Below are 144,179 nucleotides of genomic sequence, written 5' to 3' on the forward strand. Positions count from 1 at the left end.
CATACTTCCATACATCATGATGAACTTACCATAAGAGTTAATTAGATGATCATTTGATATATATGATATGTAAAAGAATTTATAACAAGTATACTTATTACATTAGTTGTATTTATGACCGTTGTAATAAATAAATTTTACATCAGTTATGGATTACATGATTATAAGAGAACTGATGTAAAAAAGTTTGTGTAAATTTAAAAATGTCACCGCTTTTTTTGTCTTATTGATTTTTTCTTAATCAATGTAAAATCGTATTTTTGAAAGAATATTGGGATTAGAAAATAGTTCATCAATGAACATAATCTTTGATGACTTATGTCAATGTTTTAGAGTTTGAAGGGCTTTATGATGGGTAATATCCAATGAAAAGGAATAACTTATTTTATGAAAGAACTAAAATATAATTCAATACAGTAGAATATATTGAGTATAATGAGGTAGTCAGTGTGAGTATCAATTTTTGGTATAGTAAATATGTGTTTAAGTAGTATTAAAGTACTCTAAATAAATTAAATATTTAAATTAAACAAAATTAGGGTGAACAAAACTCTAACAAAAACATAAAGCAGGAGGAAATAATTAAGAATATTAATTCTATAATCAATTCTTAATGCATATGAATATATATATATATATATATATATATATATATATATATATATATATATATATATATATACCTGTTAAAAACTATCTCAACTAAGAACTAATTGTTTTTTTTGAGAACTTAATTATGAGTGGATTACCTTCATATACTGAAAATATAATTGTCCTATACATGGACAACTTTAAATAGTCTAATATTCCTATTGTTATAAAATATATTTAAATTAATTAAAATAAGAGAATACAATTATTTATAAAATCAAATTTTCAAAGGAATATTTTATATTCATGAATAGCAAATAGATAGTTTGTTGAGTATAATTAAATCAATTACATTTAAATATAATGATTAAAAGAATTATTCTAATACTTTCATAAAATAAATATTGGCAATAAAATTTAAAACGCTTAAATAATTATTCTTAATTGGATAAAGATTCAACTTTTTAAATATTGATAATAAGTATTTTTGTTCTTCTTATTAAAATTTTGTTTTCAAGATGAATATCATTCTTGAGAAAATACAATTTATAAATTTTTTCTAAAAAAATAATAATTTATTAAACACAGTTACACTTAAAGTGTAAAAAAAAGTGTATATTTAAGTAAAATAATATTTATTATTTTATCAAAGTCAAATTTATATTTGTAATTTTAAAAATTATATTCTAATGAGTTTATGAAAATATACCCATTATTATTATTAAATCTTTTTCCTAACTAGGGCACGAAAATGAGGATGTTATACTTCTTGCATTCGTTTTTATTAGTTATTTTCAGTATTGATAGACTAATCTTTAATCATTAATGCAACAACATGTAGTGTCTTATGATTCAAAGCTTCTGCCACTATAGTTGCGTTTCGTGGATGATATTACAATTCAAAATTATAATCTTTTAAACTTCATCTACCTCTTGTGTCTCATGTTTAATTCTTTCTGATCAAACAAGTATTTTAAACTTTCATGATCATTGTAAATTACAAATTGTGCTCCATATTGATAATGTCTCTATATCTTAAGAGAAAAAATAATTGCATCTAATTCTAAATTAATGAGTTAGATAATTAACTTTACATGGTCTTAGTTGTCTAAACGCATAAGCCACAACTTTTCTCTCTTACATTATAACTCAACCTACTCTTAATTTAGAAGCATCACTATATATCTTGAAAGTCTTTTCAGGATTGGGCAAAGTCAATACATGGGTTGAAGTTAAGTTCTCCTTAAGAGTCTATAACCTATCCTTACATTCTGAAGTCCGCAAAAATTCTTGTCCTTTCTTAGTAAGTGTAGTCAATGGCATAATTATTTTTGAAAATCTCTCAATGAATCTCCTATAATAGCTAACTAGACCTACCAAACTTCTTACTTCACTATGCCATTTTTCAAACTGCTCTCTGAAGGTAACTTTAAAGAGTGGCTATGCATTAATCACTTTCTAAAGTCACCTTTGATGAGCAGTTAAATTTCAACCACTCTTATAAATTAAAATTTTAAAAACCCTAATAATTTCTAACTTATAAACCCACGTAAGGATGAACTCATTCAACTTACATGAGATCCATGAATCTCTTCATTCTCTATTTCTTTCTTGTTCTCTCTATACTAACAATGAAACCTCTTGTTATTTTAATTTTTTTTTTTTGTTTACTAGTGTTTATTTAAGTTCTCCTTAAGAGTTATAACCTATCCTTACATTCTGAAGTCCGCAAAAATTCTTGTCCTTTCTTAGTAAGTGTAGTCAATGGCATAATTATTTTTAAAAATCTCTCAATGAATCTCCTATAATGGCTAGCTAGACCTACCAAACTTCTTACCTCACTACGCAATTTTTCAAACTGCTCTCCAAAGGTGACTATAAAAAGTGGCTATGCATTAATCACTTTCTAAAGTCACTTTTGAGGAGCAGTTAAATGCCAACCACTCTTATAAATTAAAATTTTAAAAATCCTAACAATTTCTAACTTATAAACCCATGTGAGGAAGAACTCACTCAACTCACATGAGATCCATGAATCTCTTCATTCTCTATTTCTTTCTTGTTCTCTCTATACTAACAATGAAACGTCTTGTTATTTTGATTATTTTTTTCCTGTTTACTAGTGTTCATTCATTTAGATTTAGACTATTTGGTTACCATAACATACAAACTCTCAAGTTTCAATAAGACAAATAATCAATTTTCATTTATGATAAAAAAAAAAAATTACAAATGAAGAGATTTTGAATCTCAACATACAAATTCAAGTTTAAACATAATAATAAATTAAGTTTTGTTTGTAATAAAAGAAACTCACAAGGAAAGAAAATTCAAATTTCAAATTTATGATTCATACTTTGGAGAGCAGTTTATACAAACCACTCTCTAATTGACACTTACAGAGCAGTTATATGAACCACTCTAAATATATCGATTTTGGATAGAGATGCTTATTAGAGCATTTTGAACCATTCTTTAAAATGATATGAAATCACTCTCCAATGTTTTTTCTGTTGTAGTGCCTCAGTCATTGTTTTTTGTCTTTTTCATTGTAAATTCTCCCTCAAAGATTTCATGTCCTAAGAATTTTACTTCTTGCAACCAAAATTCACATTTGGACAATTAAGCACACTATAAGTATATCCTTGAGTTCAAGATTTCCTTCAATTTTTAAGGAAGCAATCAACATATATTTTTATTTGGCATTTAGAAATCTAAATGTCATGGGAATTTCTATAAATTATTATTTTCTTTGAACAATAAAAAATGATTTAGTTGGAAGAAAAGTCAATCAATTCCTAAGATTATGTCTAACTGAATCAAAGGTAAATAAATCAGGTCTATAAGAAATTCCCTATTTTCTTCACACAATCTACAAAAATGAAAGAATTGGTAGCACCAAAATCAAATAGTTCACATAGAAAACACCTATTTTTTATGCACTTACCTTGGATTAAGTTTTTAGATTGAGCTGCCTACTCATCATTTAGAGTGTAAACTCTGCCTTGTACTTTAGGTTTTATTTCATGTGTACTATTCACAATCATTTCCTTCTTAGGCACAATACAATCCTTGGCATAATGTCCTAATTTTCTAAAATTGAAACAAACACTTCTTTTCTCTGGACATTCTAGTGGAGAATGGTCCTTTCCACACTTCTAGGACTTAAACTACTGTTTTTCTGAACTCTGACTAGCTCCTTTGTATGAAGTTATGCATTTCTAAAAAATAGGTTTAGGTGCATATATTTTTTTCTTATTAAAATATATCTTCTTTACGGATCCGTATTAACCAATTCAGGAAAACTCAAAATTCCCTATGTAATTACTCCTTTACGAATTTCATACCTCAATCCTTCTTCAAATTTTTAATACTTCTGCTGAATGTCAAGATGGTGTTGAAAATAAGTGTCATATTTTGACAATGCCTCAAACTTAGTTGCATACTCACCTACTATCATGCCTTCTTGGTTAAGGTACATAAATTATGTAACATCCTAAAATTTTTAATTGAACAAAATGAGTATTTTCATTTTGAATAATTCGAGATAAAATATCAATTTTTGTGTGTAATAAACTCTTATTATTATAAATTAAATAAAGTCCCTTTTAGAATGGGTTATTTATATGAAAATTTTAAACTTTGCAATGTTAATGGAACAACAATACATTCAAAGACCACAATAAACCAAAATTAATTCTTCTTAGTAGTAAACTTGAATATACATTACATATATTAAATATCAATATTCACAAACTGTTTGTCAAAACATATATGGGAATTAAGATAATATTTACATAACCAAAATAATTACATCATATAAGCAAATTTAAGTCATAGAGTAGTCCTCAAAATACATCCCAATACTGAGAACCTGGTACTAGTTGATTCTATGCCAGCTTTCTATTTCTGCCAGATCTTCAGAATCAAGGTCATTGTCTATTTCAAGGTAATGATCACCTAAATCAGTTGTGACCTCTGTGCCACTAACTCGCTCAAAGGTCCATTTGGATAGTCTTCTAAGATGGTCATGATCATGATAAGTAAACAAATAGGTCACGGCTACTGGAGTTCTAACAGGAAATATATATACACAAAGGGTGTGATGTATTCTTCTTGCATGGAAGTCAAAAAGGATACTATAATATAGTTCCACCTCTATCATAATTATATTCCTAGGCACATCGTCAACATGTATAGGAATTCTAAAGTAACATAATCTTTGATATTTATTAAATACATAGTTAAGTCTATTATATACAAAACTATCTACAAGTATAATTCTTTCCTGAGACTCTGTTATCCTGGTTTCCTGAAAATATTAGTCAGGATGAATGTCTATTCTATCATTTACAAATCATTACATTACAGAATCATAACTTTTAATATGAAGAAAATATATTCAATTTTCACACTTATTCATATTGCAAACACATTCACATATGCACAATGTAATAATTTATTATATATTATCCATTCTCTCATTCCAATACGCACTCTTAATGCATTTTGATCACAGATATCGATGCCTCTAACATTTCTTGAGGTCTTACTCAACTAGGTAAATAATTGCCGGTCAGTCCATGCACACAAATACAATGTATACAATAGTTGGGCTCCCTTAGTAAAGGCATAGTCAGAAGTCTAGTCAAAAAATGAGTGTGAGGCCAAGTGGCATGTAATGTCCCTAATACAGACTCAAAGGCCCACCTAGGCGTCTCGTACCTTCACGCTGGAAGTGGCATATATGCATACTTAGGTAGGTAATTTACATGTGCTGAATAAGAGAATTAACATTCATAACACATTTGCACTTAATAAATGATCTTAGTATTCATACATGTAAAGTATATATCTGTTGTATTGATATGTAATACTTGGTCATAAATCATAAGATATATATACATGTGTACTTAAAAATTTTCAGTATCGAAATACATTGAAAATCCCTTTTTCTCAAACATAACCATAGTTTGAAATAAATAGCATCATAAGTAAACACGTAAATAATAATTTAATACCAAATAATCTTTTTTAAGAAAATTTACAGCAATTTATATTTATAAAACAAAGGTACAACTCAAAATGGTTATTAATTCTATTTGAGCCTAAGAGCAATCCCAACACTATAATTATACAAAGACAACAATTACAAAAGAAAACAAAAAGAGGAAGTGCATCCCTCTGAAGAATTCAACCATGCGTCTTTGAGGACTCAACGAGTTGTACTCAAGGCCACCAACACACAAAGAATACACTATCGCGAGGCTGGATTGTAGAACCACATGTCTTCCTTTGATACTAGGGTCCATATCTTGATTTAGTCTCGGCTCATCTACACACACATAGAGCAAACAAAAAAGAACAAAGGAAGACACAAAACATGCAAGAGGGTGAGTCTGTGTAACAAATAGAACAAGTGAAGTCACACAATAATCCATACAATGGGTTTATTCTCAATCATATCCATAACCTAATACCAATTAACCCAATAAATCAAACAGCATAACATAGCTAAACATATGCTGGATGATGCAAGTTCCTTATGAAATTCACTCTTTATTTAGTCACATGATGCAATGCATAGGGATCCCAGTCACTTGGAACATCATCATCATCATTACAATTTCTTTCTTTTAACGTCAAAGGCGGTCGGAGGATTCCATTCCCTACTCCACATCGCATCACAGCACAAGTTTCATAAAAAAAATAATTGTCGACAACCCACACTTTAAGAGCGTTACTAAGGAATGGACCTACCACGACCCTGGAAATGCTTGCTCACGTCAGGATTAGTGAAGGTTTGCTGGCGACGTGTCCCGATCACGGTAGCTACTCTGTGCCATTAGGACAACCCCCCTTCACTACTCCCAAGGTTCTCCCTGGAACCTGAACACCCAACATCCCACAATTGTGCCAAACTATAACCTCGACAACTTCCTCAACTCGTGTCATGATGCATGGATAAACAATTTAGTTAATTAGCCTTCCACATTTCATCATTGCCATTTCTTCATTCAACTTCCTCTTTCTTTCAAAGGATATCACATTCAGGCACATCTTCACACACACTTCTTCATCGACAATCGTACACATTCACCACCATCCATTTCACATTGAGGTTTTCAATCCTTATCATAAATCCAAGCATCAAGTTCATAACACATAGAATGAATTAGCAATAAACAACAGTTTCAACATCTCCATTGTTCATTAAGTCACACACAAGTAAAAGGAACCAATCATTTCAAAACTAGGTTGTTGCTCAAGCAATTGAAAATATCTATAGATATATATATATATATATATATATGTGTGTGTGTGTGTGTGTGTGTGTGTATTTATAATCCAACCAGTAGTTCAGGAGCTAATAATACTCCGCATATTTTACCAAGTTGAGTGTGACACTTCAAACATGCAACTTCAACACAATTTTGTAGAAACCTCAAACTATCATCACAATAACTTAATAAATTAGAGATTAGATCAAATAAGTACATTCTTTCAATCCAAACTAAGAACATCAATCAAGCAATACCAAAAGGACATTCATTTTTACGATGCAATGTAAAATTTGAAATATAATGTGCATTGTAAAAGTTTGTTCTTAGGGTAGGATTACATACATACAAAATATAGAATAATATAAGAATGAGTCATTTGACGCTAAAATAGTTAGGTAATAAGGTGCAGCACACAGAATGTTGTAAAGTGTTGATTAACTTATTCTTTCATGCCAAAAATAGTTATGCATTAAGGTGCAGCATGCAAAATGCACTAGTACGCTAAATAGTTCATTCTTTCATATTAGAAATAATAAAGCAGTAGGATGTAATATGAATATTGGTATTCCTTTTGACGTAGAAATAAGTGGGTAGGAGAATGTAGAATAGTAACTTAATGTAGAAAGTAGTGTTATGTTCAAAGGATAACAATACAAAATTATGTAGAAAAACAATAGCAATTTTAGAAAAAAAGGAATGTAGAATTTTGCAGAAAAATAGCGACTAGTTTAGAGGATAAAGGTACAAAAAAAACATTTTCCCTCATTTTCAGTTAATATATAGAAATATGTACAAATCTCATAAATTTCTAAACAGGAAAGAAAGTACAACCATTTTGCCTATAGGAACGATTTAAAATTTTCATAATAAATAGAGAACACATACCAAAAATTATGCATTGGTTTTATAGTTTAATATCCTTGCAAAGGTGATAAGGTTCACATGTTTATTCAAATGTGACACACTGCAAAACACTAAAACAATACAAGATCTGGATACCAAAACATAACAAATTCATAAAATCAACCTTAGGTCAAGGGTAACCAAATTCTCAATGTCAACAATACTCTAGTCAGATCCATTTACAAAAATCAAAGGTTCTACTGAGAAAGGAAGGAAGCATAGTCGTATGCAATTGTTGTTAGCAATCTAAACACTAGCAAGTGCACTAGTATTACAGCAAGTAATGAGTAATTTTTAAGAACAAGATATCGTCTCTACAGGGAATTTAGATTTCAAGTACCAATTCACAAAATTGTAAACATTTAAGCCATACGAATTTTGGAGGAGAGTTGTAACATATAAAAGCAATAAACCAAAACAATTAAGAGTAAAGAAAACTTGCAGAAAAACAGATCAATGAATGCAATGTGAGATGAGAAATGGATTGAAAGGTAGTTAGGAATTTACTTCACAAGAATGTCAATATTAATTCAATTATGCTTCTGAAAATTCAAGAACTTGGTTAATTGACAATCAGTTTCGCATATCAATAGTCAAAGGTTAATCCCTTAACTCATTGACCCAAACAAGCAACTAAACCACTCTAATCCCTTAGGTGAAGTTCAATTTCAAGTTGCATTAAGACTTGGAACCTTAAGATTGCAGAATTAGGTCTCCTTATCCCTAAGAAATCCCCAAATTCTGATTGCTAACTCAGATCGGAGAATCATATCCAACTTCCATTGGTAATTGTTCCTCTTTGATGAATCATACAAATTTCCATTCATAGATTGCAAGAAAAGCAGAATTCACAATTCAATTAATCCAAGAACTCAAAATTTAAAAGCAAGAGTCAAATCAATACATTAATTCATAAACTCCTAACTACAAGAAAACTACTCAGACATGGGAGAAGAGAAAGAGAAAGAAGAAGAAGAAAAACTCCAAGAAGCCATGGCCGGAAGCTCCAATCCGATTCCTCTTTGTGGAAGCTTCAAGACTTGACCCCAATCTTCTTTCTCAATCTCTCTCAATGACAATCTAACAGAAAAAAACAAAAAATGAATGAAAGACTCTGAGATCTGAGCTCAAAACATGTATTTATAGAAATCCTGATTCATAGCATTATCACTCTTGCTGATAAGAGTGGCCACGTAGAAGGTCGCGATGTTGTGCGTAATCACTTTTGAGTAAAAGTGGTCACGCGCAACTTGCCAAGTTGAGGACTCTCTGGAACATCCACTTTCAATGATAAAAGTGGTTACGCATAATACTCTGAAACTTTGCCTTCTCTAGAACCCTCACTTTCGCCAGCAAGAGTGATCACGCAGAGTATACTGAAATTCTGCCTTCTCTAGAACACTCACTTTTGCTGATAAAAGTGGTTACGCCAGGCCTGCTGATTCTGAGGCTTCTTTGGAACTATCACTTTCAGTAGAAAAAGTGTTGACGCAGATATCAAGTGGTTGCGCGTTATCACTTTTATGAGTAAAAGTGTGTACGCGCAACTTGCCAAGCTTGAAGACTCACTGGAACGTTCACTTTTACTGGTAAGAGTGATAACGCCCAGGCTTCACTTCTTCTTTGAACTCTGGAGTGATCACTTTCACTACAATAATGATCATGCCCAGCCTGCATTTCCTTGTTCTTGTGTTTTGGAGTCCAGACTTGCTACTTTCCTCTTCCTTTTCATCAAGCCTCCATTTTTATGAACCTTGCTCTAATTATTCCTTCAAAAACAAGATCAAAAACTTAATTTCTAAGCTAAAATTTCACAATTTCTAAAATAACTAAAATTGAAATAAAACTTCAAATCATTCTCATTTTCTGAGTTTTTTTGCTTTCTTCATATATTTTCCTTATCAAATGTGTTAGAATTATGCTAAAATATCAGTAAAAATATGGATTCATCAGCAATCAAATGAAACACTCAATCATTTTTCATACACTCACCAAAACACTTCCCAGTTCATTAATTCGCTCAAGGAATAAAAGAAAATAAAGAAGAACTTCATGCATGCACACCAATCATTGATTTAAACAAGGTAATCAACCAAACATACACACAGTTACATCACCACAGTCACAGAGCAAGTCATTTTCATGTAGGTTTATCAACAAGTTTTAATGGAATTTCACACACCATTCAAAACTCCACCAGAGCACCCCCTTTATGCACCCTCCCTAACTCATTTATCAATAGGAAGAAAAATAAATGTTTTCTAAACATAGCCAGGAAGTCAAGTAGAGGACATAGAGGCAAGAAATACGATAGTTGTAACATGCAATAAGAATTTCATTTTGATCGGCCAACATGCAAGCAAATCAAAGCATACTTTATTCAACAAATGATTCAAAAATTTGTGCCTTAATCTCCAGGGCTAAATCGAAAAGGAAAATAAGATGGATTCAAGAAAAAGAATATGGATTACAATTTCGTTTAGTAACATTTATCACAACCAGCCAGGGAAGCATATTCACATAGGTAACATGGAAATAAGAAATTATCGGTGGCATGCAATGAACTTTACCCACAATCGCACCCATACAAGCATCAAAGCATAATTCAATAGTTAGGTTTGATCATAATATTGAGGGATGAAGAGAAAATTTTCTTGCTGGTAGTTTTCAGTGGCATCCATGAGTGGAGCAAGGAGGAAAAAGCACATGCAACTAACAATAACGCACATTCAAGCACAAACACATGGGCTTCCCTTACCTCAATTTGATCATACAAGAGAAAGAAGAAATGCAGAAGTTCCTCCTCTGAGACAAGGTCTTTGGTGAACAGTTTGTGGCCGCTAGCTTGGGGAATAGAAGGTGTCAAGCCTGAACAAAGGCGTCGATGAAAGGTCAAGGTAAAAAAAAATGACGTTTAACTTCTTCATCTTCTCAGCATCCTTCATGAGAAATGTTTTCTTTTTCTTTATAGAGAGAAAAATGATAGCAAAAAGGGTTGAGTTCCTTCATATATGTATATATATATATATATATATATATATATATGCGTCAGTGAACAGATAGGCCACTGCTTCACTCCCTTGCAGTAGGCGTTAGCTCTGTTTCAATGATCACGTGTCAATACAGGAATGGCCACCTAACCCTTCATTAAATATGAGGTTCATCTAATTAATCAAGAAACCTATGGAAGTGGATTGGTCACCACGCATTGTGCGTCTCCTGAGACATTTAAATGCAAGTGGTTAGTTATAACTACACTTAATTAATAAAGAATAATCATGCTCTCCTCTCTCTTGAGTCTTACTCAAAAGTTAATGTAGTAGGTGAGAGTCATAATGGGTAGAAGTTTTAATAGGATAATGAACAAAGCGTGTAAGGGAGATTAATTAGAGGGTAATGGTGTATAGAGAGATAAAAAGATGAAGCCCAGTGTACTCTGGAAAGGCAAGGATTATGTAAAAGTAAAATAGCCACTTAATAGAGGTGTCTTCTTTATGGAAGTAATTAAAAGTCATTAATATGGTATCTAGGAAGAAATAGTCTTGTCTCTTGAAATTCTCACGTGTATTTCTTAGGCACTAATGGAGAGGATAATTTTTGAACCATATTTCAAAGTTAAAGAGGTTGAGAGGTGTGTGTTCTAAGGGTCAGGCATCCATGCATTATGATTGGTCAAGAAAAAGGTGCAATTAATAAGGGTAGCTAGCATTAAAAACCTACTAAGGTTCTATGTCTTTCATTTTCTCTCTCTTCCTAACTCGAGTGTGTCTTTATATTCTCAAGGCCATCACACACTTGTCTCTCTCTCCTAGAGTAATGGCATGGAGATGAAAGGGTGCCATTAAAATGACATTAAATGAGGATAATGGTGCTTAATGGCGGTTCTATTCAAGAGTTTCTCTCTCCTCTCTCTTCATAACTCGAGTTGGTGGGTCACTAAACATCCTTAATGGCTAGTGTCAAGGTGTCTCGAGCCACATTAATTAAGAAATAAATGAGTTCTAATGGCAATGCTAGTGAAATATTTAGGGCAAAGAATCTTAAGAGTCTTCAAGGAAGATAAAAAGGCACACGTGCATAGCACCAATAAAAGACATTAATAAATGCAATTAATGAAAGTCTATATTAATGAGGCATCAATGGATTTATGACGCACCAAGTCCAGTCTTATCTCTCCATGCTAATATCCTTTCATTTTTCAAATTCACTACACTTAATGTTTGCATGGCCAACTAGATATGAAGTTTGAAATAACGAGAAAGGCTTTAATGCTCATTAAATGACTGGTTGGACACTAAGGGTTGTCTACAACTTCCACTAACCACTCGGTTTCATGTGCTAAGCTTTAAATGCATGGCTTAGTGGAATTTAAGAAAGGAAATTAATGTGCCTTTTAGTGGTCTCTAATGCACATTAATGAGAGACCATTATTAGCCCCGTTAATTAAGGGTAGTTAGAGAATCTGCCCAACATAATAACTAGACACAAGGGAGAGTTAATTCCCCTTTTCTTGAAAACCAACGTGGCATTTAATGAAGTAAGAGAATGAGTGGAGTCTTAAGAAGGGTAGTTGAAAGGACACGTGGAAAAAAGCACACATTATTTATGATGAACAATCTTTCTCCTCATGCAACACAAAACTCTAAAAGGTGTTAATATAAAAGATCAAAAGGGTAGCACGTGTGATCAGAAGGACCTAGAGGGAACTAGGATTGCAGCAAGTGATGAGTAAAATTAAGATCCAAATATCGTCTCCACAGGGAATTTAGGTTTCAAGTACCACTTCACAGAATTATAACCATTTGAGCCATACGAATTTTGGAATGAGATTTGTAACATATAAAAGCAGCAAACTGGAACAATTAAAAGTAAAATGAACTTGCAGAAAACAAGACAATGAACACACAGTTATGTGATAACAGAGGGAGAAACCATAGCTAGGGAATTGCTTCACCAAAACTCCAATGTTTAAGCAATTGGAAAGAATGACAATCAGTTTCACTTTATACTATTCAGAGGTTAATTCCTTAACTCAGTGAACCTAACATTCAATTAAACCATTCTAATTCCTTAGATCTAATTCAATTCAATGTTGCTTTAAGTGTAAGAAACCAAAAGATTGCAAGATCAAAGTTCCTTATTCCTAAGAAAACTAAAATCTCGGTGATTGGTTTAGATCTGAAGAACAAATTCAATTTCCATTGACAAAGGTTCCTCTAGATTTAGTTAATCAAATTTCCATTCAATTCACACGTGAAGTTCAGAATCAATCACTCAATCTATTCCAAAGCTTGAAATCCAGATCCAAATCAATTCAACATGTTCATTTCAGATCTACAATCCCTAACTATGAACGAATTACACAGCCATGGTAGCAGAAGAAGAAAAAGAAAAAGAAGAAGAAAAGAAGAAACTCAGAAACGCCATTGAAGCTTGCTCCACTCCAATTCCTCTTCGTGAAGCTCCAAGATCTGAATCCCCACTCCTCTCTCTCACTTCCTCTAACCAAAAACTAACTAACAAAACTGAAAAAATGAACAGAAATTCCGTTTTCGCGCTTCAATCATGTATATATAGAAACCCTAGTTCTGCGCGTTGTCACTTTTCTTCACAAGAGTAACCACGCAGAAGCTTTATGTAGTGCGCGTGTTCACTTTCAAGAGCAAGAGTAACCACGCGCAACTTGCAGAGTTGAAGGCTTCTCTGGAACATTCACTTTTATTCAGAATAGTCGCAACGCAGGAGGTCAAGGGCTGCGCGTGATCACTTTCGTGAGTAATAGTAACCACGCGCAAGCTGTCCTGATACAAGTGCCTCTGGAACGCTCACTTTCACTGGCGAAAGTGACAACGCGCAGCTCCTCAGGAATAGAGTCTTCTCTGGAACGTTCACTTTCGCTGGAGAAAGTGATAACGCACACTGGTAACGCTCACTCTTGTAAATAAAAGTGATTACGCAAGGCTCTTCTTCTCTTTTAGGCTCTGGAATGATCACTTTCACTAACAATAGTGATCACGCCCAGGCTGCAACCCATAATTCTTGTATTTTGGAGTCCAACATTGCCATTCTTCCTCTTCCTTCCCATTGATTCTCCATTTCCATGACTTTTGCTCAGCTTATTCCTTCAAAACAAGATAAATTCCTTAAGAACTAAGCATAAATTCTACAAATGCGAAAATAACTACAAATTAAAATAAAACTTTCAATCATTCTCTTTTTCTAAGTTTTTTTGCTTTCTTCATATATTTTCCTTATTAAATGAGCTAGAATTATGCTAAAATATCAGTAAAAATATGGATTCATCACCACCCCAAACTTGAATTTTTGCTTGTCCTCAAGCAAATCAAACTAAACCAAGGGTAAGTTCCTCCATTTTCAAATTCAGTTCATAAACTGCTTATTTCAGATTTTTCTAATTTCTAATTCTGTGTTTTCTGCAAAATTTTCAATCAAGTTGTTCATCCAAATACTCATCATGATATTTCTACTGCATAATCATCATTGAGTAAGAATTGCTACCTAAGTTCATATATTTCATCAAAATTCATGTGAGTACAATTAATCAACATGATCACAGCTCACTTGGAAGTGTTTCTCTCATCACTCAACAGTGTTTCGGTGCTGTTTTCACTCTAAATCATCAATTTCACTGCACTCTACCATATGCTTGCCCAATTTCTCCATCTCCTCTGCTTAGTACAATTAATCACACATCTAAAGGACTTTTTCAGGTTATAACAAGGCTAAGGTTAAGGTAGGTATCAAAGAAAATGGAAAACAATACATGCAATTTCAAAAGATCAGAGGCATTTTGAGTGATTTGTTTTAAAACTAGCCTGGATCTACATTATTCCTCCTTACTTCTCTCACTTATGCAGCAAACAAATTTTTTTTCTTGCAGCGGAATTTTCACTGATACTTTTCTTCTTTTCTTGCTTTCAGTCACTATTTTTTTCTTGTAGCAGAATTTTCACTGATACTTTTCTTCTTTTCTTGCTTTCAGTCACTATTTTCTTTTCTGCAGCACTTTGCTGCACTTCTTTTCTTTTGAACTCACATTTTTGTTCTTTTCACAACTTTGCTTCATAAATTTTTCATTTTACTGCAGCACTTTTGTTCTTTCTTTCTGGCTTGTTGAACTCAAACTTAGATAGCATGCTATTTCCCACCCCAAACTTAGAACATTGCTTGTCCTCAAGCAATTAAAATATGGATGCCACCCTAAACTTAGTTTTAAAACTCATTCTTGATTAAACTCATTATGCCTTTGATCTTTTGAATGGTAAAAATTGGTTTTTCAGTCAAGGCTTTATAATGAGGTAATTTCAAGAAAAGGGATATTAAGCTCAAAAGGGTGAACTAAGACATTCAATCATAAAGGAAGGCCTTTAGGCTGACTAGGTATAATCAAACATGGCCTCTATCATATGGGTGAAAACTGTAGCATGCATATTTAATTAAGAACAAGGGCAAGTTCTAGAGAATACAGCCAAATATGATTAATCACACAAGAAAAGAATTAGACAGCTCAAATCTCACTAGGTATTATAAGTGATCATGTGGATTAATGAAAACACAATGCACTTTTCAGAAATTTATGCACCTAGTGGCAACTGCCTCATTTTTGAAAATACAAGTGTGATCTCATTTTGAGAATGGGAAAAACAACTTAAAAAGAAATTCACACAGAATTCACAAAATTGTCAATCATTTTTATTTGATTAACAGCCAGCAATTTATTATCTATTCTAGTATTTTGGTATTTTTCAGGAATAATTCAGTGTAATTGTGAAGCTAACTCATGAATAAGAGGTAGAGAATGAAACCCTCCTTTTCATGGAAGCTTGTGCAAGTGTCAGCTTCCAAGGTGTGTGAGTGTTGTGTGGTTGTGACATTTTCTGCACAAAACACCAAAAATTCCACCAATTATCAAGTGAAAAGGGATTGAATTCTGCAGAATTAATGTATGTTCAAAACATAATTGTTCAGAATTAGCATGAAACCACGCAGAAGCTTTATGTAGTGCGCGTGTTCACTTTCAAGAGCAAGAGTAACCACGCGCAACTTGCAGAGTTGAAGGCTTCTCTGGAACATTCACTTTTATTTAGAATAGTCGCAACGCAGGAGGTCAAGGGCTGCGCGTGATCACTTTCGTGAGTAATAGTAACCACGCGCAAGCTGTCCTGATACAAGTGCCTCTGGAACGCTCACTTTCGCTGGCGAAAGTGACAACGCGCAGCTCCTCAGGAATAGAGTCTTCTCTGGAACGTTCACTTTCGCTGGCGAAAGTGATAACGCACAGTGGCAACGCTCACTCTTGTAAATAAAAGTGATTACGCAAGGCTCTTCTTCTCCTTTAGGCTCTGGAATGATCACTTTCACTAACAATAGTGATCACGCCCAGGCTGCAACCCATAATTCTTGTATTTTGGAGTCCAACATTGTCATTCTTCCTCTTCCTTCCCATTGATTCTCCATTTCCAGGACTTTTGCTCAGCTTATTCCTTCAAAACAAGATAAATTCCTTAAGAACTAAGCATAAATTCTACAAATGCAAAAATAACTACAAATTAAAATAAAACTTTCAATCATTCTCTTTTTCTGAGTTTTTCTGCTTTCTTCATATATTTTCCTTATTAAATGCGCTAGAATTATGCTAAAATATCAGTAAAAATATGGATTCATCAATAGGTAACATGGAAATAAGAAATTATCGGTGGCATGCAATGAACTTTACCCACAATCGCACCCATGCAAGCATCAAAGCATAATTCAATAGTTAGGTTTGATCATAATATTGAGGGATGAAGAGAAAATTTTCTTGCTTGTAGTTTTCAGTGGCATCCATGAGTGGAGCAAGGAGGAAAAAGCACATGCAACGAACAATAACGCACATTCAAGCACAAACACATGGGCTTCCCTTACCTCAATTTGATCATACAAGAGAAAGAAGAAATGCAAAAGTTCCTCCTCTGAGACAAGGTCTTTGGTGAACAGTTTGTGGCCGCTAGCTTGGGGAATAGAAGGTGTCAAGCCTGAACAAAGGCGTCGATGAAAGGTCAAGGTAAAAAAAAAATGACGTTTAACTTCTTCATCTTCTCAGCATCCTTCATGAGAAATGTTTTCTTTTTCTTTATAGAGGGAGAAAAATGATAGCAAAAAGGGTTGAGTTCCTTCATATATATATATATATATATATATATATATATATATATATATATATATATATATATATATATATATATATATGCGTCAGTGAACAGATAGGCCACTGCTTCACTCCCTTGCAGTAGGCGTTAGCTCTGTTTCAATGATCACGTGTCAATACAAGAATGGCCACCTAACCCTTCATTAAATATGAGGTTCATCTAATTAATCAAGAAACCTATGGAAGTGGATTGGTCACCACGCATTGTGCGTCTCCTGAGACATTTAAATGCAAGTGGTTAGTTATAACTACACTTAATTAATAAAGAATAATCATGCTCTCCTCTCTCTTGAGTCTTACTCAAAAGTTAATGTAGTAGGTGAGAGTCATAATGGGTAGAAGTTTTAATAGGATAATGAACAAAGCGTGTAAGGGAGATTAATTAGAGGGTAATGGTGTATAGAGAGATAAAAAGACGAAGCCCAGTGTACTCTGGAAAGGCAAGTATTATGTAAAAGTAAAATAGCCACTTAATAGAGGTGTCTTCTTTATGGAAGTAATTAAAAGTCATTAATATGGTATCTAGGAAGAAATAGTCTTGTCTCTTGAAATTCTCACGTGTATTTCTTAGGCACTAATGGAGAGGATAATTTTTGAACCATATTTCAAAGTTAAAGAGGTTGAGAGGTGCGTGTTCTAAGGGTCAGGCATGCATGCATTATGATTGGTCAAGAAAAAGGTGCAATTAATAAGGGTAGCTAGCATTAAAAACCTACTAAGGTTCTATGTCTTTCATTTTCTCTCTCTTCCTAACTCGAGTGTCTCTTTATATTCCCAAGGCCATCACACACTTGTCTCTCTCTCCTAGAGTAATGGCATGGAGATGAAAGGGTGCCATTAAAATGACATTAAATGAGGATAATGGTGCTTAATGGCGGTTCTATTCAAGAGTTTCTCTTTCCTCTCTCTTCATAACTCGAGTTGGTGGGTTACTAAACATCCTTAATGGCTAGTGTCAAGGTGTCTCGAGCCACATTAATTAAGAAATAAATGAGTTCTAATGGCAATGCTAGTGAAATATTTAGGGCAAAGAATCTTAAGAGTCTTCAAGGAAGATAAAAAGGCACACGTGCATAGCACCAATAAAAGACATTAATAAATGCAATTAATGAAAGTCTATATTAATGAGGCATCAATGGATTTATGACGCACCAAGTCCAATCTTCTCTCTCCATGCTAATATCCTTTCATTTTTCAAATTCACTACACTTAATGTTTGCATGGCCAACTAGATATGACGTTTGAAATAACGAGAAAGGCTTTAATGCTCATTAAATGATTGGTTGGACACTAAGGGTTGTCTACAACTTCCACTAACCACTTGGTTTCATGTGCTAAGCTTTAAATGCATGGCTTAGTGGAATTTAAGAAAGGAAATTAATGTGCCTTTTAGTGGTCTCTAATGCACATTAATGAGAGACCATTATTAGCCCCCTTAATTAAGGGTAGTTAGAGAATCTGCCCAACATAATAACTAGACACAAGGGAGAGTTAATTCCCCTTTTCTTGAAAACCAACGTGGCATTTAATGAAGTAAGAGAATGAGTGGAGTCTTAAGAAGGGTAGTTGAAAGGACACGTGGAAAAAGCACACATTATTTATGATGAACAATCTTTCTCCTCATGCAACACAAAACTCTAAAAGGTGTTAATATAAAAGATCAAAAGGGTAGCACGTGTGATCAGAAGGACCTAGAGGGCAAGCGAACAGTTATAGGCCAATTGTACCACTTTAAACAAAGTTCAATAAGTCAAGGATGGTCAAAATAGACTTTTAGTCTTCACATCTCACATGTTGCATCTCTAGGTAAACGAAAGGTAATAAAAGAAAAAGGAAGAACAACTCATGCACACATGGAAGGCAAAATATATTGAGTGCAAGTTCATACATATAAAGCAAGTAAATTAAATAGAATAATTCTCAGTAGAACAAAAAGTTCAAACGATAAAGTGTAAAGGACTTAAAATTCACTCTAACACATAAGAAACACATAAAATAGTAAGTTGAAAAAGAATATAAGAATAAAGCAGAAAAAAAAAATTTCTCCTCATCTTTGAAGTAGCGTACAATTGCAACCTAAGGTTTAAAAGCTAACTAAAATTTTCAGAATGTTACATGGTGCATTCGCTCTCAGAAAGAGTGTATAAACATGCGTGAATGTCGTTCACCACCCTACGTTTTCCTAAGATTTTCATCGTCTCCAGACTCTATACCCCCAGTGTATCTCTGTAACTATTCACACTAGATCCAATCCATATTTGACACTTATGATCATTCTGAAATCATTTCCTCATTCACTCACAAGATCGTGCTTAGTAAAGTACTTCCACACTAAGTCCATTTCACTCATACTCTTTTAGTATACTTTCAATTACTAAATCTTTCAAATGAGCATCATACTTTATCATAGTATTTCATCCAGACATATTCCATGTAATCACATCATAATCACTCAGCGTGTTTGATAATATTTCACGTTAGGTACTCATCATATAATGCATGTGAACATATAACAACCATTCAATCCAACCAATCATGCAAACATATTTTCAACCATCATTCACACACAATATATTTCAATCATATATATTTTTATAAAATTTCTATGTAGTAGTGCTCTAATGAACAAAAAGTGAATATTGTAATAGAACAATAAAATAGAGCCCTCACCTCAAAGATGAGTTTAGTGAAAAAGATGGTTCATGCACCAAGATTGTTCTACACCTTACAGAAAAGAGTGCTTGTTAAGAAAAGAGGAAACAGAGAAGATAAAAGTGAAAGTGAGGAGTTTAAGCTCTAAATTACTTACCAATAATTTCTTGGAGTAGAAGTTTGAGCTCTAATTTGGAGTAGTTTTGGGGTTTTTGAGGGTTTTTTCTAGAGAAAGGAAGAGAGATTTCAGATAAAACAAGAGTGGAACGGGAGGTTTAGAATAAAATAAAATTTCTATGCTTGAGCAAGAAACAACTCGTTTGAGTGACAAATATCTCGCTTGAGTGAAAGATATCTCGCCTGAGCGAGATAGGCAGACAATGGTCTCTCCCAACATTTCCTGATATTCTCGCTTAAGCGAACTTTATCTCGCTTGAGTGAGATGATGTCTAGAGAGCAAAATGTTTTTCCTGTGAGTCCTCGCTTGAGTGACTCATCTCTCCTGAGCGAGATCACTTTCGCTTGGGCGAAATGATAATTGAGTTGAATTTATTCTATCTCGTTTAAGTAAGAATCATCTTGCCTGAGTGAGATTGCCCTGAAGCCTTATATTTTTGGGTGCTTAGTCTCGCTTAAGCGAGATTTGCCTCGCTAAGCAAGACTCCCTACACTAGAATCCTTCTAAAAATCTTCCATATTCACTTCTAATTGCATTTTAATACTGCTTAATATTAAACAAAACTTAATTTACTAAATAATGAAAAAAAGATGTTAAAAATTATGTCACCTAAGCTCCCTTAACATTTTCAAGAAAATACTTTGCTAAGAATTTCTTCTAAAACTACTCCCATGTTACATCCTCTTCTAGTACCGTCATCAATTGATGAGTTCCTCTCCATCAATTTTTTGTCTCACCTTCTAACATATAAGCTAAGGTCACCCTTTGTGCATCTGGGCAATTTGTCACTGGGAACAAGCATTTCTATTTTTTGGAGTCACAATTCTACTCCCTTAAGATCATATCCTCCTTTAAACACATTTTCACATTTTTTTCTCCTCATTTCCTTTACTAATTTGTTCAATGGTATCAACCATATTCCTAATGCATCAAGAGTTTCATTATTATTTCTTAATCTACCTACCATAATTTTTTGTTACAACTAATGACAATATTGGAGTGATCAAGCCCAACATTATAATAGGAGTTAGCAAAAAATTATAGTGAATCCATCAGTCAACAACACCTAATGGTCCATTTTCTAATTTCTATTTTGCCCCTTGGCAAACTCTAGGACTAATTTAACATTCTTAACAAGATACAAGGTGTCTCGTAGCACTTTACCTCTCATTAATCATTATTTAATAAGTCGTACACCACATTTGGTTATTGGGCAAATGTTATTTCCTTTACTAGGGTCACACCAAATTCTAACACAACAATCTTGCTAGACCAAACTACTCTAATACCAAATAAATAAGATATCTCTCCCCAGACCATTACATTGAATAATCAATCTTACCTTATTTATGCAGACTAATAACTAAGCACACCATATTATGTATAATAGAAAAAGTGAATAGTGTTACAAAGTACTTTAATACAAAGTCATCTACTTTTCTCTTAATTATTCAAATATAATAATATAAGAAAATAGAAAAATAACTAAGACACCTAGACTATAGGTCCTAAGTCACATGCAAACTAATAATTTACATTACTCGAGTCTTGTCACATCTATTACCGTCACCATGCTTGCTTCTCTAATAACCAACCCCACTAAGACCATTTTGAGGAGGATTAATTTGGATTGCAAGCATTGAACAATTTAGGGAAAATAGGATTTTAACCTACTATACATCAATGACAATAATTGGTGTTATCAAAGGGTTATTAATCTAAGGAGAGCATAAATGATATTACCGATAAAAATTATTGCCTGATTTACTGTATCAAAATCTCATTATCCTGCCTTGAAGAAGAATACAATGCATTGGTGAGCTTGGCCTCTAAAGTTTCTCTTGTTCTAATGAATATATATGAAAAACACAAAAGCGAAAAGGTTGAGTATATACTACTCATAAACTATTTCATAAGAAAATATACAATACTAATGAATATAAAGAAAACAATCTTCTAAATATAAAGAAAATTATCCAATTAATAACTCAATCAATCTTTCTTTATTTCAAACTTGTACTTCATTAAACTACTTTAGTTATGTTTATTTACTTCTCATCTTTGTATATTATGGGTATTTTTCTTTATAAACCCTTGACTTCCATTTCAAGAAAGCTATAATCGTACACTTAATCAAATTCATAATCCCCTATTATAAGAGAAAGATTTATCATGGAACCAATTTCACTTATAATTCTTACATGAAAATTTCACAATTTACTCAATTTATATTCAAAATCCATGGAACTAGTTTTATTGTCTCCCTCTAAATGTATTCTATCAAGGAAAAATATTAGATCAAATTAATTTTACTATTTACATGTGTATTTTTTTGTCATAATATTATAAAATACTTATTTTTATACTTCGTAAAAGTTTAACTTTTAAGTTATTTTAACTCTAATCTTCATGAAACAATTTGTAACAATTGTTAAAACACTTACTCAAGTAATATTTTTGAAATTTATTGCAAATTAATCCTTTATACTTTTAAAATTTATAATTTAGTCCATATACTTTACTATATTGCAAAAATGCCCTTTTATCAAATTTTTTACAACTTCAAGCTAAGTCAGAAATTTTTCCTTATCTTACATGGTTCTTCTCATTCAATTATGTCAGCCTACATGTCCTTTTCATTCATAAATTTTCTAAATTAAACGTTCCATTATCTTGATCAAAACATTCAAGTAGTTTAATTTGATTTAAACTATTCCTCTTCCAACTCATCTTGAATCTTCCCTAACAACTCTAATTCCTATATATAGGCCGTGGTTCCTCCCATGAGATAGTCTATCAATTGTTCCTTAAGTTGGGTTATATTTTACTTATTTCTTGACTTCAAAAATTAACTTATTTTAGCCAATAATTCAATTTTTTTCATATTTTTTTATAAAAAATATTTTTCTAAGTCCAAAATTATTAAAATCAGTTCTTTGGTTCTCACAAATTTTTTTTAACAATATATATTATTTATAAATCATTTTAGCTAAAAATTTAATTAACAATGATAACCACAATTTTATAGTATAAATTTGTAGTAAAATCATATAGTATAAAATAAGGGAAATTCCATAAAAATGATATTCGCGTTATTTTCATATTATTAACACTGGATTCATGGATGGAATACAGATTAAAAGCAAAGAAATAAATAATAATAATTTTTCAAATAAGAGAGATAGAAACATGATAGAATTTAGAGATAGAAATGTTATTTTTAACCAAGTAAAACATTAAAATTCTATATCTACATGGAAATAAAATTTCACTTCAATAATAATAATATAAAAATAAAAATGAACAATAAGATTTATTCAATTCACATGTTTGTTTTTTATGTTTGAACAAAACAATGATTTATTTTTTTTACAGTTAATTGTGAATATTATAGTAACTTATTTTTCTTCATTTTTGAAAGATTCTAAAGTAATACGTAGATATTTTATGAAGGTCCTACATTGAATAAACCATAAATATTAAGTCCTTTTCAAGAAAATATCAAAACTTGTTACTCTACAATTTTACAAAAATTTGATTGTAGAATTTATGTTACCATTTTTAAAATTGTTTCTTTATTCCATAAAGAAAGATTAATCCTTTTCAACCCATGGTACATGTGTGATCCTTTCTTCTCTCCTTCACGTGAATTCCTAGGTATCCTTAAAAGCTTCATCCTTGCTTCCTCAAAGTAACTCTCCCATGTGCAAATTAGTGGATCACTTATGTTTCTTTTGGATTTTAGTGTGAAATGTACTACCTCACATTTTCTCCCAAATTGACGTGAAAATGGCAAGATATAGGTTAAAACTTTTGTCTTAATTTCTTGGCCCTTTCATTAGCCTTCTTGAATGACCAAGTTGTCTTATAGGAAGATACTTGTGACAATTTTTATTGACTATCCAAACTAGCTTGATGTTCACATTTTTGCTTACCAAAATATTAGATCTTCAAAAACCTTTTTGACTAAATTGGCTAGTTGAATTCTAACTATTTGACATTAAACTTAGTTGAATTTTAACCCTCCTTGTCACGGTTCAAAACTCAATTAGCATGAGATAAGATCTTGACATTAGTCAAGATTCCTTTATAACTTCCTTATATTTTTTAAGTTATAAGCTTATTTGTTCATTGGCTCTTTACATTCAATTAGGCTTATCTTCATTTACCATGGTATTTTGGCTCAAATCTCCTTCAATCTAGTTGTATGATTGCTTTGAAATTTAACTTCCAATTCAAAGTGGAGTTTGGTGTGAATTCTAGCAAGAAATTGTGGTGAACTTCTCTCTTTTGTATATTAGTTTTGTTTCCTATTTTTCTTAAATTTAGGGTGTCCTTGCTGTTGTCTTATATGAATACTAATGTTTAACAAAATTTTGGGCTAATTTGTCCTAACTAATTATGGAACAAAAAGATAATTAATTAAGGTCCTACAAGTCTAAGCTTTTGGCTAATTTTAACTAGTTTAATCACCTTTGTTTGTTTCTAATTCAATTCCTGAGGCTGCTCCATATTCACGTGTATATGGTCTCAGTTGACCAAAGTTGTTATTGATTCCTTCGCAAAATTTCCAGCTAACTTAATTAGAGATTTCATGCTCTTGAATTGGTTAAAATTTCAACTTTACTTTGTTTTAAGTGTTCCACAAGCTAGATCTTTATTGGTTCATTTGTGTTAAAATTTCTTTGTCTAGTGGAAGCTTTATACTTTGATTTTCCTATATCATTTCGACGCGTAACTCCTTGTGCATTTTTCTAAACATTGAATGCCAATTGTTTAGTTAACCTTTCGCTTTATATTTTTGGGGATGATACTTGCAATATAAAGAAATTCATCATGGTTATGGGGCAGTAGAAGTGGAAAGTATGGTGGAATCTTGGGGTTTGTTGGTGGGTAGTCTTGCCGAAAAGTTCCCCAACAAAAGCTGGATGCAAACGATTATGGGTATACAAAAGCTGTCCTGGAGACATGTAGAAAGTAAATGAGGCATATGCTGGATCAACCAAGTCTGGCCTTCCAGACGATGGAATTCTGCTGAGCGGTTGTCAGACTGACCAAACTTCTGCTGATGCAAGTCCTATGGTATTCAGGAGACGGATGGTGCAGTCACAAATCAAGAGCTTGTTTTGAAGGTAAGAAAGAAGCTGAGGGGAGGTTTCACTCAACAACCGGGGCTCTTGTAGTGATGACCATTTTCATTGGCATTTTGCGTGCTGATGTATTCTCATCTGGCGCAGAGATAGAAAGTAACTTGTGCTGTGTATTGGTATGCTCGTGCTTCACTACGGTTGGACAATCAGAATATTTACTTCAACTATGATTTCAATAATCTTTTATGATATCTGGATACAAAGTAGTTCAAATTCGGATTGCGCTATGTGATACAACCTAGCTATCTACTGTTTCACATTTTTAGTGAATCATCTTTACAAATATACAAAATCGAATTATATCCCAAAATGGGTGATCAAATAATAACTAAAAAAAAGACTACACAGTTGTGTTGGGTGCAGGGGATGAATGCATCGCCTCTAAAAAAATTCAGCGTCAAGGTTGAACCTTTTCCTAAAAATTTGCTTGTTGACATTCTAAGACACCAAATACTGGTGGTAGTTCAAGCAACTGCCAAAAGGCGGCACCTAGATTCAAACTTTGTTATAAAGAAAAGGTGAGTAAAGCCTATTGTCACGTCAATCATCAATTTCTTGAACCCATGCTAAACCTGTGAATTGTGTCAGAAAATTAGGTTATTCTTTTCTTCATAATAATTGACAAAAATAACAAAGATCCAGAAACAAAGAAAATCCATCTATTAATTGTTTCATATGTACTAAACAGGAAACTTTCCAAGCAGGCTAACTTCACAACCTACTTAAAAAAATGATCTTATGCATCAATTTTACTATAAATTCATGGTGTAAAAAGCAAAATCAGATGAATGAGAGATTTATGAACATGATGCGTTCTTTTTACGCAAAATTTTTATTGTATAAGTAATCATTCACTTGATTAAGATTAATTTTGATTTACTCTGATGTCAACAAATTCATGATAGAGATTTGATGCATTTCAATCAGATGCTTGAACGGATTATCGTGCAAAATGTTCATTCCATAAATAACTTTTCACTAATGCAAGTCTTGTTTTGCTTTGATTTCCAACAATTCATGATAGATGCATATCAATTAATTTAAATGCACCTACAGACCCAATTTTTCCTATAAAACTAGATAACTAAGTAGGTGGTGGCCAGCTTTAGAACTTTATGCTTTGAAATTGCTTAAATATTATTAAACCAGTTGCCAGAATTTCAAAAGTACTTCAAAATTATATTTAACGGAGTTGCTTCCACAATACAATTACGTAAGTTTAGTACCTAGTGAGTTCAGCAACATAAATCAAATAATATCAGTGTTTGTCATAAAACATGCTGTCAAAGAGGTCATTTCAATCCAAGTCCATTTTAATGGTTTCACTTGGAGTCCTTTTTAGTCTTCCTTCACATAAATTGTTGGACAATCCTCCATTCAATGAACTCTCATGATCTATCGGTCTTCTCATATGGCCAAACCATCTAAGGCAAGATATTACCATCTTTTCCTCAATAAGTACTATTGAATCTTAACGGTTCTTGTATGTTCATGTTCAACACCTAGTTTACGCTCTTGTTCGCACTTTACCCTTCAACATTCAGTACCATTCAGTATAGCTGGACTTTTCACTGGTAATTTTTCCTTCCCAGCTTGTGCAGCAACTTTCAATTGCAAACACTCCTCCATTTAATCAATCCAGCTTGGATTCTATTATTTACATCTCTCTCAATCTCTGTTATTTTTCATGTTAAATCCAAGATACTTAAATCGCATGGCTTGGTGTATATTATGATCTCCATTTTTCACCTCCAAGCCATTATTCACACATATCTTGCTAAGCTTATATTTCATATACTTGAGAAACGGTGTTTCCAAATCTTCTCTCCACCCACAACTCTACCTAAACAGCTATTCCTTCTCTTGATTTTCCCACAAGTATATCATCCACAAAAAGCATAAGGTACTAGCAATCTAACAAAGGAAAGAACTCAAAGTTGACCCTTGATGTAATCATCTAGTTATAAGTAATAAGTAATCCTTTGTGACACAACCATGTATTTGCACACTAGTTAGCTTTACAATATTGACATTGTATGCATTTATAGAAAGTCCATATTTTCCAACTATACATGAGTGCAGGAAAAAAGATTAATAGTGTACATCATGAATGCTTTTCAATTGTAATCCATTCCAAAATTAACCCTAATTTTCAAAAGATACAATATGCAAGTTCAAAAAACTTCCTTAACAAGCATAATGTACAAACAAATATATGCATGAATCATGAGTGCATAATCAGAAATGTGAATGTGTTTCAGAGAGAGAGAGAGAACCTTGAAGCACATTTTCCACTGCTGCATTAGGAACAAGAAGCCCAACAATTCGTTGGTTATCCACAGAAGTTTCAATGCGTACAACACGCAGCCTCCTATGGCTTAGACGGGCCTGTACAGATTTTTTTGCAGTTTAGTATTCTTCATAGATAAACATATATAAGCAATTTCTGAAAGCACTGCCAATATAACAAAAATCTTATAATCAGGCCCATATACTGTTGTCATGAGGAAACTATAATGGTTCAACAATTCAACAAGGAATCAAAGCCACCTCACAAAGACAACATTTTTAGAGAACAAAATACTTATGGAGATCAAAGGTTACTGAACACTCCAAACACGGGTTTTGTGAACAACAATAAATTATATGAACAAAAATCATAACCAAGACAACTGCTACAATTTTCATGCTGCAAACCTTGTGATTTCAAAATTCTGCTCAAATCAGCAGACTACGTAATAGGCCTTTTCTCAATAAAATTTTTTTGGTTCCTGGAATTTTATATGCTGGAGAAGTACCTGCTTAGAAAGGGCCTTTTCTACTGCTCCCCAAACAGGAAGAATGAGACCACCCAAGACATTTACTTCCTGTAGTCTTCTACCAACTGTACAAAATTCACCAATCTTACAATTGGGACCATGCATACACTGCCATCAAAGGTAAAAAGGAAGTAAATGTAAGACAACATAGTCAACAAAGAATACTTATTTTCTCACTTTACATCTATGTGTTTATATACTGAATACTGATCAGAAGATTATAAATGGTAGATATATTACAGCAAGGGAGTAATACAAAACTGATATAATTAACCTATTAAGTGCTTGACCAAGCTCAGTAAACATGACAACTGTCACAAGTGTTAAAAACATAAAAAATTAGACAGGGTAATAGCATATCAGTTGATCTTAGAAGGGTAGTGCAAAGAAATAAGTTATAAGTGCCTATGAATAACACTTGGTTCCCTTGCCTTTTTTGTGGATTTTATTTATGAATAGATGAATAAAGAAATTTACATAGCAAGGAATGATGTTATATTTTATATTTCTACAATCATAGGCGAGACAAATAAACTACTGTTTTTGTAGTTCTAATAACACTTGAACCCTGCTTAACAAGAAAGCAGTCCTTGACTGTTTTCGTGAAGCCTCAATATTTCAATCACATCAATGTTCATGCAAATTTACAAATACGAAAAGTAATTTACCGAAGAAATATACCTGTTTAGATGAAACTTCATACTCCTCTTCCCACCCTGATTGAGCCTTCTCTAGAGATGAAATTTTTCTATATTTACTTCTTAATTCAGACAGAGGCATCTCCCTATATATTTGGGGTAAAAACATGGTTAAAATCACAATTAGACTGAACAGATCAAGGCATATTACTGAAAAATACATACCGGTTTGATTCTCCAACAGGGGGACGAACTATCTTATACATACCTGAAGCAGAACTGGAACAGAATGAAGAAGAAAATACTGACATAAGCAGATTGTTACGGGAAAACAATGACCATATAAGCATTAATACATGTTGAGGCTTAGTTTTATGAATAGCTTTTCTCTTTACTAATTTCCTCTTCTCTAGCCTTTTTGAATGAAAAACAATGTTATCAATGGTGGATGACGGCTCATGGTGGAAACCAAAAAATCTGCCATAAAGTTATGGCGGCCGCCATGGCGGGTTATGGCAGATACAATAAAATATATAAAACATATTATAATATGCATATATAATATTTATGTACACAGAAATTTAATATAAATGCTCAAGAAATTCTCAAGATTACATCATCATTCCAAGTAACAGTAACACTGTAAAAGAGAAACACAAAAACACTGCAGCATGGATGTTATATTAAACAAAAAATGCTAAATAGAGCTTGAACAACAAAACAGAGGGTGAATAGCAAAACAGATCTTGAACAGAAAAACAAGAATGATTAATGAATAGTAAAATGGCTCAAACAGAAAAGCAGAATAGATGCCAAAAAAGCTGATTTCTCCGGTGAACAGAAAAGCAGATGAGACACCGGAAAAACTGATTTTTCTGGTGAAATGGAGTGGATGACCCTTCGGACTAGCTTATTTTTCCGGCGAAATGGAGTGGGTGAGTCGGTGAGGATGGGAGAAATTGCTACAGAGGTTTTGGCTTTTCATGCTGAGAGGAAGAGTGTGGAAGAAGATGAAATATATGTTTTATCAAGGGTAAATGACCTTTCTACCCTTACAAATAATCAAAACGTTGCGTTTTAAGAAAAAAAGAAAAGGGTTTCTTCCTTTCCCCAAAATCGTGCAGTAGCACTTGCAACTTCTCCCTGTTCTGGCCATGAACCACCCGCAACCACCACAATGTGACAAACGCCCCGCGACGTAGCAGCCGACAGCTGCTCCGCACTGCACCGGCACGATAGCACAGCTATTAACAAGTCACCTTAGGGTTTTCTTGCAAGGGTCAACCTTTGGACAGGGTCAGATTCGCGGCCCAACCTTGCAAAAATGCCATTTTTCAACAATTTCTGCCATGGCCGCCGTTACCGCTATGCGTGTAATGGCTGCCATGGAAAAACACCATAAAACGCTAACGCTGTAAAGGCGGGGTTAATTTCCTCCACCAAATTCTGCCATCGCACTGCCATGGCCGCCATTTAACAACACTGATGAAAAACAACATTTTTTGTCAAGCAAGCCATGCTACTCAAATAAAACACTAAAAGTAGACAACTTTATCAAAGATCAATTTCTCTTCTTCATATTACCATCAATGATACTAATTTTCCCTAGAGTCTATCCGTTTCCATCTTCTTTATTCCAAAATTAACTCAATGGGTGATTTGACCAGTTCCCTACATTGAATGTCAAATTTATCTTGCTTGTTGAAATATTTTTATTTGTAGTTTATGCATTCTAAGTTTAGCAAAAAACCAAGATAAGGATCATGCATTAGAAGTTAATCGAAGACAAAATTATACCACAAGTTTTTAGACTCAAGTACTTGAGATTGATTCTACTGAATCATGGGAAAATAAGTGAAGATGTTCCACATAAAATACAAGTTAGGTAGTTAAAGTAGAGAAAGGAAACAAGACTTAGTTGTGACTGTAAAGTACCTACCAAGTTGAAAGAAAATTTTTATCAATGTAATACAGTATCCTATATGGTAGTGAATATTGATCCTTAAAAGAACACCATGAGAAAAAAGTGAGTGAAAGAAATGAGAATGTCAAAAGTTAATGAGTGGTCGTGTACAAGAAACAAAAAAGTAAAAAATGATAATATACATAAGAATATTTGAGTAGAACCTATGGTGAAAAAGATTATTAAACGTTGTCACATGCATAGAAAAACTTTGGAGGCACCATCGAAGAGAATGGATGGCATGACTTTTTTAGTCTGGTAAAAAAGGGTAGAACGAAACCCAAAAGAACCTTAAAGAAAGTTGTTAAAAGAGACCTTTTAATTGATAATATTTTTGAAATTTTGGTTTTTAACCAAGTTCAATGGCATCATGTGATTCATATAGCCAACTTCACCTAGTAGGATAAGGTTTGGTTGTTGTTTAGGAAGTAATAAGCCTCACTTAAACAAAATTCTTGCACTCAATTCCCTAAATTTAATATTTATACTCCTTAATTTAAAGTTCATACTCATCGTTAACATTTCAGCATAAATCAGTATGTTGGCATCTAGAGCTCTCTTTTCTTTTCTTTTCTCATTTTGGCAGTCATGAATCAGTCCAATATAGTGGGATAATATCTCAGAATTTAATTTTTGACATAACTTTACGATTTGGTGTGATCCATGTAGTTGACCTCACTTAATGAGACAAGGTTTGGTTGCTGTTGATGTGAATCAGTCCATTCATTGCCACGAAATCACTTTGGTGATGTCTCACAGTACACCATCAACCATGGTTGTCAAAATTACATGTTCAATTCAGCACTTTGCAAGCAGCTTTTGATGTTGTTCGTCCAAAACATAATATATTGGGATTTGAATTTGTATTTGTGTATGACTATAATAAAGTTATACATGCTACATATGTTTCGTTAATTATCTTATATATATTTTGATCAATTCAACTGCAGTTGGACCAATGAGTCTTGAATCAATACCTTCATTGTTCAGTGACTGGTCCAATTTTAAAAGCACTGCCTTTTATACTACTTGACATAACCATGCACTTGCAGTTTATCACTGTCTTGTCAATCCCTTGCATGCACACACGTCTGCTTCTTATGGGGGTTGAGGGGTTTACTCAAGCACACTAAAACACTTTACATCTAATTAGGATTTCAAGGGATTAACCAGTTCCCTGCCTTAAATTCAAGCACAGGCTTTTGCATGTTGAAATGTTTTAATTTGCAGCTCAGAAAGCGAGGATTCACTCAAAAAAAGCAAAAAAATATTATACCCAATTCACATATGACATTTTAATGTTTTGTAGCACCAATATAAGCATGTTTGGTTCAGCTTATTTTGAGAAAATGATTACTTATTTTTATTAGCTTCTTGAGACAGCTTTTGAAAAATAAACAATTATTCCCCTTGAAAAAGGCTGTCCAATGTATTAAATGAATCAACTGTCATAACATGGAAAAATATACAGATAAGCATGTAACATATTCTGAACTGTGGTGTATGGGCATCAAAAGGTCAGTACACAAATATGTAAGAAAGAAAGACTATGGATTGTACCTTTCAAATGCTAAAATGAAATGACGTCTTCCCAACCACTCCCTCTTAGACTCATAGAAGCCATCATTGGATGAACCCAGCCCATCCTTTTGCTTTTCATTCAGTATCATACTTGCCAACTGGCATGTAAATAATAAATTAGTTAGTATGTTAAGATAGTTTGTGTAATGCACACCATTATTTGGGTCATGCAAAAACGAGCAAACACCTCCCATGTGATCCCACGATCCAAGACAAATGTAAACAGAACCGTTGAAGCCCCGGTCAATTGATCAACATGAACAGTCTGCATGAAAGTGAAAATTTCTCCCATCCATATTATCTATACACAAAAGTCAACATAAATGAAGGAGTTGCCACAAGAAGTGTAGCAAACAAACCTTTGGAGTCCCTTGTAATTCAATCACATTAGCTTTCAAGTCAACAATTCCTGTGTCAAGGTTACCTTCAATGCGAGCATTCCGAACTAGAAGATCCAAGATACTCACAAATAACTCAAATAACCTGTTGATACAACAGTATTCAGCATATTGAATCTAATACCGAAATCTAATTAAGGATAGACAGACCCATTCTGAATATCAGGCGGTAGTCCCAAAAGCCGATTGAGGAATCGTCCAACTTCATGCATATCTGAATCAATAATTCGACCAGATAACCTTCCCAGATCTTTACCATTACCTACAAATATAGGAAATATGTGTTTAATAATAATAAGGTTAAGCAGTGGAATAAGTATCACAAATAAATCTCCAATGCTCAATGACCAACAGGGAGAGACATCCAGAAGTTATTATTATTACTTTTATTACTATCATCATCATCAACATCAAACCACACAATCAAACATTTAGGAGAGAATAAAAAATGAATTACCAAGAACTGTGTCCCTTACTATTCCAACAGATACAAGAGCAGCTTTTGCCTGCACAATAAAATCTTGAATTGTATCTGGTTTGTCAGATGAACATCCTGGAGGTACAACAGGCAGAGACTCCTAAAAACCAATTTGTCAGTCAATGTATTTGAGCACTTTTTTTCCTTCTAGGCATTTCAATATACACAATTGTATTTGAGCATTTTAATGAATATTATGAAACCTGCTCCATTATTCCCTTGTACATAATCATCAGAGCCCTCTTTCCATAAGCACTATCATAATTATAAGCACTTAATGAAGGTCCAGCCCTGTATACCACCAAAGTAAAGAACAACATAACCAAAGATGTCAGAATTCATCCAAGCTGGTTCATTGAAAACAGAAAAATGATAAATCCAACATGCCTGCGATCACCCTGTGTCAAAGCACCAAGAGATTCTAATCTCTTAGCAACAATTGATGCAAACCGGCGTTCTCCACCAAGATTTGTAAAGAGTATCCTGTACAGCATTCACAATAATTGAGATTGGCTATCTCAAGACAGCATATAAAAAAACACTGGAACCATTTAAGATCAGGTCTAATGTCCTTCCATGCGTGTTTTTATAGGCTTTCGTGTGATAATAGACAACAATTTATACTGGCAATTTATATGTTTAAACTTTAACTAAGCTCTGGCAGAATCAAGTTTGAGTGCATTTAACGTGATTTTGTCCAAAAAAGAAAGTATATATATGTGTATATATATATACACACACACGTACTAATTCATTTCCACAATTTCTTTCTCAAGTTTATAGTTTTATATTTTTTTAATATAGTACTATTCAATATAATAAAGAACTATTGATAAATAATATTGCTAGGAATTTGGTTTTTGACTAAATTCAAAGGCATCGTGTCATTCAGTAGAGAACCTAACCTAGTGGGATAAGGTTTTGTTGTAGTAGTTGAGTACTAATGTACTATTCAATATAATAGAATACTTATTACTAGAATTGAAAATATCTTTATTCTCTTTAATTTTTTTCATTTAGAAGTTTTATTTGAATTTAAAAATACTCATGCAATGCACCTAAAACTTTCTAGTTTGAACACATGCAAACTGAAGTCAAGTAAATTGTGATAAAGATACAGTTATCCTTGATTTTTGTACAACTCTGACACAAACTGCTACTGCACGTCTTGATATACACTATAACAAGAAAGGCAGCTCCTTTCAGAAACAATTTATATCAAATGTTTATAATATATCCTCTTCCCTAACTGTACTACCTCTATTTCTCCTCTTTCCCCGTAAAACAACATCAGTCAGAGTCATTTCCTTCACATTTCAGTCTTAACCGTTTTGCAGATTTGAAACCGCAGCAAAAATTGGGGTTTAATAGTAATACCAATATGTAAAGCAAGAAAACAGATATAACAGCCATTTCAATCAATAATGATTAATGACCTGTATTCCGGTGCTGATGCTTGATTTGATCGATGAGTTCTTCCAAACTGCTGAATTGCTCGGTCAGCACTCCATGGAAGTTCTAGGGTTAAATGAACCCTTCTTTTCTGTGGTGCAAAGGTCAAAGAGCACAGAATGATGAACACAGGACAGCAAATGATGCACAGAACAGATATTTAAATTCCGTCTACAAGAAGTTTCCAGGAAGAATATGTGCATAAACATAGAACAGACAGGTTATCAGGGAAGAAAATACTTCAAAATCAGTTTGACATACCTGATTTGAAGCTCTTCTATCCGCCTGCAAAGAAACACCAGCTGATCCAGCTTCAGAGATAATAGCAACTAACTTTTTACCATCCATAAAGAGCTGTTTTTCATGCATGTTAACCATTTCCATAGTCACATCCTTCCTACACACATATACAAACTTGTAACTAAGCTATAATGAAATGTTGTTCATAAGAAGATATAGGAAGACAACAACTCACGTATTACGAGCCTGATAAGTTACACCCTTTCCAGTTGCGGCCCTCACAAGCATTCCTCTCCTTCCTGTCATTTCTGCAACATTGTCAGGACCTCCTAACTGCATATAACAATTATAGCAGCCAGGAAGAGTTAGGCTTCTTTCAGAAAAATAAACATAATTAAGAGGAAAAAGTACACAAAAGATAAGTCATTGTAACACAAAAATAGCTAAAGAAAAACAAAAAATTTAACAATTGATCCAAATTTAGGGTTTCTCCTTTCCCCTTTCGTTTAGGGTTTTTCATTTTTGCTCTGCAATCACAAGCACTAACTATCGCAGCAGCAATCATCAAGAACACCAAGCTCTAATTCCAATAGCACAACAAAAAAATCATACAAAGACACATTTTGATTTTTCAAATTCAATTGAGGTCCTTGACAATCTTAATCCTCATGCTGTTTTGATGATGGACTGGAAATGGACTCAAGGCATTTTCTGGAGATAACGATCACACTGTTTCACCTATGCAATCTCATACATGTGACCAAGGCAATTGCTACCAGATTCCAGGCCCATGGCTTTCTTGAGGTTCCACAACACTAAGGGCAACTTATAGGATTCTGCATTGATGCCAGCAATTCCAACATGGTCGACCTCTACAACATCAAGATTGTGAAGAAGCTCAAAAGTATCATCGATGACAACGAGCTTGTGAAGGGACTGGTGTTTAACAAGGTGAGCCATGCCACTGGTGGCACCAGCATCATGAAGAATGCCCATGTGCAGATAAAGCTTGACAATGTTTTGGGGTTTGGTGGAGGAAGGTGACTGGTATTTGAGGGATATTTTTTAAATATACATTTTTTTAGGAACTTTGTTGCAATCCTAACCTTTAAATAATAAAATATTGAAATTAATTATAAACCACAGATGATGAAGTAGTGATGAGTTGAACTTTCGTTATCCAGCTCATCGCTTAACAGAAGTTAATTAAAATTTAATTAATGGTAGGGACAAATTTTTAATAGGTTTGAAAAGTTGGAGACTATATCCTCACATTTTTTTGTAGGGACTAAATCCAAGACATGCAACTTTGTAAAGACCAATTACTCTATTAAGCCTATCACAAAATTTACAATAAAATCTTTCATATTTTTCTCTCTCAAAACAGTATTATAATTGTTAAGAAGAAAGAAGAATTAGAAACATAAGATGAATCCACGTGTCTCAACTACACAACAGCATATATTTACATCCATAGTAGTAATAATAACAAAATATTTACAGGATATTCAGTTATAAAATTAACATAATTAAAAAGATAAATTTATCTATTATTATAATTAGATATGTTTAATACTCCCCTCAAGCTGGAGCATGTAGATCATATGCACCAAACTTATTACATACAAGTAATATGGGGTCCTTTCAATGATTTGGTCAAGATATTTGTCAGTTGATCATTTGAATTGACAAATTTAGCGCAATGTCTTCCCATAAAATTTTCTCACTAATAAATCACAATCTATCTCAATATGGTTGCTCTGTCATGGAACCTTGGATTTGAGGCAATATATAAGGTTGCGTGATATTCTGCTTCTGCACGGGTATCATTTTCATAACCTCCCAAAATCTTAGTTTTTTAAACAATTGTTTATACTATATAAAATCACATGTAGCTAAAGTCATGGCCTATATTCTACTTCTACACTTGAACAAGCAACTACACTTTGTTTCTTACTTTTCAAAGAAGTCAAACTACCATCAATAAGAACGCAATATTCAGAAGTGGATCTTCTATCATTAAGGGAGCTTGCCCAATCTACATTAAAATAACCCACAATTTGAGTCTGACCCCCATCTTCATAGAAGTGTCTTATTACTGGAGCTCCTTTAATGTATTTTAGAATGCAAATTATTACATCCCATTGTCTTTCACAAAGGGAGTTAAGAAAATGACTTATCAACTCCTATACTTCTTGGGATTAGAAAGAGACTCCCTCCAACTTAGCAAAAGTTTGAAATTAGGATCTATATGAGTGTTGATAGGTTTGGCACCCACACCCATCAATCCTACTTCCTCTAAGATATCCAATGCTTACTTCCTCTGAGAAATCACAATGTCATTCTTAAATTGTGTCACCTCTATTCTCAAGAAGTATCAAAGTCTGCTAAGATCATTTGTCTCAAAATGGTAAAACATGATGCTTTATCTGTGCAATGTCATGGTGATCACTACTAATAATAACATTGTTGTCGATATAAACAATCAAATAAATACATCTTGAAGTAGAATGACAATAGAAAATTGAGTAATCAACTTTACTTTGAGTCATTCCAATACTGGAAAGGAAACATAGTTCCAAAAAAACTTTCCCTAGTGGACAGGGGGCCCACCAGATAACATATAGACTAGGGTTTGTCTTCTGGTAGGCTCTAACACCATGTTGAGAAGGAAGAGAAATGAGAAACATAGGATCAATGTGTGTCTCAACTACATAATGGAGCATACATTTAAATTGATGATAGTAATAATCACAAAATATTTTATAGGATATTCAGTTACCTAATTAATACAATTACAAAGACAAACTTCTCTATTAATATAATTAAATATATTTAACAACTTTAATAAATAACACAGAAAAGATCACCCAGCAAGGACACAGGAAATGGAAAGGTGTATTTCTTCACATGTTTGGGAATGTAAATAGAATCAATTACACAAAGATAATTAACATTCGTTAAATTTGCATGATCCAACTCATGCATAATAAGAGCATGACACATCTTGCAAACGCACAAAATATTCTTAGAGACCAAGTGACACATTGCTGCTTGAAGCACTCATAAAGTTGACAGTCTCTAATACATGCTTTTCACACTTATTATTCAATGAAACTCACATATGACAACAAAAGTCTTGTCCAACTAGGTCACATGATACCATTAGGCTAAAATTCTGAATTTCTGATAAATATTATTTAACAAAAAATGTTTTCTAGTAATTTCTTTTCTTCCAAACTTCATTTTGGCATCCGTTTGACGCTTTTCACAAGGCTTCATGTGATCAACTCTCTTCCCGAGTATCTTCAAAAGCCTTCTTTACGAATGCTCAATAGGTATCTAAAAGAATGTTAGGAAGGAAGAAAAGAATGAGAGAAAAGAAAAGAAACTCTGTTAGGAGTTTTTCAATATATTCTTGAGAGATTGTTTAGATAAGTTACATATATATATGTAGCTGGTGTTGAGCGCTAACGGATTCTATAACTAACTAATAAAAACAGAAAAACTGATACAAAACTAATACAACTAAAATACAAAACTAGCTAAACTAATACAACCGAGTTGGATACTCTAATAGTATCACTTCAACATCTCCTCATATAAAGCCAACTATTGGTGTGTTTTTTCTCATGTAACCACACATCCATCTTAACATCTTCATTTATGCTATTCACACTTTATTTTTGTGTTGCTCTTCTAAAACCTAGCACACACTATCATAAAGGATAGTCAATCGCATAGCAATTCCGCAAAACTTTTCTTTAAGCTTGATAAGTATTTGGTACCCAAATAATTGCTAATTCATTTCTCCATTTTAATCACACAACTTCTATTATGTGTATCATCATTAATTTCTCCTCAAGCTGTAAAATTGACCCAGATACTTAAACATATGAACCTTAGATATTACATTATTGTACTCTTATATGACCACGTATCTTATATGATAGTGAATGTTGAACTTTAAGCATTGTTTAAGAGTTTGGAGGGAGGGGGAAGGAAAAAGTTTGAAGGGTAAGGAAGAGAAGAGAAGGAAGGATAGTTAATTAAAAATCATCCAATGGTAGTGTTTCTCAACGAAACTGCCACGACCATGGCGAAAAATAGCAGTTTTGAGTGACAGCACCATGGCATTTTTGACAAGAGAAATTGGGTTGGGTTATGGACCTGACCCGATACAAAAAAAAAAAAGAAAAATCCGCGAGCCCAAACCCTAAATCACATAATCACATCTCTTACTCATCGCTATTGCAATGGCATGGAGCGGCGGTCGGTCATGTGATGCCCGCTACCATGAAGTATTTCTTCCGTTGCAAAGGTTAAGCCCTAATGCAAACAGTTCTCATTGTGGGTGTGCATTTTTTAAGTGTAATGGAGAAAGGGAGCAAAAGTCCGATCTTGCCCTTGCTACAATGTCATTTAGGGATTTTTTTAAAGAGCAAAATGGACTTTTGCCCACTTAAAATTTTTTACTTCTCTTCTCAAGCGGTACGTACACATGTTCTCTCTACTTTGTTTTTCTTCCTTCTCCTTCACCATTTTCGCCGGAGAAGACATTCTTTCCGACAACTATGAGGGGAGGGTCTTGTTTTTCGACATCTATTTTCCATTTTGCTTCTCTTGGCTCTGCTTTTCTGCTTCATACAGTGCTCTATTTGTCACTCTCTTTGCCTCTATTTTGCTTCTTGTGGTGCTATGTTCTGCTTCAAAAAGTGTTCTGTTTCTCACTTAGTCATCATCTTCAATTTCCCTCTTCTTTAGTTTTTATTTTTTCCCTCTCCTATTCTATTTTATTTTCTATTCTATTTTTCCCTCTCCCATTCTGTTTTACACCCCCATTTATTTCGTTTTTCCTTATTTTGTTTTCTTGATTCTATTTTTCTGTTTTCACCTCCAAGTTTCCTTCTACATTTTATTTTTAATTCTCTATTTTTCTGTTATAATTTCCAGCTTTTTTTTCTCTATTTTACAACCATTTTATTCTTTTCTTTTTCTCAAAACTTTCTTTCTTTCATTATGACCACCGTGCTTCTGCCATAACCCGTCATGGCATCCGCCATAGTTTTATGGCAGTTTTTTTGCTTTCTGCCATGACCCTCCATTAATAACATTGCTCTCCTCCAAAAACTCTCAAACAAAGATGAGAAAAAACTAACTCGCAAACAAAGTCTAAAGGAACATGAGAAAAAAGTGAGAATTGCAAAAATGAAAATGCTAAAAAAGATTCAAAGTCACACAAGAAAGGAAAAAATTAGAAATGATTGTATAGCCAAAAATATTGTAGTAGTAACTGTTGTTCAAATAAGGCCACAAGAGACACTAACGAGGAAAGTGGATGCTATGACTTTTAGTTTGGTGAAAAGAGGTAGAGATACCAAAAGAACTTTAGAGAAAATTATTAAACAAGATCTAGCGATAAATAATATCGTAGAATTTAATTTATAACTGAGTTCAATGATATCATGCAATTCATATAGCCAACCTCATTTAATGGGGATACATTTGGTTATTGTATGACATTATCTCCAATTCTTACCACCAAATAATTTTTATCTTGTTTTTTTTCTAAAATTACAATACATATACGCTATTTTACTCCTACTCAAACAATAAAACTTCGATTCCAAAGTCGATCTCCAGAATTCATGTTTAGAATTAACCTCTTCCCTTCATTCTCTAATTAGGAATATACACAAAAAGTATGAACTTAAGGATAAATTTTTGTGTCTCTAATAAACACATTCAAGAAAAGGATAGACAAATAAGGACTAAAGGCTAAGCCTTAATATAAACCTATCCGTGTAGAAAAGTCTTCAATCACATTCAAAAATTCTCACACTTGTAGTTACTCTATCGTACAAGTCTTGTATAACTCGCATATAAGTCACACATACTTTTTCATTCTAAAACCTTCCACAACACTTCTCTTGACACACAAGCATTTCTCTTAGGGCATATGTTTGTCACAGTATCATTGACTTAATTGTCAACCCGCTGGTTTGAAGTAGGTTTACTTTTTCTAAAATTCTCAAGTATTGTGAAAATTTGCATCATCACACAGAATAGGCATGCCATCACTCAATGAACTAATATTTTCCAATCTCCTAATGCATGTTTGTAATTGCAAATATTGACTTTAAAAATGTTTTTTGCAATTACTTCCTGATCACAGGATTGACTACATAATTCTGACTTCTACAAGGTAACACCATATTATGTTCTGAGAAAGTAGATGAAACCCAGATATTCAATATTCACATAGGCATACTTAACCAGATCAGCCTGCCAACATTGAACTACTCAGTTAGAATGACATTTCTCATAATTTTTAGTTACAAAAACAAGTCAACCCCATCTTCATTAGTATCAGATGAAATAGATGAAGACCACCACTACGCCCAAATAATTCACATTCTCTCTTGACAAACAACCAGCATCAAAGGTTCCCACTTAATACAAACAATGAAATTTATGATACCAGACCAACATCAGCTAGATGATTAGCATCCTTGACCAATTTATTATACACAAATACTTAATCAACAGTAGAAAACAATTCCATAGATTAAAAAATATCTTCAAATGAAAAGCACAACATTGATCACATACTACAAATACAAAGAAACTTCTTGATCCCTAAAATCATGCATCAAAAGTAAACAGGAGTATTAAACTATCAACACAAGAGCAAAGACCAGAAGTTCCAGAACTATGTGTATAACCAAACACTTTAGTTGTCCCACTACACCAATCATTTCATCCATGCATAATATCAAACTATCAACACAAGCATCAAATAGAAGTTCCTGAACGTAATATATTAAACCAAATATTTTAGTTGATTCACAATATTGATTGCAATATAGGAAAAGGACAGCATCTTGATTTTACTGCCCCCTTCCATCTATGTAGTCCTTTTAAAATACACTTTAAACATCGTACTTAAGTAGTTCTTCTGTGCAATATTAGCATATGTTGTTCAAAGCAAGAATGTGAATCAAACATGTGATCACTACCTGGTCAATAATATCATCCAAAGGATTGTTTGGAAGATCCAAAGAACGAACGATCTCTAATATTTTTGTCTTGCGTTCCAAGGCAGCGTCATACCTGATATAAGGTAATAAAACATTCATGACTTCCCTACTCTTATTTTGTTTTTTGTTTTTTTTCGACCCACCTAAGTTTGTTTAATAAAAGATATAGCTAGTTCTTCCATTGGTAACAAATTATTCAACATTTAATTAACACCAAAGAATTCATGAGAAATGTTAAAATTCCAACACCTCTTCTGAAGTTCAGCTATGTATGCCTGTCGTGCTTGAAGATATTCATCTGTTTTTTCCTTACACAAATGGCAGGACCACTCTTCAGGAATTATATCACCAATTGGTGGCATCAAGCATGTGGAATGGACTAATTTACCGCAGCAGGAACACTGTAGCAGTTTTTTCCTTTCCTGCAGGGGAAATTAAGTGATTCCTGCATCTCCAGAATTAAAACAATTCAAGAGATTTAAAAAATAATAAGCAAAGAAAAACTACCTCCTCTGTAGTGCAAATTTCACAGATCTGAAACTCGTCATCAGAGTCAGTAGATTCAATAGCAGAGTCAGCTGCATCAAACCAGAGGAATCTTAATAAAATACAAACAAGCAAAACAGCAAGTTTCAAATGCCTTCTAAAACCATCAAATTTCACACACTAGATGTTTAATACAGATATCATCAGAATATGGACAAAAAAATTAGGTAATTGCAATATTTGCTTCAAGGTTGACATGTCTAATTAAGAGAGCATACTCCATAGACAAAAGAGTAGACCAAATGAACACATACATCATAAGCAAATAGAAATAATCACACACACAAATGGCACTGATGCAATTGGAAAAAGTGCAAAAACAAAACATGAGACAGGGGTAGGTACACCTTTGGGGTATGTTTGGGAGAGGACTTTTAGAGCATAAGGGAGGAAAGGGCCTAGTTTTCAATTTTAAATTAAGATAATTAGATATTATTTCTGATGATAAATACATGATTAATAGATTTAACTTGGTTGAGCCAATTTGAAATTCTAATGGCCTTTTGTTTTAAGGATATGTTTTCTGTTTTCACTAATAATTGTAAAAGTGTCACCTTATTTTTAATTTGTTTGCTGTTCTTTACAAGAAATGATATATACAGCTTTACCATTTCCTATACCAAATTTAGTAAGTGTTTAATTTCTGTGCTCAGTTAGTGTAAACAATGAGAACATGAAAATGTTACTCACAAAATACAAGCTGAGTGATTAAAGTGGAAAAAGGCATAATGAGTTATTTGTAACCGTAAAGTACTTATCAAGTTGAAAAGAAAGTTTTACCATACTGCAATATCACCAGCGATCTTATATGATAATGAATGTTGAACCTTAAAGGAACAACACAGAAAAAAATTGAGTGTGGCAAAAATGAAAAGTTAAGGTGGTTGAGTTGATACACAAGAAAAGACAAAATGCAAAATGATAATATACGAGAAAATATTAGAGTAGTACTTATAATGGAAAAGATGACTTAAAATTGTTTAAGGTTGTTTAGTCATGTGCAGAGAAGACCTTTGGAGGAGCCAGTAAGAAAACTAAATTGCATGACTCTTAGTCTGGTAAAGAGTTGAGCGAGACTCAAAAAATCCTTGGATGAAGTTATTAAAAAGGACCTTCTAATTAACTAGATTTCTGAAAATATAGTTTTTGACTGAGCTCAACGGACATGTGATCCATCTAGCCGACCTCACCAAGCAAGATAAGGCTTGGTTGTTGTTGTTGTGTTAGTATAAAGGGTTTTACACTATCAACCAATTAGCATACATTGTAGATATGATTTTTATATTAATTATTACAAAAACCAATGATTCTTGTTATGGCAATCCATGATTGGGTAGCAATGTAAAAATATTGTACACTATTAGTGTACTTCGTTGATATGTAAATGTAGTAATTAGACTCATTGCTAGGTAAATACAGTAAATAGAAATGCAATATCAAGATTACCTTTATTAGATAATATTGTGTAATTAATATAGATTCTTGTATACTAGTATAATTTTAAACCTTGGGGTCAAATGCAAAATATATAGAAAAGTTTTCAATATTAATTTTCTTTGCTTGCTACAATAAGTTTAAACCTTGGTTCCAAATTCCAATCTAGAATTTTCTTTGCTTGCTACAATAACTGTCATTGCTTGACCCCAATCTCCATTGTTGTCATCTTTTTGGTGATCTGAGGCTGCATCAAAGAGCTACCTCCGTCAATGGGCATGCAACTCAAGTGCTACTCTTGTTTGCATGCTTCCAATTCCAATCTTGCTCTAGCGCCCTCGTCTAGCATCTTCCCACCCTCTAGCACCTCTGCTAGTATAGTTTTTGGTCCATTTCTCTCTTCTTCTTTTCCTCTACACTGGGTCCATGATGTCAAACTCGAAGAGCATCGTTTTGACCTTCACCACCATACCTATGATCCCATGTGAGAAGCTTGTCAGAACTGCCAATTATTCTTCTTGGACATAAAAGCAAGACCTTCACCACTATACCTATCATGGCTGAATTTAATGTTATAAAGCTTTTTACTAGTAATGCAGAACAGCATGCTCAACTGCATAGCAAATTTTTCATGGTCTTCCACCAAAACTTGAATTTGTTCGCAATCAGGTTCTTTTCAATCTAACAATTCCATCATATGATTCCGTCTCTAAGCTACTAGTTATGTCGACTACTTTTTGCAGCACCCACATTGCCAACTGCTCCTCCTATAGAGTCCAGACTTGTCATGAATTCCTTTCCTCATAGAGGACATGGGGAATGGGGATGTTGTGGCTGTACCAAGATTACCTCCAATACAAGGCCGTCATGCAATCCACTCCACTTCTCACCTCTGACTCAAATAGGTTCCCCTGTTGCCTCAAATCCAGTTTTTCATGAAAGAACAAAGCATATTGAGATAGATAATCATTTTATTAGGGAGAAAATCTTATCCAGATACATCACCACTAGCCTTGTCAATTTGAATGATCAACTAAAAGATATAATCACTAAATCATTGAGAGGTCATCGTATTCATTATACATATGTAACAAGCTTGGCGCATATGCTCTATATGCTCCATCTTGAGGGAGTGAGCTAAATATATGTAATTATAGTAATTAGGAAAGTGAAAGTTCATGTTGTAATTATTAATTTATTACTATTATTAATATAAATATATGCTCCGTTGTATAGTTGAAACATATGGATTCATCCTATGTATTCTCATTTCCCTCACGGACATCTTCTCAACTTGTTCCTGCCCATGCTCTCTCCACACCTCCTCCTTTCCTTCCATTGGAGGAATCACACATACTGATTCACATCAATTGGAGCTCAATTCTCTATATTCATATGCTACTCCAACTGCCTCTTTGCCTCTGTTTTAAGAACATGTCTAACACAGTGCATTAACGTCATCAGGAGGCTGAGACCAAGAGACAGTGCCTCAATTCATGCTTTACAGCAGAGGATGCAATTCTGAAGGTCATCAAACTCAGATCCTACCTACCATAGGTAGGACATAATGGACTGACACATGAAATGAGGCACTGTAACAAGAAACAGAAAATTCTACCTCTACGTAAAATATACTAAAATGTAAAAATATTTACATTAAAAATAACCCAAATGGCAGAACACTTTTAAAGCCACATTATCACACCCGCTCACACAATACAGACACAGTCCAAGGGACCAACTCGCAGCAAAATGGAAAATTCAACTAGCACAAGTTCAAGGCCAGAGATAATCATAAATTTTTCAGTTGCAGCACCAAGGGATTTAGCATAGGCTGGAATCTTCTGGGTTTGGGCTGGGTATTTTCTGAAAGTTGGCTGCTCATCCCAGCACATAGAGTCGCAAGGTGGGAATTAGTAGGATACAAACTGGAATATGATCCTCAGTGGGATTGAGATTTTCAATATCCTTCCAAACTTGTAAAATCATACGACCATGATTTTGATTTGATAAATTATATTCCTAATTGAAGAATCAAGAGACCAAGTAAATTGTAAACTTAAATTGTGGAAAGAGGTTTCCAAATTCAACAATTTTTGGTTAAGAAAAGATAGACAATTTGGAATGAAATATCAGCAATAAACAAGTTATCAATGTCATAACATGTATATTGAGAACTAAGGACCACACAATACCATAATTTCATTTTCAATTTAAGATAAATACACCATAATACAAGTACCATGGTTCAGTTAGAGGTATTGTGCAACAATCCTATAAGTGATGAGAATATTGGGAGATATGAAACACATTATTCAAACTAGATGAATGAAGTCGGGAAATGCTTCAGATGTGAATTGTGACATCAAGGTGCTATCAAACTCATTATACAATACATCACAAGACCGAAAAATGATCTATGCTTATAATTGTTAGACAGTGAAGAGCCAACAAGAGTGAAAATTACATGTAGAGATGAGAATTGTGTAAGGAATGAGTGAACATAACCCAAAAACCAAAAAGATCAAGAACAGCTGTGCTTGAGAGAAAATTGGAAAACATCAATTCAGGAAAAGATGACACAAGTATATCTATAGGGGGTTTGATCATGTAAAAGAGAAAACCAACAGTTTCCAGGATGAAGAGTAAATCCAATGGAAGATAGTGGTTAAAAGGTAAAAGAAGACCAAAGAAAACAATAAAAAGAGAGATCTTAATTGAAATGATTTTTCTGAATATTTGACTTCTTCAATAGCAACAATGGCTTCATTTATTCAATTTAGCTGATTCAACACAGTTGTAAACATAGTTATCAATCCTGGATAGCAGTGCGTAGCAGATGACCCTCAAAAGGCTATTGCAGGATAGCATATACAAGGATGACCACTATTTTAATACTTTTTATATTGATAAACAACGCATATACATATGCAGCTAATTGTCTATATAATGCTCACAAAAATACTCATGAATAAAGCATATGAATAATTATCAAGACATACGTCTTACGCAAAATATACAAGTAAATCAGATGTGGCCATTGCTAGTTGTTCACTGTTGCTTAGAAGACAGCAGAGAACACAACAGAGGCAGCACAAGAATCAAAGAATAGAGAGAAGAAACGAAGAGGATTTTACTAGAACAGTCATTGGAGATGGGTGCCTCTGCTGAAATGGAGATACTTGTCAAGCAGAATAGAGACAAAGATGAGAGGAGGCAGCATCTAACAGAGAAAGGGAGAAGAAAAATGTGGGGGAAAAGTGGGGTTTGGTCATGTATCTAAAGTTGTTAAGCAGAACAGAGACAGAGATGAGAGGAGGGAGTGTCAAACAGAGAAGAGAAGAAAATCGTCGGAAAAAGTGGGGTTTGTTAATGTATCTTTGCAAAGCAGAACTGAGACAGAGATCAGAGGAGGGGGCGTCGAACAAAGAACAGGAGAACAAAAATGTGGGGGGAAAAGTGTGGTTTCAGTCATATAATTTGAAAAGTGGGAAGAAGACTATTTTAGCCTTAATAAATCTCAAAACTGTGTCATCTTAAGGGCGAAAAAGGAAAATCAGCTTATTTCTTAAAGGTAAGAAGTCTTTTTTACACTTAAAAACCCTAAAAACTGCTTCATTTTGAGGGTATAATGGAATAGTTAGCATTTCTCACTGTAGCAGCACTATTGTGCCACAAAAGGCCATGTTTTGGGCAACGACAGCAAAATGCTCAACTATGTCAGATTCGTGCGCCCGAAAGCATCTCTGCCACTCATTGCCGCTATTGCACGCTATTGACAACTATGGTTGTACAAGGTCTTGGATGTTGATAGTAAAATGCATTAATAGCTTATGCAACTGAAGCGTGACAGGAACAAGGATAAGTGCACAAGATTCAAAAATTCTGTTTCTAGGAGACTCACTTTCAGACTCTTCATCACTTTCAGCATCACTAGGAGCATGCCACTTGGCTACTTTTCTGACCCTTCCTTTTACTGAAACACCAGGAGTTGCAGAGTGCCTCTTCCTTTGGAGTTCCTTTACCCCATCCTCTCCTACAATACAAGAGCTAGTAAATGCACAATGAAGAAAATAAATGAGAGTCATCTAGCAAAACAAAGCTCAAACCTGGGAGAAGTTCAGGTTTTTCTGGTAATGGGTAATTTTCTTCCACAAATTTAAGTAGCAATTCTCGAGGTCCAGAAACAAAGTCATCAAGTTCAGAACCCTATCCAAAATAATAAAGAATGTCAGAAAACTGAAATGCAGAAGAAAAAACTGCATTATATGGAAATGAAAACAGAATTTAAATACACACATATTTTGTCACAGCTTCCTCTGTCCTAGCTTCTCCGGTACTCTGAAGTCCAATGACTACACACTTTTCTTCAACTAATGCTTGCTTTGCCAGTCTCACAGTAGCAGGGACTTTAGCAGACATACACAGGTGTCTAAAGAAACGCTACAGCATTACAAGGAGTATTAACACACAAAGAAACAATGAAATATTCCGTATGCAAACAAGAGGTGTCAAAATAGAGATTGTATCTTTAGGCACCACTTGAGCTTTAATACCTGGTGGCTTGCCCAATATAATCGCCATAGTTGACTACAATTAGGTTTATCATTTAGGAAGGCACAGGCTGACAGCAACTCCACTCGTAATTCAGCCCAAAATTCTGCTGCCTTTCTATAAATTTCCTAAGAAGTTAGATATGAACAATAGATCATCAGTTGAAAAAAATTGAACTCAAAAGGATAAATTTCCACAGAAAATATAGACAATTATATATGTTATAACTACATGAAAATAACATTGAACAGTGCAGCCTGGAGTTCTCTACAACACCAATCTCTTTCCTCACCATACTTAAAACAAATGCAAAAAGAATTAAACTACACAAAAGAAAATGAAAAGGTAAATTCCAAATTCATCATAAATAAAATACCTACCATATATGAGAAAGAACAAAACTTGTATACAGTTCCATGGGTACTTTTGGTGCTGCTTTTCAATAGAATAGAGTTTCACCTTGGTATACTACAATAACCTTAATTGCTGACCTTTTACCAAGGTGAAACACTAATTCTGATTGAAAACAGCACCAAAAATAAGAATTGTACCCAATTTATATCCCATGAGAAAAATTAAATACATGCACATGTGCAAGTGTCTGTGAATCAAAGTTGGTCCTAATGGTCAAGTGAATCACCTTAAAGCTCATCTTGTAGCAAAAGGTTATACTCAAATCTTAGGCTTGGATTATGATGACACATTCTCTCTAATAACTAAAATGACTTATGTCCGCATGATTTTATCCATGGCTGTCATCTGCCACTAGAACATTAATCAACTTGACATTAAAAATGCATTCCTTCATGGCGACCTTGCTAAGGAAGTTTATATGGAGCAACCTCTAGATTTGTTGCTTAGGGGGAATCTTCAGGATTAGTTTGTCGTCTTTGAAAATCTTTGTATGGTCTTAAACAGTCTCCAAAAGCTTGTTTTGGTAGATTCAGCATTGTTGTTCAACATTTTGGGATGATTCGGAGTGAAACTGATCACTCAGTCTTTTATCACCACTCAGCCACAAGATGCATTTACCTGGTTGTGTATGTAGACAAATATTGTTATCACTAATAGTGACCATCATGGCATTACACAGTTGAAGAACCATTTATTTCACTATTTTTTGACAGAAGGCCTTGGTAGACTTTGATATTTGTTAGGAATAGAAGTGGCACAATCCAAGCATGGTATTGTAATTTCCCAAAGGAAGTACGCATTGGATGTATTAGAAAAAGCAAGTTTGCTGGGGGCCAAATTTATGGATACTCTTATGGATCCTAATTCTAAACTCTACCAAGTCCAAGATAGCCTCTTGCTGACCCAGGAAAGTATAGGAGATTGGATGGAAAACTAAATTATCTCACAATTACTCGACCTAACATCTCTTTTGTTGTTAGTCTGATCAGCTCCTCAACGCTCCTTGTGAAGGACATTAGAATACATTGATTCGCATCTTGAGTATATAAAAGGAGCTCGGGGAAAAGGTCTCCAACACGAGGACAAAGATCATGATAAGATTATTTAATATTCTAATGCAAGTTATGTAGGCTCTCATGATAGTAGGTCCCTTTTTGGCTATTGTGTTTTGATTGGAGGTAATATGATTTCCTAGAAGAGCAAGAAGCAAAATTTGGTTTCTCTTTCTAGTTCAGAAGTAGAATATCGAGTCATAGTTTCAACTAAATGTGAATTTATATGGCTGAAACAACTATTTAAAGAATTAAGATTTGGAGAAGATAACCAAACAGCCTTACACATTGCCTCAAATTTAGTCTTGCATGAATGAACAAAGCATATTAAGATTGATTGTCACTTCATTTTTGTCAAAAGATCTTATCCAGAGTTATTGCCACAAGCTTTGTCAATTCAAATGATCAACTAGTATATGTATTCACGAAATCTGTAAGAGGTCCTTGTACTAAGTACATATGTGAAAAGCTCGATGCATATGATTTATGTGCTCCAACTTGAGGAAGTGTTAAATATATGTAAATATGTTATTTAGAGAAATAGTATCTGTGTAATTATAGTAATTAAGTAATCGTAAATATGTTATTTAGGGAAATAGTATATGTGTAATTATAGTAATTAAGTAATCGTATATTTGTTCTTGATTACATAGATATGATTTTGATTACTGTTGTTAATATAAATACATAACCCATGGTGTAGTTGACACACACATGCCTTCTCGTTTTCTCTCATCTTAACAGATACAAATAAAGACAAATATACATTTGATATTCACCAACAAAACCAAATGAAAGATAAACCAAATGACAGAAAAAGAAAAGGCTGACTACTTCATAGCATGTCTCAAAACTAACAAACAGGCCACTAAAACTGGTTAATTTATGCTCTACTAATTATTTACAAATGCCAGTCAATATTTTACCAGATAATCTCCAAATTGTTTCTGCTATAGAACAATTATGGCTTTGCTAAATAATACTTAGTAAACAAACATGTCTCATACCATCATTTTATCTTCTAATGGTGCTTCAATAACTTCAAATTCAGCACCCTCATAACTAAGTGTTCGACATAAATACATGCCCCTACAATGAAAAAAATGAAGCAGATCAGGATATCTTTCATTAGCATGTATGTTTAGAGGGCTGAAGGTTGGTTTCTGCAAGAAAATATAACCTTGCTTTCATGTCCATGGCAACTAATTCAAGAGCTCCAACCCCCCCTCTGTCAAGAGCACCTGGATTTATAAATTTAAATCATTATCTTCACAGACTAGAGGGAAATGGGACGATAGGCAATAAACACATGTAAGTAGCAAGTATATAGGAAATTCTTGAATATTAATTATACAGCTACAGTAAGTTGAAAATAAAACAATCATAAAATATTTGTCTCAGTTATCAATCTTGAATAGTAACATATAGCAGCCAAAACAAAAAAATGCTATAGCAGGATGACCACTATTTAGAATTTTTATATGCATATTAAATAATTAATACTGTGTACATAAATGCTAAAAAAAAAAAACCTCAATTTAAGACATGTTCAAAATAAAAAATAAAAGGTCAAAGATCTTAAGCAAAACATATATAAATAACAATAAAAGTCAAAAATCGCACCAAACAATGCATTTTTAAGGGCAAAATTGAGTTTGTTTTTTTTTTTCTTTTTGAAGTCTCACTTTGCACTGGTATAGCAGGCAATGCAGCCACTGTTTTGGCCACTATTGTAGGTGGTAGGTGCTATAGTCGCTATTTGAAAACACTCCACTTCTCAAATTTTGTAGCAACCTCAGGCCGCTCCACTATTCTGCTATAGCCCTCTATTGATAACTATGATTTGTCTATCTATATATTCATAAATGTTTTTGAAGTAAAAGTACAGGTACAAATTGGTTATCAAACAAATAGCAATATGTAAATGAAAATAAATAATACATCATCAACTAGACAAGCATAATTTACTGCCAAATGTTGAAGCATACAGTGTATGAAAGGGAAAAGAAAGTCCAGGAATGGATTTATGTAAAAAATTATTTTATGAAAGAAAGAAAATGGAAAAGATGAAAATCACTAGTTATAAGTGTATTTCATTAAAGAAAAGGAAAAGAATGGATAAGAAACTACCAAGAAATTCCCGGAAGTCAGAGAATGAAGTCCCATCTCCCCAGAGACCAAGTCGAACCATATAACCCATATTGCGAGGTTCAGATGCTCCAGTCGCCGAGCAGTAAACAACACGAGCTTCAGGTAGTCGATCCTATGAAATTATATTGCAATAAAGAGAAAACATTTGTACCCACAATTTCAATGTTAAATATTGCAAAGTAATAATTTGACTTAAGCTTACATTAATGCAGATAAAGCAAGAAACACACATGCAAGAGAGAAAGGGAAGGCATAAAGGAGAAGAAAACTATTCGCAAAATAAGCCAAAGACAGTAGATAAATTTTACAGAAGTTGTTATTGTTTAAAAACACCAAAACAAAAGGGAAAATACTTAAGGGCACTGATTAAGGAATTAAAAGAATTTTTTTTATTGGAAAATATAAAAATGCACTCACCTCTGATTTCCAATGCATTCCAACGTGATTTTAAATAAAAATTTACTATTTATCGATTCCTTAACAGTGCCCCCTTGTTAGCAAGAACCAAACAAAAACATAACATAAAATCACTTTATAAATAAGACAACTATCTATTTTCTAGTTGACCTCATACTGCAGAGGTGGGGAAAGGAACATTTGAGATAGTCAGCTGGTAAAGCTTTTGATATGCGAGAACATCATCCCATGCAAACCTTTTATTTTAACAACTATAACAAGACCACTTCTGTTATCTTACAGATAAACCACGAATATGCTTTTGATGGAGTTAAAAATTATTAGCTCCTTGTAGATATCAAATAATCAAAATAAGAAGCATAGGTCACAAAACAAGTTACTTGATAATGTATGTTGTTTCAAGATACAATGTGCGTTTGAATCCCTTAATTATTCTCAAAATACCATAGGCAGAAAACCAGGCATACAATTCTATTTTACAGAGACAATGAAAGTTAAGATACACTCATGCCAACTACACTACACAAAAAATAAGCAGACTTCCACAACCACTTGCCCTCTTTTACTCTACCAAAACCCCAAAAGTGAATTAATAGAAATTGCTTCAACAGACCAAGACAAACAAATTTCTTATCAATGAAATGGTGCAATATTCCCTTTCCTGACGATAAATCCCAAATCCCCAACAAACACACATCCTTTTCCAACTAGGTAGGATCAAGACCAATATGACATGGATTGTTGAACAGTTTTGTACATGGTGCAGGTGCAGGTACACAGCATGGTACCAAGGAGTATTTTAGTAGTAGGTCCAAACCCCCAATTAAACAAATCTACGTAAGAAGAGAGAGAAAGGAACCAAGGCCCAAAGGTTTAGAGAAGCCCAATTAATTGAGCAGTTGTAAATAAACCAATAATAAATACAGAAGAAAAAGGAGGAGGGGAAGATGATTCGGTTAGACAATTGGATTTGGGTCAAGAAAGACCAGGCTCTCGAATTCCTGGAAATATTTGTTGTATTCATTCAAACTTTGCTCAATTGTGGGTAATCCAGTCTCAGTTGAAAACATTCAATAAAGAGAAGTATTTTCTTCTGTTGTTCTTTAGAGAATTTTCAGTTTCTTAGAGAGTACACTAAGTCAGTTCACAATTTAGGATCAGAATGTCTAAACCTCAAAATATCATATCAAGCTACAATGCATGGACACTACTGCCCAAGCAGGTATTGCAGTGTTGGACACATTTCCGACACCAATATGTGTCGGACACCTGGATCCAAGTGTCAAAAAATATTGTATTTTTTAGGCTCAAATACAGCTCCAACACAGCCAAAACATTCAGCTGACACTTCTAAATGGCTGCCGAGAGCAAGGACACTGCAAGCATTAAATTTTATTTTATTTTTATTTTTCAAAAAACTCAATTTTTAAATGTTTAAACTTTAAAATAAAACACAGCTCAAAAACGCTTGTTTCTTCAATTCTTCCCCACACTTCTTCCTCTTCTATTTTTTTTGCCGCACTCGACGTCTTCAACTCCCTCTTTGCTACACCTCCAATGATGGTGATCAGTGGTCATGGATCTGTCTCTGTTTTCAAACTCCACTTCTCATCACACTTCTCTGCTTTAAGCTGGTAGCATGTTAAGTAACCCCCATTAATAGTTTGTTTAAATAGATTACATAGTTATCAATTAGTTAGTTATACTAGTAGGTCATTAGTTATTTAGGAAAGTTAGTTTGAACATGGCATGTTGCCTATAAATAACAAAAGGGGTTGAGAGGAAGATATTATCTGGTGATTTGAGAGGAAATACAAATTGTTGTGGGAGAGTCTAATAGAAACTTTTCTTTTTACAATTCTGATCCAGTTCTATCAACTGATATCAAAGCTCTGATTTTGGAGCTGTGGGTATTGAGTTCTTGAAGATGATTCCAACATTTGATGGATAGGAGACCTATTGGTGGCTGATCCAGGTTGAGCAGTATTTTGAAGCAACTGGAATGCACGAGGCAGAGAAGCTATCAAAGGCAGCAAAGGCTCTAAGAAGTGATGCTTTCAACTGGTGGCTAACATGGAAATGGTGCCAACCAATATGCAGACTGGTGGACATTTGTGAAGGCACTGATCAAAAGATTCCAACCAGTATGTGATTTTTTTCAACCAGGGTGGGAAGAGTTGCAAGAGCATGGGGAGAGAAGAAATAGAAGCAATGATGACAATTTTGGGTGCAAGAAAACAGACGAGAAGATGAGGGCATTAGAGATAATAGAACCAGCAGCTCAAGGACATGAAATGAACACAAGAGAAGCTACAAGAATTGGAAGAAACACAACAAAATTCTGGACAAAGAATTAGAAAACAAAAGTAAAAATAAAGTTCTTGAAATCAAGAATCACAGTGGCAGAGATGACAAAGGGAAGGAAGGGTCTTTCTCTGGGTTGCAAAGAGGAGACAGACTCTTTTCAGCTTGAGCAGAAAGCCTAGGACTGATCCGATGACAACAATTGAGGGTTTGGGTTTGGCCAGTATGACTATGAACATCCCACCACCTCTGCCCAACCCAGTGACTCATTTTCTCTCATGAAATGGGGACAGATGTAATGAAATTTTGCACCTCAAGTGAGGCAGACAAGCTGCTCCTCCCCGAACCACCTGACTGTGGTGCATGTGCGGAGGCTGAGGCTACTCTGGTGATGAAGATAAAAGCAGATCAAGTTGTTAATCCAAAATTTCAGGGCCAAAGCATACCTCAGAAGGGAGCATGGACAAGATTGGAAGTTCATAGGACAGGTGTAGAATTCATAAGAGGTTAAGACTTAGCATCCATGTCATTACTGAAATCCAGATCAAGAATTCAACAAACCTTGTCAGAGGACCCTCAAATGTACTATAAGAAATAGAAGAAATTGTATTGATTGAAATGTGAATTTCAGAACAAATTCTAGTAGAGATAAACCCTAACCAGCCCAGAGCTCATGGCTCCTTCACAGTAATGCCTTTTGCATTCCCTGCTTAGCTAAAACAGCTTTACAACAAATTAATGCAAGGAAGGGTCTTTCTCTGGGTTGCAAAGAGGAGACAGACTCTTTTCAGCTTGAGCAGAAAGCCTAGGACTGATCCGATGACAACAATTGAGGGTTTGGGTTTGGCCAGTATGACTATGAACATCCCACCACCTCTGCCCAACCCAGTGACTCATTTTCTCTCATGAAATGGGGACAGATGTAATGAAATTTTGCACCTCAAGTGAGGCAGACAAGCTGCTCCTCCCCGAACCACCTGACTGTGGTGCATGTGCGGAGGCTGAGGCTACTCTGGTGATGAAGATAAAAGCAGATCAAGTTGTTAATCCAAAATTTCAGGGCCAAAGCATACCTCAGAAGGGAGCATGGACAAGATTGGAAGTTCATAGGACAGGTGTAGAATTCATAAGAGGTTAAGACTTAGCATCCATGTCATTACTGAAATCCAGATCAAGAATTCAACAAACCTTGTCAGAGGACCCTCAAATGTACTATAAGAAATAGAAGAAATTGTATTGATTGAAATGTGAATTTCAGAACAAATTCTAGTAGAGATAAACCCTAACCAGCCCAGAGCTCATGGCTCCTTCACAGTAATGCCTTTTGCATTCCCTGCTTAGCTAAAACAGCTTTACAACAAATTAATGCAATGCTGCCTCCCATGTATCGCCCCCCCCCCCCCCCAAAAAACTATTATATGTCCCCTCACATGGTACACACACTCCTCCAATTATAACCAACTTACACATTTTATCTACTTGGGCCTGGGCCCTTTATCCTGGCTCCTATCATTACCGCCCTCTAGAACTGCAGCCTTGTCCTCAAGGCTGACATAATGGCCCACCATCTTGACTGCACCACTGTTAACCGATGCAAACCTTTCGAACAATTTTAACCTTCCACTATAATCATACAAGATAGAGAAATGCCTACTTAGAATAATTCCCACAAAATTGTAGACCCATCCTATCTTCTTCAGTAGAGTTTCTGGTATAGCAGACTGAGGAACATCACCATTCTCTATAAGTGTAGAGGCAACAGAAACTCTAGACTGACTACCCTTTTCTCAAGGATTATATGTGACATACTCAGCGACTTCTTCTCATCAAATCCAGTCACTTTTGTCCCTTTCCAGTCATGGGAAAACTTATGCTACTGTTGCATCTCTAGCTATGGGGAAAAGAGAGTCAATTTTTATGCTTTAGACAGCGAGACCTGGTGAATATGTTAGGTAGTAGAATACTTGATAGTTTGTTTTAGTAGTAGAATACTTAATTATCAATTAATTATTTATATTAGAGGGTTAGTAAGTTAGGTGAGTTTTTTGAATATGGCATGTTGCCTATAAATAATAACAGGGGTTGAGAGGAAGATATTATCTGGTGATTTGAGAGGAAATACAAATTGTTGTGAGAGTCCAGCCCTCTCAAAAGTTCTGGGAATCATTTACATTCTATTCAGTTAATAGAAACTTTTCTTTTTACAATTTTGATCCAGTTCTATCATAGCATCTCTATTTTCAGACTCCGCTACAAAATTGTGGATTGCTTCCTCATGGCTCATCAGTGGTTGGTGAGGTGGTTGGGGTGTTATCATCTTTGTTGAAAGTTCTTCTCTTGTCATTGCTGAAGTTTCTAATGTCTCTATTTTGGACTCTGCTGCAACTTACCCAGTTTGTTTTCGATGTTTGTGAGCTCATTGGTGGTTCGTGACTATTCATCAATGGTTGGTGCTTGGTGGCGGTTATCATGACTCTCCTCCTTTGAAAGCTTATAACTTCTCTATTTTTTGACTCAATTCATTAAGGTATTTTATCCTTTTCCATTCTTTTGGTGTCCAAAAGAAAATAAAGTTTCTTGCTTTCTGGGTTTTACCTATGATGTTGGATTGAGAAAGAGACTAAGTTTTAGTCTTTGATTTAAGTAGTTTTTATTCTATTTGATAGAGTTGTATGATGAGTGATGTGACTAATTTCTTTAGTATTTATCTATCTATTAGTTCTAAATCTAAATCGTTTGTATAAAATTATTGTAGAAATGAGCACTTCTAGTCAAGCCAAAGATAAAATAATGACACCAAACTACAGAATTTTGCTACAGAGACAAAAACTATACGTAGAAAGAAATCTTGGTGTGGTGATATGGTGCCTTATTATTAGATCTTTGGGTTTCATTTTTTATCCATCCAACACCTCCCTCCATCATTTAATCTTGTAACAGAGGCACCGCACCACTTCTTTTAGCAAAAGCTTCAATTGCAGCACAAACAAGCAACACAACTTTTAACCTTTTAATGAGAATGGCTGTCTGGCCCTATCAATATCTCATCCAATTATCATACCCCTGTTGCCTTCAAGCTCAGACATAGCAATTTAAACACTGCTTTAACTGTTTTAGGTCACAAACAGCCAATGTTTGGGAACAACCATGAAAGGGATTTGAGTGCATCATGTAACATTTTCTGTTACATGTATCAATTCACACCACAAGGATCTATTAAAATTTGAATTTTCTGTAAAATCATGAGGGAGTTTCTCTGGTAAAGTTTGAACAAGTAACGAGACCACCTTGTTAGTCACAAAACTTATTTTAGGCTCAAGGTCTCAGGAAATCAGGTACCTGAAAACATTGCTTTAGGGCCTAAATGGCTATAGTGTTTGCCATTATAAACTATGATAAGAACTGAATGAACAAAATGGATTAACAGATAGCTTATAACAGCAAAGAACAAAGAAAACTACTGATACTGAGGTAACCCTCCTCCCTATGGCAACAGCCACTCCAAGTTAACCTCCCAATCCTATCCTGCCTTCCCCCCTCTGTCCAACCTTCATATTATTCCTCCCTTCCACTGATTCTCGCCTCTTCCATGCCATCCCTCTCATGCCACGTATTCAGTTTGTTAGAATCCTTCACGGCCTCTTTGCTTACATTTCTCATCTTACCCTTATGCTTGTTACTCCTTCTTTGATATGTCTTTAACGGGGGCCCAATTTGCTCAGACCCAACAGACTAATTTATAACAAGTTTGGTCCATGTAAATCCAATCATCACTGCTACTCACCTCCATGGATGTTTAAATCAAATGCATATATTTCTTTTAAATCACTGGTTTTAAAATACTTCTATCAAACAAACAAATAAATAATTTTTTTTAAATCTTCATTTTGCCTCTGGACTTATGCTGCAAGTTGAGTCTATTAGGCATACTAAATCAGACCACTGTTTATCTTTCTTCTTGCTCAGATATCTCCTATTTTATTGACTGTTCATTTAGATTCACCATTTTGCAAAATATTACATATAAAGAAACAACAAAACATGAGTACTATTTCAAGAAATTGGAATAAAGAAAAAACCTGGATATCAAGTACTGCTTCTCCAGTTCGTGTTGGCTGACTGCCAGATTCAGGGACCAAATTTTTTGCTTTGTGACACTACAATGAACCATTTAGACCTTAGTAACAAAAGGGGAAGAAATAAAATTCAATCCAAGAAACACTTGAATCATCAATCAACTTCCTTCAAAATAAACATTGGAAATACCAATTGACATCAGAAAATATTTCCTTACCTCATCAAAAATTATAAGACCATCAAACCCTGGTCCACACCATTGCACAAGCTGCAGGAGGCGAGAACGGCCTTTCTCAGAACTTGCTATGAGACTATTGTATGTCAAGAAAACAACTCCCTCCCTGACCCCAACAGACTTTGAATCAAGCTTAGAATATGGCAGTTTGTTCAAAGCATGCACTGGATGAGGGAAAAGGAAGAGGAAGACATTTAAAATTTTAATAACATCATTTGTAATACAGATAAAATAACTACTCAAACATTTTAAATTTAATTCCACATAAACACAAACCCCAGAAATGGACTACAAAAGGAATTTCTCCCAGGAAGATAACCAAGCAAAACTTTCATTTTTCGGATAAAAGAATAAAATTAGAGTAAGAATGAATAAAAGGAGATAATAACAAATAAACTGTTATAAAGTGGCTAGTGATCCCTCACAACAGCAAGGATACATACATACAGACACACATCAAAACTTAGCCTAATAATAATCTTATTTCAACTAAGGTATCATTTGGTATACAGACAAAATGGAATGGAACAGTTTGTAGGTACTGTTCTCATTGGTTCCACCCTTCTGTGGAATTAAAATGTACTGCAGTTTGAACCTTACTCGCTGATCTGTTCAATTTTTAAAATGCACCAAATGCAAAACAGAATCACATGTTATGTTCCAACCCCTTCTAACCTGTCTACCAAATAATTTAGGTCATGTACCAGTAGTAGTATAGTACAAGCCTGCCCTTTAACACTGGAACAATGTATTTAACAAGACTCCAAAAATGAAAGAATCATTATATTCTGATCTTGTTGAGAATCACTGGTCATGATGAAAATTTACTTTGTACTAGTTATGCCTTAACATAGTGGGCAGGCAAACAAATTGATATAAATGCCACAGAAGCTATGTAGTATGTAAACAACCCCATCCATATAAAATCACTAAAGAATATACCTTCAATGCATGTTGCACCCACGTCATCCAAGTCTCTTCTAGCATCAAACTTCAAGTCTGAACCAACAGAAATCCACCTGCGTTATCATTGGAAATGTGACAAAAAGAATCAAAACAATAAACTTCCAGTGTATCTCCACAAAACAAGTTGAAATTACAAACAAGCATGTACATATGCTCAGGTAAGTGAGCACAATTGTGCATCCTACGCATGAATTAGCATTCATCTTAATTTTCAATAACATACAAGCATGATTTCACAAGGAGACCGTGACCTAAACTTACAATGCTTTCCTCCTACCATGATGCCAGTTCTCCCAAATTAGCCCTGCAATTGTTCGACCTTTACCTACACCAGCTCCATCTCCAATAAAGAATCCTGCCCTAGCTCCATTTGAGATGTGTTGAAGGTGTCTCTGTCACAGAAATTAACATCATATACAAGAAAGGCAAAGCAAAACATAATCATATATTGTCAATTATATCATAGAAGAAACCTGACAAGCATAGACCAATGTCTCTATTTGCAAGCATGACAAAGCGTTTGAACTTTCCAAATTATCTTTAGTTATTGGATCATAAGTGGGCTCAGGTGGCTGCACTGCAGACAAGGAAGATGTCTCCACAACAGGATCTGGGTGTGGAGGTCCAATAGATACTTTTGGCGGTCGCTGCACAAGGAGATGTCTTAATACCACTAAAATGTGCTAGTGTAACTTGAAATGACAAATGAATTGTCAATTCAGAGAAAACAAACTTCTTCTAACATGCAATGGTGTCAAAAAGAGACAATTAGAAACTAACATAATCTGTAAATGTTTCTCCAATCATGCCACCTTCATCTTCATCCCGCTCAACTTCAACAGCAACCTGATTTAAATCAGTGCAGAATAAGAAACAAAAATATAGATATAAGGAGGATTAAAAATGTACAAACAACATTCTTCAAATCAAAACAATAATCTTTCATGGAAAACCAATAAATGAATGACGAAAAGGAAGAAAATGTCACTAGAAAACTGGAGAAATAATATAAATAACAAGAGTAAATTTCCCGGTCATCCATTTCTTTTAGCCTAGAGAGGGACTTTATGTTCACAAATTAATTTTCTTTTCCAAAAGTAAATACACATACATGCATGTATGCAAAACAGTAGAATCAGGAACTCTCCTAATTTCAATTTATACGTAGAGCAAAAGATGTTAAAGACAAAACAAGAAAAGACACCAATTAAAAAGAGAAATCCAACCCTTACGGAGGAACAACCAATAAATCAGGAGCAGAATGATTTTATCAATAAACTTCTTCCTCCACAAATTTTGTGGGAAAGACTTGTCTTCCTAGCCTCATAGTGTACTGGATATTTGCTCATCAGTCTATTGAATGTCTCTCAGTCATACTCACAAATGGTCTGGCAGGTTGTGCACAAATTTAATTGTTTTTTTCAATGGTTTATTTGGTCCCTCCTTCCTTTCCAAAACACATTTGACTGAACATCAGATCTCATGGCCATTCAACATTATATGAGACCCTGAGCAGTTGTAAATAGGGAAGCCAAAAAATAGACAATAGACTGAAAATTAATCTCAACCGAAGTTTTGGATTAGAGTAAAAAATCAGTAACCTTTTATTTTGCAACCCATATTTCAGTTCCACCAAACAACAGTACAGTTATTTTCTTTCCAAATTTTCCACCTTCCCACATTCCGCCTATTCAACCAAGGATTCGGTAGAGGAGTTTGGAAGTGAACATAGAATGGTTTAATGCTTAAATTGCAATCTATCATTTCATTCCTTCCATTCTAAAGTCTTCAAGAAAGGAAAATGTTTAATCAAAATGAAAAATTAACCCTCTCTTCCATTTATCTAGAAATCCTTCCCTCTAGATGATAAAATATTTCAATGAATCATTGATTGCCGCAGACTCACAGCTACTTATTTGCAAATTGATAGCCTTAAACAATATCACTTCTTTGTGGAATAACACCATGCCAAGTTTATAATGCATGAAATTTCTATTAATATCACTTCTGCACCCACCAAGGCACAGACACTGCTAAACATATTCACCCTAAAATTACAATGAAATTCTGCAAATGAAATGGACTAAAGTGGCAACAAACCCAACAACACAGAAACACTGAATGACATAATAATTAGTACCTTAAGAAGTAGACTCATTCCCAACAGCAGTACATCCTTCTCTCAGAAATAAACTACTTTCTTTTCACCCGCAAAAGGAAAGATAGTACATCCTACTTCCTCTTAGTAATGCTTGTCCGTCCTCATTAACATCTTCACATTATCAAGCATCAAGTATATTTTTGTTCCTTTTGTAATAAATAGTAACTAACATCAATCAAGCATATTCAACTTCCTATATGTAATGCTAGTGTTCTCGGTACTTGCTAACATCATTATGTTATCTACTATCATGTATATTTACTTCCTTTCATAATGCTCGTTCATACTTACTAACACTTTTGCCTTATCAAGTATCAAGCATATTTTACTTCATTGCAACACTTGTTCATCCTTATTAACATTATCACCTAATCAACTATCAAGCATGCTCTACACTACTTCCACTTAGTAATGCTTGTTCATCCTTACTAACATAGTTACCTTACCAACTCTCAAGCGTATTCTGCTTCCACTTCGTAATGCTTGTTCATCCTTATAAGCAATATTATCATATCAACTAGCATCACATTTAAACCTCATTGTATGTCCTCCATATCAAACAAGACAAAACTATTTACAAAGAGAACCCCATTATCATCTGAAATAAGTGTACAGACTACAGCAGTGACACAATTTCCATTCACCACTTCATAATTCTGAAATTGTGTTTCGGAGAGCAATAGAAGCAGTGGAACTGAGACAGACCTCATTAATAAACTACTCTCTTTTCATCCAATAAAAGCAGCATATCCTTGTTAATTACTATCAAGCATATTCTACTTGTCGTAATCCTTGTTCATCCTTACTAGCAACGTTATCATGTCAACCACCATCAGAATCATACCTAATTGTCTATCCTCCATATCAATCAAGACAAAGTAAAGTACCGATATAAATTCCACTGTCACATAAAACCGCACTACACAGTAAAGCAGTGACGCAGTTTCCGTTCATCACTACACCATTTCCGGAATTCGTTGATTTAATAGAAGAACAACAAAGGCAAACCTCGTTAACTTCTTCCGGTGGCGGCATGGAGGGGAAGAACTGCTTGACCTTAGAGACATCGACGGCGAGGTCAACGCCGCATTGAGGGCAAGCGAAGCGTGCGAGGCCGTGAGGGACGTTGAGAATGGCCTTGCAAGAAGCGCAGGGAAGCTGGATCTTAGTGGGATCAATGCCGTGAGCAGGCACGTGCGGTTGCGAAGTCGGAGCGGGTGACGGAGGTACAGGCTGAGCCGCTGTTTGGGCCCTAGCCATGAGCTCGGGCGGAAGCATCTGCGGCATTCGGCAGGTAGGGCACGCGAACTCGGTCAGGCCAGGTGCCACGGTCAGGATCATGCGGCAGCCGGCGCAACGGACACGAAGGCTCTCGGCCGGCTGCGGCGGTGGCGCCAGCGACGCTGGAGGCGGTGGCGCCGATGGCTGCGTCATTATTCTTTCAGAGGAGAGAGCACGAAAGGGTTTTCTCAGGGGAAATTATGATTGGCGGGCAGCGAAGGTTTTTTTATTCTCTCTCTTTCCCCCTTTTCTCTCTGCTTTGGTTGTTTAGGGAGATTGTTGGGGTTGGTATGTGAAGAAACGAGCCCCAAAGAATTTCTTATTGTCTGAAGTCTGAAGTTGGGAATGGATATTGGGACTGGATTTTAGGGAAGTTGCGCATGCTTCTTTCCAGCTGAGAAAAGGGCACGTGACATGTCCACGTGACAGAACTTTATTCTTTTAAAAAAATTGCCTAAATTTAATTTAAGAAGTAATTTCACTTTTGCCTCTTATTCGTTATTTTATACGTTATTTTAGTCTTTTTATTTTTAATTTTTTACATTTAATTTTTCTAACTTTTAATTATTCAAATTAAGTCTTTTATTCTAAAATTTCATCTAATAATTAAGAAAAAAATATATAATAAATCAATGATATATTATTAATTTGTATAAATTAATAAAAAAAATATTTAAACCAGTTACTAATAAATAATATAAAATAAATATTATTTTTATAAATTTATATAAATCAGTAATATACTATATGTTTGTTATATTTTTAAATAAGGAAATGTAGTTAAATTTACTTTCTCTTTATTTATTTATTTATATATATATATATATAAAGCATAAAGCTTAAAATATAAAAAAAATTACTAACAATATATTTTTTTAATATATTTTTAATTATTAGTTAAAATTTATTTAAAATTATAAAATGATGTGAGTCTCATTCATTTTTATTTTTAATTTAAAATATTTTTAGTATTTTTTATTTTTTAATAAATTTTAGTAAATAGTTATTAATATGTTTAAAAAGTTGTGTTAAACAAAGTGTTTTTAACATTTTTTAAAAATTTATATTAGCTTTAAAACGTTATTATAAAATTGACAATGATTGTTATAATAATAATTGTAATAGCAATAGTTAAAAGAAATAATAATAATAATAATAATACAAGCTGACAAAAGTTGACCAAAGATGATAACAACAAAAAGAGTTATAATATATAAAAGTGATCATAAGTGATAATGATAATGGAAGTGCAATTGTAGCAATTGTGATAATGATTGAAATAACTTTAACTAATTGTGGTTTGTAATTTATAGTTGTGGTTGTCTTAACAATTTTACATATAATAGGTTCAAACACAACTTTATTCACCAATAGTGATGATAATGAAAAAGAATGTGACATAAGCATGATAATTGTTATTGTCTCAAGAATTTTACACACAATATGTTTAAACACATAAATTTATTGCAATTGCACTTATAGTGATAATAATGGAAAAGAATGTGATGTAAGTATGAAAATAAACTTTTAAAAAGAGTTTTTTATTTTTTTTCTAAATATAGTATTTCTAAATAAAATAAAAAAACTCTTTTTAAAAGAGAAATCAAACATACTCTAAGTAGCTGGTATTAGTAATAATTATGATAGCGTCAATATAAGATTGTTTGGTACCACTGTTATTGTAGTGATATCTTGATTCTAATTATAATTACAATGATTGACTAATAAAGATAAATCATAATACAAGTGTTAATAATAGTAGAATTATTTATTTATTTTTTTAAAATAGAAATAATTAAATAATTTATTATTATTAATATATATATATATATATGTAAATCTTTATTTTAAAATTTAGCATAAAAGTATTTTAAATTAAAACCAAATTTAAATCCATTTAATCTAGGATAATAATATGAATATAACTTGTCAAGTTGATTCATCTAGTCCATCAATAATAAAATCTAAACATCTTTTATTATGAAACATTTTTCTTAAGAAATAACATTTGATAATTTGCAATAACCTCAAATATGCTTTTAAATCAACTTTTCAATTTAAAAATTTATTATTATTATTTTGCTTGTCATTTTTTAAACTTTTAATATAAATTTAAGTAATAAATATTCACACGTTTAATGTTTAAACACAATATAAACTATAATTTGATAATTTATAATTATTAAATGTAATAAAAATATATTATTTATTTTTTTATTATATGCTCCAAGCAAATGTTAGAAAAACTATATTATGAATATTTAACATTTTAATTTAACCATTGAAAAAGCAAACATAAATAAAAGGGTTGTAAATATTTGTAATACATTTTTTTATCATAGGCTAAAATTATTAAGAAGTCATCAAAATTTTGGAAGCCTCACTTCTATATTTTTTTTGTTTTAGTTTACAAATATCCTTTAGAGTTGATTAATTAGGAACTTGATACTACATTCACATGCTTAGAGGTGTCTCACTTTTAATTTTAATTTAATACTTCTTACTCTTTTTTAAATTTTAAAGAAATTTTAACTAATAGAAAGAATGTGTTAGAATGCAAGTTTGTGGCACTCTTATAAGCAATGTTTCAAATGTCAAGTTAGCATGAGTAGGAACTCCTTTCTTAGTAGCAAAATAACTAGAGTTCACCTTGTAAAGAACATTAGTAAGACACACCATTAACATTACATGACGTTATTAAATTAAATATCAATAATTATAAACTAAGGGCTATTGGAGCTTGATGAAGATATTATATGAAAATCTTATATTTTGGTTTTTACTATGATTTTAAGCCATTTTATAGGTTGTTATAGATGAAACACATGTGTAATATATTAACTTAAATCTAAATGAATGATCAATGGAATCTTAATCTAAACAAGTATTAATATAAATCTAACTCATATAATCAATTACATGGTATTTACAGTTGATTACATGGTTTAGGCTAACACTTAGATTTTATTCAAATAAAAGTATTTTGCAAAAGTATCTAATTAATTGATTATACGTGCTTTGTAATTAATTTTAGCAATTTTTTAACAACAATGTCTCTTTAGTTTTAATTTATTACCAGGATCTTGTAATTGATTATACACATTACAAATTTATTTGAACAAAATTCATACTCTCTAAAACATTCAATTACCAGAATTTCGTAATATACATTAAAAATTTATTTGAATAAAATCACTATAGATGGTGAAAATGTCAAAGAACAGCTAAATTCTTCTTAGAAGGTTCTGAAGTAGTTACTTTGTGAGGAGAAAGTGACCACTTTCACCCAATTCTTCCTTTAAAAGCTTAACTCCCATGGATCATTGTTCAGAATTCCCTGCACATTTATTCTAATAAGCATATTTACAAAAAAAAAACTATAAAACTATATAAATTGAACTAATTTAGAGAAATTGAGACTAATTACAAAATTGACATGGTATTTACATTTTTTAACTTCATTTTTTTGTTAAAAATTTGCTAAAAAGATAACTAAAATATTAATAAAATATGAATTTATCATTTACTCTTCAGTTGGCTCGAACTTAGTTAACTCCGATGAAGTGTCTACATCGTGAGCCCAATCTTAGAGTTACTAGCCTTTTGTAAGAGTATCAATGTGATATTGTATCATAGATCCAGTCTTGATCTAGTCTTGGCTCATCTATAGTCACAACATAACAAGTAAACAAAAGAAGAGAAGAAGATACCAAAACATATAAAGGGTGAGACCATGCATACCATAAAACAAGTCAGGCCACATAACAATCCCTAAGATGAATTCATAATCATCAAACTCACAATACTCTTCATGCAATCATTTCATATATACAAGCAACATAACACAATGACATATATTGAATGATGCATGATGCAAGTCATTAATGATATGATGCATAGGAATCCTAATCACTCGAAACATAATCATTTAATGTCAAAGGCAGTTAGAGGATATCATCCTTACTCCATAAAAGTAAATATGTTTTATAAATAATTTGTTGACCATAGTGTGCTTGTAGCATGTCATTTAAGAATGAACCTACCACGACCTTAATGATAGGTGCCTTCGTCAGGATTGAAGGGTTTGTTGGCAATGTGATCCTAACACAATGAGCTACTCTGCACCATTGAGTCATATCTTTCTTGACCACCCTCAAAAGTTTTCTCGGAACCTATACACATGCATCCCACAATTGTGCTGAACTATAGCTTTAAGAACTTACTTTCTCATATGTGCATAATGCATGATGACATTCATTAAGTCTTATTGATGATATACATTCTTTGCTTAATCATTTTCATACTCACTTCAAGGTTTCATAGCATTGTAAGTCCCAATACCTTGGTCAATCATATAAAAACATATTTTTGAATAACAATCCCACAAAATTTCATCTCGCTCAAATTCTTATATTTTTCTCATTAGTTCTATTTAGTCTAATAATCCAAGATTATAACACATGTATTTACCCTATCCACCTCCTCAGTTCCTCTCCTTTCTTATTGATTATTAGGTTGATTATTTACTATACTGATTTAACATACTTTTTTTACTCAGCTTTACTTTTAAGTTTCTCATTATTTTTCTCAATTCTTTACCACCATGGTGCAATCTAATGTTCTTCACTTTAATCTCATGTATATACCTTAGTACTTATTCAATCACCTATTAGGTTTCTAGTGTAATTTTCCAAGTCCTTCATTGTCACTCCAAACTGCTCTTTATAATATTAAATGCAGTAAAATAGGTGAGAAATGTAAGTTGTTCTCTTGAAGACCTCATTTATAACTGCTAAAAATGAAACAAAGAAAATTGAGGATTATTGAACTATGTAAATAAAAAACAATCAACTTACGATTTTTACTCCGTAAAACAATATGGTTCCAAAATTAATTTTAATAAAGTTTGTAAATTCAAATGAAAGAACATGGGTTTAAATATAATTTTTTGAATGATTATTGAACACGAGTCTTCAATTGATTCGACATGGTTCTTCTCCATCCAGTCTCGAAAGTCTGAATTACATAAACAAACATTTCAAGATTGCACGACTAATGAATTCGACAATGTGAATTATCCAAAATCATATCATCACAATCCAATACCAAATTAAAAATATTTGTGATAGAGTTGAGAAGATAAGAAATAAGATTTCAAGTTAGATTAAAATAGAAAATATTATATCATTGCTTTGCGGGATTAAAGAGGCGTCAACTTTCTCTTCCTTGAAGGCACTTTTGCATAATGAAGTAAACTCCTTAGTGTCTTGTGCCAAGGTTTAATGCATGTTGAGTGGGATTTTAAGTGTAGAATTTTGAAGTTAGTGGAAGCAATTCAAGGGTCACTCATGCATATTTCTTCCAAGTCCACTAAATGGCTTTAATACATGTAGAAACAATGTTTCTAATGCATTAATGGAAGGGAAAATGAAGGATGTTGATTGGTTATGCAATATTAAAGGAGGAAAATAAGGATTCTCACTTACAAATATCTAAAAAATGTAGGGTCTAAATATTTTAGGGTAGGTCCCTTGGAGTGCACGCGAAAAACTCTTGCATGAAGGGGTAATATTACAATTAAGAGAGATAATTCTAATAGAATTACTACAAGTATACTAAATCAGAATTTTAAAAGGAATTTCTATAAATTAGAGTATACTATACAATATAAGTAGTTAAGAACCTAATGTTTTAAGCAATGCACTTTTCAAAATCTCATAATCAAAATAAAATACTAATTAAGTCAATCATTAGGCAACACAAGGAAGAAATAACGAAAAAAATACTCACAAAATATGTTTCTAATTACCTTTATAACTTAGAAAATTACATTTATGAAATTAGAGGTGTTACAAAAGTGAAATAAATATATCCAACAAATCATGGTACATAAAGAGTTAAATACATCAAAAGCTAACCCCAACACTATTCAAAATATGATAAAAATAGACCACTAGGTCTGACACAACCTATAGAGTAGTCCCTATACACAAAACAAAATACATACAAACACTAGTCATCGCACCTAAGGTCAATTTGCCTTGAAAGATAAGTTGATGGATGGTAAATTATAGATCTATAATTCCTCCTCACTCGATAAGACCCACAACTTGATTTGGTCATGTCTCATCTACACACGCAACAAGCAACACATAAAGAAAGAAAAAGAACACCAAAACAAACAAAGGTTGAGTCCATGAATACAAGAAATAAGTCAAGTCACATCATATCCCATGGAAAGGACTTGTTCATAATCACAATCGTAGCATTCAAAACATGGGTCCTTCATCCATTTGTAATAACATAATATAAAAAACATGACATAAGTTAATAACATAACATGACTAGCACCTCACTAATTTAATAACACAACACAAGTATATACATATATGTAAGATGATGGATGATGCAAGGTGCTTATAGAATTCACTCTTGTTTAATCACATGAATGTAATGCATGAGGATCCCAATCACTTAAGCACAAACAGGTCCAATTTATGTCAAAGGTGGTTGGAGGACTCCATTCCTTACTTCACATCACAATAAAGTACATTCAAGTTATAAAATAATTTATCAAAAATACATGCCTCAAGGGCACCATTTAGGAATGGACCTACCACAACCTTGGTGATGGGTGTTCACATCAAGACTGACGAGTGTTTGGTGGCAATGTAACCTAGCTATCGTGAGCAACTTTGCACCATTGGGTTATCGCCCTCAGCCGCCCATAAGATTCTCCAAGAAATTAAGCACATATTATCTCATAGCTGTGCCGAACTGTAATGCTCCCTTTGATATTAAATGATGCATGATAATAAATTTAATTATTATCTCATTATGTTATCACAACAATTCGAGTTACTTTCTCTCCCTCCCTGAGAATTTCATATTTCAATACATGTTTATACACTTTTGCAAGTCAATTCTCACTTTCAAAGTCATAGTAACCTAGACCTTTCATTCTCTCTACCCTTAGGGTTCGTTGTACTTATAACTTCTAATACATTACTTGCTTAATTAATTAAGCGGAAGGGGGTCTTTTAGGTGCTTTCTTAAGCTATAGCCTTTGTTGAAGAATGGCCCTAGTGAGACTAATTAATTGTCTTTAAGAAGTCATGTAAATTTTGCAATGTTCATTTATAATCCTAAGGTTCATTAAGTTTAATGAAGTACGCACCTCTTATTTGTTTTCTTTCCCTTGGTCTCCTTACTCCAAACATACTCCAAGTTGTTCTATCTAACCCTTTATTTGTCTTCTATATCATAACCTAATTATTCTTCTATTTCTATGGTCCATTTCCAATTAATCAATGAACTATTGTTCTTGGTTTATTCTCCTCTTAGCTAAAGTTTCTAAGTCATGTATTCTCTCCTCTCTCTCTCTCGGTCGTTCTTTCACTTAAGTGAAACTTATTTAGCACATTCTTAATTATGCAAATTCTTCCTTTTTCCCTCCTCGACACCTAATATCCTCTCAATGTCAAATTCTATTTCACACATTCTTAATAATTTAGGTTGAGACAAATAATAAAATCATTAGAAGCTTGCATAATGTTCTACACATTTATCAACTTTGAATTTGAATTTAAATAACATCACATTTCTTAACAATGTCAAAATTTTCCTTCATTCCCCAATCATTTCATAGACTAGTACAGGGTCACTAATAAAGCCACACAAAATGAAAATATTAGAAATTTTTTTGTGTGTATGCCATCTCATACAGTCATCATGCACTCAACATACACTTCACCTCACCTTTCAAATAATTCTCTTAGCCAGCTGAGGCCACTAAAGTTACAAAATAGGGGTTTAAATCACACTCACATTAAATCCACATTTCTCTAACAAGTTCTAAAGTTAACCAAGGATAGCATATTGATGAAACGAATTTAGCTACTCGTCATGCAAAAGATTGTCATTAATCCTCATAAAAAATACTAGGGTGTTATCCTAGGTTGTCTCCAGGAAATATTTGGTTGGGAATATACATCGAACAAGTGTAAACATGGATTTTAAAGCAAGTAAAATGGGGGAAATTTTTGTTAATTTCTAGATTTAAATCAAGAACGAAATGTGAATTAATGAAATTCAATTAATTAAAATGAGTAATCCCTAGTCAATCAATGAGTTCTATCCTTATTCTTTCAAATGATTCAATAATCCCCTTTCTTTCTCTTGAATTAAGTTAATCTAACAAGCAAAAATTAACTTTAACATCCCAATTAAAATTAAGAATCTTAATGGGCTCCAATCTCTATCCCTAAGATTAAGCAACCTCAAAGATTAATCAAAATTAAGTAATTTTGAATTAGAATTTCATTGGGTAATTTAGAGTTCATTAAGCAATGTTCCCTTTATGCAAACTCCATTTCATTCAAAGATTGGGGTCAATAAATTCAAGGAAAGAAATATTTGTATTGCAATTAATCCCAAGAATTCAAGATTCATGTGCATTGACTATGAATTACAAGGGAGTTTAGCCCTCCATATGGGTGGGCTTCACAAATGAAAGAAAGAAATGCAAGAACGTAAGCAGCATCAATGTAAATTCAACAAAAATCAAAAGGGAAATTGGAAATTAAAACCTATAAAGGACCCTTCCCGAGACTCTAATGTTCTGGGAAATTGTCTCAATTTGGCAAAGGAAAAATGTGTAAAAGTGTTAAAAAGTCCCGTACCCTAATTCCTAAAACCTATTTATATTGGATGCTATGTCAGCAAAGTGTCCACTTTTTGCTTTGAAAGTGTCAACTTTGGGCCAAAAGAGTGTCCATGCGCAGGATGAAAGGTTTGCCACTTCTCTGGAGTTGCCACTTTTTGTGCTGAAAGTGGCTACTCTAGTGCGCGTGGCCACTATGAGAGCCAATAGTGTCCACGCACAGAAATGCTTCCCAAACGGCATCCTAGAACTCCCTGGAGTGGTCACTATGAGAGGCAATAGTGGCTACTTTGGGTCTTTCAATTTCCAAACTTACTGTAGTTGCCACTTTTGCTCTTGAAAGTGGCTACTTTGAAGCCAACCTTCATCCAAGGGCCAAGATTTCTCAAAAATTAACTTGAAGACTCTGCAAAATTATTAAGAAAATTAAAATTGCAATCTATATCTATGTAATTAAATGCAAATTAACTAAAAATTAATAAACCTATGATTTTTACTCAAAATGTAATTTTTGTACTATTTACACTATATAAGTCTAATTTTTCTATTAAGGAAAACTAAAAAGACAAGTAAAAACATGATAAAATATGGATTCATCACATATTGCAAGAGCAACAAAAAAGCAAGTGAATTCAAAATACAACCACTTTTCAATTGTCATACAACAAAATAAGACATAATCTATATATGCATGGCTAATCTAACATAGTTCGAAGCAAGTGATGGACTCTCATTTAATTAATAACGATGCTGCATGAAGAAGGGAAATGTGGTGGGTGGGTGTGTGTGTGTGTGTGTGTGTTGTGCCTCCTATTGATCTATTCTAACTCTTGACTTTCAAGGAGTACAGTGAGAAATCACATGGTTGAGAGTACAACTAGAGAAATACAGGAAATTTGGGATTTAAGGTGCTTACAAATGAGTTTACATGAAGAGAAAGAGAGCATGTAGTCCTTAGATGGCTTAGAATAATTAAGGGTGAAGAAAAATGAGATAGGGTAGAGTCCCCCTTACCTCAAATCGAAGACCCTACATAATATAACGGTAGAAAATGTTTTCCACATGAATTTTGTCCCTAAAACACATGGGAAATTCCATGAGAAATTAAAGAGAACCCAGAAAATAGAGAAAATGAATGACAATTGAAACCCTAACTATTAGAACTTACCTCCAAGCATTCCCAACACGATTTCAATCTTCAATTTAGCTCCCAAATAACTTTGGAGGTAATTTAATCGATGAAATAGGGTTTTGGGTCAAGAAAATCGAAGAAATTTTGAAGAGAGGAAAGGAATATGAGTTTCCCAAATTCTAACCTCTTCAAATACTCTACTGGTCGCGACACTCTGGTTGCAGCGAGAAGACGATAATTTCATGCCTTCCTCCTAGGGCCCTCTCGCTATAGCAAGAACACCCTGCACCATTCACTTAGCCTATTTCAAACAGTCTAGAAAAGTCAATCTCGATGCACAATCGACATCCATATCACATGATACAAACATTCACATATTTACACGTATATTCTTATCATTATCACATCAACCTCATCACGCACTCAAGTGCACATTCCAACATCTATTCATATACATATATTTATATAAATATAATAATAAGCAATGTTACAAAATTTGGGGCGTTACATCAAAGACTTTGCATATTTTACGTGATCCAAGAAGTATACAAGTAGATTTATGGGCGTGTATCTGTTTGTGTAGATCTCTGCCTTTGCGCTTATAACAATTCATTAAGGTTGAAAAGTAGACATGCAGATACATCGTTATGAATCTAGCCATGTATCTTGCTAATTTTGTAAATCTTCAAAGGAAGTTGACATTACTTATCCATTATCCTTTTAAAAGCTCTCATTTTTGTTCATTCTTCCTGACATATGAATAGCAATCAAATAAATAATAAATTCTCAATGGTTAGTTCAAAATCTCAACCATTATTCATGAATTGCATTAGAGGATGAAGTATAAAAAGCATTTATTACCTACCCTTTTAAGGATCTAGTAAGCACCAATAAATTTAGGATTAAGTTTTTGAGTTTTTAAAACTCTACCTTTCACAGTAGTTGGGGTGACTTGCAAAAATACATGATCTTTGATGAATCCATATTTTTACTAATATTTTAGTATATTTCTAACCCATTTGATAAGGAAAATATATAAGAAAAGCAGAAAAATTCAGAAAAATAGAATGATTGAAAGTTTTCTTTTAATATGTAGTTATTTTAGCATTTGTAAAATTTCTGCTTAGATCTTAAGAAATTAATCTTGTTTTTGTAGGAATAATATGAGCAAAAGTCATGGAAATGGAAGATCAATGTAAAAGAAGAGGAAGAATAGCAATTCTGGACTCCAAAACACAAGAATAATGGAATGCAACCTGGACGTGATCACTATTGTCAGTGAAAGCGATCACTTCAGACATCAAAGAGGAATACACACTGGGCGTTAACACTTTCCCCAGTGAAAGTGATCATTCCAGAGCTTAAAAGAAGAAAAGAGTTTGGGCGTACTCACTCTTACCAGCGAAAGTGAGTGTTCTAGAGAGTTACTCAGAAGAACAAGCTCTATGTTATCACTTTTGCTGGGGAAAGTGAGTGTTCTAGCGAAGGCAAAATTTCAGCGAAGCTATGCGTTAACACTCTTACCAACGAAAGTGAATGTTCGAGAGAGGAGTGAATCAAGGCAAGTTGTGTGTGGTCACTCTTGCTCTCAAAAGTGATCACGCACAACTACTCGACCTCCTGCATTGCAACTCTTAGCAGCGAAAGTGATAGTTCTAGTTTCCAGAAACCACATGAGCTTGTGTGTGGCCACTCTTATCAGCAAGAGTGATAACGCACAGAATTAGGATTTCTATAAATACATGTTTTAAGCTCAAAACTCGGGGCTTTTTGTTCATTTTCTATTTTTTCTGTTAGATTCTCGTTGAGAAAGAGTGAGAGAGAGGATTGAGGTTGAATTTCAAAGCTCCAAGAAGAGGCATTAGATTGGAGCTCGTGGAGATGGCTTCTCTGCAATTCTTCTCTTCTTCTCCTTCTTTCTCTTTCTCTGTTACAATGTTTGCTTAATTCTCCATTGTTAGGAGTTTATGAAACTTGAATTGATGTATTGATTCAATATTTGTTTCTGAAATTTGAGTTTTTGGATTAATTGAATTGTTAATTCTGCTTTTATTGCACTTTGTGAATGGAAATTCATATGATTAATCAAAGAGGAACATTTACCAATGGAAGTTAGATTTTCTTCTCTGATCTGAGTTAGCAATCAGAATTGGGGATTTCTTAGGGATAAAAAGACCTAATACTGCAATCCTACGGTTCAAAATATTAATGCAACTTGAAATTGAACTTCACCTAAGGGATTAGGGGGTATAGTTGCTTGTTAGGGTCAATGATTTATGGAATTAAACTTTGACTATTAATAAGAGAAACTGATTGGCAATTAACCAATTACTTGAATATTCAGAGGCATGATTGAATTGATATTGACATTCTTGTGAAATAAATTCCTAACTATTCTTCATTCCTATCTCATTTCATCACAACTTTCATACTCTGTTTTTACTGCAAGTTTCTTACTTTTTAATTGTGCTTGTTCTTGACTTCTGAATGTTATAAATCTTCCAAATTCATATGGCTCAAATGGTTATAGTTCTGTAAAGTGATAATTGATTTCCTAATTCCCTGTGGAGACGATATTCTTATCTTAAAAATTATTCATTACTTGTTACAATTCCTAATGCACTTGCTAGTGTTCAGAATGGTAAACAACAATCTCCTTCTTAGAATTCCGAAGGCCTTCTATGCATGTGGTAGTAACCATTTCATTAACTGGAGGTTGTTTTAATTTTCTTATATATAACTTTAATCTTATTTGTGGTTTCTTGGATGACTTTTATGCCAATGAGTAGGCTCTCACCAGTCTCACACCAAGATAATAATGTCCTGCACATGCGTCCATTGAGTGCTCCATAAGACGTCATCCTGATACTTGATGATACGATTTTTGTTTGCGTAAAGATTTGTCGTCAATCCTTATCAAAATATGTAAAATTTTTATGTAGTCTAAGATGCAAGCCTAGGTTGTCTCCAATGACTTTGGTTGGTAACATACATTGAACATGTTATTAACATTTACTGTGAAAGTAATTAAAAAAGGAGTTTTGTGTGATTCCAATTTAATGTAAAGGCAAGTGATGAAGTTAATGAGTTTAATCAATGAAATGTAGCAATCCTTAGTTCATTCATATGATTCAATACTTTTCCTCTTCCTCTGAATTAGATTAACTCAACAAGCAAGAATTAACCTTAAAATTCCATACGAATTTAGGCAAATTTAATGGACTCCAACTCTTTTTTCCAAGATTACACAACCTTAGAAATTAACTTAGGATTAAGCAAACCAAGTTAAAAATTTCATTAAAACGAACTAGGGTTAATTAAGCAATGTCCCCCTCATTCAACTATTAATTCAATTCAAAGAGTTGGGAAATATAGCCCTCCATAAGGATGGGTCTTACAAATTTAAGATGAAAACAAAGGGAAATCAATGACATCAATGTAAAAATTAAAGGAAAGTGAAAAGTAATTGTGAATCAAACCCTAGGATTGGTCCTTGGCTGTCACCCAAGGATAACCTAAGCTCTGCAAGTGTTCCCCAAAATGGCAAAAGAAGCTAAAAGTGTGTAAAAGCTCTGTACCCTAATTTCTAAAGTTCTATTTATAGTGTAGAGATTTTTGCCCATAGTAGCTACTATGGTTTCATAGTGATGATGCGTAGTACTCCTATTGTAGCTATTATAGTTTCATAGTGGTTACGCGTAGGTCACCATGCTGTTGACCCTCTCTGGAGTGTCTACTAAGGGTTCATAGTAGCTACGCGCAAAACTGGGTGACTTTGGCCTTCTCTGAAGTGTTCACTTTGGAATCAGGGTGATCACTTTGGTCTGCCCTGAAGTGTCTACTATGGAACCAAAGTAGCTACGCGCATCACCTCTTTAAACTGGGGTCTCTGTAGTGTCTACTATGAAATTAGAGTGATTACTTTGGTCTGCCCTTCTAAATCTAACTTGCTGTAGTGTCCACTATGGAATCCAAAGTGGTCACTTTCAACTCAAACTTTCTCAAATGCTAAAATCCATGGAATAAGTCTAGAAATTCCTGCACAATTATTCAAATAATCAAAATTACAAATTATATCTATGTAAATCAATGTAAATTAACCAAAAATTAAGAAACCTATGATATTTGACCAAAATGGTGTTTCTATGTTATTTACACTTCCTAAGTGTATTTTTTTCCCTATTAAAGAATACTAAAAAGATAAGTAAAAATCTAATAAATTGTAGATTTATCAATACTCGAGTGGTAATTGTGGTTGTAAGTGAATTCAGTTAGAGGTAAATGTTGGTCTTGGTGGCCTCCTTACTCTAACACACAAGCTCTGAGTATATCCTCTAAAGATTGGATGGTTCTTTCTGATTATCCATCTGTCTGTGGGTGATAGGCTAGAATAAGTTGTGACTTTGTTCCCAAAGCTTGATGAAGGCTTTAACAAAATCTCGATGTAAAGCGTGAATCCCTGTCAAGTACAATATTCTTATGCACACTATGCAGTTGCATAATCTCTTGGATGTAAATCTAAGCCAACTTCTAAAGGGAGTATCTAACATTCATTGGAAGAAATGGGTTAACTTGGTGGTCTGTCAACAATAAACTAAATTGCGTTTCAGCCAGTACCTATTCTTAGAAATCTAAACACAAAGTCTATGACACACTCTTTCTAATATCACTAAGTATGAGACTCCTATTATTATGAATTTGATAGATCAATCTTACGTATGTCTAACTAATATATATACATGCATACAATCATGTTTTTATTTACATATGGATATACATATTCACTTGTGCATAGTATTTTTCTATATTGCCTCAACCATATTAAAAAGAATGTTTAGTTAACATTCGTAACATAACATAGAGTCACTAACGTCAATTTTTCCTCTTATTTAATAGTAGAGGTATGTTCATACGTCACAAGAATTAGAAAAGTACATTCATAGCAAAGGAAAAGTAACCCTATTCCCCATATATAATAAAGTATAATTATGCAGTGACACTTATCAAGATACAAAATGACATGATAGTAACTTACAAAGCATTCACTCTATCCAATCCTTACATTTACAACCCAACTAGAGGAGATCATCCAAGGAGGTATACTCCTCCTCAGGGGTAAAACTTTGTCCCTTCCTCTGGTGTATCAATTGTTGAGAACCACAAGCCAATCATGTCCTCCTTGTAGGTAAGACCTAAATCTTCATCTACAAACACATCATAGCAAGCAAAGAAGAAGATCAACACATGAAATAATAAGTCCAAACGTACAACAAAAAAATAGTTCTAGTAGTATGGCAATTCATGCCAAGCATATATATATATATATATATATATATATATATGTATGTATATTATATTATTCCTTTTAATTTGTGTTGTAATTGTTTGACTATATGCATTGAGATAAGTATGAAATGTGTGAGTAGTGTAATTGCCGATAAAAACCTATTCGTCTACAATGCTATTTGGTTGTTTTATTTGGTACATTAGTAATGAAGTTTATCAATAATTATTAAGTGTTTCATGTGGGTACTATCATATGGATTATAACAAAGCCTTTTATTGTAAAACCTCATTCGCATTGCCTTCATTCTGAAAAAATAAAATAAAATTTTGTTGCAAGCAAGGCTAAGTCATGCTGAATTGGGCATTCTGGAGATATCTCTTTCAATCAAGATTAGTCTCGCTCAAGCGAGAAAGGATAATACCACTCTAACTGTCCTCTCGCCCAGGCGAGAAATGACCTCAAGAAGGAGTCTCGCCTAGGCGGCCTCGCAGGAAAAATAGGGAACTCTCTGGACCCATTTTTGCTTTGGCGAGAATAACTTAAAACTGAATAAATACAAATGTTTAGTTTTCTCGCTCAAGCGAGAGTAGGGCTCGCTCAAGTGAGAATCGTGAGTTTGGAGGGGTATTTAAGAAACCCCAACTCTAAAACTTTCATTTCCTCACCAAACAACTTTCCCCTCTGATTTTCTCTCTATTCTCTTACCTTTTCTCTTTAGAGAAAATGTATCAAAGCCTGAACCTCTTCCTTATCCAAGTGTGATCGCCTATTCCTTCAGATCCAAGTAAGTTTCTGGAGCTTAGTTCTCCAACTTCACTCCTTATCCCTTGATTTCTTTTTCTCAAGAGTTTTCTACTTTGTCATATTATGAAAATCTGAGTCCTTTGGGTGATATTTTATATCTGGTCGTTGTATTTCTCTTTTAGGACTTACGAGGACTATGATATGAAAAGCCTATTTCCAGGTAAGGGTAGCTTGTCCTAAGTTACTTTTATTATCCATCTGGATAAATAAGCACTTGTATATAAATCTTATTTTAGCTAAGAATGGATTGATGTATGGATAAACCTTAAGGTAGAACACAAAGTATGTATGATGAGATTCTCTGTTATTATGTAAATGGTATGAAAAATAATTTGGAAATTGATCTTGCCTAAAATAAATGTTTGAAATGTTGTGATAGAATATAACATGTTGAAAATGTTTGATATATGTTGTAAATCTATTATGAAAAGACTGATTGATAAGTACTGTGACTTTGCACTAGTTGTGGAGCATGAGAAAATGTTGTAAACTACTAGGTTTTGCTGAGAATATATATATACATCAATATATATATATATGTATGTATGTATGTAAGTCTCAAATTTTCATTCAAATCGACTAACAATTAATACTAATCCAATATATTTTCCATATTCATAGGAGTCATTTATGTTTCTGCTTTACGAAAATGATATTTTTTGGGCATTTCTAAAAATATCAAGCTTTATTCCTATTTTGGCATTTCTAATTTCTGGAATTTTAGCCTCAATTAGCAAAAGACCAAAGAAACTTTCTAGTTATAGTTATGAATCAGGAAGAGAACCAATAGGCGATTCCTGGTTACAATTTGAATCCGTTATTATATGTTTGCTCTTGTTTTTATTGTTTTTTATGTTGAAACAATTTTTCTTTTTCGATGGGCAATGAGTTTTGATGTATTAGGAGTATCTGTATTTATAAAAGTTTTCATATTCGTGCTTATCCTAATTGTTGGTTCAGTTTATGCATGGCGAAAGAGGGCATTAGAATGGTCTTAATTGTTGACTATTTAAAAAATAAAAAAAAATTGAGATAGTTATGAATTCCATTGAGTTTCCTTTACTTGATCGAACAATCCAATTTATGGCCGCTTCTCTATGGTACGACACACACACACACACACACACACACACACACACATATATATATGTGTGTGTGTGTGTGTGTGTGTGTGTGTGTGTGGTAGTTTTGCATTATAATTTTATCATCCTAAAGTCAAGTTACATGTTTAGATAGTTAGACATGTAATCATAGGAAAAAAAACATGCTGAGTTGTGTTGTGTCTGGATCCAAATACTGGGATAGGTCCCTCCAAAATCAAAAGATTTTAAGTTTCTTTTAGATTACTTAACTGTGAAACCAGTTAGAACTAAACCGTTGCATTAGATGGGCTGGGAATGGGTGAAATTGCTACATCATTTTGTTGAGAATTGTGAATATATTAAGTTGTATAATTCTGCACTTTATGACTATGGCTGTTTATTGTGTAAGCTCACCATTGTATTCTGTCTGTGTTGGCGTGTGTGCTATAATGATTATATGGTGGTATGTGAGTAGGTGTGACAGGTGGTACATCCACTTCCCATGTTGGAAGGTCTGGCTAAAGAGGGACTTGAATGGACATTATTCTAGGGTCTGTAGCTTTACTTTCATATGTTAGTCTAGGTCTTAGTGTGAGTTTAGACTATTTAGTTACAGGTTGGTTATCAAATATAATTATTTAAGTTTTTTGGGTTTTTTTTATTTTGAGCTCCATATTGAGCAATCGTTGTGTATATTTATTCAAAATTTTATGAAAATGCCCTTTGAGGCTTTACTCCACCGTTGAGATGTTGGGTATATGTGTGACAAGTCTGTATTTAGGCCCTCTTTTACGACTCATATATTTATGTTTGACCTTTATTTTAATTGGGTTTTACATTGATTTATATGTTAATTGTGCAATTTAGTATAAAGAGGCCACAAGTGGATTTTGGGTGCATTTTGGGTCCAAATTGATGAAAAATCAGAGCTTCACAACAATTAGCATGCCTAGACCCTTCAGCAAGCATGAGAGTGCTTTAAGCCTAAGCAAGGTCGTGCTTACGGCCTTGGACGATCGTGCTCGTTTGCAGAAATCCCAATTAATGAAGAGCTTTTAGAATTTTCAAATCGTATTAAAGAAGGACCTCAGGCATCGACTGACAGATCTTGTCTTTTGCTCTTTGATACATCTCTCATCTTGTTTCTCTTTCATGGAATCATTGACATACTCTTGGCATGACTTGGAGCTTCGAGCGGTTGTACTTGAAGACCAGGAATTCATCTTATTCTAGTTTACTTTTCTCTATGGCTTTATTAATGATTGTTTTAGTTCTTTCCTTTAGCCTGAGTAACTAAGTTCATAGCTAGGACTATGAGAACTATTGTTCATGAATTTATTGAATTTTGAAGTTTGAATCTATGTTTGATTTTTGTATGTGATTAGTGTTTATTCTATTATGCATAATTGTGTAATCCTAATTAATTACATCGTCAGGTGGCCGTACTTCGATTAGTTAATAGATCTATAGGATAAAATGAGACAAAGAATTAGATGGATGAAACAAATCTTTCTCTTCCAATCGTTATTAAATTAACAAGTTGATAGGTGTTTTATGCTTTCTTGAATTAATATCTTGCATGATCATTGGGGATGTTACTTTAGAAAAATGAATATTAATATTGCATGACCATTGGGTATTAATAGTAATTGTATGAATGATTGGTAATTACAAGGAAATTGAACTTAGAATTAAACAGAAAAATAACATAACGAATTGAATGAGAAAACTCATATGTCCTAGGTTCCTCATTGATAAGTTCAACCAAGACATGAATTGTATTCCTTATTCTTAATTTTATAATTGATTTTATAAATTCTTGTTTTAATTAATCTTATATCCTTTAAGCTCAAACAATTGAATTAGAAAATTTTCAATAATTAGAAAACAATCATTGTGGGACAATAATTCAAGAACTTAATTTAAGAATCCTTTATTACTTATCGGCGAGTAGACTTACCCACCGAACAATGTCACGGATCCTTACTAAAAGGGGGTTGTAACAACTCACAAGGAGTAAACCATAATTTAATATACATATAACAACATTAAAATTTCTACATCATATTTAGCACATAATCCCAAGATAACTCATAATGCATGTTACTTATGAACTTATTTATCATTAATTCATATAATTTAATGCATGGAATTCACAGTAATACTTCCCCTCAAGTCATATCATCCATTGTCTGAGGTGATTAAAGGACTTTATTCCATGCTCAGTAAAGCACATATATTTATAAGTAGTTTGTCGACCACATCTCGCTACTAAGGCACTATTCAAGAATGGACCTACCATAACCTTAGCTGTGGGTGCCTTCGTTTGGATTGGCAAGCGCTTGCCAGTGATGTGACCCAGTTGCAGTGAGCTACTCTACACTATTGGGTAATTTTCTCCTTAGCTACCCCTAAGATTCTCTCAGAACCTGTACATATGCATCCCACAATTGTGCTAAATTGTAACCTTAACAATCTCCTCTCTCACATGAGTATGATGCATGATGGACATTCATTTAATCTTATTATTAATACACATTATATACTTATCATTTTTTATCCTCACATCAAAGTGTCATATCATTTCAAGTTCAAAGACCTTGGCTAATTTCATAAAACCATATTCTTTATAAGATCATTTCTTTTTAAGTTCCAATTTAGTCTAGTAGTTCAAGGTTGCATTAAGGGTATTTGTCCTTAGTCACCCCTCGAATCCTGAAAACTAAGGGTCATTATTGATAAATCCAAATTATAATGAGTTTTTAGTTAGTTTTCTAGGATCATTTTAATAAGAAAGTGTAGTTTAGAAGATAAAAATATCATAAAAATATATAATTGTTAAAATAATTCAAATTTTATTTTAGTAACCCAGTTTGTTTGGATTAAATAGAATTTTTATATAAATATTGTTGATTGAATTAGTTTTGCAGGAGATTCCAAGAAAAACACATGAATGTGGTCTAGTGTAATCATTTTGGGTACAAAAAGTGAACACTTCAGAGGTTGGAAGACAATGAAAGTTGAGCGCAAGCACTTATGGCGCCAAAAGTAAGTATTACAAAGCCTTTTAAGTGAGCATGACCTGCATGTGGTCACTTTTCATGTTGAAAGTAGTCACTTTGAAGGCTTTTAAAGGAGGAAGGGCCGTGTGTAGCTACTCTTTATGATAAAAGTAGTCACTCTAAAGGTTTTTGAGGAGGTAGGTGCGATGCTAAAACACTTTTGGGACCAAAAGTGGTCATTACAAAAGCTTAGATAAGAGATTCTACTGTGCATAAACACTTTAGGACTAAAAGTGGTTACTACAGAAGCTTAGATGAGGGATTTAGCTACATGTAGCTACTTTTTATGTTGACAGTGTTCACTCCAAAAGTTGTATTATGTAAAAGGCTTGCGTGTAAACACTTTTAAGACTAAAAGTAGTCACTCGAAAATGCTGTCATGAGAAAGACCTTGCACATAAACACTTTTTGGACAGAAAGTGGTTATGTCAAAAATGCAAGAAAGTTATAAATTTTAGCCAAAAACTTAGATTTTTTAGGATCTTTTCTCATTTTTTAAATACATTTTTAGAGAGATAGAAAGAAAGTATTGGGGGAAAATGTCAAGGCTTAATCCTTGAGCAATCAGACTTGGGACTTGAATTCATGAAATTTTTTTGCACTTTCTCTTGTACTCTTTCTTTCTCTCTTTCTTTTAGAATCATGTTCTAATTTTAGGGATTGATAGATCCTATTTGGACATTGTAAATTAATTGTATATTTAAATTCTAAGATCTTGATTGTATTAAAAATTTAATTCTTTCCTTAATGTAATTCTTGGATTAGTTATTCAATTGAATAGAACTTAGAGATTTTACATCAATAGAAGTTGAGTGAATATCTCAAATCTTAATTAAATGTTAAGGTTATTGATATCTTAGGAATAATCATTCATTATCTTGTGATTTCTTAATTTCTCATGCTCAATGTAATGTTTGATTGATTTACACCCAATGAAGTAGGGTAGTTAATTGAATTTTATTACTTGTTACAACTACTTAGTACACTTGCTAGATAGGATTGTTAGAGCGTGACAATTATTAAGTCAATTAGGTCCTACACTTACCAATCACATCTCCTGATTACTTTTCTATCTTAACTTAGTTTTTTAAGTTGGCATTTATTTTGTTTTGGTCTTAATATCTCACAGTCCCACCTTTTTTATTTCAGTCCTCAAGCATTCAGTTAAGTTAAAAAGATTAGCTTGAACTTATAGTTAATTACCCATAATAATTCTAGTGAATCTTCTAAGTTTTCTACTATAGCTCACTCTCGACTACCTATTTTGGTTTAAATTATATTATGCTTTTACTCCTAAAAATTCCATTATTTTTCTCCATTTTATACTTAAAGTTTTGCTAATCTAGCATATATAACTTCCTTCTTTTATCTTCTCAGTTACTTAGATAATTTAGAGGTTCAACTTCCTAACTCAAGTAGTGACTTAAGGTTCTTTTCCTTAGAATTTTCTTATGTAGATTTGAGACTTACATTTAGGGCCATAAAGGTGCAATTTTCTTATTTAAGACATACAATATATACTAATAATCACACCAAAATCTAAGTACTAACATGTACAACCATTGCACTGATTCTAAATATGATATCCCATAATTTAGCATAGCATTCAAGCCTATCAAGCACAAAAGTGCTCAAATTAGAGAAGTTTTCTCACTTAACATCTTACGATTCTAAGTAAAACATTCATGGATTATATATTTTTTACTAAAATCAAAATTGGTTTAAGATTTGTGGTTCTTACTTCTTCAGGTGGTAAGTTGGTCAAATACGAAGATCTTTGGATGGATTATCTCTGGTTATCCTCACTCCTCTATTGCCATTAATAGAGAAATTAGAAGGAAATGTGTAGGAAGCATCATAGAAAGCAACATAAAGAGAATGAGTGGTAAAGATAAGTAATACAAAGATCTGGTTACACAATTATGCTCTCTTCCTCTTTCTTAACCCATTTTTTTTCTTCTACTCCTTCTTCCACACACCACCTCTGGTGAGAACAACAACCATATTTACAAATCCAACCTATGAATCTTTCATCCTTTTATGATAAGATCCAAAACGGTTGAAAAGGAAAAAGAAGACGGAAAAAATGATGACTTACTATAAAATAGTTTCTCTTGAATTGTTAGGTCAAAAAAATTATAAACCCATAAGTCCAAAAGCTTCACTAATTCTTTAAAGGAGAAAAGTGTAGAAAAAATTGATGTTAAATCAAATAATTTATTTATAATTACATCGAAGTTAATGAGTTCCTTGACCCTTTAAACATAAGGTTCTTATGTCATTTTATCTATGCTTACTTTCAATGTTTCTCAATTTAATAAGTTGGAGATTTCTATTTTCATGTTAGACCTTTTAATTTAAACATATTATGTGTTTATGGATTCTAATTACCTTTTGCGAGATTTCCTTGTCAAACTTGATTTTCCTTGCACTTTTGTCTCTTTTTGCAATACAACTACCTAAGAAAGGTATTTTTCCTCATCATTATGACGTATTGATAGATGATTGTCAGGTCGCTATTAAAACAACTAATTTTTCTAAAGATTTTGTAGTATAGAGTCAAACCTAAGTTGATTCATAGAGACACATTCTCAGTCAAATTCAATTTTAGGTTTTGTTTCAAAAAATGCAAATAAGGTTTTTGGAATTTTGAAAATTAAAAATTAATTAAATTAAATTACGAATAGAATTAAAGTGAGTAAAAACGAATTAAGAAACATCAATCCACAAAATATCAATTGCGTGTAACTTCGACTATCACAGTATCTAAAGATTCAAATCCGCATTTGAACAATCACCCAATTCAATTAGTAATTCAATCGAATATCTTAATTAAATAGAGTTACGAATTAAATCAAATAATTATTTAACCTAATCTGCATTAATTATCAAATCAGAGCATCAATTGAGTCTTAATTTGAATTCTAACAACAGAAAAGTCAATTACGTTTGTAATACACAATTATGAGATTAGAGAGAAAAGAGAACAAACTTGGAGCAATTTAGCGTAGAACTCAAGTTAGAATTATGACATTTGGATTCCACGGATTGAACAAGAGGTTTAGCCTTCCATCGAAAATCTTACCCCACGCAAGAATGAGAAAATGACAAGAGAGTTTGAGAGAAAGTAAAAACAAAGATTCTTATTTTGACCAAGTCTCAAAATCTCAAAGTGTCTAATCACCACCTCCAATTCAAAACGTTATTAGTCTATTTATAGGTTTTGATTAGGGTAAATTAAGTGGCCAAAATGCGAGCCTCAATAATATCTAAAAGCCCAAATACAATTATTAAATGACAAGGGTACAAATTCAATTCCGCAACAATATTCAGCAAATCTGTCTCAACTTCAAAAAATCATAAAAAATTGAAAACATCTCCAAATCCAAATATCCATATATGCATTTTGAAGCTCTAGATGTGTAAAATCTAATGCAACTAGAATCAACCAAAAATGATATCTATAGAAAAAGTTATGGCCAAAAGAGTAGTCAGAGGTTAGAATAACCAAAAATACGAAATTAAAACATTTATTTGTAACGAGCTTAATTTATTCAAATAACTAGAAAATGATAAAAAATCTAAAAATAAAGCATATGAAAAATGTTTATTAGTCAAAATAAACTATAAATATAAACCTAGAATATGTCACATCAAATTCTCTCACACTTAAGATTTTGCCCTCCGGGGCAAATTACAAAATCAAACCATAATGGACCTAAAACAAATTAGGCAATGTACAAAGCCCATCAAGTTCAAATATCATTATTAGAATAGAAATCAATCATCACACTTCAAATTGACAAATGGACTTATCAAATCAAGTGAATGAACCATAAGAGATAGAATCCTCACACGATATACTCTCAATCACACAAGCGTATAAGGTAAAGTGTGTCACTCAAAATGTAGAACATGAAGCATGATCATCCATAAGCTCGCGTATTGCCTACTTCTCCACTAGAATTCACACATACACACAAAAATCAAGAGGACTTTTCTAGGTTATAAAGGGGCATAGTGAAGGTGAAAAAATTACAAAGGTAATTAAGCTAAAACTAAAGAGGATATAAGAATAATGTGGAATGATCCAAAGAAAGTAAGCATAAAAGTAAATCCCCTAAACAAAGATATAATGTAATACAATCCAAAAACAATCATCTTTTACTTTTGCTAGCTATCTAATGCTCCTTTTTCTTTTTATTGCTTACTTTTTCTTTCTTTCTTTCTTTTTTTTCTTTGTTTCTTCTTTCTCTTCTTTTTTTTTTTTTTTGAGTAGCTGATTTTTCTTTTCTCTTGCATTTTTTAAAGTAATCTCCCCCACACTTATTTCTATGATCATTCCCAAAATAATTTTAAAGTTCTTGTATCTCCTAAGGTTGGGTCATTTTATTGTTTTACACTTTTGAGTTGAAATGAGCTATGATCACAAGAAATAGGCCAATTAGACTCAAGGGGACTTAAACAATGGAAATAATGCAAGGTTGGATTTTTGGTTAGTAGTTTCTAAGAAAGAAATGATGTCTCTATCATTCTAATGCAAGCATATGGAAATATAGTCTCAAAAAGCTTAAGGCAGGTTTTGGTGCCATACAACCATGAGTGTAATCACATAATGAAGTAAAATGACATGATATTGTGATCTATATGGTTCAAAATCTCACAAAGTATATATTCTATCACAAATAATCAAACACACAAGATATTAAAGTTCACCTATCAAATCAAAGAATGATTCAATCAATCCATCAAAGCTATGAAATAATCACTTAATTAGACTAAGTACACACCAAAAACATAGTACTCCCTCCACTTGAAATTAACATTGTCCTCAATGGAAAACACAATAAGCATAAGGACAATTCAAACAATCCAATAAGTGAAAGAGAGGTAAGAAAACTCTCTATAAATCGAGGTAGGTGGCCAATTCAAAAGTGGCCTCCTCTTGTTCATGTTCTTCTAAGCCCTCATGAAAAACCTTGAACCGATGCCCATTAACTTTAAATCTCCTTTGCAATCCCATATCTTGAAGTTCAACAACACTATAAGGAAAAATGTTAATAACAAGAAAGGGACCATTCCACCTAAATCTCAATTTATTGGACATCAACTTAATTCTAGAATTATATAAAAGGAATTTGTCACTAATGTGGAACTCTTTACGCCCTATTAGCTTATCATGGAAAGCCTTGGTGCGCTCCTTGTAGATGTTGAAGTTCTCATATGCTTCTTTATAAATCTCCTCCAACTATTGTAATTGAAGCTTCCTGTGTGAGCCAACCGCCCCTATATCCAAATTACATTGATTGAAATGCCTATAATGCCTTATGCTCCACTTCTACTAGTAGATGACATGCCTTGCCAAAAACAACCCGATAAGGAGACATTCCTGTGGGTGTTTTGTAGGCAATTCTGTAAGCCCACAGAGCTTCCTCCTAGCGTAGACTCCAATCCTTTCTGTTGGGTTGGACAGTCTTCTCTAGGATTTGCTTTATTTCCGGATTGGAGATCTCCGCTTATCTGTTAGTCTGAGGGTGGTATGGTGTGGAAACTTTATGCATAACCTGAAACTTTTGGAGTAAGGCAGCTATTATGCGATCCCTGGTCACTAATTAATGCTTTGAGAAATCCAAACCTGCAAAAAATGTGTGACTTTACAAATTCTACAACAACATGAGCATCATCAATACGAGTGACCTTTGCCTCCACCCACTTGGAGACATAGTCCACTGCTAACAAAATATAGGTATAGCCAAATGAAACAGGAAAGGGACCCATAAAATCTATGCCCCATACATCAAATACCTCACAGAAAAGGAGAGGTAGTTAGGCTATCTCATTCCGGCGCGAGATGTTTCCAGTCCTTTGGCATCGCTCACATGTCTTACAGAAGTTATGTGCATTCCAGAACATAGTAGGTCAATATAGTCCAGAATCTAAAATCTTTCGAGCTGTACATTGAGATTCAAAGTGTCCACCGCAAGCCAAGGAATGGTAAAATCTAAGCATAGACTGGAACTTAGGTTCGAGCACACATCATTTGATAATCTTGTCATTGCACATCTTCCATAAGTATGGATCATCCCAAATATAGTATTTGGAATCACTCTTCAGCTTGGCAGCTTGACCTTTGAAAAAGTATGTAGGAATCTCCTAAGCAGCCAAATAATTTACCAAGTCTGCATATCAAGGATCATGCCCTCCAATGTGGTAAAGCTGCTCATTTGGAAATATGTCTCTAATAAGGAGATCCTCCAGTGGCTGTTGAATTCTGCTCAATTAGTCTGCCACTAAGTTTTTTGCACCATTTCTATCTCTGATATCAATGTCAAACTCTTGCAAAAGAAGCATCCAGTGAATTAGTCTCGATTTAGAATCTGACTTCTTAAGCAAGTACCTCAGAGCTATATGATCAAAGAAAACAATTACTTTAGAGCCAAGTAAATATGAACCAAAATTTATCTAAAGCAAAAACAATAGCCAAAAGTTCTTTTTTTGTAGTAGTGTAGTTTGCTTGTGCTTTATCCAATGTCCGAGAAGCATAGGCTATGACATGGGGTTGCTTCTCCACTTTTTGACCAAGAACAGCACCAACTGCAAAATTTGAAGTATCACACATAAGCTCAAACAGAATCTCCCAACTTGGAGGCTGAATGATTGAAATAGAAGTGAGGCGCCTCTTCAACTCATCAAAAGCGTCCTTGTAGGTTTGATCAAAGATGAAATCAGTATCTTTCTGCAAAAGGGTAGATAATGGGGATGCGATTTTGTTGAAATCCTTGATGAACCGCCTATAGAAACCTGCATAGCTAAGAAAATAGTGCACTTCTTTCATAGAAGTAGGGTAAGGTAAAGAAACAATTACATCAATCTTGGTTCTATCAGTCTCAATACCCCTACTTGACATTACATGACCTGGTACAGTCCCTTTAGTCACTATAAAATGACATTTCTCATAATTTAAAACCAAATTAAACTATATGCACCTATCTAATACTCTAGACAAGCTATCTAAACATGCATCAAAGGAAGACCCATAAACAGTAAAGTCGTCCATGAATACTTCAAGTGAGGTCTCTAGGAAGTCCACAAAAATGCTCATCATACACCTCTGAAAAGTGCCAGGTGCATTACACAGTCTAAATGACATTCGTCTGTAAGCAAAGGTGCTAAAAGGATAAGTGAAGATAGTCTTATGCTGATCCTCTGGGGCTATATGTATTTGAAAGTAACCAGAAAATTCGTCTAGCAAGTAGTAATGGAATTTTCCTACTATCCACTCCAAGACCTGATCAATAAAAGGTAGGGGAAAGTGATCTTTGTGAGTACCTTGATTTAGCTTCCTATAATCAATACAAACTCGCCACCCATTCTGAATTCTGGTCAAAATCAGCTTATCAAACTGGTTCTTTGTGACTGTTATACCAGTCTTCTTGGGTACAACATGGATCAGACTCACTGACTCGCTATTAGATATCAGGTATATCATGCTAGCAGCTAAAAGTTTGTCAACTGCTTTATTCACCACCTCCAAGAGGGTGGGATTCATCCTTCTTTAAGGATGTCTCACAGGTTTTGCATCTTCATTCAGCAGAATTCTGTGCATACAAGTGGATGAGCTAATTTTTGGAATGTCTGCCAAAGTCCACCCAATTGGTTTCTTGTGGGTGCTAAAGTTTGCAACAACTTCTATTCTTGTGCAGCATCCAAATCTACTGAAATGATTACTGGTAGCTTGTTATCAATCTCTAAAAATGCATACTTTAAGTTCTTGGGCAGAGGCTTTAGTTCAAGTATAGGTGGCTGAATAATAGATAGAAGTGTCCTGATGGAGAAGTCTAATTCTGCAGCATGTATCTGGACAGGTTCCAGGGTATGTGTACTTGCTGTAATCAAGCTAGAGCGTCCCAGACCTGCTACTGCATCACATGAAACATCATCAGCTGCTAAATATGCATCTATTTTAGTACAAACTTTACACAAATCTCCTATAATGCATGTACAACTAGAAATATCAGAAAAATTAATACAAAATTCCTCAGTTAAAACATCAATAATATCTATATAAAATGCACTATGCAGCTCTAATGGATGCTTCATGGCCTCAAATATTTTAAACTGCATAACATCATCTCCAAACTCCATAGATAGAATTCTTGAGTACACGTCAATCTTTGTCCTTACTGTTTTTAGGAAAGGTCTACCAAGGATCAGTGTAGGCATGCTAGACTTTTCTGCCATGTTCAGAATATAGAAATCTGCAGAGAATATCAGCTTATCCACTTTCATTATCATGTCTTCTACTACTCCAGTAGGGAATGCAGTGCTTCTATTTGCCAATTGAATGACTACATCAATTTGCTTCAGAGGGCTGAGGCTCAAAGACCTGTAGATTGATGTAGGCAGCACGTTTATGGAAGCACCAAGATCAAGTAATGCATTGCTGAAGGTGAAATTTTCAATAGTGCAAGGGACAGTAAAAGTGCCAGGATCCTTGCACTTCTGCGGCATATTGGGCTGTGTGAGGGCTGACACGTTCCTCCCCATGCTGACTCTTTCATCCTTTTTTAGTCTCCTCTTTTTAGTGCATAATTCTTTAAAGAACTTTGCATATTTTGAAATTTATTTTATAGCATCCAACAATGGAATGTTCACTTCTACTATTCTAAATTTCTCAAAAAGCTCCTTATCAAAGTCTGTTGGTGGCCTTGGCTGGGCCACTCTGTTAGGAAAGGGAAGGGGTGGTTTCTGCATAATTTTTGAACTGTTAGGGGTAGTTTATTGCTCTGTGTTTTACTGCTTCTCTGCCTCTACATCATCTTGTACCTCTTTATCTTTCTGGTTGCCTGATAGCTTCTTCCCACTCCTCAATATTATGACACTCACGTTTCTGGGATTAACCTTTGGTTGAGAAGGGAGTTGTCCAGAACCTTGGGACTTGAACTGATTTACAGTGGTAGCAAGTTGGCCAATCTGTGTTTGTAGGTCTTGAATGAAGGAATTGACATTCTATTGGAATTGCAGATTGCTCTTGGCCATTTGTTTTGACCAAATCCTCCAATGAAGGCTCAGAATTTTGCTGTGTTTGCTGCTGCCTCATAGGGGGTGGTCTATAGCCATTACCTGCTTGGCTAGTCTGTTGCTACTGCTACTGTTACTGTTCAGAGGTACCATATCTCATATTTGGATAATCATTGAAGGAAGGATTATGAGATTGGTACTGGAACCTGTATGGTTGTTGTTGTCTTTGAGGTTGTTGGAAATTAGAAGCCCTGTATTGGTCTTGTCTTCCACTAAAAATTTTGTGAACAGAGGCTTGTTGGCTACCACCACACAACAAAATACAACAATTTGAGGTGTGTTCTATGGAGGAACAAATATGACAATCTCTAGTCACCCCTCATTGTGGAATAGTTTGTTGTGCAATAGCTAGTTGTCTTATGAAAGTAGTGAGATCCTCAATTTTGTTATCAAGTCTGCTAGAATTTGCTGCCATATGGTTTGGTTGTTGCATATTATGCACCTCTTTCATTGGTGCCATGGTCTTGTATTAAACTGCAGAGAGTTCTCTGCCATATTGTCAATTACTTCTCTAGCTGCAGATGGTGTCTTGTCCATGAGAGCTCCACCGCTTGTTGAATCAAGCATACTCCTCTCCATTGGAGTAAGGCCTTCATAGAAGTACAGAATAAGTAGCTGGTCACTGATCTGATGGTGTAGACAAGTTGCGCATAACTTCTTCAATCTCTCCCAGTACTCATAGAGACTTTCTTGACTGAACTGTCTGATGCCACTGGTCTCTTTTCTTATTGTGACTGCTCTGGAAGCAGGGAAGAAGTTCTCTAAAAACATCCTCTTCATGTCTATCCAGCAAGTGACAGACCTGGGCTGCAGGTAATATAGCCAATCTTTCGCTGCACCATCCAAGGAGAATGGAAAAGCCTTCAGCTTGATGTGGTCTTCTGGAACTCCTTGAGGCCTCATTGTTGAGCAAACTATATGAAACTCCTTTATATGCTTATGAGGGTCCTCACCTGCACTACCATTAAACATGGGCAACAAATGGATTAGACCAGATTTTAACTCAAATGGAGCATCTACATCAGGATATTGGATGCCTAAGGGTTGGTATGTGACATTTGGTGCAACCAATTCTTTAAGAGTCCTTTCGTGTTGATTATTAGCCATAATATCATAATGCACATATAGGCTATCAGAATTATCACAATTAGAATGCTCACAATTAGAGTGCACACTAACACTATCAAGGGTATCACTACAATGACTATGCACTCTACCTTCCAATTTAAGTCTATTCAACTTGTTCCAAGTGCGTTTAATCTCAGGATCAAATGCGGGTAATTGACTAGAATTAGTTTTAGTCATGCACCAAGAAGCAGATCAGTCAAAGTCAACAGGATCAACAAAGTTAAAGTTAACCTAATTGTGCTATTTTCTTTTTTTAAAGATTTTTAAAAAATATATATTTTATTTTTTGTTTTTCTATCAAAAATAAAAATTTAAATAAAAATATCAAAAATAAAATATAAATATAAATAAATTTAGAAAAGTGTTCTAAATGATGAAAAATGTTATTTTAAACAGTACCGCGTGTAAAATGAATAATATAATATCAATAATTTCTGCAACTCACAAAATAATAATAAATAAATAAAATAAAAAAATGTAGCGAGATAATAAAAGAATATGCTCCCACAATGTTCTATCACGGTTCCTAAAATTCTAACTTAATAATTTACGATATACATTCTTACCTTAGGTAGTTTGTAAGCCTAAAGCTAAAACGTCACTAGAGCTAAAATCAATTCCATAAAGTCATCCTCAATCAGTAGGTAGTCTACTAGATGTAGGAACTTATATAGATAAGATAAGCTCTAGCTAAAGTTCTTGTGATGGACAAACATAACGTTCATCCAAATTGCTATCACTACACAACTCCTCTAATCCTAAAATTTACTCAAACTCGGGTATAGGGCCTCGCTCATGTTATACATGATTAGTGGTGTGTGAGAGAACAAACAAACCTTATACAAATCAAATAAAAGAAAAAATAAAAATAAAAATTAACCAAATAAATTACAATAGAAAATACGATAAAAAAAATTGAAATTGAAATTATATTAATTTATTTTTTTTAAAAAAATTATATTTTATTTTCAAATTTTTTTAAATAAATAAAAAAATTCAAAATTTAAATTTAAATTTGTAAATTAGTTAGATAAAGTTTATTTTTTTTTAAATTTGAATTCAAAACTAATCTATCTAAAAAAAAATCAATCCTATTTTTAAATCCAAACCAAACTAAATCTAATCTAATCAAATCTTAACTATAATTTAAAATTTAAATTTAAAAATAATTTAAAATTAAAATTAAAATTTATTTATTTTTTTAAAATCTAATCAAATCAAATCTGAGGGATCCTTATTTGCTACTCCTCATATATGCAAAATCTATGCAATATCTTTGCAAATTGTGCAATTCTGTAACAATTAATCCAATATTTAAAAATATAAAATCTGAATCTAAAATTCAAAATTTAAATTTAAAAATTCAAAATTCAAAAAAATAATCTGAAATTCAAGATTCAAAAGGCACTAAAATAGCAAAATTCAACAAAACAAAAACAAACTAACGAAATTGAAATTAAACACACCCTATAAAATGAACAAATAAGAATATTAAATCGCAACAACAGAGACAGAAACGAAACAAAGACGAAAATAAAATTATGAATTAAAAAGTGAGACCGTAATACTAAACTCTAAAATGAATCAAAATCGACATTGCATCCCTGACAACGACACCAATTTGATAGACGATTGTTGTGTCGTTATCAAAACAACGAAGTTTTCTAAAGATTTGGTAGTATAGAGTCAAACTTAGGTTGATTCACGGAGACACATTCTCAGTTAAATTCAATTTTAGGTTTTGTTTAAAAAAAATACAAATAAAGTTTTTAGGATTTTAAAATTTGCAAATTAGTTAAATTAAATTACAGACAGAATTAAAGTGACTAAAAATGAATTAAGAAACATCAATCTACAGAATACCAATTACATGTAACTCTTACTATCACAGTATCTAAAGTTTTAAATCTGCGTTTGAACAATCACCCAATTCGCTCATTAATTCAATCAAATATCTTAATTGAATAGAGTTATGAATTAAATCAAATAATTATTTAACCTAATTCGCATTAATTATCAAATCAGAGCATCAATCGAGTCCTAATTTGAATTCTAACAACAGAAAAGTCAATTACGATCGCAATACACAATTCTGAGATTAGAGAGAAAAGAGAACAAACTCAGAGCAATATAGCGTAGAACTCAAGTCAGAATTACGACATTTGGATTCCATGGATTGAACAAGAGGTTTAGCCTTCCATCGAAACGCTTACCCCACGCAAGAATGAGAAAATGAAAAGAGAGTTCGAGAGAAAGTAAAAACAAAGATTCTTATTTTGACCAAGTCTCAAAATCTCAAAGTTTCTAATCATCACCCCCAATTTAGAACCTTATTAGTCTATTTATAGGTTCTGATTAGGGTAAATTAAGTGGCCGAAATGCGAGCATCAATAATATCTAAAAGCTCAAATACAATTATTAAATGATAAGGGTACAAATGCTATCCCGCAACAATATTCAGCAAATCTATCTCAACTTCAAAAAATCATAAAAAATCAAAAACAACTCCAAATTCAGAGTTCCATATATAGGTTTGCTAATGCCCTTCTTCTAAGGTAGCCTTCTTCTTTTATAATGATATTTTTCACTATTGAAAAGATGTCATTATGCTTTTAGTCTTATCTTGTCTTCTATTATTGTCCTTTCTGGCTGATGCTTTAGTCTTATCCTGTTTTGGCATGCAATATTATTCTCCTTCTGTCTGATACTTTAGTCTTGTCCTGTTTTGTCTATTTGACTGGCATGTGATTCTTATTTGTCTTCTTTTGCCGACACTCTTTTACTATTGTGAAAATGGAACGTAGATCCCGTAACAATCATCTTTATTCTCATTTCCCAAGTCTTCTATGTCTTCTAGAGAATTAGGACTTTTTGTTTCATTTGGTTCAAAGGCCACATCAGATGGCTTTGGAGATAATTGTAATAACATCTCATTAAAGTCTTTTTCTGTACTAGTTGCAGCTAATTTTGATATTAAAAAAATTCTTTTGTGCTAAAAACTCTTGGTTATCTTTTTTAGAGTTTAGCAAATTTGTCAGATTTTTATATCCAGGAATCCATGGGCAACTCTTTGTAGGAGTTTTTTTTGTAACGCTTCAATTGTTTTTTAATATTAATTGTTGTTAATTATATAAATCTAAATGCATATATATGTGTATATGAGTGTAAGTGAATGTTGAAAATTTGCATGGAATGCGTAATGATGGTGTGTTGTATGTAATAAGTATGAATATGTGTATGTATATATATTATGGATCTGTGTGTGTGTGTATGTGTGTATGCATGACTGGTTGGATTAAAATGGGCTAAGTACCTAAGTGCAGGGCATATTACTAGGCTGTTCTCGCTGCAGCGAGAGGGCCTTGGGAGGATGGACCAAAACTGTCATCTTCTCACTGTAGCGACAGACGTCTCGCTGTAGCAACAGAGCGACAGTTTGAGGTGCATTTCTGGGTGCAGTCTCGCTGTAGCGAGATTATGCAAAAACTAGGGTGCAGTTTTGTTTGAGATTTTCGCTGCAGCAAGGGGACCTCGCTACAGCGAGATGTAGCGAGAGTGTCGCGACCAGAAAAGGATTTAAAGGGGGTTAGGGTTCGAGGAGAGTTATTTCTCCCTCTCCCTTCAAATTCCCTTCGATCCTCTCATTCCTAGACCATTTTCCATCGATTATATTGCCTACAAAGCTGTTCGAAACCTTGATTAAAGGTTAAATCCGTGTGGAGAACGCTTGAGGTGAGTTTTAATGGTTAGGGTTCTGTTTCTCATACCTTTTTCTCTGTTTCTGAGTTTCCTTGGGGTTCTCATGGAATTCTTCCATGTGTTTAGGCCACAATCCGTGCGGGAGAGCATTTCTTGGTGGATTTAGTGTGTGGGCCTTCGATCCAAGGTAAAGGGGAACTCTACCTATCTCAAATGTGTTGTAATTCTTGTATGTTTTGTTAATTAATGCAATGTGGCTGGGATAAAGAGTAGGAATTATGTGTTTGATGGAAATTGATGTGCAATGTGATGTATGTTGGAATAGTTAGGCCTCGTGGGGGTGATTGTGTGTGATTGGTAAATTAATGTTATTGGGAATGAATGAAGGCTATGTGCCGTATATTGTGGATAAAATGTGGGCTATGTGTCGAGTACTGTGAATTGAATATAGGCTGTGTGCCGTGTGCAAGCATGAATATTGCGTGCGTGAATGAAATGTATGTGGATGGGGCGTGTGGCGCCGTTGTAATGTGTGCTAAATGGTTCAGCGATACACTGGAGGTGTGGAAGATGAAGACGATAGAAATACCTTGGGGAAGAGGGAGTAGTGGTGACATCGACTGTTGAACGAGTGTACCACGGGCCACACACTCTCTTCTTGACTAGACCTCTGACCACTACCTTTGCTAAGCGACCTGTGACTGCCCACATGGTATCCGTGAGGTGGGGATAACCGGCGACCATTCATGGTATAAATCTGTGATCACAGTATCACAATGAGTGGGCTAGCGTGCATATGCATGAGTTTGTATATTGTACTTGTGGATGTAAAATGTTACCAATGCCGTGAGTACATCGGTGTTAAAATGACATGAGCTGTGTGATAATGCTACCTATGACTATGTTTGTTTAATGTATTGGAAATGAGTTAGAGGTGAGACTCTATGCTTAATTATGGTTTGGTAGTGTAGAGTACTCACTCTTATATTTATTTTTCAGGTAATCAAGACGATCAGCACTGGATTCGGTGAAGGGGTGGATGGAACTGCTATAAGACTTAGGATATTAGTTTAGAAAACTATTGTATTTGAATAACTCCTCTAGCAACTGTTTGATGTACTTTGTAACCCCTTTTCTTTATTTGAAATGTTTGATGAAACTTAGATTACAAATGGAAGTTTTATTATTTCAAAAATTTGTGAAATTCGTTATTTATTGAAATTAAATTTAAGGTGTTACATTTTTTCTTGAGCTGTTAACCATTGATCAATTTTTTGTCGACTTAATAATTCAAGATTGAATTTTGGCCACCATTTTATCTTGACAACTCTTGATAATCCTTGAATACTATGATGTTCATGAAGTTTTGCTGAATCACATTGTTACATCATAATTCATGTTACTCCAAAACTAGCAGTAAAGGATAAAAGTTTATATTCTAGAAGAAAATTAGTAGTAGTATCAAAGTATTGTAATACTCTTCTTGGCAATTTCTAGAAATATACATACTTCTGCTCCAAAATTCGTCCACCAATGATGAAACCATTTTGAAAATTTTAAAGAAATTCCTTTTTTAAACCAAATGAACCATGAATGATTCTCTGGTATAAGAAATAACATATTTCTCCAAGCTTGAATATAATCAAAATAGTTATATTATTTGGGCTGATAATCTATTGTAAATTTCTTGTATTGATAAAGAGATTGTCCCCATTCTTGTATTCTCAATACCTATAATATTTTGAATTTTGAAAACACAATTTCTTGTGTTTTTGTATCTCTAGGATGTGTTAATTCTATAGACTGTGCGTCTACTAGAATTAGCTCATAATATTCTCGCCTTTGTTGTGAAGACGGTGAGATATAATGACAATCTTTGGGAAAGATTCTTTTAGCTATTTCATTTCAGGGTAATGAAAACAATTCTAGCTTTATTGATAGAATGGGAAGACAACCATCTTTTTCATGATAGTGTTTTTCAGGTTCTAAGGGATCTCTTTTAATAGAATTATGGGAAGATAGTACCTGAAACTTGTTATTAGTGACCTCAGAAGGGGTAATTGGTTTTTGTGGAGGAGCTTTTTGTAAAGCTTGTAATGTAGTCATAACTTTCTTTCCTTTATCAGGTTTTGAGGGAGTTGGTGGGGGATTAGGTTCTTGCTTTTTTGGTAATTCATAACTAGCACTAGTCATTTTTGACATTTTCTTGTAAAAATTCTCTGGTAAGATAATCGGGTAGACAATTTTTATTCCCCCTTATATGTTCAATTTCAAAGTCAAAATTAGATAATAATGCTTGCCATCTAGCAAAAATATGTTTTGAAACTAGATTTTTAACATCCTTTTGTAAAACTTATGGAGTGGCTTTGCAATCAATTTTTATCAAAAACTTTTTATTAAACAAATCATCTTGAAATTTTTGTAAACATAACACTATAGATAAAATTTCTTTTGATGCTAGATTCTCGAATGATATCTCACCACTTGTTCCTTCTTTTCTCTTGTTTCTACAATTAAGGCTGCATCAGGATGGGCAATACCTAAGCATAGAAGAGTTTTTACAGTTTCTTTTACCCTTTTGATTGTATTAGTCATCTCTTCGTTCCAGGGTGGAGGATTTTTCCTTAGCCTTTTGTATAAAGGAGCACATATTGTTCTAATATTTGGAATAAAATCTACTACATAATTTAGGCACCCTAAAAATCTCTATAATTGTGTTTTTTTTCTTATTTGGTCTGGAAAATTTTCAATAAATTCTGAAGATCTTTGTATTGATGTTATTGATCCCTAATATATTTCAAACCCTAAAAATATTTTTTTTTCTTGAAATATTTTCATTTTCTTAGCTGAAACTACTAGTCCATTTTCTTTTATTAATTCTATAAATTTATTCAAGTGTTGGATGTGTTGTTGTATTCCTTTTGAAAATATTAATACATCATCTAAGTATACTATTGAAAATTTCATATATGGATAAAATATATTATTCATAATTTCTTGAAACTCACTAGGAGCATTTTTTAATCGTTAGGGCATCACATTCCATTCATAATGTCCAGAGGGTACTACAAAAGCGGTTTTGTATCTATCTTCTTCTTTTACTAAAATCTGATAATATTCTGATTTTATGTTAAATTTTAAAAATATTTTAGCACTTGTTAATCTTTTAATTAAATTTTGTTTATTAGGAATTAGATACCTTATCCATTTTAAGACTTTATTTAATGGTTTATAATTTATAACCAATCTTGGAGCACCTCGTTCTTGCTCTAAAGCCTTATTTACATAAAATCAAGTATAACTCCAAGAAGATTTTATGGTCTTATTAAACCCTTTTGTAAATATTCTTCTAATTTTTTTTTACAATATTTTAATTATTCTTTATTCATTTGTATAAGTCTAGCTTTAGTGGGTATATCTTTTTCATTAAAGTTATCTTCATATGGTAAATTGATTTCATATTTTTTCCTTGAATGAAAAGCTATTGGATTAGTATCACATATTTCTTTTTCTATTTTTTGTTCAAATTTTTTTATAATATTTTGGACCTTTGGAGTTTTTAATTGTTGTTCTATTTTTTTATATCTTATCTCTTCATTTATCATTTTAATTTGACTTTTCCTTCGTTCTATTAAATTTATTTTTGATATAGAGGCTTCTTGTAATAAATTTAGTTCTCTAATTCTAGGAGATTGTGTCAGACTAGTGATTTATTATTTACTAATCTATAATATTTTATACTTGTTCAATGTTAATTGAAGGATTATATGGTACTGGAATAGATTTAGATGGAGTTTGAAATTATTTTTAAAAAAAAAGTGAACAGTACAGTATGAACAGTGTCGAATGAACAGTAAAACCATCTGTGAACAGTAAATCCGCGTACAAACTGCGTATGAACAGTACAAACCGTGTATGAACAGTAAAAACCGCGTATGTACAATGACTGCTGACGTCATCAGTGACATCATTAGGTCGTCATGGCTGACGTCACATAAGCGTGCAGTACGCGTGCACAGTATTTTCCGGCGTGAATAGTAAGACGGTGAACAGTATTTCTGGCGATGAACAGTAAATTTCGGCGGTGAACAGTAATTTTTGAAAATTTTCTATAAAAAGGGGGCTTCACACGAAATTTTTATTTCTTCACCCCTATCCAAGGTTCTCAAAGGTTCTAAGGCCAAATACCACCATTTTCTCTCATACTAAACCCTCATAAACTTAAATTTCTCGCCAGATCTGAGATTCTACGTCTATTCTGAAGGATTTGAAGTAAGTTTCTTTAAGTTTGAAGCTAGATTTACCGTTCGTTTCTCTTCTCCTTCTCTTTCTCATAGAAGTTCATGGTGTTCTTAGGAGAAACTTCGTTCTAAAGCCGAATCTTCGGTGAATCTTGCATTAAAACAAGTAATATTCGGTAGATCTAGTGTGAATCATCTTTCTGAGGTAAGGGGAGTTTACTTTAACCTATGAACTACGTTTTGAACGGTTTAATATGCTATTTCAAGATGTTTTAATATGATTTTGTTAGATCTATTGAATAAAAGCTATTTTCTAAGCTGTAACTGCTGTTAATTGATTTAAAATGCTGAGATTTTGGCTGATCTATCTTAAACTCGCCTTAACTGAGCTATTAAAATAATTTTAGCAGTGTGCATCATGCTGAGATATATGTTTTGCATCATTATAGAGCTGAGTTACATGTTTAGGTGGGTAAACGTGTAACAGTAAGTTCATGCTGAGCTGCTGTGCTGTGCTATCTGGATCCAGATACCTGAATAGGTCGCTCCCAGTTGGAAACTGTTTTCATGCTGTGCATTAGATGGGCTGAAAATGCATGAGATTATTTCTGTGAGAAATATTTTGCTCTATATACATGATTTAATTTATTTTTGTAAGCTCACCCTTGCATTTCTTTCTATGTCGTTGTGTGTGTGTGTACTGCGATGATCGTACGGTGGTACGTGAGCAGATGTAGCAGGTGTTGCATCTACTTCACAGGCTGAGGGGCCAGTGAAGAAATGATTGAAGCTGGGGTCGAGTAATATTGCATCAAAGTCCTTTTTCCTTATATTTTGAGACCTCATGTAGACGGAGCTACGTAGTATAATTTTGGGTATTTTGAATATTATAAACTAAATGTAATATTATGTTGTTCTATTGAATATTTGTTGTAAGAAACTTTGTTTTATTTTAATTGAGAAGAGAATTTCATACTTATATTTTCTATTATTTATTTATCTTAAATAAGTATGTGATGTACAAACAATGTTCTCGGTTCCTTACAAAAAAGGGTCGTGACATTTTAGTGGTATCAGAGCATGGTCTAGGTAAACCTACGGGGTGAGGTTGTTAGACGTCAGTTGTGCATATTAGACATGTGAATTTCAGCTGTGAATCATATATCATGATTTCTATTCATCAAGTTGTGAGGGAACGAGCTTGATCATCTCAGTTCTCAGACATGACTTATGTAAGAAACTTGGTATATGATACTTGGGTGAGCTATAAGTGAGTCATACTGTGTGAATAAGAGGCTGTTGAACTAAGTTGTAAATGATTGCTGAGATAAGTGTGTTTGCTATGCTGTGTGAATGCTGATATGATGTTATCCTCAGTGCTAAACTGATTAAATTGTTATGATATACTAAATATGAATATATCACTGTAAGCTGAATATGTGAATATAGTTATGTGATGGTATTGCTGAATGTATTAAACGTTAGTAAACTAAGCTAGTCTATACATTAGGATGGCTAGACCGAGAAGATATGCTACAAACCCTCCTCCTCCTGCTGACGTGAACCAAATGGCTCACGCCATGGAGGCCATGGCAGCCACTGTTAGGCAGAGTCTAGATATGATTCAACAGCAGCAAGCTGCAAACCAAGGCACTGCTGTAGCACAGGCAGCAGCAGCTACTGCCTCAGCTGCACCTCCTCCTGAATACCATGGGTTGTCATAGTTCAGGAAGAATGATCCTCCTCAATTCTCGGGGGTGGATGGACCAGATGCTGCTGAGCTCTGGATCAGGGAGATTGAGAAGATCTTCCTAACTATGGGTTGCGTCGAGGAGAGAAAGGTGTTATATGCTACTTATATGCTGACAGGGGATGCAGAGATGTGGTGGCACGGAGCTCGTGCTATGCTGGAGGCCCGAGGTGAAGTCATCACTTGGGCTGTACTTAGAAGTAGTTTTCTGGGAAAGTTTTTCCCTTCCCATGTTCGTGCTGCCAAAGAGCGGGAGTTTCTAAACTTGGTGCAAGGAAACTCATCAACCTATGAGTATGCAATACAGTTTGAGCGACTTTACAGATTTTATGCTCACCCAACCTCGGAGGAGTGGAGATGTCAAAGGTTTTTAGACGGGCTGAGAACTGACATAAAGAGGATTTTGATCCCACTTAGGATCACGGAATTTGCTAACTTGGTGGATCAAGCCACCATTATAGAGAGTCTTAATGCAGAGGATGTTGGTGGAGTTGGGAAGACTCCATCTAGTAGAGCTGCTAGTAGCTATGGTAATGGAAGTAAGGGTGTTAAGAAGGGCCCTTACAGTCGGTCGCTACGCCAACAGTAGTCTCGACCATCTCAGTCGAAAGGATTGGCAGCATCAGCCCCGGTGCCAATAGGGACCGCTACTTCTGCATTTCAGCCTAGGGGAGCAACTTCTTCTCCTCCTAAAGCCTCAGTGCTGCAGATTGTCAGATGTTTCAGATTTGGTGGGCCACACTATCTGAGCCAGTGCCCACAAACTGATGTTACAGTTTGCTTCTCATGTTAGCAGCCAAGGCATCTTGCTAGGGACTGTCCTACGCCTAGTGGGGCAGTTTCGTCTTCTGCTAGTGCCTTGCACGCTGTGAGACCTAAAGCGACTAGAGCTCCGACGAGAATTAGATCGAGAGCAGAGGGACGTGTATTCACTACTTCTGCATCAAAGGCAGCCCAGGCGACAGATCTCGTTCAGGGGACAGCGGTAGTGGCAAGTACTTCTCGCCAGGCTGTGTGGAATTAATTTCTACTCGCCAGGTAGAAACATCCTTAGGTGAGATACTCCCTCACCTAAGGATGTTAGGAAAGGTCTAAAGACTACCACAAATTGATCCAGGAAAGGTCTAAAGATCCGATTCATGTAGTCCATAAACACAGCTGGAGTATTTGTGACTCTAAAAGGCATCACTATATATTCATAGTGGCCATATCTAGTGCGAAAAGCAGTCTTAGGAATATCTTCATCCTTCACTCGGATCTGATGGTACCCAGACTTCAAATCAATCTTAGAGAATACCTTAGCACCTCTCAGCTGGTCCATCAAATCATCGATTCGCGGCAACGGATACTTATTCTTAATTGTCAACTTATTTAACTTGTGATAATCAACACATAATCTAGAACTGCCGTCCTTCTTTTTCACTAAGAGAACTGGTGCTCCCCAAGGTGATACACTCGGCCTAATCATCTGTTTCTGCATTAGATCCTCGATCTTCTCCTTAAGCTTCATCAACTCTTTCGGCGCCATTCTGTAAGGTTCTACAGACACTGGCTCAGCTCCAGGAATCAAATCTATAGAAAACTCCACCTCTCTACGTGGAGGTATTCTAGGAATATCCTCTGGAAAAATCTCAGGGAACTCTTATACTACTAGTATTGACTGAAGGCTTTGCTCCACTTCTGCATTCATAAGTCCCAACAAAACAAAACAAGATACTCCCTCACCTAAGGATGTTTCTACTTGGCGAGTAGAAATCAATTCTACACAGCCTTACTGCTCAGGAAAGACTAAAACACCTCCGGCCACAATCAATTAGCACACGATTGGCAGCTAGCCAATCCATACCCAAGATTACATCTAACCCTGACATCGGGATACAAATAAGATTTACTTTGTACTTTTGTCCCTCAATTACTATGGGGCACCTAACACAAACCGTTGAAGTCTTAATCGAACTTTAAAGTAGGTGTCGATACTACCAATTCACATCCTAGATCACTCAACGATAACCCTAAGTTTCTCACACAAATGTCCGCAATAAAAGAGTGCGTGGCTCCAGAATCAAACAATACAGAAAGAGAAGTACCTGCCACTACCGCTGTCCCCTGAACGAGATCTGTCGCCTAGGCTGCCTCTGATACAGAAGTAGTGAATACACGTCCCTCTGCTCTCGATCTAATTCTCGTCGGAGCTCTAGTCGCTTTAGGTCTCACAGCGTGCAAGGCGCTAGCAGAAGACGAAACTGCCCCACTAGGCGTAGGACAGTCCCTAACAAGATGCCCTGGCTGCTGACATGAGAAGCAAACTCTGACATCAGTCTGTGGGCACTGGCTGAGTTAGTATGGCCCACCACATCTGAAACATCTGACAATATGTGGCACTGAGGCTTTAGGAGGAGAAGAAGTTGCTCCCCTAGGCTGAAATGCAGAAGTAGCAGTCCCTATTGGTGGTCGAGATTGCTGTTGGCGTAGCGACCGACTATAGGGGGCCTTCTTAGCACCCTTACTTCCGTTACCATAGCTACTAGCAGCTATACTAGATGGAGCCTTCCCAACTCCACCAACATCCTCTGCATTAAGACTCTCTATAATGGTGGCTTGATCCACCAAGTCAGCAAATTCAGTGATCCTGAGTGGAATCAAAATCCTCTTTATGTCAGTTCTCAGCCCGTCTGAAAACCTCTGACATCTCCACTCCTCCGAGGTTGGGTGAGAATAAAATCTGTAAAGCCGCTCAAACTGTATTACATACTCATAGACTGATGAGTTTCCTTGTACGAAGTTCAGAAACTCCTGCTCTTTGGTAGCACAAACATGAGAAGGGAAAAACTTTCCCAGAAAGCTACTTCTAAATACAGCCCAAGTGATGACTTCACCTCGGGCCTCCAGCATAGCACGAGCTCCGTGCCACCACATCTCTGCATCCCCTATCAGCATATAAGTAGCATATAACACCTTCCTCTCCTCGGCGTAACTCATAGTTAGGAAGATCTTCTCAATCTCCCTAATCCAGAGTTCAGCAGCATCTGGTCCATCCACTCCCGTGAATTGAGGAGGATCATTCTTCATGAACTCTGACAAACCATGGTATTCAAGAGGAGGTGCAGCTGAGGCAATAGCTGCTGCTGCAGCAGCGGCTTGGTTTGCAGCTTGCTGCTGTTGAATCATATCTAGACTCTGCCTAACAGTGGCTGCCATGGCCTCCATGGCGTGAGCCATTTGGTTCACGTCAGCAGGAGGAGGAGGGTTTGTAGCATATCTTCTCGGTCTAGCCATCCTAATGTATAGACTAGCTTAGTTTACTAACGTTTAATACATTCAGCAATACCATCACATAACTATATTCACATATTCATCATAACAATTTAATCAGTTTAGCACTGAGGATAACATCATATCAACATTCACACAGCATAGCAAACACACTTATCTCAGCAATCATTTACAGCTTAGCTTAACAACCTTTTCTTCACGCAGCATGAATCGCCTATAGCTCACCCTAGTATCATATACCAAGTTTCCTACATCAGTCATGTCTAAGAACTGAGGTGATCAAGCTCGTTCCCTCATAACTTGATGAATAGAAATCATGATATATGATTCATAGCTAAAACTCACATGTCTAATATGCATAATTGACGCCTAACAACCTCATCCCGTAGGTTTACCTAGACCATGCTCTGATACCACTAAAATGTCACGACCCCTTTTTGTAAGGAACCGAGAACATTGTTTGTACATTACATACTTATTTAAGATAAATAAATATTAGAGAATATAAGTATGAAATTCTCTTCTCAATTAAAATAAAACAAAGTTTCTTATAACAAATATCTAACATAATAACATAATATTACATTTAGTTCATAATATTCAAAATACCCAAAATTATACTACGTAGCTCCCTCTACATGAGGTCTCAAAATATAAGGAAAAAAGACTTTGATGCAATATTACTCGACCCCAGCTTCAATCATTTCTTCACTGGCCCCTCAGCTTGTGAAGTAGATGCAACACCTGCTACATCTGCTCACGTACCACCGTACGATCATCGCAGTACACACGCACACAACGACATAGAAAGAGATGCAAGGGTGAGCTTACAAAAATAAAATAAAATCATATATATAGAGCAAAATCTTTCTCACAGCAATAGCCCCATGCATTTCCAGCCCATCTAATGCACAGCATGAAAACGGTTTCCAACTGGTTTCACAGCCTAAGTAATCTAGAAGGAACCGAGCTAGTCCAGGAGCGACCCATTTCGGTATCTGGATCCAGACAGCACAGCAGCTCAGCATGAACTTACCGTTACATGTCTACCCACCTAAACATATAACTCGGCTCTATAATGATGCAAAATATATATCTCAGCATGATGCGCACCGCCAAAGTTATTTTAACAGCTCAACTAAAGCAAGTTTATAATAGATCAGCCAAAATCTCAGCATTTTAAATCAATTAACAGCAGTTACAGCTTAGAAAATAGCTTTTATTCAAAAGATCTAACAAAATCATATCAAAACATCTTGAAATAGCATATTAAACCGTTCAAAACGTAGTTCATAGGTTAAAGTAAACTTTCCTTATCTCAGAAAGATGATTCACACTAGATCTACCGAATATTACTTGTTTTAATACAAGATTCACCGAAGATTCGGCTTTAGAACGAAATTTCTCCTAAGAACACCATGAACTTCTATGAGAAAGAGGAGGAGAAGAGAAACGAACGGTAAATCTAGCTTCAAACTTAAAGAAACGTACTTCAAATCCTTCAGAATAGACGTAGAATCTCAGATCTGGCGAGAAATTTAAGTTTTTGAGGGTTTAGCATAAGAGAAAATAGTAGTATACGGCCTTAGAACCTTTGAGAACCTTGAAGAGGAATGAAGAAATGAAAATTTCGTGTAAAGTCTCCTTTTTATAGAAAATTTTTGAAATTTATTGTTCACCGCCAGAAATAAGTAGTACGGGTGCACAGTATTTTTCGGTGTGAATAGTGCCCTGAATAGTATTTCCGGCGTGAACAGTAAGGCGGTGAACAGTGTTTCCGGTGATGAACAATAAATTCCGTCGGTGAACAGTAAATTTCAAAAAATTTTATAAAAAGGGAGCTTCACACGAAATTTTCATTTCTTCACCCCTATCCAAGGTTCTCAAAGGTTCTAAGGCCGTATACTACCATTTTCTCTCATACTAAACCCTCATAAACTTAAATTTCTCGCCAAATCTGAGATTCTAGTCTATTCTGAAGAATTTGAAGTAAGTTTCTTTAAGTTTGAAGCTAGATTTACTGTTCGTTTCTCTTCTCCTTCTCTTTCTCATAGAAGTTCATGGTGTTCTTAGGAGAAACTCTGTTCTAAAGCCGAATCTTCAGTGAATCTTGCATTAAAACAAGTAATATTCAGTAGATCTAGTGTGAATCATCTTTCTGAGGTAAGGGGAGTTTACTTTAACCTATGAACTACGTTTTGAACGGTTTAATATGCTATTTCAAGATGTTTTGATATGATTTTGTTAGATCTTTTGAATAAAAGCTATTTTCTAAGTTGTAATTGCCGTTAATTGATTTAAAATGCCGAAATTTTGGCCAATCTATCTTAAACTTGCCTTAGCTGAGCTGTTAAAATAATTTTGGCGATGTGCATCATGCCGAGATATATGTTTTGCATCATTATAGAACCGAGTTACATGTTTAAGTGGGTAGACGTGTAACGGTAAGTTCATGCTGAGCTGTTGTGCTGTGCTTTCTGGATCCAGATACCGGAATAGGTCGCTCCCGGTTGAAAACCGTTTTCATGCTGTGCATTAGATAGGCTGGAAATGAATGGAATTATTGCTGTGAGAAATATTTTGCTCTATATACATGATTTTATTTTATTTTTGTAAGCTCACCCTTGCATTTCTTTTTATGTCGTTGTATGCGTGTGTACTGCGATAATCGTATGGTGGTACGTTAGCAGATGTAGCAGGTGTTGTATCTACTTCACAGGCTGAGGGGCCAGTGAAGAAATGTTAGAAGCTGGGGTCAAGTAATACTGCATCAAAGTCCTTTTTTCCTTATATTTTGAGACCTCATGTAGAGGGAGCTACGTAGTAGAATTTTAGGTATTTTGAATATTATGAACTAAATGTAATATTGTGTTGTTTTATTGGATATTTGTTGTAGGAAACTCTGTTTTATTTTGAATGAGAAGAGAATTTCATACTTATATTCTCTATACTTTATTTATTTTAAATAAGTTTGTGATGTAGAAACAATGTTCTCGGTTCCTTATAAAAGGGGTCGTGACAGATTGTAGGAATTTAAATTCTATAATTTTTCCTTCTATTACATTACTTATAATTCCTTCATTACTTATATTATAAAGATATAATAATGTTAAAAAAAGGTGTTCCTAGAATCATTTGATTAGTCATATTTTTAACTAATACAAATGAAGTTGTAAAACATATTTTATTTTTACAAATTTTTGCTTTTGACAATTTATATTGTATATGCATTTTTGATCCATTTGCTGAAGATAACTTTTCAGTTTTTTTTCATAATATCTGGTTGGTTTTAATCCTTTTTGTATACAATTTATGTCTGCCCCCGAATCTATTAAGGCTATCATATTAAATTTTTTTATTTTTACTATTAAAATAATTTCACACCACCATTTATGTGTCATCATTAAATATAGTAATTCCATATTGAATATTTCTGGTTCTTTTTTGTCTGGGTTTTTATTAGTTTGTTCTTTTAATATTTCTTTTCCTTCTAATTCTAGTAATTTAAATTCTAATACTATTTGATTTTGTTTTAACTCATTTACTTCTCTTTTTAAAATTTTTATTTCTTTTTGTAAATCTTTTATGTTAATATTGGTACTTGGTTGTTTAAATTTTTCATATACATCTTTCATTTCTATTGGTTTTATTTTTATAGGTTTTTCTTCTTCTTTAGTAACCAAATCATTGAGTTTTTTTTAATAAATTCATTTCTAAGAAGACCTTCTCCTAGTTCTTCAATGAGAGTTATTAAAGTTTGTCTCTCATAATTTGATATTACATTTAATTGTGGTTTCATACAATCTTGACAATTACATAATCCTGGTCCTAAATAATAATTTTCTTCTAACTCTGATTCATCAGAAGTGTCATCCAACTAATAGATTTCATTTTCTATGCTATTTTCTTCATTAGAGTTTTCATTATCAGACTCCTCTGGTTTTGAATTTACTAGGATTGAATTTAATACTTGTTTTAATTATTCATTTTCTAATGAATTAATTTTCTTTTCTACTTTACATTGATCTGCTTTATGACATATTTTTCTACATTTCCAACATGTTCCTTTAAATTTATTTTTATAATTTCTTTTTGACTTAATATTTTGATTTTTTTGATATTCTGATTTTTATCAAACTTTCTTTTTCTGTATTTGGGAACATTTTGAGACTTAGCTTGTCTTTCTATTTGTTTTTTATATTTTCTACTAGGGGCATGTACAAATTCTATTCCATATTGATCACAGAAAGTTCCTAATTCTTTTCTATCTGTTAGTTTTTCTTTTCTTAATTGACTTTGTAGTTTTGTATCATTATATACCCTTAACCCAGTATCTACTATGATATTATGTATTTGTCCAAAGGTCAGAGTTTCATAATTCATTTTTCCTTCACATCTTACTTCTAAGTTTTCTATTACTTTTCTTGAGAAAAGAGTTAGTAAAACAGCTATGAATCTTTCTTTCTAATAAGGTGCTGCTGCATCTTCTCTTAACATTACTTTAGATAAAAACATATCTTTATACCATATATAATTTGTCATTGTGGCACATCTTAAGTTAGCCAATTGGATTCCTATTCTTTCTTTAAATAATGTTTGATCTCCTATGAAATTTTGTATTATGAAATATATAAGGGTAACTACAGCATCTTGTTCATTATTTTTTTGTTTAATATGTGATAATATAAATTCTTTATCTGGAAAAGTCACATAATGATCCCACCATCCTCTCAGTTGTCCAGTAAATCCCTAAACAAGAGTTTTAGTGGCTACTTTATCTGATAATTTTTTTAAGTTTGTATAAAGTTGCTGCCATAATCATTTGTTGTGTTAAATCCAATATTGCTTGTTCACTTAAACCATCTAGATTTCATTCTACTATATCATTTTCTTCATATGAATTTTGTACTAAATTAGGTCTCTGCTAATAAAACATCTAGTAAAGTTGGTCTGTTATAATAATGTCTTATTTTTGGCTGATTATATCTATTAAATTTTATTTTATTTAATTCTATAAATGTTTCTATAGCATTTATAGTATATTTTTCTATACTTAATTTTGCTACTCTTTCTTTTAATTCTTTTATATCTAATTCTATTCTCTTTTTCTTTTCAAATTCTTTTATAGTTCCTAGAGATAAAATAGTTAATTTGTACATAGATTTGTCTAAATAGCTTAGTTTCTTAAGACTAGTACTTGCATTTGTTTGTTTATTTTTAATTCTAGTTATTTATTTAGTCATAACTTCTAATACTGTATTAAAATAATTTAACTATTGATGTATTTTATTTATATAATTTTTATCAATAATTTTGTCTAAAGGGTTTATCTTTTTATAAGAGCTAGCTTTCACTTCTTCATTTTCTATTTTAATTTTAATTTGTTCTAATTGAGGGTATTCTGATTCTATTATTTTTTTATGTAGTTTTCCAAGGTACTGTTATTTTATTTAAAATATTTATTTGTTTAAAATTAGGATATTCTATTTTTTAAAATAATATTATTTTAATCATGGAAAATATTATATTTATTCCTTTTTATTTTAGATGTTCATAAAATTTTTCTCTTAATTTTGTTCATTTATTTTCTGAAAATTTTGAAAAGAACCATTCTTTTAATTCTTTATTGTATTTTGCATCTATTTTATTTTTAATCCATTTTTTTTATCAATTATAAAAGGTTCTTTTCTTGTTAAGGTATTTAAAACTTGAGATGTTGTGGGACTATAATTTTCCTCCTCTAAAATATAATTTAAAACCTGAGATGTTGTTGGTTCATATATTGGGATTGAAATTCCTGATCTAGTTGTATTATCTATTCCTCTAAAATCTAAATTTATTGTAGAATTGTTTATTGAATGTCCTAAGGGTTCTTTTATTATACAGAAATTTTGTATTCTAATAGAAGATCTATTCATTCTTAATCTTATTTTTTCATTTGTTTCTTCTATGATATCTCTTATTTCAATATTATAAATTTTTTAAATTCTCTATTTTCTTCAAAAATCCATTCTTCTGGAATGGTTAATTCGTCATATCTTAGTTGTACTATACTTTTTCCTAGATTAGCTTATATAATAGTTTCATTTTTAGGAGTTTTTCTCCTAGCCTGAAATCCATAATTTACTTTTGTAATCTTATAATAAACTCTATATATTAAATGGAAAGGATCATATGAACTGTTTACTATATTATCTTATGATATTATAAATATTTTAACAGTTTTTGGTGTATTTTCATTTGTTAAACTCATAGCGAAATTAGGAAAATAATTAAAGAAAGCAAGTCCATCTTGCAGATTTGTTTCTAAAGCAGCTATTATTGAGTCTTTAATTTTTAATAATTTCATATCTCTTAGTAATATTAGAACAAGTAGATCTACACCTATTCTATAATTTAGCTATAATTTAGTTTTACTACTAATTATATTAATCCTAAATGAATAAAATTAAATCCATCTCTTTTAAATTTTTGAATTAATTGATCTTTTAGTAATTGAATTTCTTTTCTATTTTGAGTACCTGGATATGAATACTCAATCTTATGAATTTTTTTATGTTTATTAAAAGACCATAATGATTATGTTTTATAAACATTTTTTTCTTAAACAACTGGTATTGACCTATGTAAAGATTTTTCTATTTCATCTATTGTAATTTATTTCAGTATGTATCTGATGTTGAAGCTCCATTCTCAAACATTTCTCTTTTTATTATTTAATTATTACCTCCTAAGTTTAATCTACTCATAATTCTTAATAAATTAGTCATTCTAATAATTTAAATTTTTACGGGATGAAAATACTCTACTTGACTAACGAATTTATTGCAATTCTTATGAACTTACTATCGACACTACTATCTGAACTTACCAATGCTTAAACAATTTTCACTACTACACTTAAATCTAATTTATTATGAATAATAATTTATTAAAATTATCAATATATATATATATATTAATATTAATTACCCTGAAATTATTAAATAGAAGATAGTTCTACCTCAAATAATAATAACTATTTTTTTCATAAAACTGAAATTATAAAAAGTAAGATTACATGAATTACAAATTTTTTTCATAAAATCAAATTTATAAAAGACTAAAATTATGTTGAATCATATTTATAACAATAATTTTTTAATATATGTTCAACAACATATTATAAATAACAGGCTCTTATTAAAAATTATAAAATTTAGATATATTAATGATTAAATTTTATAATTTTAATAAAATATGATGTATAAATTTTTATTGTATGTCTTTATTTAAATATTTAAAAATTATTATAAGAATATAATATTTTTAATTAATATTATTTAAAAAATAATTTTGTATTTAAAAATTAATATTTTGATTTTTATTTAATAATATTTTGATATATATTCTAATCTTTAATTAAAAATATAAAAAATAAACAATAATTTGTACTACAGTATAATAAAAACACAAAAATATAATAATAAACTAGTATAGAAAAAATCAAAACAAGATATAAAAGTTAATTCATAAATATTTATAAGATTAAACATATATTTATACGTTTTTAAATTTCATAACTAGTGGAGAGTGTTACCTGTACACACAATCTTAGTTTAACAGTTTTATTCAGAAACAGTGCTCCCCCAACGGAAACCCAAAATCAAGAAAGCTAATAATACACAAATACCAAGACAAAAGGTACCAAAACCGGTGTCGTTTCAGGTGGCGGCGGTCTTGGAAGCTTCTAGATCTGCAGCTTTCTGGAGGAGGCTATTGGGATCGTCTTCGAGGACCATCTGAATGGGGAAGGAGCCCAACCCATCTGCGATAGCCAGCATGATCTTCTTCATCTCCGATCGGAACTCGTTGCGGTCAACGGCGCCGCTGTTGTCGCCGTCAAACTTGTCGAAGATGGAGTCGTACAAGCTCTTCAATTCATCCGGCGGCGTTGCCACGTCGATGCCGAAGTGAGCCTCGATGAGGCGCATCGACTCGAACGCAGTTCGTAGCTCTGAACGCGACAAAACGCCGTCGTTGTTGAGATCCAAAGCCGCGAACTGCTCGTCGACGCTCTTCGTGAACGACTCCTCGTTGCTTACGAAGTCACGCACCGTGGTTCCATCGATTATTACGACGCCCATGATTACGATGATTTCTCTCTTGAAGATTGAAGATGAGTGAACTGAACACCGCTTTGGTAATCAAGTATCTATTATTTGTGGCAACTTGTCCATGACACGTTGGTCAACGGTGGCCGTTGGATTTAATGTCAGCATCGTGTGATTGTTTTTTTTAATATTTTAATATTTAATTTTCTCTTGCGTCTATATTTTATCTTTCTCTTTGCGCTTAGAACTAGGGGCGATAAAAGTGAGACAAGTTCAATAAAGGTAGGTCGGTCTACTTATATATTTTAAAAGTATGCTAAATTTTCTAATTTAGTAGTCAGTCAATAGACTAGCAGGACAGCTTCTCTTAAGAAAATATAATAATGTTATTTTAGGACAGTTTTTTTTAAGAAAAAATAATAATATTATTTTAAAGTTAAATTTAAGTATTTATATACGAATAATTATATATATATATATATATATATATATAAATAAAGATCTTCTTACACTAGAATAAGTCTAAAAGCTCTTTTATACTTAATCTGAACTTTTTATTTAATTTATATTTAATGGTTAATGAAGTAATAAATTATAACCTATTTAATGTAAGTTAAATAAAAAATTCAGATTAAGTGTAAGAATTTTTAGACGTACACTAATATAAGAAGATTATGCCTATATATATATATATATATATATATATATATATATATATATATTAACATTACACATACATTGAAGTAAAAAAAACACTACAGTAAAATTTAATATTTTATTTTATATTTTTCATTACTTGTTTTTTTCTTAATCTTTAAGATCTATTTGCTTCTTCTCCTCAAATCAGATCTACTCTCTAGCTTATCAAATTTAGATTCTCTCTAATTAACTAAAAAATATTTTATTTTTCCTAAACTTATTCTCTAAAAGTCGTACATGTTCTCCCTCTTTCAAGCTCATAGTCATGTTCTTATGATGAAGGTTGAACTCCATTGTTTGTCACTAAAACTCTTGATCACTAATTAAATACTAACATATTCAATCAAAATATGTTTCATATAGATGAACATGACTATAATGATGAAAATAGTAGTGTCACTATCTAGAAATCTCACAGAGTGTTTTTATGTACGTTTAGTTTGCATATATGCTAAGGAAGAGGAGATTTAACTCAACTATCGTGATGTAGGCAAAGTGTTTGACCTACCACATGATAGTATTTCAATTGTCCACATTGCTCAGACTTGGACTACGTTGCACAAGTTAATTAGTGTAAGACCCATTAATATATTTGTCAAATATGAAAAAATGTTTCTATAAAAAATATTTCTATCTCATGTTATGATTTCACTTTATTCATAGTTTTTATTAATATTATTAAGCATTAGTTGTCAATCAATTTTTTCTTTGCATGTAAAAATTCTAAAATTTTCAAACAAAATAGGATTAGACATTCTAAAATATGCCATATCGGATCAAAGGGCAACGTTGAGATTCAATGAAATAACAAATGTCAGGCTAAGCTAGATTATTAGCCAAGGAAAAGTCCATGACCAACTTAGAAGAACATTTATCTTGTGTCTTGTCATGTTTCTTGCGCCCAACCTTAAAGGTAGTTCCTATGCAAAATTGTTGGGATCCATTGTTGATATACAAAATGTAGAAAAGTACAATTGAAGCTTATTTGTTTTCAAGTGACTTGTAAGGCAAACATTACAAAAGTAAAATGGTAAGGATAGGAGGTTGTATTTTCTTGCTCAAGATACTATAGCTTATTTGCTATAGTTTGGCAATAACTTATTGTGTAGTTATTTTGTAAGTACTTAGCTCTCGTTGGCTAAGGTTTCCTTTCTATTGTGTTTTAAATTTTAATTTTAGTATTGCTACAAAATTTATATTTTCCTACCATCACTTAGCATTACCTCATTGAACAAAGAGTGTTCACTAGTTAAATATTGGGACAATGACATGCTAAACAAGCAAATTTGAAAAAAGAATGATAATGTGCTGGTAAATTGCAACCATCTAATGCAAAGATGTTGATTTGTATTTATAGGCTCAAGTTAACTTTAAGAATAACTTAATTTGAAAATACTTGATATGAATGTTTAATCTATTTGTAATTCATGATAAACAAATTCTTTAATAAGGGTTATTGTACCATACAAACAAATTCATGATATGGACAACTTCACATGAGTTCCTTAAACCTTTCCTATGCCTCTTGTAATGTCTCATCTTCCCCTTCAAGCATAAGCTAAGATTTCTGATGAATCCATATTTTTACTAGTATTTTACTATAGATTTAATCCATTTGATAAGGAAAATATGTTGGAAAAAGTAGAAAAACTTATAAAAATAGAATAATTGAAGGTTTTCCTTAAATAATAGTTATTTTAGCATTTGTAAATTTTCTGTGTAAAAATAAATAATTCAAGCATGTTTTTGTAGAAAATTCTGAGCCAAGCTCATGAAGATGGAAGATCAATGGAAAGATAGAAGAAAAATAGCAAGTTTGGACTTAAAAGACAAGGTTTATGGAGTTTGGGCTGGGCGTGATCACTATTGTCAGTGAAAGTGAATGATCGAAAGATTAAATGATAAGTGAAATATGTGCGTTACCATTTTTACTGGTGAAAGTGAGCGTTCTCGAGAGACTTCAGATTTAGCAAAGAGCGCGTTGTCACTTTCGCTGGTGAAAGTGAGCGTTCCAAAGAAGTTTCAAACATTGCATGATGTGCGATATCACTTTCGCTGGTGAAAGTGAGCATTCTAGAGGACTTCAAACTTAGCAGAGTTGCGCGTTACCACTTTTACTGGCGAAAGTGAGGGTTTTAGAGAGACCTTTAACTTTGCAAGTTGCACGTGGCCACTTTTCCTCATGAAAGTGAGCACACGCATAACTTGACCTCCAGCATTGCCACTTTTATGAATGAAAGTGATCGTTCCAGTCTTCCAGAACACCATATAAGCCTCTGCGTGACTACTTTTGTGAAGCAAAGTGATAACGCGCAGAGGCAGAAAAATCTATAAATTGCATAAACACTCAGATTTTAAGATCTTTTGTTCATTTTTTGTTTTCACCTTGTTCCTTGGTATGGAGATAGTCCGAGAGAGAGATTGGGGACAAACTTTGAGCTCCAACCTAGAGGAATCAAATTATAGATCAATTGAAAATGGCTCTTCGACGTTCTTTCTCTTCTTCTCTTTCTAGTGGCTGATACTAGATTTGGAAATCTTCGAAGTAATGATTACTAGATTTCGTGAGATTCCGTGCAATAATTTTGACGGCTAAGAAATGATTAAAAATCTAATGCAATGATTACTAAATCTCACATTTTTTTAAGCGAATAATTATGATTTGACAATTATTTAAATAAGACAAAAATTAATTTTTTGGATAAGATTATCAGGGGTATCTTAGACAGTACAGCTGAACATAATCAGAGAAATTTTTGGATGATATTGAAACCAAATATATTGCATGCAGTTACTCTAAAATGCCAAACTCAGAAATCAATCAATATTCTATAAAAATAAAAATCAGCATCTATCTAATTATTGTGATACTAGAAAGTCAGAATTAGTAAGCAATTACGATTCAAGAGTCGCTAGCTAATTTACGAAAATCAGGACGTTACATACTGCATGAATAAGAGGCTGTTAAGCTAAGTTGTAAATGATTGCTAAGATAAGTGTGTTTGCTATACTGTATGAATGTTGATATGATGTTATACTCAGTGCTAAATTGATTAAATTGTTATCATATACTAAATATGAATATATCATTGTAAGCTGAATTTGTGAATATAGCTATGTGGTGGTATTGTTGAATGTGTTAAACGTTAATAATCTAAGGTAGTCTATATATTAGGATGGCTAGACCGAGAAGATCTGTTGCAAACCCTCCTCATGCTGACGTGAACCAAATGGCTCACGCCATAGAGGCCATGGCAACCACTGTGAGGCAGAGTCTAGATATGATTCAGCAGCAGCAGCAAGTTGCAAACTAAGCCGCTGCTGTAGCACAGGCAGCAACAGCTACTGCCTCAGTTGCACCTCCTCTTGAATACTAAGGGTTGTCAGAGTTTAGGAAGAACGATCCTCTTCAATTCATGATGGTGGATAGACCAGATGCTGTTAAACCCTGGATCAAGGAGATTGAGAAGATCTTCCTAACCATGGGTTGCGCCGAGGAGAGGAAGGTGTTATATGCTACGTATATGCTGACAGGGGACGGAAAGATGTGGTGGCACGGAGCTCGTGCTATGCTGGAGGCCCGAGGTGAAGTCATCACTTAGACTGTATTTAGAAGTAGTTTTCTGGGTATTCACTACTTCTGAATCAAAGGCAGCCCAAGCGACGAATCTTGTTCAGGGGACAGCGGTAGTGGAATGTACTTTTCTTTCGTATTGTTTGATTCTGGAGCTACACACTCTTTTATTGCAGACATTTGTGTGAGAAACTTAGGGTTACCGGTGAGTGATCTAGGATGTGAATTGGTAGTATCAACACTTACTCTGAGTTTGATCAAGACTTTGACAGTTTGTGTTAGTGTTCCATAGTAATTGAGGGACGAAGGTACAAAGTAAATTTTATTTGTATTCCGATGTCAGGGTTAGATGTAATCCTGGGTATGGATTGGCTAACTGCCAATCGTGTGCTAATTGATTGTGACCTGAGGTGTTTAATCTTTCCAGAGTAGTAAGGCTGTGTTGAATTGATTTCTACTCACAAAGTAGAAACATCCTTGGGTAAGGGAGTATCTTGTTTTGTTTTGTTGGACGTTATGAATGCAGAAATTGAGCAAAGTCTTCAATCAATACCAATAGTACAGGAATTCTCTGAGATTTTTCCAGAGGATAGTCTTGGAATACCTCCACGTAGAGAGATGGAGTTTGCTATAAATTTGATTCCTGGAGCTGAGCCAGTGTCTGTAGTACCTTATAGAATGGCGCCAAAAGAGTTGATGAAGCTTAAGGAGCATATTGAGGATCTAATACGGAAATAGATGATTAGGCCGAGTGTATCACCTTGGGAAGCACCAATTCTCTTGGTGAAAAAGAAGGACGAAAGTTCTAGATTATGTGTTGATTATTACAAGTTGAATAAGTTGACAATTAAGAATAAGTACTCATTGTTGCAGATCGATGATTTGATGGACCAGCTGAGAGGCGCTAAGGTATTCTTTAAGATTGATTTGAAGTCTGGGTACCATCAGATCCGAGTGAAAGATGAAGATATTCCTAAGACTGCTTTTCACACTAGATATGGCCATTATGAGTATATAGTGATGCCCTTTGGAGTCACAAATGCTCCAGCTGTGTTTATGGACTACATGAATCGAATCTTTAGACCTTTTTTAGATTGGTTTGTGATAGTCTTTATTGACTATATTTTGATTTATTCTAGTTCATTAGAGGAACATGCAGAGCATTTAAGGACTGTACTTAGTGTTTTAAGGGAGAAATAGTTGTATGCTAAATTGTCTAAGTGTGAGTTTTGGCTAGAGGGAGTGAAGTTCCTTGGTCATGTTATTTCAGCTAAGAGAATTGCAGTTGATCCTTCCAAAGTTGAAGCGGTGTTGCAATGGGAAAGATGGAAGACAGCACATAGATTCGTAGTTTTGTGGGCCTAGCAGGTTACTACCGAAGATTTATAGAGAGATTTGCGAAGATAACTGCACCATTGACACGGTTAACTCGCCGTGATCAACCTTTTGTATGGACTGAGGAATGTGAGCAAAGCTTTAATGAGTTGAAGCAGAGACTAACTTCCTCATTGGTGTTGATTCTCCCAGATAGTAGTCGACCATTTGAGGTGTATTGTGATGCTTCCCATTAGGGATTAAGATGTGTGTTGATACAAGAAAAGAGAGTGGTAGCTTATGCATCTTGCCAATTGCAAAACCCATGAGCGAAATTACTCGATCTATGACCTTGAGTTAGCTGCTATAGTCTTTGCTCTGAAGGTGTGGCAACACTATCTTTATGGAGCTCAGTTTGATGTGTATAGTGCTCATAAGAGTCTGAAGTATTTATTTGATCAGCGAGAGTTAAATATGAGGTAGAGGCGTTAGGTGAAATTCCTTAAGGATTATGATTTTCAGCTCTAATACCATCTAGGAAAAGCTAACGTGGTGGCCGATGCATTAAGTAGGAATTTGGTTCAGGCATTCTCCTTAAGAGTTAGTGAAACCTTTTTGGTAGAATAATTCCGACACCTGAACATACACGTGGACTTATCACCTGAAAAGATTAGTTGCAGTTGAATTGTGGTGACTAATAATTTCCTACAGGAATTAAAGACAAACAACTGTGGGATCCAATGTTATGTTAGATTGTATTTCTCTTGGGGATAGATAAGACAAAAGGTTTTAGTAAAGGTGCCGATGATATTCTCATATGCTAAGGTCGAGTTTGTGTCCCTAGAGATACTGAATTAAAGAGAGCAATTCTAGAAGAAGGACATAAGGGTAGTCTCAACATTCATCCTGGTGTTACCAAGATGTATCAAGATTTAAAGCAGATGTTTTGGTGGCCAGGCATGAAGCGAGAGATAGCTGAGTTTGTTAAAGCCTGTTTGACTTGCCATAAGGCAAAAGTGGAGCACGAGAGCTATCCAGGAGAGTTGCAGACGATGGAAATTCCAGAGTGGAAGTGGGACCATGTGACTGTGGATTTTGTGTTCCATCTACCCAGAACAGTTAAAAATCATGCTGTTGTGTGGGTCATAGTTGATAGGCTAACCAAGAGTGCGCATTTCTTGCCAATTAACATGACCATTAGCTTGGAGAAATTAGCAGAATTATACATAGGAGAGATTGTCAAGTTACATGAAGTACCTTCTAGTATTGTCTCTGATAGAGATCCTCGATTCACTTTCCAGTTTTGGCAGAGTCTCCAAGAAGCTATGGGCACAGTTGAAGTTGAGTTCTGCATATCATGTGCAGACAGATGGTCAATCTGAGTGTACTATTTAGATCTTAGAAGACTTATTGCGGACTTGTATTGTAGAGTAGAGGAGTAATTGGGAGGATATGCTTCCTTTCGTAGAATTCACTTATAATAATAGCTATCATTCGAGTATAGATATGACACCATTTGAGGCTCTGTATGGCAGAAGGTGTAGAACCCCTATCTGTTGGTTCCAAGATGGAGTACATTTGATGGTTGGGCCTGAAATGCTGCAAGAAACTAAGGAGAAAGTTGAACTTATTAGAGAAAAACTGAGAGCTACCTAGAGTCGACAAAAATCTTATGCTGACCGACGCAGAAGATCCCCAGAATTTGAGGTTGGTGATCACGTATTATTGAGAGTATTATGCACTACAGGTGTGGGGCGAGCCTTAAGAGCCAAGAAGCTAACACCTAAGTTCATAGGACCGTATCAGATATTATATCGTACAGGACCAGTAGCCTATGAATTAGCGCTACCACCTCAGTTGTCAGGACTACATAATGTTTTCCATGTGTCGCAACTAAAGAAGTATGTTCCTGATTTGTCTCATGTAATCGAGTCTGATGTGTTGGAGTTACAACATGATTTGTCTGTGGAGGTCCCAGCTGCTCGTATCGAGAACATTAGAGTTAAGGAACTTAGAGCCAAATCTATTCAATTAGTAAAGGTTGTTTGGGACCTAGTAACTGGTGATGCCACATAGGAGTTAGAGGAAAGAATGAGAGAGTTGTACCCTCATCTTTTCTCTGAGGGATGAAATTTTCAAGGACGAAAATTTATTTTTCAGGGGGAGAATTGCCAGGCTTATAATCTATTATTGAGTAATCTATACTTGTTAAATGTTAATTGAAGAATTATTTGGTATTGGAATAGATTTAGATAAAGTTTGAAATTATTTAAAAAAAAAAAAAAAAGTGAACAGTACCGTATGAACAGTGTCAATGAACAGTAAAACTGCATATGAATAGTAAAATCATGTATGTACAGTGACCGCTGACATCATCAGTGACGTCACATACGCGTACAATGCGTGTACAGTGCATGTGCATAGTGTCTCTGGCGTGAATAGTGTCCTGAACAGTGTTTCCGGCATGAACAGTAAGGCTGTGAACATTGTTTTCGGTGATGAACAGTAATTCTGGCGGTGAACAGTACATTTCAAAAATTTTCTATAAAAAGGGGGCTTCACACAAATTTTTTATTTCTTCACTCTTATCCAAGTTTCTCAAAGGTTCCAAGGCCATATACTACCATTTTCTCTCATATTAAACCCTCCTTAACTTAGATTTTTCTCTAGATTTGTGATTTTGGGTCCGTTCTAAGGGATTTGAAGTAAGTTTCCTTAAGTTTGAAACTAGATTTACCGTTCGTTTCTTTTCTTCTTCTCTTTCTCATTGAAGTTCATGGTGTTCTTAGGAGAAACTTCATTCTAAAGCCAAATCTTTGGTGAATTTTGCTATAAAACAAGTAATATTAGGTAGATTTGGAGTGAATCACCGTTCTAAGGTAAGGAGAGTTTACTTTAACCTATGAACTACATTTTGAAGTTTAATATGCTATTTCGAGATGTTTTGATATGATTTTGTTAGATCTGTTGAATAAAAGCTATTTTCTAAGTTGTAACTGCTGTTAATTGATTAAAATGCTGAGATTTTTTACTGATCTATCATAAACTTATCTTAATTGAGCTATTAAAATAATTTTAGCGGTGTTGCATCATGCTGAGATATATGTTTTGCATTATTATAGAGTCGAGTAACATGTTTAGGTGGGTCAAAGTGTAACGGTAAGTTCATGCTGAGCTGTTGTGCTGTGCTGTCTGGATCCAAATACCATAATGAGTCGCTCCCAGACCGGCTTAGTTCCTTCTAGATTACTTAGACTGTGAAACCAGTTGGAAACCGTTTTCATGTTGTGCATTAGATGGGTTGGTAATACATGGGGCTGTTGCTGTGAGTAATGTTTTGCTCTCTCTATATATACATACAATTTTATTTTATTTTATTGTAAGCTCTCTTTCTATGTCGTTGTGTGCGTGTGTACTGCGATGATCGTACGGTGGTACGTGAGCAGATGTAGCAGGTTGATCAATTGGATTTTTATAACATTATTTCCTCTAATTTCTAGCTCATTAATTCTCTTTTGTGCCTAATTGGTTGAATTGGATCATTTTATGATGTTTGAATTTTATTTGGGCTTTATTTAATTTTTCCAGTATTTGGTAAATTCTAGTACTGTTTTGGTTTCTGGACCATATCTTGAGTTGTAGAACTCCTTTCATTGTGATTCTTGATTTGTAGGAAAGCTAAGAGAAACTTGCACAATTCCTATGCAGAGGTCAGAAACCAATTCTGATGATAAGAAGATGAAACTGGGCCTGAAAAATGCCAGAACGCTGTAGTTGCGGATCCTGAGTAAGGTGCAGTATTTAGGCCATATCTCAGTCCACAGATATCCGATTAAGCTCATTCTAGTGGCGTTTTGAAGCTAACATCCAAGGCTACAATTGTCCTTTAGGCTACGAACCAAAAAGAGGCCGTTTTCATTCCCAAAAAAAAGAGAACAAAGTGACGAACGAAATTTTTGAATTTTAAGTTGTTTTTGGCTCCTCTCCTCTCTTCTTCTCTCTTCTCTCTGTTTTTTTTTTGTTTTTTTTCCTTTCATGAATTGTTTTCCTCCATCGATGGAGGCTTAGATTCCCATCTGATTCAAGGATTAAAAGAGACGTGACACTCTTGAAGATTGATTGATCGCACATTGACATAAATTCAATAACAATTTTGAGTTTCATCTATTCCTTATTCTCTCCCTTTTGCTAATTATATTTTTGAATTGAAGTTATTCGTTTGGATTTATGATTATGCATCTGGTTGATTACGTATTATTCGATTGATGTATGTAATTGAGTTTTAAGGAACATGAATTGGATTTTCGGGTTTGAAAACTACGATTAACGACATTGGTAAATTAAATTGGCACAATTCAATTAGGTTCTAGAGTTTTCTTAATTTTAATTAATTATGTGCTAATCGAATGCATGAAGGTTTTCATGTGAATGCTGAGTTCGAATTGAAGTTTCATTCAGATTCATTGTTAATTACTGAATTGTTTGTTGATGTACTCTCTTAAAAATCCAGTGATAGAGTAGTCATTTTTCTTCTTAATTCTTAGATTGGAAATTCAATTTCTGTTCACTCTTCACTCTAATTATAATTAAGTGCGTTTTTGTTTCCTTTATGAACAAACCCCCTGTCTTATACACTCTCTAAATAGATTAATTTGTCATTGTGATTCTTTGAGAAACGACCCTGGTTGCTTACCTCGTACTATAGTAATTAGGTTTATTTTGACCCGTGTGCGACCTCGTGTCACAGGTGTTACATCTACTTCTCAGGCTGAGGAGCCAGTAGAGAAATGTTAGAAGTTGGAATAGAGTGATTTTGCATCAAAATCCTTTTTCTTTATATTTTGAGACCTCATGTAGAGGGAGCTCCGTAGTGTAATTTTAAGTATTTTGAATATTATGAACTAAATGTAATATTATATTATTCTATTAGATATTTGTTGTAAGAAACTTAATTTTATTTTGAATGAGAAGTGAATTTTATACTTATATTCTCTATTATTTATTTATCTTAAATAAGTATGTGAAGTAGAAACAATGTTTTCGGTTTCTTATAAAAGAGGTCGTGACACTAAACAAACAAAACTAGGAAACAATCAACAACTTTAATGAACTATTTTTGATAAAAACTATTAAAATTATTTAAAACTTGTTTTAAGTATTTTAATATTTTTTTATTATTTTTTCATAAATTTATATCAATTTGATGACATCAAAATAAAGTTACAAAATTTTTCTATAAATTTAATTATAAAAATAGTTATATAAAGTGTTTGTTTGAAGATGTTTTTACAAATTTTTTCTAATTTTATAGGAAATTTTTCTATTAATATATTTGTAAGAAATTTTCTTGTAAATTTTCTTTTTAAAATTATCTACAAATTTACTTGCAAAATTTTAAAATTTTTTTTTATATTACTTTAGTAAAAAAACTTACTCGTAGATTTACCTTCAATTTTTTAAGAATTTTTTTATGGATTTTTTTGCATATTTTTGTGCAATTTTTTTTTCAGAAAATAATCTACAAATTTATATCTATCAAAATTTACGGTTATTAATGATTTGTTTTTGTAAAAATAATTATCTACAAATATTTTTTTCATTTTTTTTTACAAATTCTTCATAAATTTTGGCACGAAATTTTGTAAGAAAAACTAAAATTCTACCGGTGTTTATTTCATGTTTTGAGGTGACATAATTGAGTCAAAAGTTATTAATTATGTTGAGAACTAATATGAGAGAAAATAATCTCTAAAATGATTTTTATATTAAAATGATTCTAAATTATTATTATAAAACTAAGAACACTTTTCTTACTTGAAGTGTCAGAGTTGGTGACATGTATGATACGAACACATTACATGTCTAAACACTCCTTATCTATTCAACTTTTTTTTTTACGTAACATAAAACATTAAAAAAAAATCTCAATATATTTTTAAACTTGTTATCATAAAAGTGAATAAATTATTAAAAGAAATATAATAATAAATAGTATTTTTAAAATTTAAATTTTAATTAAACTTAATGCATTGTATGATCCATATTTCAACTTTGTTGTGAATGAGTTGGAGACATTGATATCATGCTTTCCAGCCACTTGTCATCCACGCTTGCCAGAAGAGGTCACTAAAGTCCCTATGCATCATTTGCTTTGGCTTGTTGGTGGGTTGGTGAAGTGACGCACTGAGTTAATGTACTTTTCGAGTTTTGTCCACACCATTGTTTTCTTGCCTTTTCATATTTAAAAGGTAAACTAATTCAGAAGTGGCATGTTATTCTCCGTTGCTTGTTCCAACCCTCTATCATAACATCAATTAAAATATTAAAATTATTCTTACAACAAAATTATAAAAGTATACACTCTACATCACATTTTTTTCTTTTCATATTTTTTTCTCTTTCTTATCTTAAGAGTTGTTAAATATATATACAGGAAAAAAAATCCTTTACGTTACTCTAATTTCAAAAAAATTTACACTTAATTTAACTTTTTCATTTAATTTATATTTAATAGTTACTAAAATAATAAATTATAATCTGGTAAAAAAATACTAATAAAATTAACTAATGTCGTTAAGAATGACATTTGTAAAACACTTCTTTTTCTTGATATAACAAATACCATTCTTCACCAACAGCATACTTTTGTGACAATATTTAAGTACTCCCAACCTCACATCACTTCAACTACTTCGCACAACTCTTCATTTTCTTAACGAAACAGAAAAATGTGCTACAATAATACCAAAGTTATGGCGCACTTATTGTTGCTAGCAACAATGATAGTGGGCAGTGCAATGGGAGATTCATCCAAGGACATAGAGGAATGCACGGAGCAATTGGCAGGGCTAGCAACATGCTTGCCTTATGTTGGGGGTCAAGCAAAATCTCCAACAGCAGATTGTTGTAGCGGTCTTAAGCAAGTGCTCAAGAACAACAACAAGTGTTTGTGTGTAATTATCAAAGATCGTAATGATCCTGATCTGGGTGGTTTGCAGATTAATGTGACCTTAGCTTTGAGCCTCCCAACAGTTTGCAATGCCCCTGCTAACATCTCCAAGTGCCCCGGTAACATTTTTTTCTAACTTGTTAATTTTTAAGAGCAATTTTTTTTGTCACCCCTCAAAGGGTGTATAGGGTGAGTGATAGGTAAGTCTCATAGTTAGTGAAATGATTAGTTGGGGCTCTGATAATAGTTTGTAAACAAGAAAAAGGGTTATGAGAGGGAGGTATCTTATTAGTTGAGATATAGTTAATCTAAAGTGAAATTTTTTTGGATAAACTGAGAAAATGAACGCATATTAACCGTTGATTTGAATTTAAGCATTTATTATATATAACTTACATTGAATAAAATGATAAATGAGATAGGAAGGAAAATATAACAAAATGATAAATGAGAGGAGTGATGTGAGTAGAAAAGGACATATAGATGGAAGTGTAAGGTGGGTGTAAAACTTATGATGCGAAAAAATCATGATTTTTTTTAATATCATTTACTATGCTAGTTTTTGGGCCATCCCATAAAAAAGTAATTAATTTGTGAAATTTTAATGGACAGAGCTGCTGCACATGGATCCCAAATCACCAGAGGCTCAAGTATTTTATCAATTGGAGAAAGGTTCCAACAAAAGTAGCACAAGTCCTGCATCCAGTCCTTCTGGTAATGACATTACTATGAAAATGAAACTTTGTTTAGTGCTAACTTATTGTGATTGGTCAATAATAAAACATGTTAAGTGTCATTCATGAATGTATTATGCAGATGCAGTTGGATCAAATCCTGCAAGCAGTAAACAAACAGCCAGTGCCCCGCAGAAGAATGATGCATTCTGCAAGGAGAAAAGATTGTTTGGGTCAAATGTTTTAGCTGCATGGCTTCTAGTTTGGCTTTTATTGGACTCTTCTGCTATAAACATGTTCCAGCTCCTTCCCTATCTCTGTGTCAACTCACTGTAAACTTATTCTAACTATGGTGTGATTCATTTTTTCACCAAATTATTGTAGAAGAGAAGAAGAGAGTATGGGAAACATATATCCAAGTTATTTATATTAACGAGAATAAGTTTCTTTAGGCATCTCTTATTTTTTTCATGTTCATGATCTCCTTGGTCAACAAAATTTCTTAATTTCAAGCCCAACAATTGATGACAAAGGCTTTCTATGATCAACAAGTCATCTTAACCAAATATATTACGAATTTTTTATTTTTTTTTCAGAACATCTCTTCTTTAAAACATTTTTTTTAAATAATTAATGCATCATAGTGATTCAAAATGTCCTTGAAAATATTTTGTTTAATCTTTTTCTCTTTTGTGTATAATGCTTAACCATACATACTGTTTTGCAAAAACTTTAAAATTATGATTGGCTGTTAAGAAAAGTGCTCTTAAACTGCACGTTATATTTTATCTTTCATTGACTCAGTTGTTAAATAAGTTTCTTAGTCAATGTAATTGTTCCTAAACTTTAAGAGACAATATTTAAGTTTTATCAGTTTTTTTTTTACTACAAGAATTATAATGTATTGCATTGGTAGCTGAATAAAACAAAAATACAAAATTTTCATGATCTATTTCTTTTTAAATTTTTATTTATTCTTTCTTTTTCAGTATTTTATTTTCTCTATTTTGCTATTACTGTCGCAACCAGGGTCACAACGGGATGGTTATGACACGGCCACAAAAGTTTATTAAAGAAAACATTGGAAAAACTTTTAATTAAAAAAAAAATTTTGAAACCAGATTTGGACTCAGGAGTCGTTTACGTGTAAGGAAGGTATTAGCACCTTATGACGTCCGTTGGTTAAAACGGTTACCTTCTAATTAATTGTGCAAAATTTTATTTTAACTTTAAAAAATATTTATTTCACTCTAAAAGAAACTAATTAATATTTTTTTTTACTATTTTCAAATTTGTTGTTATTATTATTTTTAGATTTATTTCTAATTTTTACAAATTTTTTAAGAGATTTTAATTTCATTTTTTAAAATAAGGAAACACAATAAAAATTATTTGAATTAAAGGAATGAGTAATTTGTAAAAATATTATTCTTTTTTCTCATTTTTTGTATTAAAGAAATATTATAGTAAAACAAAAACTTATCTTAACACTTTATTTTTTTATTTCCTATTTTTAAAATAAAATAAAAAATTTATTTTTTAATTTCTATAAAGAAAATGTGCTAGAAATTAATCTTAATTTAAAATAATTTTAAAAATATTTTGAACCTAAAAAAGAATTTAAAAAAATTGGACTTGACAGGTCAGGTTCCCGCTCCTACGTATCCTCCCTGTGTAACGTAGGAATCAAAGCTACACGTAGTTCTTTTTCGAGAATTATGTTTTGAATAAGTTTCAAAGATTTTCTTTCTTTCTTTTTTTTGTGAAAAAAAACTTGATTTTTCTTTATTATTATCATTTTTCAGTAAATCCACTCCTGCACATAGTTCAAGTTAGCACACGGCTACTCAATAAACCCTTATGATCCAAGCAACGTTGAAGGTGGATCCTCCACTCTATCAAAATTACTTGGTCGTTGCGTGGATTCAAAAGACTCATTTTTTTTATAATAATGCAAAATTGATATACCTTTTAACATGAGATTTTTGCACGAAAAAAAAAAAAACAAACGAGAGACATACAGAACAAATAAACAAATACAAGAGCAAACAAAAATGATGAGTAAATAACTCTTAGTCAATTTAGGAAGTAAGTTTTTCTTTAGGTTAGGATATGCAAAGAAATTAAGGGTTTTAAAATTTATGAAAAGAAAGAATTTTTAAGATTTGGAAAAATTAAATTTTTATAATTTGTAAAATTGTTAGGGTTGAAAAAAATAGTTTGTTTTACACCTTGCAATAAAATTGAATGATTTTGGGTTAGAAAAATAAATATTATTTTTAGGGTTTGCAAAAATAGAATAATTTAGAGTTAGAAAAAAAATAGTTTGTTTTTAGGGTTTGCAAAAAAAGGTAATACTCAGAGTTAGAAAAAAAAAAAATTTATGGATTTGGATTTTATTTTTAGAGTTTGACTAAGGGGTTTTAGGGTTAAAAGAACATTAGAGTTTTTAGGTTTACGAAAAAAAAGAGGGTTTATCATTAAAAAAAGGTTGTTGGAGAAAAATTAGATTCTTTAGGATTTTGCAAAAGGAATGATTTTTGGGGTAAAAAAAAAAGTTTTTTTTTTTTTTACAAAATGAACAAATATTTCATGTTAAAAAAAATTGGGATTTGTAGAAAGAAAAATTTTAGAGGTAAAAAGAAAATTAAAAATTTTGTAAGTTTATAAGAAAAGAAAAAAAATTTAGGTTAGATAAACTAGGATTTGTAAGAGGAAAAACTTTTAATACACACAAAAAAAAACTTTTAATACACAAAAAAAAAAGAACACATGAAGATATGATGAGTAAAAGAAAAAAGGAACAACAAAAGAAAAAGAAAATAGTAGTTCTTACCGAATGATAAAAAGAAGTGGATTATATTTTTGTTGACTTATTTGTTATGACTAAGAGTTTTTGAGTCGACTTTTCCTTCAACCTTCTAGATATGTTCTTTCCAATTGATCTCCAGGACTATGCTTTAACTCTCAGTTGATTCTTTTTAACTCTTTCCTTTTTCTCTCTGTTCTCGAGCTCTCTCTCTTGAATCTTCTCTTTCTCTTTGTTTCTTGAGCTTTCTTTCTTGAATTATCTCTGTGCTCTCAAAGTATCTCCGTAAAGAAAATAAAAGGTGTCCACCTCAAAGTCCCTTCCTCTGATGACCTAAGCTTCCTATTTATAGGCATTTTCTAAAACCCTAGATCCTAATAAAGGCTCCCTTATTTTCCAATGACCAGTAATCAATTTTTTTTTTCTTTTTTATCCATTTTCTTAAAAATCTACTAACTACTTTGATCATTTCTAAATCTGATTTTACATTTAAAAATTAAAAATTTGAATTTAAATTTTAAATTAGTTTTTTTTATCTACTTTCTTAACCTCTTAAAAAAGAAATTATTATATTTTATTTTTTATTTTAAAATTTATTTTTGACAAGGACCCGGATAAAATTGGGTATTCACAATTATCTTTATTTCTTAAAAACACCAATTGGTATTGAGAGGCAATCTTTTACGAGACCTCAAAATGAAATCTAAATCAAGGTTTTTCTCAAGTTGCTCTCTTTGATGGAGAAAATTATGATATTTAGACAATGGGGATAGAGTCTTACCTAAAGGCATTTGATCTTTGAGAAGTTATCGAAGAAGATTATGAGGTACTTTTGCTCCAATCCTACCATGTCCTGAATCACAAGAATCATAAGGAGAGAAAAATAAGAAAGGCAAAAGGAAAGGCGTGTCTTTTTGTTGGTGTTTCTCAAACCACATTCACAAGAATCATGAGTTTCAAATCAATAAAAGCAAATCGAGATCATTTGAAGGAAGAATATGTTGGAGATGAAAGAATTTGAAACATGCAAGTGCAATAACTTTTGAGAGCAGTTAATAGAGAACTACTCTCCAAAGTCTTTTTTCTCACAAATTAAAATTTTAATATGCCTAACAATTATTAATTTATAAATGAAGCACACTTAACTCACATCTTATAAATCTCTTCGTCTTATTTGCACTAACAAAGTTGGTCTATTTAACTATAAATTTTCTTCGTCTTCACTACAATAATAAAGTTGGTCTCTCTTTCACATTTGTAGGTTCTCTTCTTTTACTTCGTCTTCTTTGTACTAACAAAATTGGTCTCTCTTTCACATTTGTAGGTTCTCTTCTTTTTCTTCGTCTTCTTTGCACTAACAAAGTTGGTCTCTTTCACAGCTGTAGGTACATTTCTCATAGTTCTCTTCATCTCTCTCAGTACTACAAAATGTACAAATATAGACAGATTTTTGAATCATTACAAACGGATTTTAGAATCACAGATAGTTACAGACAGGTAAGAACCATATGTAATATCCTCATTAGTAAATAATTACATATGGATTTTTGAATCCATCTATAAGTTACAGACGCAAAAATCTGTTTGTATTTTACAGACGAAAAAACCTGTTTATATTTTACAGAAGAAAAAATCCGTCTATAATTTATCTGTGATATTTGAATTTTTTTTCCACTTATTTTTTACAAACATAATTATTTCTCGTTGTTTCTAATTATTACAATTTATGAATATAATGAAAACTACAAAATTATATATGTAAAATAAAAAATTATTTATAAAATGTAAAATTAAAATGTCATTACAAATGAAGAAGTAAACACCGAAAGAATTAATGTCAAAAATAAAATAACAATGTCTATTATGAATAATCGGTGTGATTATCATCTAAAAGGGTATCGCCATCAGTAAAGGACGAGTCAAAGGAGGAATGACACATAAAGCTAAAGACTGGTGGTATTTGAAGGGGTTAGGGTTTGAGAAATTCATTTTCACATTCCTCTCTCTGACATATATTCGATTCTCTTGACCAAAATCCCTATTTCACTGATTAAATTGCCTCCAAAGTTGTTCGGGAGTTAGATTGAAGATTGGATTCGTGTTGGGAACGCTTAGAGGGACGAAATTCATGTGGGAATGTTTTCTACCCTATTTCTACTCTATCTCATTGTGTTTTGATTACTGTTTATTCTGTTAAATATTGTAATGTGGCTGAGATAGAGAGTAAGAAATATGTGTTTTGATGGAAATTATTATGTGTTTGAATGCAACGTGATGTGTGATGAGATGGTTGAATCCATTGTGGATGATTGAATATTGTGAAATGCCATTGATTGGTGATTTAATAATGTGATTTGATTGTAGTAAAGTCTAATAAGGATTTAATGTTTAAGTGTGATGTGGGTGAATATGGGCACATGTGCTGTGTGCTGTGAATGAATGTGGGCCTGTGTGCCGTGAATGAATATGAATACTGTATGTAACTGAAATGTGTGAGAAAGGGCATGTTAAAGCGATTGTGAATATGCTATGAATGGTTCAGCGATACATTGGAGGTGTGGAAGATGGTGGAAGATGGGGACGATAGAAATACCTTGGGGAAGAGAGAGTGGTGGTGACACCAACAGTGAGCGTGGGTGCACCACAAGCCACACACTCTCCTCTAAGCTAGACCTCTGACCAACACATTTCTTGAGCGACTCGTGACCGCACACGTAGTATCTGTGAGGCAGGTAATCGGCGATCATCCATGGTGTGAATCTGTGATCATAGTGCCACAGTGAGCATGGCTACATGCAATGAGCGCACCAATTATGATTGAATTGAAATGTTTGAAAAGTGTTGCTTGTGGTTGATTATATTTGTGTAGAATATGTTAGAAAACACGTGAAGTGTGCAAGGTGAGTCTCTGTGTTTGTGTTTGTTGGATAGTGTAGAGTACTTACCCTTACATTTATTTTTCAGGTTACCAAGACGATCAGCATCGAGCTCAGTGAAGGAGGTGGATGAAACTGCTATAAGACTTAGGAATTTATTTTGAAAATTGATGTATTACTTGAGTCCTATAGCAATTATTGATTCAAATTGTAATTCACCCTTATTTTGAAATACCTTGTTGAACTATGCTTCAGAAACCATTTGAATGAAAATTTTTATTATCCCTATTTTTATGAAATTGATTTATTTTAGAAATTAAATTTAAGGTGTTAACATTTTACAATCTCCGCAAGCACAAATAATTCCACAACACACAATAATTAGGTTCGGAGAAGGACTTCTACGCCTATTCTCCAATCATACAATCTCCAGTCCTACAACTCTATCTTAAAAATTTTAAGTCTTTATTATACATTAATAATGAAAAAACTAAACTGATTAAAAGTTGGAGACAATGATGCAAATTATTTTCCAAATGGATGCTCCTACCACTCATAAAGATAAAAAATGATAATGCTAGAGAGAGACAGAGATAGGGAGATGAGAGAGAAGATATAATTGAAAGTGACAAAGAAAAAGGGGGAGGCACAATTTTAATGGGTTCGCACATTACAAATAGAAAAATTCATTTGTAAATGGTTTAATGAAACGATGCATTTTACAAGTTCAATTACAGATGAATTTATCCATCTGTAAAACCCCCCAAAGACAATTACAAATGGAAAAATCTGTCAGTAAATAGGCAGATGGAAAGCCAATAAAAATGGTTATATTTATAGACATATTTTTCCCACCTGTAACTCCTGCTCTAAAACTCCTACTTTTTTCAAATAATAGACTCTGTCTATGATTTTTTGTGCCCAATGGTAGGCTATAATACAAATGAATATTATAGATAGATTTCATTCGTCTATAATACAAACAGATTTACAAAACAAAATTGGATAAATCCATCAGTATTATAGATAGATCAAATCCGTCTATATAAAGCGTGTTTCTAGTAGTTTCTTTCTTTCTTTTTCTCTCTATTAGTAGTGAATCATCTTAATAATTTTTTTTTTCTTTGCTTACTAGTGTTTGGTTCATGCAGATGTAAACTATTTGGTTAACACAACATATAAACTCAAGTTTCAATGCGTGAGACAAAGAATCAATTTTGATTTGTGATAAAAATGAAGAAATTTTGAATGTAAGACATGCAAATTCAAATTTAAATGTAACAATAAACTAATTTTGATTTGTAATAAAAAACTCACAAAGAAAGAAATTTTAAATTTCAAATTCACGGTCATACTCATACTTTGGAAAGTGGTTATATGAATTGCTCTCTAAAACGATACAAAATTACTCTCTAATATCTTTTGTGTTGTAGTGATACCTTTAAGGCCCAAGTGTAACACCCTGAGAAATGTAATATTTTTTGAGTATATATTTATTTATTTATCATTCTATGGTGTATTGATTGACTTGATGGTAATATGAGCGTACCTTAGTTGATGGGAATGTGTGTGTGAATACAGATATATGTGTGTGTGTGTGTGATGGGAATTTGGATTGAAAGAAATAGGTTAATTTCTGATGCAGGGCATTCTCGCTGTAGCGAGATAATTCTTGCTGTAGCAAGAGGTCCCTAGGAGGAAGGCATGCGACTGTCGCCTTCTCGCTGTAACGAGAGACGTCTCGCTGTAGCGACAGAGCGACAATTTAGGGTGCATTTCTGGGTGCAGTCTCGCTGTAGCGAGAGGGTCTCGCTGTAACGAGATTTTGCAGAAACCAGAGTGCAGTTTTCTCTAATTTTTTCGCTGTAGCGTGAAAGCGTGTCGCTGCAGCGAGAATATCTCGTTGTAGCGAGAGTGTAGCGACCAGAGGGGTATTTGAAGGGTTAGGGTTCGAGGAGACGGTTATTTTTCATGATTTCTCTCTCTCTCTTCTTCATGATTCTCTCCACCCAAACCCATTCCTACCAATTAAAAGCCCTCCAAGGACGTTTGGAAGCTAGATTAAGGATTTGGGAAGTGTTTGGAGCTCTTGGACGTAAGTTCTATGGCTAGGGTTTCTGTTTTCGTCCCTCCCTTTCATATTATGAGGTTTTCCTTAAGTTTCCTTGGAATTTCTGTGTGCTTTAGGGACGAAATCCGTGTGGGAAGGCGATTCCATCAACGTTTCGTGTCGGGTCTTTGTTTTTTTAGGTAAGGGGAGTACTTTACTCTAGATATCTTTGTTAGGAATGAGTTTATTTGAATGAATATAGTAATATGATAGAAATAGGAGATGAGGTTATGTGTATTGATGAATTGTACGAATTGGGTTGAGTCCGGAGGTGCCCGACCTCCGGCATATTGTGTGAAATTGAGTGATGTGCTTGTGTTGGTTGCCATTGAATGCAGGGAAATGATGTATGTATGATAGAAATGTGATTGTGAATAAGTTGAGCATGATGTGTGACAATTGTGATGAAATGGTTGGTTGTAATATGAATGAAAGTGTGTTAGCGTGCCCTTGATTGAAATTTGAATAATGTGAATGGTTGAAAATGAGTATGGATGGCATGGTGAATGAATGATGCTGTGTTTGGGTGTTGGAACTATGAATGGTTCAGAGATACACTAAGGGTGTGGAAGATGGGGGCGGTAGTAATACCTTGGGGAAGAGAGGGTGATGGTGACACCAACAGTGAGCGTGGGTGCACCACAAGTCACACACTTTCCTTCTGACTCGGTCTCTGACTAACACCTTTGCCTGGGGGGCTCAATACCGCACATGTTGCATCCGTGGAGCGGGAACTATTCAGCGACCATCCATAGCATAACTGAGTAAGTCCCTGAGGTTGAGGGCATCAGGAATCTGTGATCACAGTGCCACAGTGAGCGTGGCTACGTGCAGTGAGCGCACGTGTGTTTGTATAAATGCATGTATTTGTAATTGGTTGTCGGTGCTGTGAGCGCACTTGCCTGTGATTGTTATGTGTGCCTTGAGTGAGATAGTTCAGGTGAGTCTTATGCTTATTTATGTGCTTATGCTAGAGTAGAGGACTCACCCTTACGCTTATTTTTCAGGTAACTAGGACGATCAGCACTGGGCCCCCTAAATGAAGGATGGATGACACTGCTATAGGATTTAGGAGTTTATTTTGGAAGTTTTAATGAATATTTGAGTCCTGTAGCAAGCTATGAAATAAACTTGTAATCATTTCTTTTTAAGAACCACTTTATGAAATTGAGTTTTGAACTACTGTTTGAATGAAAACCTCTATTTTGTTAACATTTTTACGAAATTCATTTTATTTAGAAATTATAATTATAAGGTGTTACACCAAGAGCAATGAAGGTTAATGATATAAGATCATGTTGTTGAAGGTGCTTTACTAGCTAAGCATCATGAATGGGGTGTGAAGTTGTAATTTTCCAAAACAGTACCAAATCAAAGGCAAAGGAAGAAAGAAAACTATTAACCTTGTAAACATTATAGCAGAAAAAAGTCATCTACCTTTCAAATATTGGAAGACTAGATGTAAAATGCAGCAAATGTAATAAATGGAGTGTGAAGTTGTGATTTTTCAAAAGAAAAATATTGCCATGCTGAAGGAGCTTAGATTACTAAGCAAGAGGAAGAGGACTAATTGTTTGTGTGCCACTTGTTTCGTAACCATTGAATAAAGTGAAAGTTGGTTGATTGATAATTGTTTTATCAATCACATGACCTTTGAAAAGATAGACTTCAATGATTTCAGGGCAACAGATGTTCTTATTCCTAATATTCTTTTCATTCCTAAAATTGACCAAAACTTGTTAAGTGTTAGACAATTGATTGAATGAGGATTTAAATTTTTTTTGAAGAAAAATTTTGCTTAATTAAAGATGTAATTGGTCAAAATATCTTTAAGACAAAAATAAAAGGAAAATGTTTTGCTCTACATCCATTGAAGTAAGAGCATGTTGTTTTCTCACTCAAGAAAAATCTATAGAAATATAGCACAAGAGGCTTGGATATTATCATCATCAAGGGCTGGCACTTGATGTTCCTAAGCTTGACGATCAAATATCAAATTTGTGAAGCTTGTTAATTTGGCAAGCAAGGCAAAAAAGGCAACATTGATAACATCAAGGAAGCTATAACTAAATCACACAGATGTCGTAGGGTCTCAAATAGCACTTTATTGAAGGCTAATCTTTATTATATTCTCTTTATTAATCAAATCATTGGAATGTGTTGGATTATTTTCTTCAGGTACAAATAAGTGGTGGCTGAAATTTTTTGAAAGTTCATAGCTAAATTTGAGATCAAAATTAGTTTCAAAATTCAAATTTTGAGGTCAAATAATGGGACAGAGAACACATCTAAAAAGTTCAATCAATTTTGTGAGGATTCTAGCATTAAACATAAACTTATTGGTCTATATACCCTACAACAACATGGGGTTAATAAGAAGAGAAATCTATATATACTCCATAAGTTCTCTCAGAAGTTCATTTGAAAGTAAAGTTTTGAAAGGATTAGAGGGGTTGATCCGAGACATCCGACAAATTAAAATTTTTTTCCCAAGTGTTGACTTCAATGGACACATTGGTTTTAAGCAAGACAATTTGCAAAGGATCATAGTGGTTTTGTTTTTGGAGAGTTAAATAAGGAGGGACAATTCTTTATTTTCTCAATGTCTTACAACTTTAAAATTATTAACACTTGTTTTAAGAAGATGGTGAAAACTGATAGACTATTGTAATCGATCAAAATTTGAGAAATTAAAATGTAATTTTTGGTGAAATCAACCTAGGTCGTGCTCCTAGAAATAATTGATTGATTGACTCAATATCAAATACATGGTGTGCATTATGTTCAAAAAGCAGGGGGTTTGATTGTGGTTTTAAAATCCTTAATCATCAAAAGTAGAAATTCAAAATTAGAAAAGTGAATCAATAAATTAGATCAATCCCTAGTTCATCCGCAATTGATTCATTAGTTAATCAAGAATTAAATCCTAATTCCTTCACAAATTTGAATTAATTAGAATAAGCATCAATTAACTCCTGATTCTACATGCAAGATTAAGCAACTTATGTGAATCCTAATCTCTGATTCTTGGAATTAAGCAAACCTAGAATCTAATTCAGAATTAAACAAATTGAATCATGAATCATTTGTTAAGAAGAGAACGTGAATTGAATTAAGCAATCAATCCTTATTCAGATCCAAACTTAGATTTCAAGAAATTAGGGAAAATAGAATATGTGCAAGAGGAAATTCGGATTACAATATATCCTAAATTTCAAGAACCATTGTAACTACACTAGGAATCAATCCTCAATGCTTAGTCTTCTATGGAGATGGAATCCAGAATTACAAAGTAATCAACAGTCAAAAATCAGCAAAACAAAGGAAGGAGACGAAAAGAAATGAGAATCCTAAGTTTGAGTCGTTGGGAATCGCCCTAGAACTCTTCCTAGTCCTCTAAAAGCTTAGAAATAAAAATTAGAAGAAAAGGGAAAAAAAAAGTCCCTATATTTTGGCTGAAGATCTATTTATAGTAATTTTCTCACCTTTCTGCAATGCTTAAGGACTGGAACAATCACTTTGGGCAGTGATAGTAGCAACACTCAGCGCGCATTATCACTTTGAGTAGTGAAAGTAATAATGCGCATCCTGCTCACTGAAGGGTGTAACACCCTCCTTTTCATCTATATTATTTGATATTTGTTTTAATATTGGGGTATATTCTAAATTGATTGAATGAGTGTTTATTAGAGTTCTAGTGTAGGGAATCTCGCTTAGGCGAGACAAGTCTCGCTCAAGCAAGACTGAGCGTCCAGAACCACATGTTCTCAGGGCAATCTCGCCCAGGCGAGATGAATCTTGCTTAAGCAAGAATGAGATAAATTCAACCCAATTGTCACCTTGCACAGGCAAGAATGATCGCACTCAAGCAAACAGAGGTCTCACTCAAGCAAAGCTGAGTCGCTTAGGTGAGGACTTACAGGAAAAATGTCCAATACTTTGAATGTTGCCTCGCTCAAAAGAGTATGATCTCGCTCAAGTGAGAATATCAGAAAATGCTTGGGGAAGCCACTGTCTGGTGTTCTTGCCCACGTAAGAATCACGTCGCTCAAGTGAGAGCACGTGGGGCTAAGGAGTATTTAAAAGATTTCCAGTATGAAAATTTTATTTTTACTCTAAACCTTACATTCCCTTTTCATTTTCTCAAAACTCTCACTTTCTTCTCTCAGATAAAACTTCTTTAAACTTCAATCACTACTTGAATTCAAACTTGGACGTAAAATCTAAATGACTTCAAGTAAGTTTCTCTAGATTTAACTTGGTTCTCTTCATTTGTTTCTCTTATTTTTCATTTCTCAACGATATCTCTTGATATCCAGAAAAACTTCCATTGTTGAGCAAGAACCTTTATCAATCTCTCTTCTAATACTCATCTAAAGGTAAGGAGAGTTCTATTTTATCATTTATTAAAGTGTATATTTTGTGCTCATAGGAGCATTATTATGTAATTATTGTATCAGAATGTATGTTGGAGCAATAGCACTTTCAAGGAAAATTAATAATATGTATGTTTGATTGTCTGGCTTGAATGTTTACATGATATACAAAATGAGATGTTTTGAGAAAGCATGATGTTGTACTTGTTGATTTGTAATGTAGGGACTATATGTCGAAATATGTATATGAGAAATTTGTGATTGTGGTAATGGGCTAATGATATTAGTTTGAATGACTTAATGATTGGAACTATATTGAAATTATATGAGTGATGTGGACTTAGTCCAATAGTGCTTTGCTAAGCACAATCTTATGAGTAGAGAATGAAAGGATTCGTAGGATGAGTATAAGTGTTGAATATGGAATGAATTTAATATGAATAGTTATAAAGATACATTAGGGGTATAGAGTCCAGAGATGATGGAAAATCTAGGAGAAATGTAGGGTAGTGAGTGACATTTGTGTATGTGTATACACTCTTTCTGAGAGCGAATAAGTCACATAGCCTCATATTCGTTTGCTAACTAGACTTCTGACTATACCTTTGCTAAGGGGCCATTATTATATACATTGTATCCGTGTGCATGGACTAACCGATGACTATTTACCTAGTTGAGTAAGACCTCAAAAAATGTTAGAGGCATCATACTTTTGTGATCACAATGCATTGGGAGTGAATGTTTGAAGGAGAGAAATTAGAAGATTATGACAAACTTGTGTGTCGTGACTATATGATTATTGTTGTTCTGTAAATTGGTTATGGAATAATTATGTTTTCTTTTATGATATAAATGTGATTTTCTGTAACATAAATCGTAAATGGTAGAATAGTTGCTCTTCCTTATTAAAATTTCCAAGGAATCAGGATGGCAACACCCTAGAAAATAATTAGATTAATAGATAGTTCTATACAATGTAGACTGAATTATGTATTTAATGAATATTAGAGAATTTGCTACTTTAAACTAGCTATTGACTATGATGATATACCTAGTCATATCAATATTTTGGAGATGAAATTATATTATAGTATTACTTTAGATTTTCTTGTAAATAACAGCATCCACCATACCCTATGTATATATTTATAGAAGTACAGTTAGAACCCTGACAGCTATGACCTACCTGTGTACGTACCATTATCATGATTATCTCTAAAAGTTTACTCGAGTTACGTTTGAGTGAGTTCTAGGTGTTAAGGTTGGGGCCGATTCGGGAGATCTCTACCTTGAATCAGATGAAGATCTTGATTCTGAGGATCTAGCGAAGATAAAAGGCTGACATAGAGATGACTAGCACTGAATCCTTAATGTTTTGGATGTGACTTATGACTACTCTAGGACTTAGTATTTTTGGTTGTGTAATTATTATTTTAAGTCTCACATATTTTGATGAACAGTTTGTAACTTATTATACTCATTATATGTAAATACAGATTTAGTATCCATATTTTGTAAATGTTTTTGATATACCATAATCTTTAACTTTATGATTTACCTTATCTAATAGCGTCGTGTTGGCAAACTTGGTAAATAATTTTATTCACAAAAAGATTTTTATTTACTCGTATTTTTATCATTTGTTATATACGAAAATTTACATTTTATCTCGACTTTGTATAAATAAATTTTGCAAATTGAGACTAAAATTTACTTCTAGAACGCTCATTATAGACATGATAAATCGACATTTTACCATAATTTTTAGTATAATTTTGTTAATAAATAAGTAGTAAAGTGTTAAGTAAACTTGAAAAATCATAAAAATTGCATTAATATTCATAATTGTGTAAATAGTTTTGATTTTTAGATTTTTAGTCCAATTCTGAACAATTTGACTTAAAAATGACTTAATCCTTGTACAAAAGCTTGAGCTGAGAATTTGAGTTGAAGATTGAAGTGAAGAAAGTAGAGGAATTGAGCTTAAAAGATGAAGAATCAAGTATTATATGTAGAACGTAATCACTCTGAGTACATAAAGTGAACACTTTGAAGAAGAAAATTTATGAAGATCAAGAGAGTAGCTACTTCAAGTGTCCAGAGTAGCTACGCAGTGCGCGTAGCCACTTCAAGCGTTCAGAGTAGCTACGCTCAAGGCTAATTCAGAACTGCATAATGCGTGTAGCTACTTCAAGTGCCCAGAGTAGCTACGCAGTCAGCGCATAGCCACTTCAAGTGCTCAGAGTAGCTATGTGTGAGGATCTTCCTATGTAGAACACTTGCCTTCAACCACTTAGAGTGTCTACGCAAAAGTAATAGAATTTTAAATGTCACTTCTAAGTGTCAACTTTGAACTATTTAGGTTCTTAAATCAGTTTTAGAAGCTTCTAGAAGACCTTTGATACTAGAATTCTCAGAGATTAATGTGTAGAAAGGAAAAAGGCAGGAAAAACTATAAATAGAAGTTAGAGGTTCAGAAAAGGGACTTTTGGTTCATTTTTGTTATTTTTCACTTTGTAACTGTTTTAACTTCCAAGGGAAGTCAAAAAAAGAGATTGGAAGTGAATTTCAAGCTTCATTTCTAGAGGAATCAGAGTGAAGATTAGGTCTTGGAAGATGTTCTTCTGCTTCTTGTCTTCTTCTTCTCTTACTTCTCCTTTCTCCATTGTAATGTTGTTCTAAACCATTTTGGTTAGGGATCTATGGATTCAGATTTGATATTGTGATGTAATAGTGGATTGAATCTTAAAATTTTAATTGAATTGAGTATGTGATTCTGTTCTTAATGCAGTTGTGAACTAATCCTTTATTCAATTGAATTTAGAGGAATTTTCATCAATAGAAATTGAGTTTATTTCTCATATATGAATCATATGCCTGGGTTATTGAGATCTTAGGAATAAGTATCATGATCTAGTAATCCTATAATTTCCAGAACTTAATGCAGTATTTGATTAAATTTTACCTAAGGGATTATTAGGGAGATTTAATTAGGTATTAGGATCAATAAGGTAAGGAATTGTCCCTTGGTTAAAGAAGTGAAATTGATTATCAATCAATTAAAATTCTCAAGAGTTCAGAACATGATTACATTGCAAGTGAAAATCTGGTGAAGTGATTCCTAACTATTTTCCATATAGCATTCTTAGTACAAAATTCGTATTCCATTTTACAGCAAGTTTATTGCCTTTTATTGTCTTTATTTCTTACTTTCACATGTTACAAACCCCTCAAATGAATTGTTTTACTCAACTAATTGTTAAATTGTGAAGTGGTAATTGAAATAAGATCCTTGTGGACGATACTTGGGGCTCATATTGAATTCTAAATTTTATTACTTGCTACAACTACCTAGTGCACTTGCTAGTTAGTTCTCCAAATTCGTAACAAGACACTGATAATGTCAATGCACAGTTGAGATATTCCAAAAAAAGCTTTAAAGTTGTTACTTTCTGAAGGGAAAATGATCGCTTTCGTCTAGTTCTTCCTCTAACTGCTTAATTCCCATGAATCATTGCTCTAAATTCCCTAAACGTTCATTCTAATCAGTCAATTTACAAAAAAAAAAAAAAAAAACTATAAAAACTATACAACTTGAACTATATTAAAGAAACTGAATTTATTTATAGAATTGACATTTTTATGGAATTCACGCTTTCTAACTTCATTTTTCTATTAAAAATATGATAAATAGCTAACTAAAATATCAGAAAAATATGGATTCATCAAACATCTCATCACTTTTAAGAATAAAGTTTAAAGGCCACAAATTGATTTTTTCCTAGTAAGTTCTAGACAAAGGAATGTGCAAGAATTGTAAAGTGATTCTAGGAGAGAGCCTTACTACACAACATAGGATTTTGATCCTTGATGTTTGTTTTAAGACTTGTAAACAGAAATTCGACAAGTTAGCGTTTCAAGAATTAAGAGGTGACTACTTAAAGGTGAGAAATTATTAGACTTTTAAAGGCAATTGTTAGCAAAGGGTAGTTGGTCAACATAAGCTAGTATTAACATCATTTGAGACAATATGGCTACAACGGTCAAGATAGTTGTCAAGAAAATTTTAGGTGAATCTAGAGGTTTTAAACCAAAAGATGAAGAATCATGGTGGTAGAATAAAAATGAGCAAGAGAAGATTAGAAAAAAGAAGGAAAATTTTTGGTTTTGAATTAAGACATTAAAGATTTATTGGAGAAATATTTCTATTGAACTTTTTAACTAGGAACAAGAAGCAAGTGGAAATTTAGCAGGATTAGAAGTGCAAACAAATGATCTAAATTTGGCATCTTACTATAGAATTCGAGTTAGAGAAGTAAAAGAAGTTCTTAAGAATA

The 144,179-nt window shown here is 33.4% G+C and overlaps 6 protein-coding genes across 8 annotated transcripts; 2 read left to right on the plus strand and 4 right to left on the minus strand.

Moving 5' to 3' along the window:
* Positions 1-24,919: 24,919 nt before the first annotated feature.
* On the minus strand, positions 24,920-63,508 carry LOC113864759 (protein FORGETTER 1). 2 transcript variants are annotated; one of them, XM_027498829.1, is made up of 32 exons: positions 62,895-63,508; positions 60,506-60,571; positions 60,199-60,372; positions 59,987-60,117; positions 59,702-59,778; positions 58,742-58,923; positions 58,527-58,604; positions 51,706-51,838; positions 50,756-50,816; positions 50,583-50,664; positions 48,112-48,237; positions 47,855-47,998; positions 47,665-47,764; positions 47,460-47,591; positions 42,083-42,153; positions 41,825-41,997; positions 41,555-41,648; positions 34,771-34,868; positions 34,557-34,692; positions 34,280-34,386; positions 33,231-33,326; positions 33,047-33,134; positions 32,823-32,943; positions 32,516-32,627; positions 32,327-32,450; positions 32,155-32,232; positions 31,947-32,065; positions 28,649-28,702; positions 28,467-28,569; positions 27,765-27,893; positions 27,243-27,354; positions 24,920-25,538 (listed from the first exon to the last, which is right to left on the minus strand). In XM_027498829.1, exons 1-32 carry the CDS (start codon positions 63,318-63,320, stop codon positions 25,507-25,509), a joined length of 3,759 nt encoding a protein of 1,252 aa, XP_027354630.1. In that variant the 5' UTR covers positions 63,321-63,508; the 3' UTR covers positions 24,920-25,506. The 2 variants fall into 2 exon arrangements, 1 of the variants encoding a protein (XP_027354630.1); XR_003504914.1 differs by lacking the exons at positions 24,920-25,538; positions 27,243-27,354; positions 27,765-27,893; ... (1 more) ...; positions 28,649-28,702; positions 31,947-32,065 and having other exon boundaries at positions 32,842-32,943.
* Positions 63,509-87,477: 23,969 nt separating this feature from the next.
* On the minus strand, positions 87,478-114,542 carry LOC113865686. Of its 2 annotated transcripts, none has more exons than XM_027500404.1 (2): positions 114,056-114,542; positions 87,478-91,109 (listed from the first exon to the last, which is right to left on the minus strand). In XM_027500404.1, exon 1 carries the CDS (start codon positions 114,492-114,494, stop codon positions 114,072-114,074), a length of 423 nt encoding a protein of 140 aa, XP_027356205.1. In that variant the 5' UTR covers positions 114,495-114,542; the 3' UTR covers positions 87,478-91,109; positions 114,056-114,071. The 2 variants fall into 2 exon arrangements, with proteins under 2 accessions (XP_027356205.1, XP_027356203.1); XM_027500402.1 differs by having other exon boundaries at positions 87,478-91,115; positions 114,041-114,542.
* Positions 90,886-91,743, minus strand: LOC113866097. Its single transcript, XM_027500987.1, has 2 exons — positions 91,272-91,743; positions 90,886-91,184 (listed from the first exon to the last, which is right to left on the minus strand). Exons 1-2 carry the CDS (start codon positions 91,741-91,743, stop codon positions 90,886-90,888), a joined length of 771 nt encoding a protein of 256 aa, XP_027356788.1.
* On the plus strand, positions 103,163-103,684 carry LOC113866098. The gene has a single exon (XM_027500988.1). It carries the CDS (start codon positions 103,163-103,165, stop codon positions 103,682-103,684), a length of 522 nt encoding a protein of 173 aa, XP_027356789.1.
* On the minus strand, positions 105,220-106,371 carry LOC113866100. Its single transcript, XM_027500989.1, has 2 exons — positions 105,466-106,371; positions 105,220-105,384 (listed from the first exon to the last, which is right to left on the minus strand). The coding sequence occupies exons 1-2, from the start codon at positions 106,369-106,371 to the stop codon at positions 105,220-105,222; spliced, it is 1,071 nt and encodes a 356-aa protein (XP_027356790.1).
* Positions 114,543-126,650: 12,108 nt separating the features above from the next.
* On the plus strand, positions 126,651-128,007 carry LOC113866101 (protein YLS3-like). The gene is made up of 3 exons (XM_027500990.1): positions 126,651-127,116; positions 127,610-127,711; positions 127,814-128,007. Exons 1-3 carry the CDS (start codon positions 126,777-126,779, stop codon positions 128,005-128,007), a joined length of 636 nt encoding a protein of 211 aa, XP_027356791.1. The 5' UTR covers positions 126,651-126,776.
* The last annotated feature ends 16,172 nt before the right edge of the window (positions 128,008-144,179 follow it).

This window comes from Abrus precatorius, unplaced genomic scaffold (genome assembly GCF_003935025.1).
Source record: "Abrus precatorius isolate BTA unplaced genomic scaffold, Abrus_2018 Scaffold4, whole genome shotgun sequence".
NCBI lineage: Eukaryota > Viridiplantae > Streptophyta > Magnoliopsida > Fabales > Fabaceae > Abrus > Abrus precatorius.

Bases quoted from the DNA above. Each gene is read 5' to 3' on its own strand.
- LOC113865686 (XM_027500404.1), bottom strand. From the start codon at position 114,494: ATGGGCGTCGTAATAATCGATGGAACCACGGTGCGTGACTTCGTAAGC.
- LOC113866097 (XM_027500987.1), bottom strand. From the start codon at position 91,743: ATGGGGAGGAACGTGTCAGCCCTCACACAGCCCAATATGCCGCAGAAG. The intron at 91,185-91,271 runs GTGCATTTTATA...CATGCATTATAG, and splicing joins GCATCCATTAGAGCTGCATA to GAGATTTGTGTAAAGTTTGT.
- LOC113864759 (XM_027498829.1), bottom strand. From the start codon at position 63,320: ATGACGCAGCCATCGGCGCCACCGCCTCCAGCGTCGCTGGCGCCACCG. The intron at 34,869-41,554 runs GTAGTGATCACA...TGTTATATGCAG, and splicing joins TGGATGATATTATTGACCAG to TTAGGAGGTCCTGACAATGT. The intron at 27,355-27,764 runs GTACTTCTCCAG...AAATCTGTACAG, and splicing joins AAAAGGCCCTTTCTAAGCAG to GCCCGTCTAAGCCATAGGAG.
- LOC113866098 (XM_027500988.1), top strand. From the start codon at position 103,163: ATGGGTTGCGTCGAGGAGAGAAAGGTGTTATATGCTACTTATATGCTG.
- LOC113866101 (XM_027500990.1), top strand. From the start codon at position 126,777: ATGTGCTACAATAATACCAAAGTTATGGCGCACTTATTGTTGCTAGCA. The intron at 127,117-127,609 runs GTAACATTTTTT...TTTAATGGACAG, and splicing joins TAACATCTCCAAGTGCCCCG to AGCTGCTGCACATGGATCCC. The intron at 127,712-127,813 runs GTAATGACATTA...TGTATTATGCAG, and splicing joins TCCTGCATCCAGTCCTTCTG to ATGCAGTTGGATCAAATCCT.
- LOC113866100 (XM_027500989.1), bottom strand. From the start codon at position 106,371: ATGGCTAGACCGAGAAGATATGCTACAAACCCTCCTCCTCCTGCTGAC. The intron at 105,385-105,465 runs GTCAGATGTTTC...TTCTCATGTCAG, and splicing joins AAGCCTCAGTGCCACATATT to CAGCCAGGGCATCTTGTTAG.